The 144179-nt window shown below is 39.5% G+C and overlaps 2 protein-coding genes across 8 annotated transcripts; one reads left to right on the top strand and one right to left on the bottom strand.

Moving 5' to 3' along the window:
• Positions 1 to 46793: 46793 nt before the first annotated feature.
• Positions 46794 to 71307, bottom strand: TMEM144 (transmembrane protein 144). Of its 5 annotated transcripts, none has more exons than XM_050946593.1 (12): positions 71012 to 71307; positions 65476 to 65676; positions 63981 to 64103; positions 62634 to 62733; positions 62046 to 62126; positions 59686 to 59767; positions 58462 to 58538; positions 56319 to 56437; positions 54595 to 54714; positions 52224 to 52321; positions 50339 to 50392; positions 46794 to 48343 (listed from the first exon to the last, which is right to left on the bottom strand). In XM_050946593.1, exons 2-12 carry the CDS (start codon positions 65612 to 65614, stop codon positions 48260 to 48262), a joined length of 1077 nt encoding a protein of 358 aa, XP_050802550.1. In that variant the 5' UTR covers positions 65615 to 65676; positions 71012 to 71307; the 3' UTR covers positions 46794 to 48259. The 5 variants fall into 5 exon arrangements, with proteins under 5 accessions (XP_050802550.1, XP_050802555.1, XP_050802551.1 ...); XM_050946598.1 differs by having other exon boundaries at positions 65590 to 65676; XM_050946594.1 differs by having other exon boundaries at positions 65476 to 65673.
• Positions 71308 to 80672: 9365 nt separating this feature from the next.
• On the top strand, positions 80673 to 102838 carry GASK1B (golgi associated kinase 1B). Of its 3 annotated transcripts, XM_050946487.1 has the most exons (6): positions 80673 to 80925; positions 81515 to 82776; positions 91052 to 91266; positions 91739 to 91885; positions 97987 to 98059; positions 99312 to 99512. In XM_050946487.1, exons 2-6 carry the CDS (start codon positions 81816 to 81818, stop codon positions 99416 to 99418), a joined length of 1503 nt encoding a protein of 500 aa, XP_050802444.1. In that variant the 5' UTR covers positions 80673 to 80925; positions 81515 to 81815; the 3' UTR covers positions 99419 to 99512. The 3 variants fall into 3 exon arrangements, with proteins under 3 accessions (XP_050802444.1, XP_050802445.1, XP_050802443.1); XM_050946488.1 differs by lacking the exon at positions 91739 to 91885 and having other exon boundaries at positions 80677 to 80925; XM_050946486.1 differs by lacking the exons at positions 91739 to 91885; positions 97987 to 98059 and adding an exon at positions 100398 to 102838 and having other exon boundaries at positions 80680 to 80925; positions 99312 to 99538.
• Positions 102839 to 144179: the final 41341 nt, after the last annotated feature.

The following is a 144179-nucleotide window of genomic DNA, read 5'->3' as shown; positions in this document are numbered from 1 at the left end:
ACTAACTCTTCATACTTGAAGGTTGTCCATTCATAGCAACTTTTCCCCAGCATTCCTTTCTGCTAATGACACTTTAAATTTGGCAAAATCAAACAGCTGCAGCTCTAAAGTATCCATTTTTCATGGCATTCTTGCTGACTGCCTTTTCTCTTTCTAGCTGGTAAGTAAGTACTTGTTAAGTTTTCTGCTAGTTTCCTTTTTTTATTGCTAAGGAAGTTACTCAGTCTTAAACTTAATTAGCTCTACTACTTAAAACATTTCCCTTTTGGGTCCCAAAAGGTATGAGTTCTTCTAAAGTGATTGTAAAAAGTCTATTGTTGGATTCTATAATAATTTTCTCCCTAACTGTAATATCAAAATCATTCAGTTTATTAATACACATGTATAGTATGGTAGCACCCATTGGCTCCAAGTGGATTCCCAAGTATTATTTTTATGTTTAAAAATTTCAGTCATTCGGTTAGGGAATAGAAACAATCTAATGGAACTCAGGTGTCCAGTCATGCATTATAAATAATGAACAGCAATCAGTTGATCAGCTTGTGAGCTACCCAGAGGCTGAAATTTGACAAAGACTTGTGAAAAACAACTACATTTACAGAAATGAATGAATGGTGCCCAGAGAAGAAGGGTTATGTTTGTCAGATAACTTATTCACAACTAATATTTAATCATCTTTACATGTGCAGAAGAATTTAGCTCACCCTTTTATGGTTGTATTAGTTCTACAGTTAACAGTAGCACTGTCAGTAAAGTAAGCAAATTCATCTCAAAGATAGAAAGGAAGCGGACATGTTAAGAAGCCGCCAATTTTACCATCTCATGGCAGCTACCAGAATGGGTGTGTCTTCCAGCAGCAGTTTTGCACATTTACAATAGAATGTTTATTAAAGTGGGACTATCATAGAGTAGGAAACTCAAAAGGAAAGATCATTTATACACAAATAAATGGATTTCGCTATTTTCCTCTGCTTCCTTTTTAATTTTTGAAAATGTCTCCAGGTTTTTCTGAATCACAGCCCAACACCACAGTCTGCTGGATACTCCAGTGGTCATAATTCTGTGTTTGACATCCCAGTCTGTTGTCATGGAAAAATTGTGATACTACCGGAATAGCAGACACTGGACTGAGAAGGAATACATCTTTATATAAGGACAATGTTAACTTGAAAAATTACATTCCCTGTATGAATATTTTTATTTATTTATTTATTTATGTATCTATAGGTATCACCACAGATTGCTATACCTGTGCTTAGTCAGAGGCGGCAGAAAGGGGGAAAATTTGTTTGTTTATTTGTAAATTTAACATCACTTTTTGTATGGTCAATCACTAATTCCCCTGTGTAGTAAATCAGTTTCTTCCTTGCTGAAAGACCATTACAAATATCAATAAGGAGCAAAAACACTTGTATATTTTTTTCAAAGGATTTTTTAAAGATCAGGATATGTTATTTAAAGGTTGCTTTGTCTAAAACTGGATTATTTTTACATCTGGTCAGCTAAAAAGAAAAATCAAGCTGACAGCATCTATATTTGCCAACAAGGTTTGTCAGTTAGTAAACACTATAAAAGATTATAAGGCAAAACAAGATTATGTTGTGTATTTTTAGTATGATATATTTGATTTCCATTAGTATAAAAGCCCCTATTTACAGGAAGTGAATGAAATGAAAGGATATATTGTAAATGGAACAAGCACATAAACTACATGTCATTGAACGCAAATGCTCTTGAGAGCTATCATAGTTCTCTGTAATGTTTCATTTTTATAATGAAAAGTTTTGTTTGTGAACTTAGTGTTTGTGAAAGCTCTAGATTAATAACATAAGCCAGGAAAGATACACCATGGACAATGGTAGTATAGAGCTTCTGCACATTGCCCTGTCCAAGTGCCTCAATCCTCTTCTGGAATGTTCGTTCATAGATGTGTGATAATAGTGCATTTGCTGTGCCCACTTTGGTCCTTGGCCTTTTCTGCTGGGATGCTCAACAGCAGAGGGAAATTTGTGCTAAATAGTGGTAGTTGTTATGCTGAGACTTGTCTGCTGGAATTGAACTCAGACCACTAACTCATTTCATATAGGGCACCAAACGGCTGTGGTAATAACTTTTAATCACTACCATTCTAGTCTGTATTCATACCAATCATCTAGAGGCTCTGTATCACACACCCCTCAGCCATCTATTTTTAATCCACATTTTATTAAAAGGTGTATGCCACAAATCTTATACATTATTAATTTTACTGAAAAGTGATGGCTAACGTGAAGTTAGCTGCCTTTTGCAACACCAGGTATGAACCTTCTCAGGTCAACTCCCAAAGTGTTACAATTCCTAGTAACTTGATGTCAGACTGAAATGCAATCAGAATAAGAAAAGACATAGTCATGTCAAGATAAATTGACTTTTCTGGAATAATCAGAAAATGACTGAAGAGTTTTCAACATCATCCCTAGAATAGGGATACAAAATATTTTAAACTAGTTTCAAAAGCAAAATGTGGAAAAGAGAAACAAATTTGCCCTGTCAACAGGGATCTCTGCAAAACACTGATATGCTGTCTCTCTAACGTCTATGATCCATTTGTAAAAAGTTACCCAGAAAACCCCTGTAAATAAGACTTTTATAGACTAAAATTCTTTTCTGGTGGTAATTTACTTGGGGATAGAGTTTCACAGTGAGATCTCAAACTGTCTTTTGAGAGTAATACTTGACCCCTTTGGGTTCATCCTTTCCAGAGTCCCTTTTGGCAGGAAAATGGGTACCACTATGGTTTTGTCTTACAGAATAATGTTAAAAATTAGCTGGATAACCAAAACTATGAATGATGAGGTGATGAGAAGGATGAATTTTAAAAGAGCCCACATATGGGACACCCTAGGTAAAAGAATAAGATTTTTTTCTTCAGACATGGTGTTCACTGATCACAGAATGACTTCCATCATTCATGCTATTGGGCAACACAGCAGGTAAACCAAGGAGAGGAAGGATAGTCAACTGCATTAGAAACATCACCAGATGGACCTGTTTAGACACCTGAGTGTTGACCTCAACACTCCAATAGGAGTGCATAAAGTTAAGCTAATACATAAATTTTTGGAAGATTGGTGCCGAAATGTTGGAATTCATATGTAGGAATCTGGCTTCATAAGTGAATCTGGCTTCATAAGTGAATCTGGCTTCCTGTAATGATACAAGCTGGACTCTGTGGAATTACTGATATTTAGCCCAAGTGAGTCTTGGCATCATTCCAACATTGACAAGACTGCACCGTATATTTGTGGGTGTAACTCAGTATAGCTCCACTGAACCCAGTTTATACCAGCCACGGATCGAGCTTACTATATTCAGTGAGGCTGATATTGTAGCCCTAACATAGGCAAAGCTCCCAATGAATGCCAATATAGTAGAGACACGGGATTTGACCCAGATCACCTTGTACCATGGTTTGGTAATATTTTACTCTGTAGGACCATGTTCCATGTCACTGAAGTGTACTGTTAATATATTTGAAAAAATATATAATAATTACCATTTCCTACAGGTTACTGGGGAATGATACTGTCAAGGAGTTCAAAGACTAATTGCCATGCACTGTACTAGGCAGTTTTAGATATTAGAATAAGGCTACAGTATGTTACAGAAATTACCAGATAGTTATTACTAATTAGTAGCAAAGTTATTTTAGAATGAATGGGCATAGTAAGAGTTACTTACTTAACATATTGGATGTGAGTTTTAATTAATTTATTTCTAGATCTGCTGATGAAAGATGCTATAAACGTGTAAAGTGCTTCTCCTGTTATTATTTATTATTACATTATTATTTTTTTATTTTGTTATTAGGCCTTGATTTTCAGTTCAATTGACTATAATAATGATTAGACACTCCTGAAAGTAAAGGTGGGATTTCCAGAGGCAGCTGAAAAGCCTGGGACATAGGATTGCTGCCCTATGCAACAAACTGAAGCTATTTCCTGACTCACCAACTCCTGTGGAGAGTAAAGGAACCATTTCCAGTCCCATTGCCAATGATGGGAAAGGGGAACACTGTTCAGTTGGGGACCCCCAGTAGTTCAATATTAGCTTCTCGGGACATCTCACCCTACCCCTCCTTGCTTCTGATGAGTGTAAGGAGGACTGTGTGCAGTGGGCATCAATTCCTGTACCCCTCAGCGCCTGATTACCAAGAAGTGTTACATTTTGGAGGAAGGAGCTTGCCTACCTCCTCAGCTGCAGGATGAGTACAGCAATTGTGGCTATTGTATTGAGTGAGTAGTTTGAGATTATAGAGGAATAAAATGATTCATCAAGTGGAGGTGGAGGTAAAGATAACGTGTGGCAGCTACACTCAGACTATGATTTCCCTGCACAAAAAATGTACTTTTACTTTGAGATAGCTGTTTCAGGATAAAATCCTAGTGGTGACAAGGCACAGGTAGCTTTTACATTGATGTAGCTAGTTGAGGTCAACAACATTATACTCCTCACTTGCGTTTACCCTGAATAGCTTCATCGAGGTAAAACTACAGTGCCTTGTCTGCACAAGCATTTTCCATGGAGATAGCCATCTCTATGTAAAAAACAAACAAACAACACAACACAACACAAAACACCCTTTTTTGTGTGTGTGCAGGGAAGAGATATCCTCAGAGCAGTAAATACTCCTCTACCCCGATATAACACTGTCCTCGGGAGCCAAAATATCTTACCGTGTTATAGGTGAAACTGCATTATATTGAACTTGCTTTAATCCTCTGGAGCGCACAGTGTGCCCCTCCTCCCAGAGTGCTGCTTTACTGCTTTATATCCGAATTTGTGTTATATTGGATTACGTTATATTGGGGTAGAGGTGTACTGTATTTAATCCATCTAGCATTCCTCCACTGCCCTTTTAAACTATACATGCAGCAAGTGATATTTCATTCTTGGATCTTTTAAAACACTACAAAATAAAACAAAAACCAAAACATAACAAAACTCAAGAAGGTTGAGAAGGAATCTGTGGAAATACTTGTCAGGTGTTGAGAATATGCATCTATTGCAGGCAATTAGAGATACAGGGAAACCAAATGTCATATTTGGAGGTTCAAGCCACTAATTAGACATGCAATTGCCTGTTTTACTTGCCTAGTAGCACAACCAAATACAAAATATTGGCCTCTTAATAATGTGCCTGTTTGAAAATGGAGCCTCGTATGTTCTCAGAATGTTAAGAGAATTCTTGGAGAAATGTCCCTACCATTTGCTGAAAACAAATCTCCAGTGGATGAATTAAAATAAAATAAAAGTATATATACAAATATTGCAAACATTTGCATTACTCAAGATCTAAAAATAAAAGACCTGGGACCCTACATACTATAGCTTTCCAGGGATTTGACAAAGTAAGGGAGGAAAGAAGACTTGGAAGCCACAGTAAGAACTCAGGCAGAATGGAAGCACACTATAACAATGCAGTATTGCACTGAGCTAATTTCAGAACAAGGGCTTCTTGTTCTTAGGTGAAAGTTATTTTGACATATTCTTTCTGCCAGGTGACTGAATGGTAATTTTAATGCATCATTTAACACAGTGCAGCCATAGCAGGGAGTTTACTTTCTACTGTGGAATTTTCACAGATGGCCACTTGGACTTAGAACAAATCCAAATGTTAGTTATTGTTTGTTTGGGGTGGGGATGGGAGCCATTTGTTGCTATGCAGCGGAGATGTCAGAATAAAAAAGGGAAAAACATTTTCAAGCTCAAAGGATAATGAGTGAATTCTTACTTTTTGCCCTTCCCATAAAAAGTTGGAGAGAAACCACTCTTTATCAGCTGCATCTCCATAAATATGACCATATGGAAAAATATTATTGATGACAGAGGAGGAAGGGGAGAGTGATGCTGAGTGCTGTGTAAAAATTCAGTTGGAAAAGTGTGAAGAGGTGGACTGGTATTGTTAAGAGGGAAGGAGCAGAGAGCTCAGTCACATGTTTTTTTTACCCACTTAGACCAAATAGTCTGGTAGTTAGTACAGGAAAGCACATCCTGATATTAACAGCTACTTAAACTTTTGAGAGTTACTTGTGTCTGGAGACAAAACATTGGTAGCAAGAGGTCTAGTGTTGCTTCTGTTCTAGAAAGGATGATGATAACACTGCTGTTGTGCATCTAACAAATCAGGGTGTGTGTGTGACACAGCACTGGAGGATTGGGCCCTGTATTGTGTACAGAATGTATGATTATCTACACACATGTGTATGTGTATATCATATTGTGAAGGGGCATTCACTCCATACTAGCATATAGGCAAGAGAAGACAACTAGCCATAGGCTGCACCTGAAGGGGAGCTAGGATGCAATGAGGCTTAACTGGGGATGAAGCTAACCTGGGCAGAAACAGGCAGGACTTCTATAAAGCTAGGGAGTTGGCAACAGGGAGAGGAGGACAGACCTGCAGTCATGGTCCCTGATACAAGGAGGTGGGGCATGTAGGATCCTGAAATAAAAGTGTAGGAAGCAGTCCAGGGAAGGAGTAGTAAGGGTTGGGAGAGTAAAGACCTGAGCTGCTGGGTTGAGGGTCCATGCAGTGGAACTAGGGTTGCCAGGTGTCCAGTTTTCAACTGGAAAGTTTGATCAAAAAGGGGAGCTGATAGTGTCCAGTCAGCTCTATTGACCAAGCACCCAAAGTCTGGTTTCTGTGGGTGGGGCAGGCTGTAAGACACTGGGTCATCACCCGTGCCAGCCCCTACTCAGCTAGGGCTGCCTCCTTACCTGCAATGGGTGGCTGCAGCTCCCAGCCCCAGCAAAGGAGACAAGTCCCTCCTGACCCGAGGTGGAGGGTGGGAGTGGAAAAGCAGCAAGAAATAAGGGAACAGGAGAAGAAGAGTGGACCAGTTTACTAAACTGCATTAAAATAGTTACAATACAGACTGAGGAAACATTTTAAACCCATCAGCAGGACAGCTTGTGGATAACTGAGGCTTGTCTTAATCCTTTTCTAAATGGCTGCTTCTGAGAGATGTACCCAGCTGCAGATCCCCGGCAGTGTCAGTTTCTGCCCCAGTTCATAGAAATACTGCATTCCTGATTAAAAGCTTAGGAACTGAAAAGCCAGCATTTTGCAGGTTTTTTCCCAATTGGCCTACGTTTTTTGCCAGTTTGCTTCAGCGAGCGAACAAGGCAAAATGACCATGAGCTGAATAATCTTAGATCATGGGGCAAGGGCAATCTGGGTTATGCAGTACTTGTACCAAAGACTCTACGTGCTTCTTTTTATGTGCTGGGCTTACTTCACCTTGATTTGAGGGTCTCTGAGGAATGCATTGGAGCTACAACCACTTCATAAGGCAATCTGTCTCACGCATTGATCTACTATCAGAAAGTTGTCCTTTATATATTTGTACTGTGGTAGCGCCTAAGAGTACCAGTCATAGACCAGGACCCCATTGTGATAGGCACTGTACAAACCGCAGTTAACCTTTATGAAATTCTCACTAGATAATCCCTAGCCCTTTTCCATATCCCTTCTACCCCTGCCTATTCCCTTCTCAAATCTTCCTCTGTTTACTCCTTTTTCTACAGATACACAAACAGTCTTCAGCCCACTGAGAGTTACTTGACCCAAGTGAAAGCAGGACATCTTGGGCAACTCTATCATTCCATCTGACTTTTCCCTCTCCCTTATGTCTTCTTAGCACTGTTTATCTTAACCCTGTTTCTCTTAACTCTCTTCCTCTCCTCGCTTTTATCCTAGCTCTGTCCCTCTTATTCTTTTCTCTCCTTCCACCTGGAGTCCTGTTAGAGTTCGGGCCTATTTATCATTTAAAATAAACAGTTATAATATTATTTCTTTCTTCCCAATATCCTTTTCACTTGGAACAGTACTTGTAATGACTTCCCAAAGCTGATACATTGCAGTAAAGGTTTTCTTGTTGGCAGAATGAAATAAAAATTCAACTCTAGGAGGTGGAATTCAGAATATAAATAGTACTGGCTCATAAAAACTAAGGAACCTTTGCAACCATTACTGTAATAATAGATTCTTTTTAAAGAGAGATTATGGGGAGAAATTGAATGTGTCTATATTAAGGAGGTGAAAACGAGCCCTGAAGAGATGAGATTTATTAGTTAAAATAGATCTCTATTTGCTGGACAAATATACAAGCAAAATGTTTGAGGTGATGTTAGGGATGCATCTTGTGTCTCAATTCCCTGCTTCCCAGTCATCTTCTTACCTTTTATCCCTCTTTCCAGGTGCCTTAGCTAACCTGTTCTGCTGTTCCTAAAGAGCCGTACCCTCCTTTCCATCTCCCCACCCCATGGCATAGGTTCAGGCTCAATTTAAGAGCCTGCAGGAGGAGAATGCCCATATTAAAGTGTCTGAAGTGAGAGGGTTTCCTGAGGGTGAGGGTAGGCTTCACATGACCCTTACAGTCAGTAGAAGCTTCTACTGCACTATCATGCTCTCTTTCTGCAGCCATTGAGAAAGTCAGAGACTGAGACTGACTTCCTTTTCTGGGCATGCTTAGTGCCTCAACTGTTGCATGGTGCTTAGACACCATTGGGTTGTATGTGATTTAGAAGTATGAAAGTTAGAAGGATCCTGAAATGCTATCAACTTTTCAATTGAGATTTGACGCATACTTTCTAAAAATGAGAGAGCTACATTTCAGAATGGGTCATTTCAATATACATTCAATTTTTATTCATTATGGACAAATTTTCCATCTCATGTTGGTACATTTCTAAACTAAAAATTTTGGGGAGAGAATACCTATTGTGCCAGGAATGCAAAATGATTCCACAGAAGTGTAGGCAAGAATTTTTGTGTCATGAATTGCAGTGGCCCATTAATGGGAACAGTCTCTGTGACTGTGTGGTCATCCCACCAATCTTTCATTCATAACTCTTATTATCCAGTGACAATCTCCTAAGGTTGCAGGCTCTCCCTGAATTCTTGTTTGCATTTCCTTGGTGAAGGATGCTGCCTGAGCATGCATTTTGATTCTGAAAGAATCAGACCTCAAGATTAAAATGAGTGTCTCCTTTCTAGAAAGGTAGACATTTTGAGAGGCATCTAAAGTGTAATTAAATTAATGCATAATAATTACAGACCAGATTTTCAGATGTACTTAACACTCTCAATTAGGGCCATATTTTCAAGAAAGCTCAGCTTCCCTTTAGGCACCTGTAATAACCCTAGTCCCAGATTTGGACCTTAGCGTCCAAAATATGGGGGTTAGCATGAAAACCTCCAAGCTTAGCTACCAGCTTGGACCTGGTACCTGCTGCCACCACCCAAAAAATTAGAGTGTTTTGGGGCACTCTGGTCCCTCTGAAAAACCTTCCCTGGGGACCCCAAGACCCAAATCCCTTGAGTCTCACAACAAAGGGAAATAATCCTTTTTCCCTTCCCCCCTCCAGATGCTCCTGGAGAGATACACAGACACAAGCTCTGTGAAACTACACAGAGAGACTCCCCCTCTCTGTTCCCAATCCTGAAAACAAAAAGTACTTTTCTATTCCCCCAGAGGGAATGCAAAATCAGGCTAGCGATCCAACACACAAATCTCCCCTTGATTTCTTCCTCCCACCAATTCCCTGGTGAGTACAGACTCAATTTCCCTGAAGTAAAGAAAAACTCCAACAGGTCTTAAAAGAAAGCTTTATATAAAAAGAAAGAAAAATAAGTACAAATGGTCTCTCTGTATTAAGATGACACAATACAGGGCAATTTGCTTAAAAGAATATTGAATAAACAGCCTTATTCCAAAAGAATACAAATCAAAGCACTCCAGCACTTATATTCATGCAAATACCAAAGAAAAGAAACCATAGAACTTACTATCTGATTTCTTTGTCCTTACACTTAGAAACAGAAGACTAGAAAGTAGAACTACTTCTCCAAAGCTCAGAGCAAGCAGGCAGCCAGAAACAAAGACAAAAAACTCAGTTCCCTCCACCCAAAGTTGAAAAAATCCGGTTTCCTGATTGGTCCTCTGGTCAGGTGCTTCAGGTGAAAGAGACATTAACCCTTAGCTATCTGTTTATGACACGCCCCCCAAATTGCAGACAGTGGGGAAGCTCACTGGCGGCGATTTCCTTTTAGAACTTGAAAATAAACAGATTAATACAACACATACACCTTTACATATACTCCTAAGTATATAACTAACAGACTTTTACATTTTAAGAACACTTTTTAACTACTGAATTATGGGAAACTTTTACGGGAGAGTGCATTAGCAACTTTATTAGAAGCTCCTGTGATGTGTTGAATTTTAAAATTAAAATTTTGGAGAGCTAAACTTCAACGAAGAAGTTTCTTGTTGTTTTCCTTGGCAGTATGAAGCCACTTTAGTGCAGCATGGTTAGTTTGTAGTTGGAACCGCCGTTCCCAAACATATGGGCGTAGCTTTTTCAGGGCGTATACAATGGCATAGCATTCCTTTTCACTGACTGACCAGTGACTTTTCCTTTCAGACAGTTTTTTACTGAGAAACACGACAGGATGGAAGTTGTGATCTGTTGCTTCCTGCATGAGCACTGCTCCTATACCACGCTCAGATGCATCTGTGGTTACTAGGAATGGCTTGTTAAAGTCCGGGGCCCTGAGCACAGGGTCAGACATGAGCGTTGCCTTAAGTTGGGTAAAGGCCTTTTGACACTTATCAGTCCACTTAACTGCATTTGGCTGGGTCTTTTTGGTCAGGTCGGTTAGTGGGGCAGCGATTTGGCTGTAGTGGGGTACAAATCGCCTGTAGTATTCGGCCAAGCCTAAGAAGGATTGGACCTGCTTCTTTGACCGTGGGACAGGCCACTTTTGGATAGCATCCACCTTGGCCTGTAGGGGGTTTATGGTTCCTTGACCCACCTGGTGCCCCAGGTAAGTCACTCTGTTTTGGCCTATTTGACACTTTTTGGCCTTAACAGTTAGTCCGGCCTGCCTGATGCGCTCAAAGACCTTTTCCAGGTGTAGTAGGTGTTCGGGCCAGGAGTTTGAAAAAATGGCCACATTATCGAGGTAGGCAACTGCAAATTCTTCCAGTCCAGCTAGTAGACCATCTACCAGCCTTTGGAAGGTGGCGGGTGCATTTTGAAGGCCGAAAGGAAGGACATTGAATTCATACACCCCCGCATGGGTGACGAATGCTGACCTTTTCTTGGCAGGTTCATATAGCGGTACTTGCCAGTACCCCTTGGTTAAGTCTATTGTAGAGATGAACTGGGCACGTCCCAACTTTTTCAATAGCTCATCGGTACGTGGCATTGGATAGTTGTCCGGACGAGTTACAGCATTTAGCTTACGGTAATTCACGCAAAAGCGTATTTTCCCATCTGGTTTGGGTACCAGAACCACTGGAGATGCCCATGCACTGGTAGATGGGCGGATTATACCCATCTGTAGCATGTTCTGGATCTTCCGTTCTATAGCAGCTTGGGCATGAGGAGACACCCGGTAGGGTGGGGTTCTGATTGGGTGAGCATTACCTGTATCAATGGAGTGGTATGCCCGTTCAGTCCGTCCTGGGGTGGCTGAGAACAATGGGGCGAAGCTAGTGCACAGCTCCTTGATTTGTTGCCGCTGCAGACGTTTCAGGGTGGTTGAGAGGTTGACCTTTTTTACGCCACCGTCTTTTTTTCCGTCGTAGTAGACACCGTCAGGCCACTTAGCATCATCTCCCTGGACTGTAAACTGACAAACCTGTAAGTCTCTGGAATAGAAAGGCTTGAGAGAATTAACATGGTACACTTTAGGCTTTAGTGAGGAATTGGGAAATGCTATGAGGTAGTTTACAGCTCCCAGGCGCTCTTGGACCGTGAAGGGCCCTTCCCATGATGCTTCCATCTTATGGGCCTGTTGCGCCTTCAAGACCATAACCTGGTTTCCTACCTTGAAGGACCGATTTTTGGCATGTCTGTCATACCAGGCCTTTTGCTCTTTTTGAGCATTCTTTAGGTTCTCTTTAGCAAGGGCTAAAGAGTGTCGGAGGGTGCTTTGTAGGTTGCTTACAAAGTCCAGAATGTTAGTTCCTGGAGAAGGCGTAAACCCCTCCCATTGCTGCTTTACCAACTGTAATGGCCCCTTAACCTCGTGACCATACACAAGTTCAAATGGTGAAAACCCTAAACTGGGATGTGGTACAGCCCTGTAGGCAAACAGCAACTGCTGCAACACTAGGTTCCAATTATTGGAGAATTCGTTGATGAATTTTTGTATTATGGCCCCCAAAGTTTCATTGAACCTTTCCACCAGGCCATTGGTTTGATGGTGGTACGGGGTGGCAACCAAGTGATTCACCCCATGAGTTTCCCACAGTTTTTCCATGGTCCCTGCCAGGAAATTAGACCCTGAATCTGTAAGGATGTCAGAGGGCCAACCTACCCTGGCAAAGATGTCTGTTAGGGCCAGGCACACAGTGTTAGCCCTGGTGTTGCCTAGAGCGACTGCTTCTGGCCATTGGGTAGCAAAGTTCACTAAAGTCAGTACGTACTGCTTTTCTCTGGGCGTCTTTTTTGGGAAAGGGCCCAGAATATCCACAGCTACTCGCTGAAATGGGACCTCAATTATGGGGAGTGGCTGGAGAGGGGCCTTGACCTGGTCTTGAGGCTTTCCCACTCTTTGGCATACCTTACAAGACCGGACATACTTGGCAACGTCCTTGCCCATTCCCTCCCAGTGGAAGGACTTCCCCAACCGGTCCTTGGTTCTGTTCACCCCAGCATGGCCACTGGGATGATCATGGGCTAAGCTTAAGAGCTTCCCCCGGTACTTAGTTGGAACCACCAACTGTTTTTGCGGCTGCCATTCTTCCCGGTGTCCACCAGAAAGAATTTTCTTGTACAAAAGTTCTTGGTCTATAACAAACCGGGATCGATTAGAAGAGCTGAGAGGCGGTGGGGTGCTTCGTGCCGCTGCCCAAGCTTTCTGAAGGCTGTCATCCGCTTTCTGCTCAGCCTGGAACTGTTCCCTTGAGGCTGGGGTCACCAGTTCTTTCTCAGACTGTGGACTTGGGCTTGGTCCCTCTGGAAGCGATGTAGGTGATGGGGTTGTTTCCGTTGCTGGTGTACCGCTTTTCGCTGGTGCACCTGAGGGTATTTCAGGCTCTGGCTGAGCCTTTTGGGTATGGCTGTCTTGTGCTTCTGCCAGTTTTGGCTCGCTGGCGCCCTCTGGCGTTGAGTTTGAAGATGTAGTTGCACTTGCTGGTGCTGGTTGCTGTTCCAGTTCCGGGCCTGGGACTGGAGATGCTGTGGCTGTTTCAGTGGTAGGCATGGAATCCGGGTCCACTACCTCTGTCTGGGTCTCTGGTAACACAGACGGGGCCTCTGTGGACGGTTCAGGAACAGGAATGGGTCTGGAAGCTTGCCTGGTTTGGCTACGTGTAACCATTCCCACTCTCTTGGCCCGCCTCACCTGGTTGGCCAAGTCTTCCCCCAGTAGCATGGGGATAGGATAATTGTCATAGACTGCAAAAGTCCACATTCCTGACCAGCCTTTGTACTGGACAGGCAGTTGAGCTGTAGGCAAGTCTACAGCTTGTGACATGAAGGGGTAAATTGTAACTTTGGCCTTTGGGTTGATGAATTTGGGGTCAACGAAGGATTGGTGGATAGCTGACACTTGTGCCCCCGTGTCTCTCCACGCAGTAACCTTCTTTCCGCCCACTCTCAAATTTTCCCTTCGCTCCAAGGGTATTTGAGAGGCATCCGGGCCTGGGGATCTTGGGTGTGATGGTGGTGTAATGAATTGCACTCGCATGGTGTTCTTGGGACAGTTGGCCTTGATATGTTCCAGTTCATTACACTTAAAGCATCTTCCATCTGATGGGTCACTGGGCCGAGGTGAGTTACTGGAGACTGGTGAGGTTGAAGGGTAGGGTATCTGTGGCTTTACTTGGGTGGTATGTGGGGTCTTTGGCTGTCCTCGGTGGTAGGGTTTATGGTCTGTGTGCCCCCTGGGGTAATCGTTTCCGTTGACAGTAGCTTTTTTGCTTTCTGCCAGTTCCATTCATTTGGCTCCAATTTTCCCCGCCTCAGCGATATTCTTGGGGTTTCCATCTTGTATGTACCGCGTGATGTCTTTAGGAACACCATCCAAGAACTGCTCCATTTGTATGAGGAGGTGCAGTTCTTCCAAGGTTTGAATGTTGTTTCCTGTTAGCCAGGCCTCATAGTTTTTTGCAATGTAGTAGGCGTGTTTGGGAAATGACTCCTCTGGTTTTCACTTTTGGTTTCTGAAACGCCGACGGGCATGATCTGGGGTTATCCCCATCCTGTATCTGGCCTTGGTTAGAAAAAGTTTATAGTTATTCATTTGGTGCTTAGGCATTTTAGCTGCCACCTCTGCTAAAGGTCCACTGAGCTGTGACCTCAATTCTACCATGTACTGGTCTTCGGGAATGCTGTACCCAAGACAGGCTCTTTCAAAATTTTCCAAGAAGGCCTCGGTGTCATCACCTGCCTTGTAGGTGGGAAATTTCCTGTGCTGTGGAGCAATAATTGGCGCCGGGTTGTTAGGGTTGGCTGGCACATGCAGCCCAGCTTTTGCCAACTCCAGTTCATGTTTTCTCTGTTTTTTCTTCTCTTCATTCTCTTTTTGTTGTTTTTCCATTTCTTTTTGGTGCTTTTCCATTTCTCGGCGGTGGGCCGCCTCTCTTTCTCTTTCTCTTATTTCCATCTCTGTTTGTTTTATTTCCAGTTGTCGCCTGTGTTCAGCTTTTCTGACTTGCTCTTGGGCCTCAATTTTTGCCTTAGAAGTCATGATTCCTGTTTTCTTGTGTTGGGGTGCCCTCCGGTGTTTATCTTCTGCACTGCAGGTTCTCTGTTGCCTCCTGAAGTCTGCCTAGCAACAGTGCCTTTAGCTAATTTTCCTTTTCTCTCTCTAGCTAATGTTCAATGAAGGGAAACCAGAAAAACCACTTTATTTGCATGCCTATAAGTGCTGGTACTTGACTCCTAATGGGAGGGCTATTGCATGACAAAAGACCCTTAACATGCAAGCCACAAACTGCCAGAGAGAGCAGAAAAAAAAATTCTCTCTGGTTCCCTGAAAAAACCAACTGCTTCTCTCTGCTAAAAAGCCCTTAGCAGAGAAAAGAAAAATATAATATTTCTACTGGCTTCTGGATTCTAATCCCACCGCTGCCACCATGTAATAACCCTAGTCCCAGATTTGGACCTTAGCGTCCAAAATATGGGGGTTAGCATGAAAACCTCCAAGCTTAGCTACCAGCTTGGACCTGGTACCTGCTGCCACCACCCAAAAAATTAGAGTGTTTTGGGGCACTCTGGTCCCTCTGAAAAACCTTCCCTGGGGACCCCAAGACCCAAATCCCTTGAGTCTCACAACAAAGGGAAATAATCCTTTTTCCCTTCCCCCCTCCAGATGCTCCTGGAGAGATACACAGACACAAGCTCTGTGAAACTACACAGAGAGACTCCCCCTCTCTGTTCCCAATCCTGAAAACAAAAAGTACTTTCCTATTCCCCCAGAGGGAATGCAAAATCAGGCTAGCGATCCAACACACAAATCTCCCCTTGATTTCTTCCTCCCACCAATTCCCTGGTGAGTACAGACTCAATTTCCCTGAAGTAAAGAAAAACTCCAACAGGTCTTAAAAGAAAGCTTTATATAAAAAGAAAGAAAAATAAGTACAAATGGTCTCTCTGTATTAAGATGACACAATACAGGGCAATTTGCTTAAAAGAATATTGAATAAACAGCCTTATTCCAAAAGAATACAAATCAAAGCACTCCAGCACTTATATTCATGCAAATACCAAAGAAAAGAAACCATAGAACTTACTATCTGATTTCTTTGTCCTTACACTTAGAAACAGAAGACTAGAAAGTAGAACTACTTCTCCAAAGCTCAGAGCAAGCAGGCAGCCAGAAACAAAGACAAAAAACTCAGTTCCCTCCACCCAAAGTTGAAAAAATCCGGTTTCCTGATTGGTCCTCTGGTCAGGTGCTTCAGGTGAAAGAGACATTAACCCTTAGCTATCTGTTTATGACAGCACCTATATGAAGTGGGCAGTATTTTAAAAAATGCTGAGAAGCCAGTAACTCCTGGGTGTGAGCACTTTTGAAAACTTTGGTCACTTATTTAGGTGCCAAGAACCTGATGTGCTAAGATAGTGGACTGATGCATATCGTATTGCCTCGTCTTCAGACTCAACCAATAACTTTAATATATTTCTTCATACTTTAACAAAGTATCCTTCTTAGAGAATATATATAATATTCCTGAGTGTATCTATTAGTACTGATATATATTTTTCCTTTGAATTACACACATCCTTTGTGGTTCTCTTTCATTATAAATTCAAAAGAGACGATGAAAGCCACAATCTGAATCTGCATCATTCTCATTCTGCCAAACGTTGCTTAGGGCATGAATATACAGCTATTATACTCCTCTTCAGTTTCCTCTGTGTTCCACATGTATTTGGATGAATTTAAGTAATAATTTACTTTTTTGTTTATCTATTCTTGTACTTTTTTCCATAGTTTATAGTATTGTGATGAAGTCTTTACTCTTTTCAGAAGGCTAGATTTCTCCCTCTTATACATAAACCTGTGGGAGGAGGCCTTGTAGGTGGGAGATATGTCTTTCAACCTCAGCATGGTTCCTCTTCACTAGCTATGGGGTCCATTGTTCCTCCTTTGGTTCCTGGACAGTGTTGGTTCAATGAAGTTGTACTACTAAGGCTTCTAGTGGCAACTTCCACCCCTTTAAGAAATGTTTCCCAGTATGGAAAGGACATTACTTTTTAAAAAAAGCAACTTTAGGTCTACAAGAAAGAGTGAGATCAGCACACTTTTCTTTTTCATCTTCTTTCTTGGGCTATATGGTTGGTATTTTATGGGATTTGTAACATGTACTTAGGGAGAAGTCAGGGTAGGATAAGGGGAACAAGCATACTTCCACAGCTACTTCCTTTGCGTGTCTGAGCAGAACCGTAAAGATTTCCAAATACTTCTGTATGGTCTTGTCAAGTACTGAAAACACTGATCCTGCACCCCACTGCCACTATGGAGAATATCTGTCCCTTAGGTTGTGATACTGCTGCCTGTTACTTTCTATACAGACCTGAATTTCTACGACAATTCTTAGTAATTAATTTAGCTCACCTTAGCTGGCTTTATCTCATGCCTGTTTATCAAGAGTTTGGTCTGTTTCATTGTTCAGTAAAAGTAATGTAACCAGATGAGCATTTTTAAATGGAAGTTTAAATTTCTTTCCAAAGCTACTCAAATTAATTATTTTTCTGTTGTGTAGCTTTATTCAGTCTTGTCTCCTTGCTTCTTCCCACTGAATGTTGCCAGCTAGTTTCTCACAGTAGACTCTTATTCTTATGTCACTTGCTTGCATATATATACTGATTTAATAATTCAATTGATTTCAGTGGGAGTCTGTCGGAGTAAGGACCAAATTCTGCCCTCCATTACACTGAAGCTATTGCAGTTATTCTGGATTTCCCTTGGTGTAAATGAAGGCAGAGTTTGATCCTGAATGCGTACTGCAGAATGTGGTTCTACAGTGGGGGCAGCTGAGCTAACTAGTTGTCGACTAACTGTGCTAGGTCATTCCTCAACCTTTCCCTCACCATTTTGTTCTTTGAAATTTCATTTTTGGCAAGCTTGAGAAAATAGCGTGTACACACAAAGGCACTGCCCTACTTGCTATGGTGTTACTAATAAATACATGTTTAAAACATTAAGCATTTGAGTTAAACAGCCTGACGTGACCAAGAGTGGAAAAGCAAGTGAAGTAATATCTTTTTGGACCAACTTCCATTGGTGAAAGTGACAAGCGTTTGAGCTACAGGGCGCTCTTCTTCAAGTGTGGAACCAACATGGCTACAACAACGTTGTTGACCAAGAGCCTATTTCTGTCTGATACTTGCTTACTGCATATTATATGTTGGTAGGCCAAAGTGGCTTCAGTCATCCAAGCAGAATAACAACTCTCCAACACATGCATTGACCATGGAACTGTACAGTTGTTAGGAAATGTAAGTTGCGAAGCAAGCAGTAACCTCAGCACAGTTGCTGTGTATTAATGCTCTGCCTGTGCAATAGGGATGGGTGAAATGATTTAATTAAAATAAAATTTTAGTCTATAGCTGATTTCTACAACTGAACATTTTTGTGGTTTAGGAAAGTTCCATACAAAAACTCCTCCTCTCCTCTGTCCACAGACAACTTATCTCTCAGAGAGAGAGAAGGAGAGAGAGAGGAGTTGTCCTAATATAGCCCCTAGAAAAATCTTCCCACTGTCTTTCTGTTCCCTAACCTTCTCTTCCTGCCTGTAGTATCAGATTTTTTTTTCAGGATCAAGTTTGGTAATTTGCTGTCTCTTGTAGTATTGGAAGCAATCATTTAGGGATGACCAGGAATGACTATTCCCCTATTCCTGCTTTGGTAATCTGTGCTTTCAAGGTAGCTGGCTGAGTAATCAGCTTTTCTCTGACTCCCTAAGTGTCAGATTCTTATGGTGAATTGAAACCTACTCCCCTGCACTAATGCACCAGAAACCAGGAACCTGTCTGGTGGCTCCCATTGAGCTCTTCTTTTTTTTCACTCTGGAATTTCTCTCAGAAGTACTGAAAGACTCACTCATCTCACTGGAATATAGTATTTTTATTTTAAAAAAGTTTTGGGGGCATCCTGTCATCGTACTTACACCTGAGCTCCAAGTCTTATGAGGTGTGTCTACTGTAAGTCTCAAATTGTGGGTGCCATGGTAAGCTTCGTAGTGCTTATATTTCTATTCTTCACACAAACAAATGTGGGTGCCCCTCTTTCATTCAGTTGGTCTAAGGCTCATGGTTCTATATACAACTCTCTTCCCCTAAGCCTCCCTTCTCCAAATTCATGTCTAGTGCAGTTGATACTTATAGTAGCAAAGGGAAAATATTAATGACCTAGATCCTCATGTGCTGTCCCTTGTCATAATGGAGTTACAGGCAGTTTGCCTTGTTTATGACAGTGGTGGGCAACCTGCGGCCTGTGGGTGGCCCATCAGAGTAATCTGCTGGCAGGCTGTGAGACAGTTTGTTTACATTGACCATCTGCAGGCATGGCCGCCCTCAGCTCCCAGTGGATACAGTTCGCCGTTCCTGGCCAATGGGAGCTGTGGAAAGAGGGGGATGGTCACTGTGAACAAACTGTCTCGTGGCCCGCCAGCAGATTATCCTGACAGGCCACAGTTTCCCCACCACTGGTTTATGATGTGTTGTTCAAAGGCTACCAATTATGATGTGGGCATCTGGCAATTAGGAACCTGCCTGAGACTAACCATTTCATCTAGAAGCCCCTGAACAGCTGTTCTGAGCTAAACTTTGGGTTTGTCTACACCGTGATAAACCCACAAGGCACCACATCTCAGAGCCAGGTTCAGCTGCAGGTTTAAATAGCAGTATATGTTTTTGCTCAGGCTTGAGCCTGAAGGTCTATTCTGCAATTGTATAGCCCTGCGAGCTTGCATCAGCTGACCTGGACCTGCTGGTGGTCTCTTATTGCAGTGTAAACATACTCTTTGTCACTAACTGACTTGGATTGTGTTTGAAAACTAGTAACTCCGAGGTGAAAGTCTCTGCAGACCCTGAATCTTCTGTACAATTTGGAAAATTATGAGCCCAACTGAATTTCAAACAATCTTCCAGGAGATGGCCAAAAACAGAACTGATCTTCCAACGTAACAGCTGGTTTCATTCTGTTTGAATGAGGTTCTGCAGGCAAGGTCATCTACGTGCCTGTAAAGAAATACTCTGCTTATAAATATTGTTTTAATTTTCTTGTCTTTTATTGATTTCTGCTGCTTTGTCATTACCCATTCATAAATAAAAGCAAAAAGCCTCAGTGAAGATTAATTTTAAAATATCTGGACCCTAATATAAAACTAAGGTGTAGACAAAAATCACCACTATTCACTGAGAAGGAAACAAAACAAGCTGTGTGACCGAGGAGACTTCTGCCAGCTGGTTCTGCTTTTCAGTATGGTATTTTATTTCAGAATAATTACAAAAAGAAAACAAATAAATGTTAATGGGAGTTTTGCATAAGTAAGGACTGGGACTATTCAGATGCTTAATGTTAGTTACTTGCTTAAGTACCTGGCTGAATAAGGGCTTGAGAGCCTGATCCTGCATTTTGTCAGTTCCCAAAATGTCCACTTGCATTAATGAGAGTGTGTGTGTTAGGAATGCACAATCTGCCCTTGAGTAAAGACTACATAGGATTTGACCCTAAAACAGTACAAAAAGTACGCGGACGTATTCTGCAGGTAGATTTATCTTGAAGTTACATGCCCGGACTTATTTGGAACTGTCAGCTCAAAAAAGGATTAAATCTGGAAATCCACTTGTAATATCTGATATTTTTCTTTTGGAAAGGTAGGTCAAAACTCAGGTTAACAGATACAAATAGTATGAGTGGCTCTTGATAACATATACTATGTTATAATGGTTAGAGACTTTGCAGGTGAAGGTCTTACTGTGTGCATTCAACAAAAGACTCTTCCACCATGACATAATTGAAGGGATTTGAAGAATACAAATTAATGGTTGAATCTCAGTATACAAATAGCTCTGGCAGAGTATTAACATATGCTCTGGTTGAACTTGGACAGCAAAGTCAATAATTTTCTTGAGTCAGATGTAGCAATGAAAAGAATGGGAGGAGTCAGAATTTCCTTTATCTTTCACATAGCTTTTTATAAAAACCAACTGCAGTTCATCACAGGATTTTTGGAGTAGTCAGCTAACTTCAAAATAGAATAACAAATTTAAGTACAACACTGTCAAATATAATAAATATAAATAATTAAATGTGAAAGAGGAAGCCATCCTCTTGCTAACTAGCAGAGGTGGGATCTGATTCTGCACTTTGAAGACTGGTCAGGATATACTACTGTGAGCAAGACTTTCTTTTCCTCCCAGCTATGACCACTGTTAAGATACTTAAGTGGTAGCAAGTGGTCAGTTATGACATTGGTCATACAGAACCAGAGTGACCATGCAACATGATGCATTTAAATGGACCCTTATACTTTCCACTGTACCACTGACAGCCTGGAAAAAGGATAATTAACGCAATGAAAACACTGTTGTAGTGCAAGAGATCAGATCACTGGACTCTCGGTGAAAGCTGTAATAATACTTCTCTCCCCATCCACGTTTATATTTTATTGGTATATTACTTTGCACATATACAATATCACTGTTCATCTTGGGGCAGATCATCCACTGGTGTACAATGTTGTAGCTCCATTGATTTCAATGGAGCTATGACAATTCACACCAGCTTAGGATCTTTTCCCTCCCTGCAGCCCCCTGCATCTCAAAGTACTTTAGTCACTTTCTACGTATGGTTCCCACTTCAGATGGTGAAATTGAACCACAGAGTGGTTAGGTCTCAGTACTCCAAGTTATTTTCTAATTTGTGTGTCAATTTTTCGGTGCTCAGTTTGGTACTTAAAAATGGATGCACCCAAAATTAAAGAATATTTTTAAAAGTGTGGGCCTGTCTCATTCGAGGTCAAGCAGTTCAACCAGTGGCAGAGAAGTAATGAACCCAGGCTTCTCGTCACTTGTAACACCGCTTCCCAGTAATTTACTGGCATGGTGTGATACAAAAGTTGGTTTAAAAAATAGTCGGACTTTTTTTTTGCAGGAAAACTAGTTTTCTGGACCAAAATGAAAATTTGAGGTTTTGGTGTTTTTCCAATAAAACCTAATTATTTTTAGTATATTTTGTTTTTATGAAGTGAACATTTTTGCCAACAACAACAATCTTTGATTTTGGTATTTCATTGAAAAACTGATTTATTTTTTGTAAGCAATTTTGGAAAATTTGCAGTTTTCAATGATCCATAGTGATAACTTAGGCATTCAACATTTTTCTCATAGCACATATGCTGTTTTCTACTTCTGCACTAAAAATGTGTGTAATAAGTGTATTTCGCCTTATATTTGCATGAAATGTGCCCTTTTTGTCATTACTTTCCAAGGACTTTGCATAAATATTACCATAAGATTATTATCCTACTTATGGATATTCCACACATACTCACTTTGCCACAAGGTACTCCAGGTTGACTTTTGCCACAGTGTCACTTATCTCTGCTTGCTAATATTGAATAGTTGTTGTTTTGTCAATCAGTATTGTCTGATAAGGTAATTCCACTTCCAGTTGTAGTGCTTTTACTGTACTATTGGACCTATTGTCATGATAAAATATAGATGGGCTTTAACCACACTTCAGATTAGAGTAGAATTTCCTTAGAATTCAGGGGGTCTTGTGTCAAAAGCCTTATTAAAATCAAGATATCACATCTACTGCTCCCCGTACCCCCATCCACCGACAATAACCTTGTCAAAGAAGGAAATAAGTTTGGTTTGGCACAACATATATCTGAAAGACTTAACAGTACTTTCGTATAATACATAAAAACATTAATTTCAAATGCGAAACCCAGGCATAGCCCAAATAAAAATAATAGAGCTTACTGAGAGCTTCCTCTTTAAAAAAGAAGAGCCTTTCAAAGTCAAAGCCCTCTGAGAGAGAAAGAAGATTTAGAAGAGATAATAAAATTCTCATTCAGCATTTTGCTGAATTCTGTAAGTATAATTCTTTTGCTTTACAAAAGGCTTCAGCTAGCTGAATTACAGCACTAGAAGGAGTGGATGAATGTCTTTATCATTCCAAAGCATATATTCTTGTAGTAAATTGTGCATCTGGCCTCTGACCCTACAGAAGTTCATCTTTTCCCAACTACCTCTCACTGCTGTTGCATTATTTCCTGTATCAGATATTATACTGCATATTTCCCTACAAATATTTTCCATTTTTGGTGGGGCTTTCATTAGATAGTTCTGTCTAATTCAAAATGCTACCTTTTATCACAACAGATGATATTGTAAACGTCCACAATTAAATCTGTAGCAAAACAGACGGAGAGCACTAATTCTTGACAAATTCAGCCTAATCTCGACATTGAAATGATAACACACTCCAAAAATGACACGATGTTCCAGTGTCCACTGATTTAATTTGAAATGCTACAATGTATTTCTAGGCAGGGATTTTCAAACAAACAAAATGAGCTATAAATGGAAATGGAAAAATAGGTCAGTTCAGGTTTGCCTTGGTTCCATGCATATAATTGCATGATGTAACTTACACTTAAATGCTGGTTTTATCAAAGTGAATCCAATTAGGCATTAAAATAATGAACCTTTTCGAATACAGTGCATAAAAAGATCATCAATCTCATTTTGAGAAACTGCTGTGCATCACTGCTATCCTGTGCCATCCATGTTCTTCTCCCATTGTCCTCTTCTGCAGAGCTTATTGCTCTTTCACAAACATCATTCAGCCAGCCTACTATCTTTCCAGTATTGGCCAGCCACAGTCATCATTTGAATTCATAAGTTGCAGATCTGAAACATTGAGCCTCGTCCAAATCCTGATAGCTAACTCATTTATCGTACGTTTTCCAGGTCAATACTGCAGCTTGATTTGGAGAGGTTCATCATTACTTCACTTTTCTTCACCTTACAACAATGAAATGATATGGGTTATTTATGGTACAGGTGAACACCCTGAAACTGCCAATTGTCCCCCCCAAAAAATTTGTAACAGTTGAAGGCTGAGTAGGCCTGTAAGAGGTTTTGAATGTCAAAGTAAATAAGTGCACTCATCGCTAGTAGCTCACACAATAAAGCAACTTTTAAAATTGATATGCTTTTACATATATAGCCCAACATACTACAATCATTGTGCCATTAGCTTTTTCCTGGCATTAATGCTGAGGAGTACAGGATGTCATCAAGCAGGGATCTTGTTCTTTACTCCATCCTGAGTCATGCCAGGTCACTGGTTACAGTTACTGCCATCTGTGATTTGCTCAAGAATGAGACCCCAACTCTGCATGTATAATTGGGGCCTGGTAGAATGACACTGCAGGTTTACTGTTGGAACAGTTGTCTTTAGTCAGGTTTTAATTCAGCATGAGGCAAGGGGAGATCAGGAAGGCAGTGAGGCAATAGATTGCAAATATACAAGGTTGCCTAGCCCAGAGCTAGATCTGATTGTGTCCATCTGGTGTGGGAGTCCCTGGGCAACACTGAGGCTATGTCTACATGAGAGAGCTTACAGTGGCACAACTGCAACTCTGTAGTGCTGCTAGTACAGATGCTATAAGCTGATGGGCGAGAGCTCTCCCATCGACTTAATTACTCCAGCCCCAGCTAGTGGCAGTAGCTATGTTGACAGAAGAAGCTATCCCATCCACACTGTGCTGGCTGTCCACATGGGCGATTATGTTTGTGTAACTTATGTTGCTTGGGAAGTGGCTTATTGATATCCAAAGGATGTTAGTTCTACCAACTTAAGTTGTAGTGTGTACATAGCCTGAGATAAGTCTAGCACTGGTATACAAATCATTCCATTGAATTACTAAAGGTCTAGATAGAATCACCCCAAACACTCCACTTGCTCTCACACGTAATATAGCTCTCCTCTTGAAGGAGTTCAAATTATGATCCAGTGGCCTTCCAGAGTCACAGACAAATCCTTAGGGTCCCTCCTAAGTACCAACGGTGGAGGTCTCATATTTTGTATTTTTAGACTGTCAGCTGCCTGACACAGAGACTGTAACAAGCAAACTGTTGGCACTTAATGAATGATAAATAATAATGGAAGTTTTTCTGAAGCTGTTTTCCACTAAATTATTTTTTGAGATAACAAACTTTTGCAGTTCTGTACAACTAGGCTCATAGTGTAATTATTTTTCAATATTGTATTTAACATGGCAATAATGGAACTTTCAGCCCTCTGGTAGAGTGCAAAAAATAATTGGTTAAAACATTTAAACACTTCCCACAATCAATCAGATTTTTATTCTGTAAACAAACAAACTGGAAATCTACTCATGTGATTGATTTTCTGTAAAAGCTGTAAGAGCACAATCAATCCCAAACGAGTCTTCTGCTGCAGCAAAATTCATGTAGTTACTAAATTACAGATTTCTAAGAAGATGCCCTTCAGTAGCCAATTGTAAGAGATGGACAACCAGGAAATCTGTTTGTTCCTTTAAAGTGCCTATTTTGAAAGAGGTCTAGTAACTGTTTTGAAAATAGTAAAAACAAACTATTTTTTCTACAAACGTAATCCCTTGCACTTTTGCTGGATTTGAAATATCAAGAAAGTACAGCAAAGAAAAAAGAATCCATTTTAACAAGTGACTTCATTTCAGTTTTACATACCAACACTGAATGCCAGAAACCAAAACAAAAAGCTAACAAACTAATAATTTTCCTTTGGAGTGTTCTTATTTATTAAACCACAAGTCACTGCCAATTAACATTAGGAATCTGAATCCTTGTTACACAAAAAGAAAATGCAGAGTCAAGTCTGAAACTCCTTTCTTAGTTAATTCACCAATTTCTCTGTAGATAAGCAATAGATACTGTGGCACATGTGAGCTAGGTTTTGTATAAGCCTAGCAGGTAAAGGGTAGAACACTCATAATGTTGTGGGATCCTGCTTTAGTGATTTGCAGGGTAAATAAATTTTTTTTAAACGAGTCTAGTTTCCTAGAAGCCAGAGCAATTGGATTGCAACTTGCACTTATAGAACTTAATCCTACAAGCTTTGTCTTGCACTGAAGCCGGAAGAGGAGGGTTTAGGGTGACCAGATGTCCCAATTTTATAGGGACAGTCCCGATTTTGGGGTCTTTTTCTTATATAGGCTCCTATTACTCTGCACCCCCCTCCTGATTTTTCACACTTGCTGTCTGGTCACCCTAGGAGGGTTGTCAACACCTTCCAGAATTGATGCCATAGTATTTAGAGCCAAGATCTGGATGAATACTGTGAAGAATAACCTCCAAAAATTTGTGTATCTAAAACTGGTGAATACCATCATATCAAATTACCATGCGCCGTATAGTCACTGTTCAGGAAGGTTTAGATAGATGCTTAAATCTGAAAATACTTCATTCTGAAGACCACCAGCAAGAGCTGATCATACCACTGATACTTCATTTTCCATAATCTGAGCACCCATGAGATAAAGAATAATGGGAGACATTAGATTACTTCATATCTGCCATGAGTGTAGTAATGAAGTTCAAAAACTGAACTAATCTTTCCCTGATAAATGATGGGCACTATAGGTATTATAATAAAATTATTCATCTTCCATAACATGCCTTGTAATATTTGTTTGACATGAAGCTGTGCAATGATCATGGAGGGTTTATATTGTTGCTTTCCAATTGTTTTCTCATCAGACAGAGTTTTGTCTTTCTCCCAGCTTGTTTTAATAGCAGTTAGAGAATTATAAACTATTATATTGTTTAACTGAAATGAAGTATTTTAGATTCAAGAACTAAATTTAATTATTTCATCTTAAATATACCACTCTAATTTTACAAAGATTACTTTTCTTAAAGATTAACAATGAAACAAAATTACCTGGGGAGAGAGAGCTGTGCAGAATAACTACTTCATGTGTATTTTCTGGAAAGATAAATTACTTCTGGGATGTTCTGCCTGCTTTGGATAAAGTTATTGAAGAGAACCATATTATATAGAGCAATTAATGAATAATTTGATAAACCATCTCTCTTTTATAACAACAAAATTAAGTGAGCTGATTCGGTTTCTAATAAGGTGATTTCTCTCCTGGAAAATTAATTATTTTTAACGATAGATGGAGCAATTTCTAATTTACTAGCATTTTCTTTTAAAACCCTTCCAGTAATCAAGATAAGTAACATTTTCACTTTATTATCGGAACCTTTATTGTAGCTAATTGGCACTTCATAAGAATTAATTCAAGGAAATAATTGGTTTATAGGTCCACATTGGAAATGCTTGATCTCTCTGCAAGGAAAATCTTCATACTGGCAATAGCCTGAGATCCTTCCTCAGTCCTTACAGGCAATGCCCAATGGAGTTCATACGGCAGGTTCAAGGCCTCTATATTCCCAGAGGAGAAATGTGGTTGTAGTCTGCATTCCATTCTATGTAAGGCCAGCTCTATTTGCTGGTATAGGGGACAGGACAATAGCTCCACTATCACTTCTTTTCTTTCCTCTACCTGTGTCTTTTGAGGAGATTAGTACAGTTGTCCTACTTTAAATCAGTTCTGCTCTCAAAGCAGCCCTTGTGTGCCTTACTGCCCACTCCTCCTCACCACTTGTGCATCTTTGCAGTATTGGACACAGTACTAATTAGGCCAGAACCAAAGAACATACACTTTCAAACTGACAGCAGTGTAAATAAACAAGTGCTTCCTTCTATCTTAGCAAATTGCTATTTTTGCCTCTGTACTGAAAGCAATTATCTATATTTGCAGCGAAAATGTTCCATGTGCAGTAGTAGCCTAGATACATCCTGGCAACACAGGGAAAAAAAGTTTCCTTTGTCTTGACACCTCTTGTAAGGAAAATATCCTGTAATTAACAAAACACAATCTAGAAATCTGTGGGCAATTAAAATAATGAATTTCCTTACAGGCCAGAATATTTTCATATAGGCCATCAAAACAAAGATTTATCTCTTGTTTTTAAGCCTGTTTCAGTCTTCATTTTTGTAGCTAACAAGAGTATATTTAGACTGTCACAATCATTTAGCTTCATTAGTTGGTGTATGTGAAATCTCCCATTTTACTTTGCTTTGTACATAAATGTCTGAAAAAATAAGGTGCAAAAATCTATTTTTCACTAAAATAGTATTTAGTACACAAGCAAAATGCAGGATCGTGATGCTGTCAACAAATATTTGACAAGACATAAAAACTATTAGATACATATTTTATTGCTATGTACAATGCTAAACTGAAATAAAGTATTACTGACAGTTTGTTTAGATGCGATCACAATTTGTAAAACTTTGATCAGTAAAATGGACAAGTTTTTGGGGGCTTTTTCTGTTTTAGATTGCTGCCTCAATAAAGCTATACTATACATTTGATTGAGCATTTTTGCTGTAGCAGAAATAATCTAACTAATATCTTGCTGCATCATCTTGACATCCACCCATACACAATCAGGGAGAAAGTCAGGTCAACAGAGAGGAGAGAGATGCTTTTGGAGGCATGCAGCCCTAGCCTCTTTTGCATATCCCATTGCAATAGGGAAAGAACAATCTTTTTGCTCATCTAAGCACAAGGATTGTAATTGTACTTCGTCCTTTTGCAGGCAGTGCAAGAGATTGGAGGTGCGAAAAGGCTCCTTGGGCAACCCTTCCTCCTCCATCCTCAACTCTGCACTCAGAGAAGGGCCAGGTGGAATCTGGATCTGAAAGAACACTCCGGTTATATATTTAGGCTGGGATTTTCAAAGGAACCTAAGGGAGGTAGATGCCCAACTCCTACTGAATTTCAAAGAGGAAATAAGTGCCTAACTCCCTTAGGTTCCTTTGAAAATCCCAGCTTTTAACAACAGTATAAAAATGTATGGTTTATGCAAATATAAGAGCTATCACCCTTACCATGATCATTTGTCATCTATAGGCGGTGTCCAGTTTCTATTCCATTCCAATGGTGTTGCACTGATCCCCTTTTCAAAAATAGTTTGAAACAAGAATGATATTGAAATATTGTTGTATGTTTTTATTTCTTTCCCTGCTCAATGTTTACAAATGATGTGAGCCCCTGCAAGGCAATGCTGACTTGATTCACTCTCTGAGCTAAAAGCAAACCTTTAGTGAGGGATTTCTAAAAGCAATGCTCATTTTTCTATTAGTTCACTTTTCTCATCCACCTGTCAATCAGAAGATGAGCTTATCCTTTATATTAAGCCTCTTTATTTGTAACTGAATACTTTAAAATATATTCATTCATGCATTTTGCTTTGGAATAGCCATTTTAGTTTTCCCTGTTATCAAAATGCTGCATAGTCAGAGATAAGAGGGTTGATTTTCTGCCTTATTACCATGCCTGAAAATATTTTTGTCATTGTGATAATTTAACTGCAGGGTGTGCAGCCAGCAATGATTATTTGCCACTACAAATTTTTGCTTCTATTATTAAAACATTGCATCAATAGAAACTATGCTATTGGTAACTGACAATCCTGAACTTGAATTATAGGGTTTTGGTACATAATATAAATATTTATGGAGTGACATTTAATTTAGCAAAATAAACTTGTGCCCTGTATATGCATATGTTTAGTTCTATAACCATTAGCCCACAGAACATCTAATTTGACAGTATTGTTGTATACAAAACTAGTGAAATATTAACTTAGTCCTTAGAATAACAATACTTCTTTCTTATTTTGTGTTTTTACTCAGTAGATCTCAAAGCACTTTACAAAGGAAGTCAGTGTCATTATCCCTATTTTACAAATGGAGAAGAAGAGGCAAAATGACTTGCCCAAGATCACACAGCTGGTGAGCGGCACAAGTAGGAATAGAACTTGACCCCTCCAATCATTGCTAAGATACAAAGTGCCATGTTGCATAAGGCTTTGGTCCACCTCACCCAACAGCCTGTCTTTGACAGTGACCAGCAGGAGGTGCTTCTGAAGAAAGTACAAGTAACCCTGCAATAAATGCATTTGTGGGATAATCTGGCCCCAATGAAAGTCTCATTGTGATGTAGTGTTCTCACCCCACACTAGCCTGGAAGGGGTTAATGAGGCTCATAAGGGGCCAAGTAATCTGATAGGCCAGACCTGAGGGAGAATTAGGCTTGATGAGCAAGCACTAACTGAGGGTGGAGCACAGCTGAGCAGGAGCAGGCAGGGCTAATATAAAGCCAGGAAGTATGCAGTAGAAAAGAGTGAAAGAACATCCTCTGAAAGGATTGGTGAGTGTTCAGGGAAAGCAGGGTAGAATTAAAAAATCATTACTTCACTCTTTTTTTAAATGATACAGGACTGAGTGAGAGGATATCAATTTTTTGCTTATGTGAAAACTGTGGTAGATGGCAGTCCTAGTCTCACATGCTGAGGCTGCTGTGTGATAAAATGACAGGAAAAGAAGGAGTAGAAGGGGAGGATTGCAGTGAGGGAGCTTGCAGTCACCCTCTGGGCTTTGAGAGGGAAAGGATGAGAGTGTGTGTATGTGTAATTGGACTGTTGGCCCCTTACTAAAACTCAGTGGTTTGTTTTGGTTGGCTAGCTCCCAGTACCAAAAGTAAGGGGAAAGGTGGATGGGAAATCAGGACCTTGAGACTGACAGTTCCCAGGAACAATAGGGAGAGGCCAATGCTTGGGGTCAGCTTGATTCACAAGGTGGGCAGGTTAACAAAGGCAGACAGGACCTCCCTGACCTCTGTGTGAGCTGGAATTGCCTGGGTCAGACAAAGTGGGGCTGACCTAAGGAGAGAGTGAGAGCCCAAGTTGAGCTGGAGAGCCAAGCTGTGCCAGCCAGAGAAAAGCAGCCCAGGGAGCAGATCTGTGCTGGGAGAAGAGCCACAACAACAAAAGCCAGAGAAGCAGCCCAGGTAGCAGAGCCACAGAGCAGACCTGTGTGGGAGCAGAGGTGCAGCAACCAGAGCCAGAGGGGCCAGAAAAGCAGCCCGTGGAGCTGGAGGCAGAGCAGCAGTGCTGAGGCGGAGTGGGGCTGGGGTTGGGGCTGGAGCAATCTCCAGAACCAGGTGCAGTGAGCAGCTGGGGAGAGTGAGGGGGAACTGGGCAGTGGACCCAGCACAGGGAGATGCCGGCAGCAAAAAAGCCTTGCAGGCCACACTTGGGGGAGAGGGAGGGATTGTAACCCTCACAGGGAGGGGCTGATGCTGGGAAGAAGGGTCCTGCCACCTAGAGACTGAAGGCGTGTGGCCACGGCCGGAGCAAGTGTCCAACCTGCAGCACAGCCAGGGCCTGAGAAGGAGGCCTGGGACATGTGAAGAACAGACTGAAATTCCCTTATTCCAAAGACTGCTGGTTGTGATAACCCTGTTCTGTGATAGAGACATATATTTTCCTTTAACATTTCCCATTTTTTCCTTTAAAAAAAATTGATTGCTGTTTAATAAATTGTACTTGCTTTGAACTACAGTGGGTCAGGGAAGTGCCCAGTGTGGAGAGAGCACCCTGGAGTGGGGACACTCTAACCCCTGCCATAAGTGACCATGGCAAGGTTTCATTTTTCATATATATTGACTGCTACTTTACTCCTAGGTAGAAGGAAAATACGCAAGCGTGGATGGATAGCTCCTTGTGTCTTCTCATATCATTGCATGCCATAACATGACACTAAGCTGGGAGGAGAGGTAAATACACTGGAGGGAAGTGATAGGGTCCAGAATGACCTAGACGAATTGGGCCAAAAGAAATCTCATGAGGTTCAACAAGAACTAGTACAGAGTCCTGCACTTAGGATGAGTTTTGAGAATACATCTCTACCCTGATATAACACGGTCCTCAGGAGCCAAAAAATCTCACCGCCTTATAGGTGAGACTGCATTATATTGGGTTCAGTCTGGTACCTGGCTGTGATTTAAAGGGCCCGGTGCTCCAGCCGCAGTGGATGGAGCCTCTGGCCCTTTAAATCACTGCCGAAGCCTGGCTGCCAGAGCCCCGGCAGGGATTTAAAGGGCTTAGTGCTCCAGCTGCTGTGGGGAGCCCCAGTGCCTTTAAATCACCGGGGCTCCGGCACCCAGGCTTGGATGGTTTTTTAAAGGGCCCGGGGCCCCAAGAATTCAGATATAATGTGGTAAAGCAGCAGGGCTCAGTGGCGCTTTAAAGGGTCTGGGGATCCCCACTGCTTTCCCACGTTATATCTGAATTTGTGTTGTACAGGGTTGCGTTCTATCGGGGTAGAAGTGTACTTGCAAGAAAATGAACTCCAGATAATGCTTGTCCCATTGGTGTTTTTTTTTTTTTTTTTAATGCTTGTAATTTAACTGTCATTGCATATTTCTTGTTCTAAGATCTCACTCAGTTCCTTCCAAATTTCAACAGCGTCAGCAATAAAACAGCTACTTCCCTGGACTTTGTTCAAGGCTACGGAAATAGGCTCCAGGATACTTGCATGTGTTCATTTCTCTTAAGCCCAGTGTTGAGAACTTTGGCTGTGACAGGGCCTCCCACTTTTTTCAGAGCAGCTACTGTAAAGTGGTTGTTAGGGAAGTATTTTGCAGTTTCAACAACATTATCCTTTATTTCTGGAACATTGAAGTCTTTGGCTAGGAGGTGCATCAAATCAGCACTGCAACCATATGTTAGCTTGGGACGCTCTTCTAAATTTCTTCTCATCTTGGATACATTTGCAGCATTTTCTGTGACCAAGCTGTGTACTAGACATTTGAATTTTTTTTTAACACTTTGTTATAGCTTTTACTGCTACTTCTTGTAAGTATTCTGCTGTGTGTGCATTTCCTGATGTATCAATTGTTTCTGTAAGGAAGACATTCCCTTCTTCTGTTGTCACACAAGCACATACAACAGGATCATTATGAATGTTGCTCCACCCATCAAAACTCAGGTGAACAGTTTCACCTTCTAGACCTTTTGCATACTGCTCAATTTCTTTCATATACTTTATCCAGCAATTTGCATGCAACATCTGCTCTGTTGGGTGAACTGTATCCTGGTCTTAATGATTGAACCATGTGAATTAAGCGTGGGTTCTCAATTATACAGAAAGGAGAACTTGTTGCATAAACAAACCAGGTAATTTTTTCATCAATTACCTCTTTTTATAATCTGCTGGTTCTTATCACAAATTTATCTATGGTTCTTTCTGGATGATGGAGATTTTTTTTTTTTTCCTTTTTGCTACTGTGGCTATGTGACATACATGATGTGACTGAAACACCATCACTGGCAGATAACTCTGAAACCATAGAAAATGATTGTGATCTTGAAGGTGGATAGTCTTCAGAATATTGTATATTGAGAATGGATTCTCCTAAACGAAATAAGACAATGCAGTTATTTAATTATCATTATATGGCTCATTTAGTATTACTCATTGCATTCACTGACACTCAGTACTACCTTGAAGGTGAAATTGTAAAAGGAAGATCTACCTATTTCAGCTATTTATTTTTTATCACACCTGCATCTAAAATGATAGTACCATAGAGTAACAACTATATTTTTTGCTCAAACATGAGAATTCAAGAATAGTCCAAAAGGAAGACAGGCAGTCCTTAAGAAAGAAGTATGAAATAAAAAAAGTTTACCAACCTGAAGACCCTGACTGTTCAAACATGTTCCTTTCATCATCTTCAAAGCAGCTTCCTCCTGAGAAGGAACACTTCTCATGATGTTGTTTCATTCGCGCAGCCAGGCCTTGCATTTCTTTGTTGCACTGTTTGCATTTTGCACACATGCCTGTCTTACCTACAGGTAGAGGAACTTCATTAAAATATGCCCAACCTGGGTCTCTTTTAGGGCCTGCTGCCATTATAGGTTTTCCCTTCTAGTGAGAGAGTGGTATGGTAGATCTTAAATCAATGAAGGCTACACTCAGAAAGACCTCAAGACTTCTGGAATATGCTGCTCAGGCAGTTTCACTTTTGTTTCTACTGCCTGTCCCCTCCCTTCTCAGATTTATCTCCAGACTTCTCCTTGTCCAGATCTATTCCACTCCCTACAATATTCTATTCATTGAACTTCTTGAAACTTTGCACTTTTAGAGAGAGGTAAGGGATTGACTCTGTGTACACACATTTGCAGAGGGACAATAGGGTTGAGGTCTGTTATTTCTCACCTTTAATTAATTAATTTAATTTTATTTTATTTAAAACTTTTTTTTGCTGTTAACAAACATGTTATCTCTGGAGACACAAATCCACAGAGAACTGCAAAAGTCAGCATCTCTGATGGTATCTTCTAGACTGAGCACTGAGTCCCAATGGGTAGATCGAAAGATTAACCTAAATAATTGATGCAGAAGCCCCTGGAACCCCACAAGATTGGGTCCCTAATCCATGAACTATTGGAACTCACTTACAAAACTTTTCTTAAACATTACATGAATACATTGTCTCATACTATAGAATTAGAATTTATAATCCCTATTCCATGATGAGATATCTTTGAGCTAGAATTTTTTCCTCAAAAATCCAATTTAAGATTATTTTAATTAAGATACATTCTAGCAGGCTTTCAAACTGATGATAAATTTTCATATATTACTTAGGAAAAGTGTGTGTGTGTGTGGAGAAGAAAGGTGGAAAATTGAGTGCATTTTTAAATTCCTTCCTCATATCACTAAGAATTTGGAGGTTCTACTCTGAAATGCACAAAATTGTCATAGGATAACATTAATATAATATGTTATATAATTGTATTTTATAGAAGTACGTGTTCTTGTATAACCCACTGGGCAGTGTGCATTATGCATTCCCCTCATGAGCGAGGTCCACAGAGGATGAGTCTGTTGGAGTTGCTGGCTACAGAGTCTGGAGCTGTAGTTGAAACTGTAGACGCTCACCCTATTTCATTGTTTCTTACCTTGCCTACTTCACTGTGTCCAAAATATAGCCAAAGTCCTCCCACGTCTGGATTCAACCCCCTGGCCTCTCCTCCTCGAATTCCATAAGATCAGAATATCCCTCTATCTGTATTCTGTGATTAATTTTTTGACTGTCACAATTCCTCTTTCTTGATGGCAAAGGGAGTTTTTCCTGTCCCCTTCTTTCCTGACTGCTTGGAGGGATGTGGAAAGATCTGGGGCGCTCCAGTCTGCTGCTTGTTACTTCCTATGCTGTCGTGCATGCCTCAGACTATACAAAGAATGCTCCTATGGAGAAAAACACTGTTCTTTAAAACTTAAACATTATTAAATTAAAATGGTTTGGTGTCTTTTGAGTTCTCAGAAAATCTTGGGTTAATTTTTATTTTAGTAACCTTAAGACTTCTAAAGTAATGTTGAAACAAGAATGTAACAATCTAATTTAAAGCATGATAATTCAGTATTCCAAGGCACTTAAACTGTTTGGAAACAACCCAAGATTGTAAATTGTTAGAATAATGTCAAAGTTCCTTTATTTAATCTAATCATGCACTTAATCTGCTTATATAATGAAATAATTAGCCAATGAACTATACATGTAGCTGAAGTTAAAAAACGAAAAGCAGTTCTAGTTTCTTAAGAGTAAGGGCTTAACATGGGGAAAACTAATCATCAAGACTATAGTAGAATAATTATGCTGGAATAACTTCCCTGGACACTCTGTTTTGGAATAGAAGTGACTTTATTTAGACAAGCTCTTCATTGTATATTAGAGCTACATTATTATTTATTATTAAATGCCCCATATTCGATAATTGTCCTTCAGTCACAAGTGATCCTTTTAAATCTATCTGGAATAGTAGGAGAAAAATGGCTAGGAAAATCTTGTAGTTAAAAGGGGGTTGATGAATGTTTAAGGGTATGGGTAAAATTTAAGGTTACACACAATGGATTTGTAAGGGAGTGTTTGAATGCTTGTATTTTTAACTGAAATGTCAAAAAACGCAAAGCATTACTTTCATGAGGGTGAGCTACAAAATACCTGCTTTGTAATTATTTAACGGGTCCAAAAGACCAGATTTATTAAATCGCCTTAGTCATATTCTGTTTCTTAATAAAGACCTCTGTCATGTTATGAAATCCATTAAATTTTCATTTGGGATTTGGTGATGGCTGATAGTAATATTGAAGGAAAGTTGTCATATCACTAGAGTAAGGTTGAGGGATGACTAATGTGAAATGTCCACTTCAAGGGAAGGAGGTGACGTTTTTCTTCACCAACTGGTATTACAAGAAGATTATTGCTCATGTTTTGTGTGGCTGATGAATAGTAATCACAAAATTCAAAGTATCTTTTGTATACCCAATGGAAAACATAAGGCCAAATTCTGGAAAAGAGTATAAAGCCTGAGTCAAGGGGATGCAAGTGCAGAAAATATGCTCCAGTGTTGGAGAGCTAAGGCAAGGATGCTGCTGTACCTGATGTATCTCTAGCAGAGAGACATCTATATCCTTGACTACTCACATCTCTTTCTTGGTCCTTAGTTGCTCACCACCTCTACTACCTAATGAAATGTATTTTGCCCCCAAACACCTCTTGATTAAAATGAAGTGGAAAAATTTTACTTTAGAGATGGCTCTACATTTGCTCTAATCAAATCATATACAAAAGATCAGACATCAGATCTGTCTCATTCTTGCATACTGTGAGACATAGCCGCTCAATGAATAGAGTGGTTTCTAAATGCTTAATAAAACCATATTGGATTAGGTTTGAAGTTAGGAGTTAAACATATGGTTACATGCAGTATTTGGTAATGGTAGGGAAATGCAAATTCAAGAGCTCAAATATTTGGAATTACAGATTGCATTTATCCTCCAGTGTTCACATTGCAGAGGACTATGTTACATTTGTAGAAACAATAGCAAAAGTTTTTCTTCTTCAAAAGTTGGGGGGGTGGGGCGAGAATTCTAAGCGCCCATGCTCTGATTCAGCTAGTGGAACCATAGATCTGGAAAAAGGCAGGAAAGGTTAAGGAATGAGGGAGATATTAGCTTTCCTCCAACCTTCTAGAAGCCCTTTATGAGATAACAGCTTTCTCTTTCCATCCCCTCCAAGTCACAGAAGACCATCTGTGGGGCTTTAACCATTCTGTGCTGAATTCTCCCTAATCCATATGACAAAATTACCTCAGACACGGACAGTGGAACTTCTCTGATAAGCGAGTTTTGGAGAACCAGTTGTAGACTAGGGAGCCCTGAGCAGCATCACTTTTTTTTAGAAACTGTGTGGCTGAGGAACTCCAGGGAGCCTATGAAGCAGAGTGGATGCAAAGCTTCAACATGGACACCCGTTGGTACACTCATGGATTCCCTGAAAAATGCAGTTTTAATGGCAGATGAATTTCCAGGAAACTGAGTTAGTTGAAACTCTCAATTTCCAGTCCCCTCTGCAGGATTATCTTGTGTCTAATAGGGAAAGATGGGCCCCTAGTTTAGGGCAGCAGGGAAGAATAGGGTAAAAAACCCTCCCCAGTTTAAATAAGCAAGTCCTTTCAGATTAATCCATTTGCCTGTCAAGCAACTAAGGTTGTTACTGTGAAGGTGAACACATTTAGAAATAAAGCTAATGTGTCATGCTTTGAAAAAAAGTTGTACTTGAGAAAAGCTTTCTGAGAGCTCAATCAGCAGGAAGCAGCATGCATTTTAAACTGTGAATTGCATTTTTTTTAAATAATGGCTTTTGGATACTGCTACCATCTTGTGGTACTGTAGGAGCCCAGCGTCAGATCACAAATAATTTTCTATCCTCCTTCAAAAAGTTCCAGTTGTCAGAAAAAAACTTTATTATCAGCTTTTATGTGAGTTCATTGTGACCTACCAAAGAAAAATGAAAACTGAGTTAATCTTAGGTTTTTGTGAGGGAAAATTGGGCAAAATGTAGAAGCTGATGAGCATAACAGCTGCCCTTCATTCAGGATAAATGTAAAGAAATAGTTAATCTCCCTTTGAAGTAAGATAGCTGAAACAATAGATGCCACTATCCCAAACCATGCAATGCTGGTCAGAAATTGAACTCTGTGGGTGGAGGGGTTTCACTGGGGGCTGAATGCAAATGCAGAAATCTGGGTATTGTTTTTACTGGAGGTGGGTGGGCAGAGGTGTATGTAGGGGGGAGGGGACAGGAAAGGGAGTGCAGATGCAGCCAGAAACATCACAGAAGCGGAAAGCTCAGGACAATCAGAGAAGCACGTGTAGTGTGACCCTGACAGAAAGGAGAGACAGAGCTTTTTGGAAACAGTGCTGGTTGGAAAAAGAGGCTTGGAATGTTGAGTGAGGAAACTGTCTCCTGTTTGATTCCTACTGTGTTCAGGGAAACAGGACTTTGTATGTTCTTGGTAGATAAACAGGCTTGCATCAAAGCAATATCTGGGTCTATCATCAACTTTTCCAAATGGCAACAACCTGCAACACCCTGAATATTGGCTATCCACTTGTGTCAGAAGAGATAACACTCTTCTAGCCAGATTCACAGGGTGTGGGAAGTAGGGATGCTGGGGGTATGGTAACATCCCCTGACTTGAAGTAGTAATAACCAAATCATGGTTTCCGCACCCACACTGTAAAAATTGTTTCAGCACCCCTACAGCTGCATGCTTTCTCTCTCTGAATATGGGAGACTAAAGGACATTAGGCATAGAAATAAGCTAACCTTTTTAGAAAGACTTTTTGGGGGGTAGTGGCAGAAGGTCTAGCTCCTAAGAGGATTCCACAGAAGGACAAATTAATTTACCAAATTAGCTAAAAGTTACTTTGGTGTTTTCTCCCACAGAACCTGGTTGGTTGGGATTTTCATCACAGAAACATGACTGTAGTTAAATTAATTTTACAAGGCCTTTCTCTGGTAAAGATTGTCTCCTGCAGAGATCCCATCTGTGCTGAGACATGGGCCAGCTGCTGGTTTTGAATTGCAGCGTAGACATATCCTCAGCCAAGCCAAGGAAGATGTTTATTGTTGGATTAGAGGTGACTACTATTTGTCTAAAAAAGCTCTAGTAATGTTAATCTTTGAAGGGTCCAACATCATTAAAAACATGAGCATATGGATCTGAATTGTCTGTCAATTATTTGTATTCTGATAAGGCTTAGCACATTGTAGGTGCTAACATCTCATCCTCCTCTGACCCCCACAGAGACCCTATCCAAAGAGTTTATAATCTGTAGGGGAAAGAGAAGATTTGACTGTTAGGAACCAGAAACTGGAAGGTTAATCCCCCCCGCCTTCTACGAGATGCCACTATATCAAACCCTCTGCCAAGATAAGGATTACAGTGAAGAGATATGGAAATTGCTAAAAATATGCACAGGGTTTGTCATTAACTTTTCACCATAAAGGATCAAACATGCAGTAACTTGTTTAAGTGCTGCTGTTGCATTGTGATAGCCTACGTTTTCTTGTATTTCTCAAATGGATATTCCATTTATGAATATGAATGTACAGTTTTCCTGGTTTAATGTGGCTACTTATAAATTCAAAATTAGTTATTGTCGTGCTTTCCACTTGTCTGGTTTGACAGTTTTTAAAAGTTCTCCATGTTTCCTTGTCTCACACTTAGAAAACCTATGCATCCACTCCTGGATAGCAAGTTCCAGAGCATTAAGGAAATTTGTCCTCTGTTTATCTCCTCTTTATCTGCACTGAGTACCACGTATAGAGCAACTTGCCACTATAGCACCTAATCAGTAGCATGTTTATTGTGTGTTCTACCATCCTCATCTGTGCCAACAGTGAGGTTTGAATCCAGAAACTTAATTCTAAAAGCATAAACCTCCATCACTTGTGTTATAGGACTAAATCCCACAGCTGCCAAACAAGAGCAAATTCATAAGCCTATTATATGGACTAGCCTCCAGCATGGGACAAGCACCCTCTCCCCCCCACCCCCTGATTACAGTAGGAGGCAGTGATATCCAGTGGTTAGGACATACGGGCACTGGACTAGGGCTCTGGAGACCAGGGTCTTACTCCTGGCCCTGCTGCTAACCTGCAGCAAGTCACTTCACCTTTGTGTCCCCTCTCATACGATAGCAGGTAAGCTGCAGCTTTGCGGGCTTCAGCTCACTATTTCCTACCTGCATCCAGAGAGGTGCACAGGACTGGCAGAGTTACATGCCACCCGTTACTCTAGGCTGTGGCTAAATTCGACCGTCTGGCCCTAAGGAAATAAAAAGTTGTTGTACTGGTTTCTAATTAGGACCCAGTCCTGCTCTTACTGACTCCACTGGTGCAGGAGTGGGCCTTACATTTGAATATAACTCTGATATGTGTGAACAATGTTCTATAAAAGTCTTTGTTCTAGAAGTTTGTCACACTTCAAACTATCTCATTGATGTATGAAAACTCAAACAACCAAAAAGCCTCCATCAAATTCTAAACCACTAGTGTAAGCAGTTTCAATCACCAACATAAAACCTGTGCAGCAGACAGGTGTTTATAAGGAGAGATTATTTTAATGTACACCAAAGCATGGCATGTTCAAATCAATCCCTATGTAAAACTGTCCTCCAAAGCAGAACAATGTTAAACTTCTACTAAATTCCCAGTCTTACCTAAAAAAGATACTTTTCACACATTTTCTAATTGGACTTCAAAACATGCCTGCCAAATATCTATGAAAGTGTTCATATAAAGCACTATTTTTTCTTATGTATAAGGGGAGGCTTAATATAGAGTTTTCAGCTAAAATTCACCACTGGCATCCCACCACTTGAGTTCAAATACTGTAAAACAAATCCAGTGTTTACGTGCTCCAGTTTTGGAGAGCGACAAAGAAATTATGCTGAACAGGCCAAATGGCATAGAGTTGCCAGCTGCTTGGCAGAACCTACTAAATCCTTAAGTAGCCTGCAAAATATTATCTTTATTTGAATAAAGATTAAGGCAAAATCATCCCCTCTCATGAAGAAAAAATAATTGTGGGAGGAAAAAATGTGCTTAGGAAACTACAACATACTGTCAACTTGCCCTTCTGATCTGCCTGATGTGACATTCCTTACCTGCAAAAGCAGTGGGGACATAGCCCTCTAGATGCATGAAGTGACATGCCAGTCTTCAAAATTCTGCAGCAATTCTGAGTTATTTAGTTCACCATGGGCCCCTCCCATACTGGCAGCACAGCTCACCTAATTTTTTTTTTTTTGTTAAATGTTTTCCCTGGAAAACCCATTGTCCTTTTCAAATGTCTCTTTGGGTGATGCTTTGGGCTGGGACCCAGTGGTGACAGAGTAAGGAAAAGTTTAGCGTGGGAGTTAGCCAGAACTGCAAGAAGCACTATGAACTAGGACAATCTTGTAGGCTTGCTAGGGAATGTTGCAATATACTGTAGCGCAGCAGGACACTGACTCCATTCACTCTGATCTTGCATAATGCCAACCACGCACTGTCATAGTTCAGGGTTACCTGTGTTTTTGAGCCCCCTTCCATTCTCATTAAATACACCCTCTCAGGAGTCAGGCCTCTTGTTTCCACCTGTCCTGGGTGGAAATATGCAAATCTTCCACTTTCAGACCATCTTGCACAAACCTTGTATACCAGCTTGATAGCACAGCAAGGCCAACTGGGTTCCATGACAGCCAGCTTCCCTTTGGGAACTGTGACCAGTAGGTGAATACAGTCACTCAAAATAGCAGTTTCAAAACCAAGTGTAGCTTAACCTCAACAGTAGGATCAAAGTGTAGCAAGAGACTATTTTAACATACCAGTCTCCACGCATATATATCTTATCTAAAACTTAGATAGGTCTAGCTTCTTCCAGGCACCCCTACATCTGGGGACTTAGTTCTTCTCTGCAGCCCGTCTCTTCCCCCTGTTTTTCAGGGGCTCTCTGTTATCAGTCCCAATGTTCTTTGAGTTTCCTACCTAAAGTTCAATCTCCAGGGTCCCCGCCTATTCTTCATCCAGTTTTGTGGGGACTGAAGTGGAATTCCTGCTTTTCTTTCCCCTCTACACACATTGCACAAGGGAAGAGGTTATGTGGCCCTAAACCAGTGTCTGTTGTTTCAGTGTTTACCATGTTCAGCTAGATGAAGCAATAATGAATTCTACTATTGGGCTGAGCTGCAATTAAAGTGGACGATGTTATAACTCCTTCCCAGAACAAACAAAAAACTTAGTATCATTGTAGAGTGATAAAACTATGAAAATAGACCCATGTATCATATCCACATAACACATCAAATGAGAAATCACTTTGCTAGACACGCTGACCGTGTCATGTCTATGGGATCCCTCTCTTTTTACAGGCTACCGTGAATTACAGACACTCGCACTGAAGGAGTGCAATCCTGGCCCTCGTGAAATCAATGGGAGTTTTGCCATTAACTTCAATGGAGCCAGAATTTCACCCTAAGTCCTGGTTAAACACAAGACAAAGTAGTTTGCCATTTTGGAGTCAGAATGTTGTATATAGCCTTCTTAGAGTTTTTCTGTGTATTTTATAGAATACCTATTTAAAACAGATATCTCATCTGTGAGTTAATAGTGTACGAAATGTCCATCAAGCATGGCTTTTGGCAAGATTTGACTCACTAGGAAGGGAACTCTAGATACTTTACAACTTAGCTTGATTTTAATTTGAGGACGGACATTAACACTTCATTGCCAGTCGGTTAGGTTTTTTGAAAAAGGCAATTTAGCCATTCTTGCAATATGATATTTTAGTTTAGTTAGTGAGCCTGTCGGTTAAAGTTCTGTTAAAACTGCTTCATTTTTCTCAAATTCAACTGACTGAAATGTTGTCTTCTCTCCAAAAGCCATGCAGTGATGTGGATCAATCACAGAGCTGGGAGCCAGAATGCCTGCACGTTACTCCTACCTCTATACACTTGTCGCACTTTGTAGCACTTTACAAAACATAATTTAGGTAAAAAGTCAGTAAATATATTCCTATTTTACAGAGGGGGAGATGGCAAAAGCATAGAAATTTGTTAATTAAATCACATGTAGCTATACACAATACACTACTGCTTATTTAGAAGATCAGAGCCATAAAAATGGACTAGGACCCCATTATGCATGACACTGTACAAATTCAGACCAAAGACGGTATGTGCACTCCAAATAAGAATTTGACAAAGGTGTAGTACACAGTATGCTTTCATTAAATACATTGTTTTTATTACATTAACATTTAGTATAGAACAATACACATTTTGTGAAGAGCACGAAAAACAACTTTACAGTTTAACATAAGTACACTTTTATAATCAACAGCAACACTTTGATCAGCCACCAAGCATTGTATTTATTTTATTTAAAAAAAAGTGGAATCCATTTGTCACACAGCAATTGTCTAGAGCACCTTCAAACTGAATTGCTTTTGAAAACAATTAAAATTGACATTTGAGTCAATTGACAGTATTCATAATTTCAGTTGACATTTCATTTTTACATCTGTAAAAAAGCTCAAGTCAGATTCTGAATTTTAATTCTGGATTAACAAGAAAATTTTAAAGCAGATATTAGAAATAGGATTTAAATATAAATGTCCCTATTGATTAAAAAAAAAAAAAAGTAAGTTTTGCTGATTAAACAAAAAGCACTAGTAGTTTAACATAAGTGTTAAAAAGTGAGTTTTTTTCCAGATGGCAGCATCAGTATCTTAACTTAGGTTATAAAAGGAAGTGTAACCTACAGAACTGATCGAATAGTCAAAAGACAGAAGTCATTATCCAGATAATATACTTGCCTGTTGCTTCTCCTTATAAGAAAATCTTTATGGTGCTAAGAATAATAGCAAAGATGGTAGTCCCCCACTTACATGGTTAACACCTTTTGTTTTTACAAATGTATATATGCCGTTAATTTTAAACCTCATGTATTTCTAAGAATTACCACACCAAGACCAATGTGGACAGAAGTAGAGAAATAATGTTGAATATATTCTGCAAGATAGTGATAGGTGAACCCAAATTGATGGACAAATACATTTTTGAAAATCGCTGCAGTGATATATTCTCACCCTTTTCCCCCACCCCCCAAAAAAACTCAACATTATTTCTTTGTGGTCCTACTCTTTTACAATATAATATAATATAATATCAAGTATACATATAATGTAAGACAGCAAGCAAGTCACTTAAATATATTTAAGGCAAGATCTTCACCTGTAAATCAGCACAGCCCAATGGATATCCATGGACCCATACTGATTAGTGCCAGCTGAAAAACTAACCTATAGTCCAGTAGTGACACTTAAATTTAAATACTAAATTATACGACAGACCCACAAACCATTCTGTGCTAGTCGAATGTTTCAAAGGTGAGCGCATAGCAAATACCAATTTAATTTGTGCTTGAAATTTAAGATTAAAGTGTCTTGGAAGGAAGTGAACAAAAATTGGATTACTTACATATTAAAAACATACATCCTGATGTCCATTGTCCTGAAAAAAACGTTTCCTAGGAAGTAAAGCTGCAAGAGGTATATCTAGATAAACCAGTTTAACAAATTGGCTAGATGTTTCTGATAAAATTATTAGTAAGGAAATATATAGTAACACTGACATTTCAATGTTTATAATTAGGATTTGCAGTTAATGCCCCACTGAGATAAGTGTGGGAATTCACACATTTCATACCGTTGTTTTTTAAATCTGACTAGCTGCAGACTTGACAAGACACCAGTGCATCAGTTTGCACTTCCATGCAATTTCCACTGTTCTTTCAAATGAAAGATTAGATTTTGCAGAACCCAGAAATCTAGGAGAAGTCCTGTCCTTAGAATATACAAATTATTCCTCCATCACTATTCAAGCACGAAGTAATGTGCCCTGTACAAGGCAAAAAATTAAGACAGTCCCTATAGAGAGATAGGAATGACTTTAAACAAAACAAAACGAAACAAAACACAAATGAAAAATACAGAACCTCTTCAGTTTGCTCTGAATAATAAAACAAACAATCATATGGTTGTAGTTTAAAGAAAAGGTATCCAATAGCTTCACTCTTTGAGTAAATCATGTGTCAGGGCTGGCATACTGTTATGGGAAATGAGCATGACAGATAGCATAATCACTCCAATTTGCCTTAATCACACTAATTTGTAAATGCAGCAGATGGACTGGAATTTGAAATACAGCAGGTAAACACAGGCCATGTCAGTACAAGGCCCTTCATGGCTTGCCAATCTCCCTCAACCATGCCCTACAGGTTCTAGTCCAAAGAGATGAGATAAGTTCAGTCTTCAAATCCATTCAGACCTTGGGCTTTCTGCTGAAGCTTATGACTGACCACTTACTAGGAATCAGACTGAAAAACCTCCAACTAACTTCACATAGGCTACTGAGGGGCACTTGCATGGTGAAGAGTTGGGGTCACTACTAATCTGTCAGATTAGAACTGCTACCTGGAAGCGGTGGTAATGCGATAACCAGTCTCTCTCTGAACCATCCAGTCTGCGAATCAAACTTCTGTAATGATGTTCTCTTCTTTCATTAGTCATTTCAGAAAAATATCATGCCTGAGTTCCAATAACTGACATTTGAAGTACATCCAGGAATCCCAGACATAAACGGAGAGAAACCTATTCTGAAGTGGAGGAGAAATCGAACTATTGCTGAGGGAAAGAGAAGGGCTAAATTACAAAATAATCAAAGTTAACAAATCTTAGTTTTAGGGCTAGATTGTGCTCCTACTCCTTGCTCAATCAACCCAGGGCTTGGGTGCGGTGTGGAGGGCAACTCCTACTCTCCACATACTGCCACTATGGGGTGTGGGCAGAGATCTGACTCTGTGCCACCCCCACTCCACAGCTGCTGAGGAGTGAAGTGAGCTGCATGCTAAGGGTTGTAATTACTTACTTCCCTTCCCTCTTGAGCAAGACGGGAGTAGAGGCAAAATTGTGACTGAGTCACAATTCCTTCCTGGGGCTGCTCAGTCATTCACTGCCTCTTATGCAGGGTCCAGGATGAACCTAAAGGATCAAGAAGGTCTTTATTCCTATTTGTCTGTCTGGTTCAGAAAGCAAGATGTATCTGGAGATTGTGGTCAGCAGAAGAAACTCAATGTTCAGAGAACTGAATGTTCTGTAAATTCTATTTTAGGGGAAACATAACTCTACATCAGTGACTTCTAAGATTAATAAGCAAAGTGTGTCTCTGTCCTGGTTATTAGTTTTTAATATCTGTTTATTGTTTCAAATGCCAGCAAGAAATATTGGGCCAGTTCCTCACCTGGCTTAAACCTGTGTATGACACTGAGATCAATGAAGCATTGTTGATTTCTACCAGCTGAGGAACTGGCTCATTACTGCTATGAAACAAGCTCTAAATGTAGAAGCATTTAGAAATGTTGTGTGTTCCTAGCAACATAACTTGTACATTGTGAGTGAGGCTGGGATTAATAACTGGGCAAGCATGAGATTAGAGACTGACAAGGGAAGACTGGGCCAGACATTCAATGATTGTCCCCTCATAGGTGTTTAGGTACCTACCTCTTTGTATATATGTGTACACACACACACACACAAATTTATTTGGCTCCTACATTGGGTACCTAGAAGTGGCCACATTTTTAGACATGCTGATTACATAGATACGGCTCTCCTTGGTTTTACTGGAAAGTCTCAACATGTCTGAAAATCTTAGACCATTTATTTAGGTGTGTATATTAGGATTTTGGTGCCTCACTTCAGGCAAAGTTTTGTGTGTGGGTCAAACTATATGTGGGCACTATATGAACAGACAGCAATGCAGAAATAGCAAGGACTTTGCACAGCAGGTAACTGCCTACAGTGATGAACAGAAAAGCATGAAGCTTTCATCTTGATATGTCCTGCATTTCTGTGCCCTTTGAAAACAGATAGATATTATACACTATAATTTTGTTTCAAATTAGAAGATATGTTCCGTTCATTAAGTAAATTCAGACAGCAGTGTGGCTCAGGCATCTAGGCTTGCATAATTTTTTGATTTTTCACTGGAAAACAAATTTCTCCCCAAACTGTTCTTTATTCCTTTTCCAAATATATTTTCCTCAGGGGGGAAAAAAACATATTTTTTTTACATAAAAAAACAAAACTACAGCTGTAGTCCTGAGGGTCTCACGAAGCTGCCTGAAGCCCGAGGTTAGAACATTATAATTCTACAAATCCCTGCCACAGGCCACGGAGAAGATCTTTGCAACATCATTGGAAGGGGGGAGGGAATTGTGGGCGCGATGGAGATACAATCATATGTGTACACACACTCCCTGATGACTTTTAGCCTTAAACTCCACATTCAGACAAGCAACACATGCTGCTCTTCCCTAGGGTCTGGATTAGAGTAGCCTGGCAGGTTGGGGCTGTGGATTCCATCCCTCTGTTCCTGGAAACTTCTGCAAGAAGCAAAGCCCTTTCAGGCAGCATTTGCTCCTTTCAATTGTTTGGTCACTAGGGGGAGTCTCACTCTATTATTATCACTACAAAAGTGTTTTTTTTTTCCTCCTGCTGATAATAGCTCATCTTAATTAATTAATTAATTAGCCTCTTAGAGTGGGCAACTCTCACCTTTTCATGTTCTCTGTATGTATATACATCTCCTCACTATATGTTCCATTCTATGCATCTGATGAAGTGGGCTGTAGCCCACGAAAGCTTAAGCTCAAATAAATTTGTTAGCCTCTAAGGTGCCACAAGTATTCCTGTTCTTTTTGTGGATACAGACTAACACCGCTATTTTGAAATCAGTCTATTTTGGAATTGTACATGCAAATTGAGTCAAGATACATCACATGCAATTTGCCCTCGAGCAAAACCTGTTTGACAACATAGAAATTACCATGAATTTTTAGTATAACCAATTACAAAATGTTACTGTGACAGCCACACCTTTAACATGGAATGTGCTATATGAAAAAGTCTGACTATTCAGAAAATGCACAATAGTTGCAGCCTGTCAACAAATGTTTAACTAACTGTATATGTAACCTGGTAACAAACTTACATTTCTTACACTGAAGGTATTGCTCCAGTTCCAGAATAAATTGTTTGCATAATTCCTCACAATTCTACTTCAACTGAGTAGATTTTAGAAAATATTTCAAGAATGATGCCCAAGGTACTAATATTTGCATAATTTAAGTGGAACTGTAAACTACTTCTTTCAATAAAACAAAACGAAATGATCATCAATAAACGTTGTTGACTATTTCAACAACAAAGCTTTTACATTCAAACTATAAAGTGAATAGCCGATACATTTTTTATGTAAACTTACACGTTAATAGATAACGTCTTAATAATACAAAACAACACCCTTTCCCAACAAACCTTGCTTCAGTGATGTTATGGTTACTTTGTTACCAGATTGTTTTGTATATCAGCCCTAATACACCAGAACACACAATATATTAAAAAAAATGTACTGCCTTGCAAAGTAAAATATTAAGAAGCCAGAATTAATATTCCCTTTATCGTCCAACCTGCAAAGATGAATTAAAACTTATCCTGATTCAATGATAGTTTATAGACCAATGCATTATATCAGAAAATTATAAAAATTATTTGAAACCCTTTGAAGGCCAATTTTTGCTCCTAAAATCACCCAGAAAGACAACACTGGCACCTTCCAATATATTTTAAAAAAATATTCTGCACTATCTTTTACTTGTTTCAGGCCTGAAACAAATTCTGCTGAATTTTCTCAGTTGGCATAAAAAAACATGAATTATGAATATTCGCCAGTCTCTTGTGAGAGTGAAGATCTATTAATCATCTCAGAAAGTGTCAGAGATCACAGTCTTCTTAGAGTGTTTTTATTCCCCAGTAGCACCATCTGCTGGTCCAAGCAATCCCTTCAAATTTTAGAAAATGCTGTGGAGAGTGACCCAGCCAAAATGACGCAAAATGCTACGGAGAGTAACAGGTAGTTTTTCAAACCCTATATAGTCAAAGAAAGAGAAGAAAAATGTAATATCACTTGTTTATAAAGCAGTGTTTTAAAAAAAGATGGGTGAGTAAAATGAAGGTGAAGTTGGGTTGTTCATAGTAGATTGCATGAATAAGTGAGTTTTCTGAAATAGCATTTATCAGAAACAAATTTTAAGTGAAGACTCATGGAAAGTGAATTGCAAGCTCATATAACATTAGTGCTTATAACAGAAGAGTTATTGTCTTCCAGTAAGGGAACCAAACATAACTGATGTGTTCATTCAAACCCAGCCAAACATTGCTTAAATAATGCCATGAAGTTAATGGGAGGCTTTCCGTTGACTTCAAAGGGAGCTGGCCTGGGTTCATAAAGATTGTTCACAAAGCAGCTCACCGTGAGTAATTGACACAGCCATATCTGTTTTTATATGGGAATTAGTCACAAAAACTATTCAGCAAATAACTGAATATTTCTGAGAAATTTCATTCTACTCAAGGACAATTCTCAAACAGCAAAAGAAGCAGTAAGTTGAATAGATTTTTACAAATTAACTGGGCAACTAGAGTTCTAATCCTAGTTTGGACACTGACCTGCTGTGTGATGTTGGGTCAGCCAACCTCCCTGAGCCTCACTTTTCTCATATAGATATAGAGATAGATAGATATATCTCAGATAATGATATTTACCAACTTTACTTAAGCATGAGCTTATGGGTATATACACATGGCAATATGAGGCCTGTGGCATGGTCGTAGCTGGTCCAGGCCAGCTGACTTGGGCTCACAGGGCTCAAAAATTGCAGTGTAGATGTTTGGGCTTGGTCTGGAGCCTGGGCTCTGAAATACTGCAAGGGGGGTGGCTTTCAAAGCCTGGCTGCAAGCCCAAGCATGAATGTTTGTACTGCAAGTTTTAGCCTCATCACCTGAGCCTTGCGAGTCTGGGTCAACTGATTTTGGGCTGCAGGTTTTTATTGCAGTGTGGATGTACCTGTAAGCATATGCTTCAGTATGTGAGTACCTGTAGTCCTATTGAAGTCAATGACACTTTCATGTACTTGCATGATCTTAAGTGCCAATACCTTTAAAGATCTGGGCCTTAGGTCCTTTTTCAGTAAAAGTGCTTAACTCTAATTAATTTTAATGGGAATTAGGTGCATAATCCCTTATATGGGTCTATGTGCCAATCCACGACACAATGTGACTCATGTGACAGTGGCACCACTAGCTCTAGAAGTTTGTTCAAATTTCACAAGGGTGACTTTTAAAGTGAAAATGGCTTTTCAATTTCCCCCCGCCCCCCCTCCCAATCAAAGCTCTTCAGTTTTATGTAAATTTCATAAACTAGAAGCAAGCAACTGTTCAACTAGGGGGAAAAAAACAACTTATGACAAATATTTCAGCCAGCTCTAATTATAGTGGTAGAATTTACTAATCTCTCTAAACATCAGAGACTAATTTTAGCAGTATTCCCCTTTTAATCTTTCAAAATGTAGAACTTTTAAAGTATATAATTTTTTAAATTACAGCAAAGTATATGGTCACTCATAAGACTTCCAAAATCTTCTTTCAGACATCCAAAAATAGTACTCCATTAATCTAAAACATGTTTTAGTACATTGGTCCATGTCAATCTAAAACATGTTTAATATCCAAAAGGCTTTTTGTTATATTCTTAAATAATCCATTTGTTCTTGGGCTCTTGCCTCCTGATCCTGCTAAAAGTCCTTCATGCTATCTCACTGCTTTTTATACAGATATGGAATTCAAGTTTTAATTCTTCTAAAGTGAATGAAAGCTCCACACAGTCACATCAAACTTTTTCTTAGAAAAAAATATTCTGGCATAACAACGGTCCTATAGCTCCATCTTGTATCTGCCCTCTTATGACAGGTGCAGAAGAAGTCTCATGGTGACAGCACTGTACCATGTATCCTCAAGTCTCAGGTTTCACATGCAATTCCTGAAGTCAGATATAGGTAAAAAGTTAGGACATTGTTGGACTTACCTTTATTTCTTTAAATACCAGGACTCCCCACATAGCAGCTACAAAGCCAGGGCCCTAAAGAACAAAGATAGCTTTGTTCATATATGTAGCATTTCTTCAAAATAGACAATTTTCTCAGTACTTAATTCAGACCTTTCCTTCCTGTGTAATGCAACTGTAAATGCTCATGAACAAAACATAAACACTGTTGTAAACATTTCAAAGGAAGGGTCAGTAAATCCTGCAGGAGGAAGAAAAGGGGGAGGAAATCTGAAGAAAGGGTATGATCTGGACCTAAATTAGACTGCAGAGGCTGCACCTTGAACCTGCCACTATATTCATTCTTGATATTCTCCAACTAGTAAATCTCACCTCAGATTTTCATCTGCAGTCCAGGTTGGAGGAGGCTACTCAGGCTTCTGCACATGATCTTAGCCATTACCCTGGTTATTCCTAATACTTACTTCATTATTACAACTAACTAGTTGAACAAAGGTTTCAGAGTGGTAGCTGTGTTAGTCTGTATCAGCAAAAACAATGAGGAGTTCTTGTGGCACCTTAGAGACTAACAAATTTATTTGGGCATAAGCCTCTCCAAATAAATTTGTTAGTCTCTAAGGTGCCACAAAGACTCCTCGTTGTTTTTTTTAGTTGAACAAAGTTTGCCTTAATCACTTGTCCTGAAAGTGAAAGGCTACAAATACATCCTCCTTTATTTAGCAAGAATCTGGATAATCCACAAGGGGTCAGGCCAGGTGCACAGGTCATAAAACTACCATTTATCAATGACGTTATACAACAGTTTTCCTAGCTGACAGCAAACTTAGTGATAATGAAGAGCACCTGGAAATAACATTCTTTTCCCAGTGAAAGCTATATTATGACATCCAGTTCCTGAAGGAAAGAATTATTAAATACACACCAAGAAATCATCATACTATGAACAAAAAGATGTCACTTTAAAATACACAGCAATGATGAGTTCTCATGTTACACTTAATACATGCAAGGTGAATAAAGGGGGGAGGGGAGAGAGTCAATAACAAGTGTGGGACAGTGAGCTGTCTGGAAACCCAGTTGCCAACCCCTCTAAAATGGAGTAGAGAGGTTGATTCAAACTAAAAGAAGTGCATTTCATCCGAAGCTAAAATCATGATTGACACCACAAGACTACAGTTTTCCTCTACAAAAAGAAACATACATTAAGAATCAGCTCATTTGCTGCATCATCTCTTACACTGATATACAGTACCTGGCAAAGTGGCCCTTTATCTAGTGGAGGATAAAACTTACCCAGCTACAAAAGACTAACTGCTCATACGCACTGTATCATACATGTAAATAAAATAGGCAAAATTGGCCAACTGCTGCTCATCTCAGTTACACAAATAGTGCCATTAATCTTTTTAACAAAGAACATTTTTTAGGTATTGAAAACACACAAAAGGATTAGTATCTGAATTCATAACTTTATGCAAAATAAATATTAAAGACAGAAAATATCACAAATTGTGAGGAAGACAGTAAACAGTGTAACTGCCAAGATGAAATCATGTAACTGACTGATCAGTGTCTCCTCCCCTACCCCCCGTGCCTCATCTTCAGAGGATGAGGGTCTATTACAGAGATTGACTCTCTTACTTAAAAAATTACTACTGCTTTTAGCTCTGGAGGCCACTAGTTCAACCCTGGATGCCACCCAAGATGGTTGTTGTCACAATTATACGTTCCTAAAAGCCAAAGGCAACGGAGGAGACACAGAACTAGGGGTCCTAAGAAAAGTTTACAGACTGGCTGTACAGACTGGACACCTCAAAGTTGCAAATTATCCCCCAAAAGGGAAAAGAAAACCCTCATTTTAAATAATAATGACACAGTGAACAAAGTTTTTAAAAAAGGTACTCACTGCGGTAATTATTGGAAAGCTGACCACCGCACTGAGGTAGTGATTAGCTATGAACCAGCAACAATTGGCTATTGCCCAAAGCACACCAGCAACAAATCCTAGAAATATCAAATTCCAATCAGAAAACTATGTACAACAAAATATAGGTCACCTACAGCAGGCAGTGAAAGACATCACCATTTACTGTGTGCAAATGTAAAACAGAATCTGAATAATATGTCGACGGTTGATTATCTAAATCTAACCTTATGGGATAAAATCATCCTTTTCAAGAGAAATGGCCATGGAATGGTAACACCACAGGGAGTGTTCGTGGGTGAGCAGTTAGGTAGTGTCACAATTCAGGGAAACTGCATCTGTATTTCCCCTCAGTGGTTCAGCAAGGGCATCCATTGTCAGGCTCCCAGCTTCCCAACCACTGCTCTTGGATGGACCTCTGTGTGCGTCTCTCTCTTTTCACTGGAGAATTTCCAGGCGGCACAGTTCCCTGTACATGATTATTCCCAGCACAGACAGGCTGCCCCAGGACACTTGCTTCTTTCTCTTCAGAATGGGTAACAGGTGTAATTGCTACAGTTACAGGGTACCACACAGAACTTTCTATGAACGCTTACTTTGTTCTTAAGGTAAAAAGCATTACAGAGAAAACATATAAAAAACAATAAAAACCCACACACGTGCTAATAAGTTTACCAATGCTAACATGGATTCTGGAGAGAGCAGTTCTTCAATCTCCCTCCCAAGGGGATTCCTTGTGGTTATAAGTTCAGCTCAGAGCAAACACCCAGTTTTATGAGATCCCAGTGGGCCTAGTCCTTCCAACCCTACCCTAAGGACTGGAACTCTCCATGGACCAGGAGTCCTGTCCGTTTGCTGGATCAGAAAGAAGGCCCTGAGTCAGTTTAAAACCAGGCTATCAATCAAAACCCTTTTTCTTGCCTGTTGGTTCCTTCAAAGGGTTGATAATGGAGCAAGTATGTTAGCATCCCTCTCCCTACTAGAGAAGGTACATATACAGAATTGCATTTTTAATATAACGTACCCCAAAGGTATTAAACCTAATTCAATAAGGTTTAATTTTATTTAAATTTACTTTAATTCCATAAGGTTTGTTCAGGATATTAGAGGATATTGTCAAAGTCTGTCACAGCTAGCCCAGTCCTGGGTGGAGATATGGCTTGATCTCATTGTGCAGATTTTCTAAGATCCACAGAAGGATTTGACTGAAACAGTCAGGACTGATGTAAATGTATTTAGAATATTTTTCATAATACAATGTTTGCATTTAATATTGATCATCTTAAATGTTTCTGTTCCTCTACATAAAAACAAAATATGAAGTACAATATGTGCCTTAATGTTACTAGCAAAAGCAAATATTGATAGGGTGGGCTAGAAAGAGAAAAACTTCTGCTGAAATCAAAAGAATAATTCTTTCAGACTCTAGTCTTTGTTCCAGGCAGATTTAATTATTATACTTTTGTTCTCTTAACACTTACAGCAAAGAACACATACAGAAATTCAGGCCGAGAACCTCTTCCCATCCCCTATGTGAACAAAATATTTTTTCTAAATGGCAATAATATAGTAAAATAATGCATTATTACCAAAGTGAAAGAACACACATATGGAGTAATTAATTGCTTTACTAATATACTGCTGTTTAGGAAACTGTGGTTTTGCATTCATATGTGGGTCTGGGAAATGTTTAGCCTGGATTTCTATCTGTTCATTTTGCTTTGTTCCATGGGTGTTATTCATAGCATTAAATTAGAAAAAAAAATCAGTTAATCACTTATTATTTAATAACAGGACAAGAGTTTGAGGTCAAAGTGTCTTTTGGTTTAAGATTATTTAAACTATATGGGTGTCACAAAAATCCTGCTTAGACATTGAGTTCTGGAAAAATAAAGGTAATCCAAATACGCTGAATTTACAGCTTCTGTTGATTCAGTTTCTGTTTATTTTTCTTACATTTGCAGTGACACTGCTTCACCATCTGGCTTTTCGCAAAGAGGATATATTTTTTTCTCCTCACTCCTTCCCCACAGAAGTTCTAAAATTTTCAAAGGTTAGTACAATATGTAGGACTCTATTATAATTTTCTGGGCAATGTGTTCTCAGTTCTGGTAAAGTGTTAATTTCAGAACATCTTTAACACGCAACATCACATTTCAAATTGGACCACAATTTTTCATTGTTTCCCAACCTCTTCACATGTGCTCTTTCAAAAGATACCAAAAGTCAAGAGAATGTACTTCCAAGATTAACTATAATCCCAAGAGTATGATTTGGAATAATTATATTAATACAGCTGCAATTATTACAGGAATTAACTTAAATTAATATCTATTTTATTGAATAGTCATACCTGGTATTATGGCTTCAGGGTAAACTTTAGGTTTATTTTTCATGACTGCACAGTAGATCAAAAAATATATGGTACTTGTGAGAAAGATTCCACTAAAGTGTGCAAAGACATAGTCTAAATCTGAAACAGAAATGGAACAGAGGTAAAGATATAAAATCACAGTAACTGTAAATATTTTTACTAAGTTTATTCTATGCTGTTTCATATATAGTGTGCATAAAACCAAATATGCACAAGGCATTACTACTAATAACTTGAAGTGTGGTCATCGTCCATCCATTTTAAATAAAACAAAAATAAGAAAAACAAAGGAAGGGAGCTTGTTGCATTATCTATGTGACACAAACATGACTGCAAATATTACTATAGATGGAGCTGTTCAATCATGCAAGTTAAATTATGTAAGGGACTTCCACTGCGTTGACTACGCCATAAAATCATATAAACGTGGGATTAGAAGGGACTTCAAGAGTGTGGTTCACAGTAGAGCCTAAAACTGGGATTTGGGTGCTGAAACCTCACACTTAAGCACCAATGTTTTTGACTCAAGAAGAAAAGGAATCCCTTGTTTTTGTCCTAATGCTGCACTCCTGAGCTTGTTGCGCTGTCTTCTAGGTCAGTGGGGGCAAACTATGGCCTGCGGGCCAGACCCTTCCCTCTGGTCCCTGAGCTCCTGCCAGGAAGCAGGGTCAGGACAGGCTTGGGAGGAGCCACCCCAACTGCCCGGCAGCGTGGTGATGAAGAATGCAGGAGCCAAGAAACTTGTCCACCTGCCTAATTAGAGACTTTGGTTCATTATTACTCCAGCACTGTGAGGAGAAAAAATTATGAAGGCTCCACTCCAACAAGAAATTGCAAGAGAATGACTGTGGTACAAAATACTTGCATGAATTGTTGGAAGACAGAGGAGAAGCAGATAGGGCTGCAAAGTGGGGGGAAGTTAACCCTGGCGAAGGATGGCTTGAAATGCTCCTTACAACTCAGTTAGTAGGCACTAAATCAGTCTCTCTCTCCTGCTTGGGCTGCTCATGCCCTCAGCCTACTCACTTCTGATGCTGTGCTGGCCAGGCTGGAAGAGCATGGAATAGTAAGCCCTTGTGTTCTCTCACACCCACCCCAGGTGGAATTAATGCCACTGGAAGCCTGCAACCGAGAGAGAAAATTGAGCTGTCTTGTTTGGCTGCAGCTGAATGCATATCCACTCTTAAAGCAGAGGGTCTCTATATTTTCCCATAATTCATAATTACTCCCATTAAGTAAGGGGACAATTAATATAAACATCATATAAATAAATTTTCTGCACAATAAAAGCAGAGCATGAGCTGAAAAATCGATGAAGAAACCAAACATTTATATTATTAGGCTCCTAATGTATTTGGAATGTTGCCTACCAATGCAACAGTGAAAATCTAGATGGCCTCACAAGAAAAATAAGTAGAAAATGTGACTAAATTTCAAAATGCTTCAAAGAAAAAACATTTTGTTGTGAATGAAATTGTGTCTAAACATCAGTGAGGTTTGGCATTCACTGGGCCTGATCGACCCAGTTTGCACAGCTGTAAGTGACTACAAACGGGGCAAGGTAGTGGAGCATCATGTGCACTGATTCCTTTGTCACCACATAACACCAGGACGCATGGAAAAAAATCACCAAATCTATTTACAAAATTAATAGGATATACAGTAGTTATAAAGTGAAATAAAAATGGCGGATTGGCCTTTACCAATTTGACTTGCTCCTGTGTATACCGTTCCATTTCTTCTACCATGGTCCTTGATGTACAGCACTGGCACAAAGCTGGAACCATAGAATATTCCAGCTACTACTGCTAGGGTACAGCCTCTTAGAGAGAGGGAGAGAGAGAGGGGAAGTCATTATTAGACTCGATAATATACTTAAGACAAAAAGAACAGGAGTACTAGTGGCACCTTAGACACTAACAAATGTATTTGAGCATAAGCTCTCGTGGGCTACAGCCCACGTCATTGGATGCATAGACTGGAACATACAGCAAGAAAATATTTATACATAGAGAGAACATGAAAAGGTGGAAGTAGCTGTAAGAGGCCAATCAACTGAGATGAACTATCAGGAGAAAAAAAAACTTTTGAAGTGATAACTGAGGTGACCCAACAGGCGCCAAAGAGAGACTGCTGAACTCGAATTAATATGCAAATTAGATACAATTAACTTAGGTTTAAACAGAGACTGGGAATGGTTGGGTCATTACACTAATTGAATCTATTTCCCCATGTTAAGTTCTCCTCACATTTTCTATGGGTCATCTCGATTATCACTTCAAAGGTTTTTTTTCTCCTGCTGTTGATAGCTCATCTCAGTTGATTGGCCTCTTAGAGTTGGTATGGGTACTCCCACCTTTTCATGTTCTCTGTATGTATAAATATCTCCTGTCTGTGTGTTCCATTCTATGCATCCAAAGAAGTGGGCTGTAGCCCACGAAAGCTTATGCTGAAATAAATGTGTTAGTCTCTAAGGTGCCACAAGTACTCCTGTTCTTTTTGCAGATACAGACTAACATGGCTGATACTCTAAAACTAGTAATGATATAGAAATTACACCTTCTGTCACATTATTTTTATATTACAGTAGTGTCTAGAGGCCCTATCCAGGGCACCATTGAGCTAGATGCTGTATATGCATGTAACAAAGATACAGTCTCTGCCCTAGAGAGTATACATTCCAGGTTAATGACAAGACCCAACAATGAACTCTATTAAGATGTGGTGGCAGCTATGAACATTTAGAACCACTATACAGAGTGACCCACTAAAGGGCATAAGGATAGCAGATAAAAGTCTCATAGAGTCATAGACTTTAAGGTCAGAAGAGACCATCATGATCATCTAATCTGACCTCCTGCACATTGCAGACCACATAAACTCACCCACTCACTCCTGAAATGAACCCCTACCCTCTGGCTGAGTTACTGAAGTCCTCAAATCATGGTTTAAAGACTTCAAGCTACAGAGAATTCACCATTTACACTGGTTCAAACCTGCGAGTGACCCTTGCTGCATGCTACAGAGAAAGGCGAAAAACCCCAAGGTCTCTTGCCAATCTGACTTGGGGGCAAATTCCTTCCCAATCCAAAACATGGCAGTCAGTTAGACCCTGAGCATATGGGCAAGACCTACCAGAAAGATACCTGGAAAAGAATTCTCTGTAGTAACTCAAAGCCCTCCCTATATAGTGTCTTGTCTCCAGCTGTTAGAGATTTTTGCTATTGCCAGTCACTGATGGGCCACATGCCATCGTAGGCAGTCTCATCATTCCATCCCCTCCATAAACTTATCAAACTCAGGTTTGAAGCCAGTTAGGTTTTTCGCCTCCACTGTTTCCCAGAGAAGACTGTTCTAGAACTTCACTCCTCTGATAGTTAGAAACCTTTGCCTAATTTCAAGCCTAAACTAAGTCTGTGTTAAGAGAAAATAAACACAGTATTGCACTCAAACTGACCACAGCATCCGGTGTTTCTGTAATCTCTACATATGATTGGCATAAACACACATTGGGGCAATTGAAAAGTCACTGAAAATCTATTTTAAGTAATCTCCACAAGACAGTATAGATAATTTGTAATTGTAATTAATATTGTGGTCAGTAAGAGACAGTGCATTGAAGAATTAGAAGAACAAACACTGTTATCCAGTTAAAATGTACCTAAGCAGTTTTGCAGTTACGCCTCTTCATTATAATACTAACATTTATAAAAATTATCATTCGTTACAGTGTGAGAATGTGCTTCATACGGTACAGGACACAGAAGTTCCTTTACTATTTTGTAGTAACTTCAAGAAACCCAGGTTTACTAGCCAGAATGAAGAAAAGAAATGGTAACTACTTACATTACTCTTTTTTGTACTGCAGAAAGATTGTCTACCCATGAAGCATCAGAATAGGTATTTTCAGAATTGTTGACTGACTGTTGACAACAGTTACAATTTTAGTGTCAAATGTTTTGGAAAACATCCAAAAAAAGTGCATCCTTTAAAACAGAATAGTCACACATTGGGGAAAAAACATCTTCTGAATGAAAGTCAGGAGACATGGGTTTACAGATAGGCCCAAGCCAAAAAGATTGGCTCAGGACTTCAAATGCTTCAGGGTGTCTGACTCTGGGGCTTAACTCAACACACTGTAGAGAGAGAATCCAAGTACAAATTTGGATTTCAAAACATGTTTTCCCTTAAATTTGGTGGGTGCTACAATCCAGAGGTTTTCTTTGTTCTCTGTTTCCAGTGTTGTTGTTGACTGTGTGGGTCCTTTGCCATCACTAGTATCATTTCATATCCATAACCATTTCTGCTTATTTTTGCCTTCCTGTGCACACACTGAATCCTTCTCTATAATACAAACAGATTCTATGCCACTCTCTGCCTCCTTTGCTCCACCCACAAATCCCCTGCTGAAGATTCCCTTGATAAGGAGGAATCCCAGAGGGCATATTTGGGTCCTATACCTCCCTCCCTGTGGTTCCCAGTTCAGGCAGCATAGTGAGGGGGAGATTGACTGAAGTGTGCTGCTGTGCCCCAGTTATCCTTGCCTGGTTCATGCGCCCTAAGGGACAATAGCCATCTGGCACCAGTTTCAGGTCTCTAACCTGTGCTAAGGGCAGGGTCAAGAAACAGGGAGCCATAATTACCTGCCCGCTAGCTTCCTCACTCTGCTGCGCAGCAGAGAATCTGGCTGCCAAGACGCATTGTTTGCTTCCTTTTATCTAATATTCTACTTTTAAAGCTCAGTTTTAGTTCCAAAAGCTGTAATTAAAATTATTTCCCCTTACTGACATGGGGGGATATTCTCAATCATTTATTAAACCTGTGTCATAATGGAAAAGGACTTGTGAACCTATACAACATGCCAAGCCAGTAACAACCAGACTGTTGTGAAAAGCTGTTTCTGTTGCTAAATACTGTTGATCTTACAAGACACATAAATTGAAGTTCATATAAATAGGCATCTCCATTTGACCATGAATGTTGACAAATCTGGGTAACATCAAGTAATTGCTTTTCTTTCTATGCTGATGCACATTTTCAGTGAAGTAAAACAATAGTCAGAGTACTTACCCTTTCTCTCAGTAATGGAGTGACTTCTAATGAAGTTGAAGAACTTTGAACTTCACTTTTTACAAAAAGAAATATGATAGTGCTGTGAAGAGAAAAATACATTAACATGTACCAAACATCAGTTCATGACGATAGTTGAAGGCATAATCCTCATTTTCATTTTGTTCCTTACTTTTCATCCTTTGTTTGACAATGTCACACTTTAGTATACCTTGAAATGAACCCTTAGCTATCTTGATTCATCTTATTAATTAATTTAAACACAAGTATATACTTTGATCAAATCTACTTTTAAAAATGTAGTAGAGTCCTTATAGTTACCTCTTGTCATATTAATAGGATGTAAATGTCACTGTTCTGATATATCATCGCATTATTTTTCTAAAGACAGTTGTTATAGCCCAGTACTGCATTTTCAAACTATATCAGATGTACACTGGAATATCCTAAGGGAAATTCTATATACACCCTCTCTGGGGTGGGAGTGAGGGGTAAGGAGAGGAGAAAATGAATGAGACCTTCTTTCCAAAAAGCAAAAGCATACTACATTTACCAGAATTAATGTTTCTAGAAGGTAACTAAACGGTTCACAATAAGGATGTTTTTAACACACCTTTACTTTTACAGCTTCTGTGCAGCAGACTTAACAGCTTACTGCACTTCGTTTGGCCTGGGACATAAACTGAGAATAGAAATTCTAGGTCCATTTTCTCAAGGAGCACTCTGATTTGTTCTTTGTTTTGTTTTTTATAGTCTTGCATGTTTTTCAGTTAAATTCAACCGAAAATGTTAGGCCCCTTCTCAGAAGCCTAGTTCTGTGATTGGTAAGAGTGTGGAACAGTGAGGTTTAAATAGGAGTAATTACCAACATATTTAACTTTCACATTTGATCAGGTAAATACGTGCAATCAGGATTGGCAGGGTTTGTTTTTCAATGCCAAGGAATGGCGCGGGTCCCCATCATGCATGGTTCTTCCCCCTCCTGAGAGGATAGGAAGGAATATTGGGAAGGGGGGGATGTCAGTCTCCTCCATGAACACTAGGAAAACACATATTGTTCCCCCTCCAGGCCTATGAAGCTTAGATGAAATGCTTAAACTGTGAGTTCCATCCTCCCTAAGGGTATGGCTACACTTGCAGATGTAGATGGGGGTGGGGAGGGGTAGGGTGGAGTGTGACAGGGAGCGTGTTGTGTGTATGTGCAGGGAGAGACTGTGGGTTTGGGGGGGGGCTGAGATCATGTCAGCATGCTGTCTTGTAAGTTCAGACAGCAGCAGACCCCTCCTCCCCCCTGCCTCTCTCTCTGTCACACAGCATTCCACAGTAATGGTTGCTTTGTCTCGGAGCAGATAAGCATGCCAGCTGTCAGAAACAGAGCTTTCAAAGGGCATATCCACATTCCTGCAGTAATTACAAAACAATGACAAGAGTGGCCACTTGACTTAAGGGGGATTATGGGACGTTTCCGGAGGCTGATCAGAGAGCACTAATGCAATACCACATTCACACTGATTCCTGGGCATTTCAGCGAATGTGCACCAAGTGTTAATCTTCTCGCCGAGGTGGAGTACTAGGAGCGCTCTAGCCCTGGAGTTAGAGTGCTCTACGTGCCTTGCCAGTGTTGATGGGCAGTGAACTAGGGTGCCCGGGGCTGCTTTAATGTGCTCTAACTCGCAAGTGTAGCCAAGCCCTAAGTGCCTGGAAAGTGTCCTGCATAGAATAGCTGCTCCCATAAATAAATAAAGAATTGGACGCCCTGTAGGGGCTCCTGGAGGATGTCATGGTTGGGGAATTCTGGCAGTATGGCTTCAGAGTTTCACTGCTGGGGATTGCAGAGCCTCTGGGGACAAGAGATGGTGTGGATGGCCCTGGATTCAGCTGAATCTATGGAGTATGCCAGGTTTGAGGAATGGTTTTGTGGCCTAGTCTATAGAAAGGGGCAAAGAAGCAAACTCCACCTCTCTGAAGGATTGATGAGAGACAAATTCCACCAGGAGATCATAGCTTTTTCCAGGGAAGGCTTTTCCCAACAATTTTCGAAGTGAAACATTTGAGTAATTTCATTATGACAATCAATCAATCTACATCTGGGATGGTATTTAACATGTCCATTGGCATAAAAATGTGCTTCTCCATTTATGAAGACCTATTTTGCCATTGAATTGGAATTAACATTTGTCTAATTCTGAAAATATTTCTCTGTCTCACTGGGTAAGACAACTTATTACATTTTAAATGAACTGCATTTGAAAAATTCATTCAACTAACACACATCCTCTCCTATTAAATCAATACCTCAGTAATTAAATCAGTGATCTTTTAAATCAAATAAGTTGTTTATTATTAGGAAGAATATTTACCTTAACACTGAAAGTCCAGCTCCAATATAATTTAAGATGGGTTTTGATACCTCTTCTGGGTCAATTCCAAACCAGCCGAACCTGGAATATTTAACCATAGTTTTATTTGATTCAATTTATATGTATTAAATTTTAAATTAGAGTCCAGTCTTGGAAATCCTTACTAATGCAAGTAGTCCCACTACAGTCCAGATTATCAGGACTGGGCTCATGCTTAGTGAAGTTTTGCCAAGAGGCATGTAAATGTAAATGTCCAGGCTAAAAGAAATCAGTTTAACCATGTACAATTATGATGATAAAGAAAACAATGAAAATAAAAACAGCATTTTACTTGGACATGAAAAATATGATGAGTGAGCATCTAGGGTCTTTTGCAAAGAAGATCCAGTAAAGATTTTCTTCTTATTGAGAATCTCACAAATAAGGGAGCACAGTGGATTACAATTAACCTGAATATTTCTTTGGGAGAAAAAAATTTCTTTTCTATTTCATATATCTTTTGCATTCATGTTGAGTGTTTTCATTAGAGCTGTTAATGAAGAAATGACAGCATTCACATTGGATCGTTTAAAGTTTAAATGCAGTTACCTTGAGCTTGCCCAGCCAGTTAGCAAATTAAAAGAAGCCCAGATTAAGAGTCCAAGACCTAAACCAATGGTTTTAACAATGGGAACAACTGTAATGTTACCTGCAATATGGAAAAACGCAAAAGCAAAATTATTTTAATGCCAAAATATTTTGGTTTTAAAATTGAGCACTCATATGTGTACTTTGAATTCCAGTATGGTTTATATGACCAGATCCTTTGAACATCAGTCAATATGCAGTACATGATGTTGTTAAATATTTAACAAATGCACACACACACAAACACACTTTCTTCAATTCTTCATCATCCACAATTTTGAAAGCTATGGTGCTTATCAAAGGAAGGTACTGAAGGCATTGTATGTAAGGTCTTTAGTATACCACAACGCTACAAGAATGCCTGGTACTCTGGTTCTAAATCTCTCTCAAGAAGAGAATGCCATTTATGTCTAACTGTGCAATAATCATGTTTTAGGAATAGGAAGAGACCAGTATTCTTGAGTTTTTATATTTTCCCATGTACATACTGAACTGAAAATTTCTGTATTCTGTAAAGAGTTTCCCTGTCATTAAAGTGGGTTAAGTTGGTTCTACTCTGCCTTTTGACTCAAGTTTGAACTCAAAGTACTGGGTGCTATATGAAATTTCACCAACTAGGTTTTAATTCATATAACCTGGGGTGTTTTTGCTTCCACCAATGGCATGAAGACACAGCAAGGCAATTTAGAGCTATTTCTGTCCCTAAGGAGAAGAATCTGTCTGTTTTATGCAGTGATGCTTCCTATTAAAAAGCCCTGCACGGGACTACAGCTTAGACTGTCTAGTCATTTCATGCTTTTTTTTTTTGACGATTTTTTTTAAGGTTTAATTTATATCAATCCAATTTGAGGACAAAATTAGGAAATACACAGACAGTGCTTATCACCCAGCAGCTCCCACTGGCTGTTCAGCACTCTTGAAAATCAGGCCACTTACTTAGAAGTTTAACTTGGGCTTTTGAAAAACTTGGGCCAATAGGTTTCTTATAGCTATTTAAAATGTAAGCATTCTGCCTATGTTGCCATATGGCTAAGGTAACTTTAGCATCTTCTTTTTCTTCAGCCCTTCTAAAACATGGATATTATTTGGTACCTGTATTACTTTAGGTTTTTAAACAAGGCTGCTGAAGACCACTGTCAACGATAAAACTGTAAAATCTCATGTTCACAGTAATACATACAATAATGGCAGAGATCCAACAGTGTAGAAAATAAAGATCCATTTAGTATTTCAATGTTATCATCTCTGCCTCCTCTAAGGAATTAGCTTTATTGTGTCTCTGAAGAAGTAGGATCTCTTCCTCATTACCTGTAGCCCATACGCTACCCCCAACCATAGCAAGAGGCCAAAACCTAGGGCTATTCTGAATAAGGTTCACCACCAATGATACTATCCATATTGCAGCACAGAGAATCCACTGGAAGAACATTCCTGGAGGGGAAAACAGACAAATAAATGAATATGTTACCATCAATGGTTTTTAAAAAAGATTTCTTTCAAGTATTGTATGTGTGAGCCTGTTGTTTCTTGTTCATATAATATATCTCAGATGAAATTATGCAGATACAATTGAAATCTGGTCACATATTTTAGAGAACTAGCCCTTATGAAGTTTATATAGCCATGTTACAATATTTTTAAAAGGTTATATTTTGGGGCAAGATGTTAGCAGTCAACCAGTCATTTATTTCTGGGTTCTCACATTCTCCGTACACTTGCTAACTGCATTTGCTTGGACAGGGTTAATACAGCCCAGATCCTCAGGTGCACATGAGCTCTGATTAGCTCTTGAAGAGGATGGACTTGAGTTACTCTCCCTCCCTTCCACTCCCAACCATGAACATGTTAGAACAGCCTAGATATTACTCTAACTTGCACAGGATAGCCAGATTGCTGTACAGTTTGGCCAAACTTCCTCTCACTCCCAGCAGATCCTGTACTCGGAGGGGCCAGGAGTGGGTGAAGTATTTGCTGGCTTTATGCCCCTCCTCCCCCAAGGACTTCCCTTACACAAGGGAAATTCTTGGTTGAATATTTAAACCAACTTTTTTGTCCCCTTTGCAGTGCTGGATTAGCACAAAAAGAGGAGAAAACAGAGGCTAGGATCCACCCTCTAATGCAGATATGGTTACAGAAAATAATTTGGGATAAGCCTTTTTTGATCACGGGATTCTGGTAACCAATGAATAATAATATGTCTTCACATATACCTAGATATAGCATGACCCCAGTATAAAGCAAGTGAAGTGCTGTGGCAAAATCATAAATCATAAGTAGGAAACTAAAGGGGTTGTTTGGTGTTATCAGATTGCCAAGACAGAAGTACTCAAGTTTCTACTTTTGATGGCTTTTAATGTTATCTACAATAACGTGACTCAAGGGATGGAGATATTTAATAGATCACCAGCTATAAAGGGTAAATAATACACATTTCAGTGTGTATTTGAGAATTTGCAAACTGTGGGGGATTGAAAGGCACTTCACTTTTTCCTTTTCCATCTTGCAGCATCCTGTAGTACACTCTCTCTGTCTCTTAAGTGGATGGCAAGACATAAGAAGGGCTTCTCAAAGTTTTTCCACTTCTTTGAGTTTTATTATTGCTTTTACAAAACTAATTGTTGTGAGGAAAAAATGCTGTACTTCTTCCACCTCTCTCTATAGCTGAAGGCTGTGCTGGGGCTAATGCTGATAGAGCTGGGAGGTTTCAGTAACCAGCAGATTCCATATTCTCACCGAAAGTGTGTAAAACGTAAACACTGTTCTTACAAGTGGTAAAACTATTAAAAAAAACCAGATTGTTTACCATCACCAGTATCAAATTTCTTAACAGGTACAAAGTTTGTCCCAAATAAAAAGACAGCTATTGCAGAAGAGATAAAGCCGATAGAGAGATCTGTTCCATTACTGTTGATGGAACTGTTATTTGCTGTCCAGCTGTTCATTTCTGTTCTGAAAATGCTTCTTGTGGTGGTGCTCTTTTAATGAAGATCCTTTCAGACAGCTTCTGGAAACAGAGACCAGAATTAAATAAATATATTTCATTGGATCATAGAAGTCCTAATGGAGTTTGATTTTTAGTAATGTGGGGGTTTAAAAGGTCCTGCTTTCTACTTCTCAAAAGCTGAAAACAATTGTAAGGAATAATGTAGCCTAATGAGCTACCACCATAAAATTTAGATAAGTGAGAAACTAAAGGAATACACATTAAATATCTGATCTCAAAAGCAACTTCAAGCAGAAGAGTATATGGAGATATAAAACATGAGTAGTTAGAGAACAGACACAGCCATAATACAGAATTATGAATACTCAGATGTATCCAGATTAAGGGAAGGCCTGTGCTTCTTTATGGACAGGTGCTAATATTGGAATGATCCTAGTTCCAGAATGTTGCTATGGGAGTCTGTCTGGAACCAAGCAGGATGATGTCTTTTAGGTTTGCATGACAGCACGTATTAGGCAATTCAATGCAATCATCTTCCTCTGGCGGAGGAAGTCTTGGCAGTGAGACTCTCGTCAACCACATTGCCTAGAAACCAGAATGGAGGGGAAGGTGGGCAGTGCAATGATTCCACAGAGCCAGTATGGAAGCCTAGGCTTAAAGCTCTTAAAATCCACGGAGTTTAAGGGGCCTGGGGTTTTTTTCTGCTGAAGGTAAGGAGAAACCCATAAAGTTTCTTCCTTAAATCTCCATGGAAACTTTTGGGAAGATCACAGTGAGGGAAAGCTTGCAGAGTTTTTCTTCACTCCATAGCCCCACTTCTGTGGGGTTTCCCCAAGGGAAGGGCTGCTCTGGACCTATTTAAGTAAAATTCTTCTGAAATGTAACCTAGTCTTAGTGAGGGGAAAATGGCATTTCATATTTTTTTTTGCAGATTTAAGAGAGAGTTTAATGTAAAGCTATTTCCTGGGTTTTTCTTTATTTCAGAGGAGGAAGAGCTGTGTTCCCCGACATCCATTCCCATACTTTACTTCACCTTCTCCAGAATTTCACTATCAGTTCTGTTGGACTGGCACTATTATCAACTGCTGCAGCAGAGTCACAGGTTTTGCTTGAAACTAGAGATTTGTATCAGCAGGTGAAAAGTTCACTCTCCACATGGAGCGAAATGAATGTAATTATTTAAATGTTTCCCTTTGGAAGACGTTGGGGTGTTTTCTCTTTGAACACCCAAGAAAAAAAGCAGGAGATTCCTTACGGTTGGAGTAGGAGGTACCCCACCATGAGAAGAGCATGGGGTAACTTACTCCACCTTTCTAGGTCTCTGTTTTCCCTCACATCCTTTGTCTGTCTGGTCTATTTAGAATGGAAGCTGTTTCAGAGAGTTTTTAGTGTATTTTGCTATATGTTTGTAAAGAAAAAAAACCCCAGCATAATGGAATCCCATTCTTGGCTAGGGCATGTAGGCACTATTGTAATGCAACTAATAATAACTAATGCTGGAACTGCTTGAGAGACTAACTTCCCAGTTTGAGAAACACCGTGCTGGAGTGTTAACTTTATACAGCACTCAAACACCACACGGATGGATGTGGAGTAGATAAGGAAAGATAAAAATGAAAAGTCCAGCATGTTCGTTTACTCACTAAGCCATTGTACTCATCTGCATATGTGTGGGGACCATACCTGGGTTTTGCACAAGAAAATCTTCAGATTGTTAAGAACATTGACATAGTATTGATTTTCCTGCTTTCATTACATTTCTGCAAACACAGTATGCAGTTCTGTAGCCTTTAATCTCATAAAACATGACAGTGCTTTAAGCTGCCCTTCAAAGGGGGAAAACGGTGTGTGCTCTTCTGAACTTCACTATGGTGTATAAAGGAGCCCTGAAATGTTGCTTTTATTATGCCCAAGGAAAAATGTGTGTGGTGGGAAACAAGAGAGAGTTCTGCTTGTTTCTAACATTTAAAATTGCTATATTGTGTGCCCTGGAAGATTATGCATGACTTGAGAAGTATTTGCATTACACCACAAGTACAAAAGAAAGTGAAACCTCTAATTAACTGCAAGAGGAAGTTATTTTTATTCAAACTGTTTAAAACTTACTGTTTTCCTTAAAATCCATTTGCCTAAAGCTCTTAGGAGACAAGCTCATTTTAAGATTGAACACCCTTACTTCAGTTAAGGTTTGAAAAAGTTTCCAATAGTTATCCAAAGAGTCTTCCAACAACAATTACAAAAACAAAAAAGACTGGACTTGTCATTTCTGCTAATTCTTAGAGGCTGGTGGTGGGGCACAAAGCAGAAAATGAATTATGTATAAGAAGGAAAAGACCCTTTCAGTCTTTCTGTGTACCTCAGAGAAAAATGAAAAAAAGGCCACAAGCTAATTTTTTTCCTTTGTAGGTCACCCCTAAGGACTGAAGTGTCAAGGCTATCTACAGTTGATATAATATACCGTAAATAGTTTGAAAGCAGGATACTGACAGCTACTGAGGAACACTCAAAGTAAGGAGACTCCAATTTTGATATATACAAATTCCACATAATTTTATGTACTTTCTTTCTTGCAGAATATTTGTTGCAGTGTTCTTTTTTCTAACAATTCCTGAGCTATCAACCTAACTTCACAATAAGCGCATCCAGAAATCATATTCACCCAGCAAGAGGCTCTAATTCCAAAATCAGGATCTTACTATGTCTCCCTCACATCTGATCCAACCAGAGCTTGAATGAGAACTAGCTGGCTGTGGGTCAATCCAGACAAGGACAACATAACGTTGCTAGGCTGGGGGCAGCAGCAAGAAGAGTTGGCAAAACTCATATCGGCACATCTCAGAGCAGGAACGTGACCTCCATTTAGAAAACAGGAACATAACCTGAAGTTGATATTGGATCCTTGGTTGACTTGCTCCCTCCCTTTAGTCAGCTGCAGCCCAGGTGCATTAACCTTCCAGACACACTGCAAAGCTCATCTTTTCTCTCTTGGTTGAGGCAGGTGTGAGCTGAGGGGGATATATTTACAGGCAGCCCTTTGTTTATGATTATATTGATTTCTAATGTATGAGATGGGCACTCAGAGCTATTAATGAGCACCTGCAGAGGTATTTTAAAAAAAATCAGAGGAAGAAATACATAAAGAATACTAGTTCTTCAGAAATATGGATACAAGCTGTAAATTCCGTTTTCAAACACCCAAACATTTAAGGGTGCTTGGATCCGGATTTCAGTTCAGATCCAAATTTCTGATTCTATTTTTAACTACTGTACTTGAAAAAAACAATAACTTTTGCCCTTGAGATGACATTCCATGCATTTAGGTTAGCCATATGTGTTTTATTTATATATTATATACCAGCTCCTGGATCTACCCTCTGTTTGCTTGGAACAGCTCAGGAGAAGGACTGCAAAATGGATATGAACCACCTTTGTTCTACCAGATGTTGGGACAACAGCAACACCGCAGGGTAGACAGTCACTACAGTCTCTGTAACAGTCTTCTGTTCCTCTTCAGAAGAAGGAGAAAACTGGGATGCCCAGTTGAACCCCCTTTAAGCCTGCTTTGTATTGCCAGTAGCAAGGCTGATAATCTGACAGCATTGGCAAGATCCTCAGCTGGTATAAATTAGCAGAGATCCATTGACGTCAGTGGAGCTTTGCTGATTTATACAATCTGAAAATTGGGCCGTATATTTTCATTATGTAAAAGCAGCAAAGAATCCTGTGGCACCTTATAGACTAACAGACGTTTTGGAGCATGAGCTTTCGTGGGTGAATACATCTGACATGCTCCAAAAGTCTGTTAGTCTATAAGGTGCCACAGGATTCTTTGCTGCTTTTACAGATCCAGACTAATACGGCTACCCCGCTGATATTTTCATTATGTTTCCTTAGAAAACAGCCCACAGTTCAGTTAATTTGCAGGCCAGGTATAAAGAAAAGGACAGTACTTACAATTTGCTATGCTTTTTCTAGCCAATTACGAAGACAAGGATCCTACCCCAAAGAACTTTCATGTCAAGATGGATGAAGGATGCTGTTAAGACTTCAGAGAAATTGTGGTTTGCTCTGGGCTATGAAGCTTTGTTAATAAAACAGGTATTTGTAGAGACCACATGCCATTGACAATTCATTCCCTCTGTAATCTCTTCATTGAAGAGCGTATTTTCGCTGTGATTATCATAGAATCCTTTCACATCAAAGAGGTATTACAGTGAAACTTAAATGTGAGTCTGAGATTTGATTACTTGCTAATGAAAGGTCTCTTATGCTTTCCTTTCTAAATTAAATGTTTTTGAAAGATGATTCTTCAGACTAAGTTGTCAAAAAATATACTTAAATTACATAGAAAAAATAGTTGTTTGCAGTGTTGTTGTAGCTGTCTTGGTCCCAAAATAGTTGAAAGACAAGGCAGGTTGGCCCAGTAAAAGACAATGCCTCACTTACCTTTTTTCTCTCATAGAAAAAATATGCAGTTCAATTCACCAAGGGCCAGATTTTACCTCCCTTACTCATGCTGAGTAGTACCTTATTGCATGATGTCAAGACAATTACACTCAGAGTAAAGGACTTCCCAACTAGAATACAGATGGCAGAATCTGGCCAGAAATAAGTCATCACAAATACAATCATAAATGAAATAACAGCACGTGGAATTTATTTTTTCACATACTCATCTGCAAATATTGTGCAACTCTTCAAAAATGTAACTCAAGTGTTAACTGAGAACTCAAACTCTTTGTTATCCTTTCCCCCTTTCAAACAAAAGCAGCATGGATGATAGTCCATTTAATAACTACAATTTTAATGGATTTGTTTCCTCAGTCAGCATACTTGTACAGAGGACCTAGGGTGAAATTGCGTCTTGTTGGAAGTGGGCTCAGCTCTTGAGAATTCAGGGTAGCCTCGCTCATTTACATCAGCAGATATTTCACCCCTTTCATGACTCACTCCAGAAGCATTAACTAGGCAAATTACCATACTCAAAGAAGCATAAACATACCCACAGAAGCATTATAGGCACAGTATATCCTCTCCTTTGGGCTTTCATTCACTTCATTCATTGCCTTTGCATGATTATATTATTAAAAAGTATTGAAATTATTTAAAATTGTTTAATTCAAATGGCAGGAACGTACTCTGATTTTAATGAAGTGATAACAAAGGTTTACCTATTTACTCTATCAATCCAACTGCTGGATTTAGTTTCATTTCTCTTTGCCCATTTTATTTTTGAAATTAACATCTCCTTTACTTTGTGCTTTATAAATGTTCCCCCCCCTTACTATTCTACTTTTACTAGTGTATCTATGTGACCCTCCTTGCAATCTCTTTGCTCACATTACAAAATTCCTAGGCACACAAATGTGTTTTCCTTTACAGTGACTTTACTTACAATTGTTTCTTTGCAGTTCTGACTTCCTGCACTGACTTGCTCTGCAGAAACTGCCGGTGCCCAGCTCCAGTTCCTGCTCCTCCTCATGTGATCAAGGCTGTCACCCACCCACTCACCCGTCCTTCTCTTTCATTCATTTATCTTTTGGGCACATTTGATACTGAAGGGAACTTGTCATACTATATGTGTGTTGAGAGTGGAGGGGAAAGGATAACGCCCAAACTGCAAATAAAGCAGAATAGCCTTCTGATTCTGACCTCTGTATCCCACCTTCTTCCCTTTTGTGGCTCCGCTGTAGCAACAGCTACTTCATGTCATGTGCTTGGGTCTGATCACGAGTGAAGGGCACTGACAGGAGCAGGAGGAGGAGCAAGGGCTGCAGTAACTAAGGCAGTTTGGGTGCAGTGTTTGAGAAGTGCAGACTTAATTTAATTCCTTGTTTTTTGGATTTCTAATACTTAAACGTTTCTTAAAAAAAACAACAACCCTCAAATGCTTTGAAAAGAAATAGGTACTCACACCACTGATATGTGCCTGCAGCAGCTGCAGCTTTAACTAGATCTTAATTTTTTTGTGTGGCGATATATATGCACACACACACACCTATCACACTCAAAAGAACATTATTGAGGTTGCAGTCAAATGCTCAAAATTTAGGAAATGCCAGAATGAAGGTTGCCTGTGCAACCTTTATTTACCTGCCTGTTCCTGTGCATTACAATACTGCCCTTAATTACATGATTACATACTATTTTTTCCTGCATCATTCAGTGCATAAGATGTAGGGTGCTCACTTAATGAGCTGCTATTCAATATATGGTTTTCTCCTTATTGTTCAATGAGTGGCCCCAAACCTTATTTACTTCACATTATTCAAACCCTGCTCTGGAAACAGAATTGTTAACTTCCTCACAAGTGTTTCTGCAGCACTTATCACTATAGTATCTGAATGCTTCACAAACATCAATATTTTTCACATCACTCTTGTGAGGTCGGGGGTGATATTATCCCCATTTTACAGATGTGGAACTGAGGCACACAGAGATTCAGATAAAAAGTTTCCCATACTTCTTGATGCTCAATTTGAAATGCCTAGGACCTGATTTTTCAGAAGTTTTAGCATATTTATAACCATGTCAGAAGTTCAAAGCACCACTCTAATCTATTTCGTATGCAGTAATGAGCACTCAACAGTTCAGCAAATCTAGTCCCAGGTGAGTCAAGCTTGACAACCCAAAAATGAGGAACATACAATTAGTAATGACTTGCCCAATATCACTCTGTTGTGGGAGCAGAGATATAATCCAGTTCTCCTGGATGGAATTTCCTGGCTGGGATCTTGTGGAAAAAAACTAATGACTGATGTAATTAGAGACTGACTGTATCATAATGTATAAGGGGACAGAATGTATAAGATTGTGCCTTAATTCTGGCATTTTCAATTTCCCCCATCTCTTTCCCTTGACTCCCACCCCAAACTCCTGCTGCACTTTTCCTCTGCTCCTATCCATTCCTGCCCCCCCATTCCACTTTGCTGCTTAACCACTTTTGTCTCCTGTCTTCAAGTTTAAAGTATACGGTATCGTAAACTTATTTGTTTCTTCACTTCTTATTTTTCAAATTAAGGTTCAATAATATTAGTGTGTGAGGTGCTTTTTAAACTATCTTATATTTTCAAAATAAAACAGCAAAGCTAGTGCCTGAAATAATTTCTTAGAAATTGAGATATTCATGAGCAAAATCTTGCTTGCTTTATTTATTATGGATGTTCTATGGATTGTGGGTTGCCTGAGGATGACATGGATATGGTACACAAGCTTGCCACGGTGTACAGATATATCTCTAGAAAAATGCAACCAAGAACCGTTTCACAAAACTTCAGGTAATTTAAATTCACCCGCCTTTTGGAAAACTGGGGTTGTACCAAGTAGAGAGGAATTTATATACAAAAGTAAATAAGAATGGAGGAGAACATTTCTTGGTAGTCCATAGATCCAATGATGACAAATCTGTGCAGATCAACTATTGTTGGTCTCATGGTGTGCCCTCTGATGACTATACAAGCCAATTCTAGAGGTGCATGTTTTGTTGCAGATGGTGCATGGGCAGTTCGCGGTCAATGGATTGTACTGCACTAATAACTGGCTGAATTCCCACTTGTAGTTTTGGGATATGGTATTTATAGTGAGTGATATACCCTTTGATCTAATGGTGTTTGCATTGTGAGGTTGGATTCCACAGTGAAGTCATAATCCTGGCCTTGGTCCTGCTCTACTCAAATACTTGGAGGCTGCAAAGTTTTCCACAAATCTTTGAAGATGTTTGTGTGTGTGTACCTTCCTCTCACCCCCTTGCAAGAAATCAGTTGAGATTCCTCCCCAAGTCACCCATACCTTAGAATCCTCATGGACAAAAGCCAGCTGCGTGGAGATCCAGTGCCTCTACAGTGGTGCTGGGACCCTAGCACACTCAACCCACTCCATAGCAATCTGACTGTAATAGAGGAGCCATGCCATCAGGCTTCCCTTGGTTGTGACTGCCCTTGCTGTTTCCTATCTGGATTGGATCCATGGAAAGATAGTTTATCACTGTATCAACTCTTTTGGTTAATCTTTGAGAATACTTGGTGGATGATTGCATTTCCCAGCCTCCTACCCTCTTCCCCACCACATGCCCAAGTCCTAATCCTTGCTCCAACACAGACTGACCCTGGGAAATCCATCTATGTGATCACATGAAAGGATTGGGGGGATAGTGCAGTGACCTTGGCTGATTTTATAGATATATGTACACACTTCCTTCATGGGATAGGTGAAATCCACTTGGGAGTGGCCTCCATGAACAGGTCTGGGTGAGGCTATTTGGATCCTTGTTTGAGATATTAGAATGTGATGCACAGGGAATGGTAGAGTTGTGACAAAGGCATCATTATAACATTGCTGCAGATTGGAACAGAAAGAGAGCATGCCTTGAAGAAACCTTTTGCCAGTTACAAATATCTTTAAAAATTTGTAAAATAATTAGGGACAACTATTTTTAAAATATCAAACAAATGTAAAAATAATATGTTGTACTTTTGGGCTGAATGGTTAGTCCATATCTGAGGCCTTGCTGGGCTATTTCCATTAGAAGGAAAAATTGATAATAGGAGTCAGGTATTTCTTTAATGCAAATTCTGCTCCCTCTCAGGGCCATGCTCATGACTGCTTTTCTGGCTTTCTTTTGGCTCTCTCCACCCAGCAACCAATCAATGCCTCATCTCCTGCATTTGCAATCAGGCCCTAGAAAACCCCCTTGGTCAATATGGCTCAACTTCTAATTGGCCCTGCATGCCTTAGGCTTCTATTGTCTCCTCCTATCTTATGCCATAAAGGAAATCTATTGCATCTTTCATTTAGCCTGAATGAAGGGTGATTAGCATGCCCATCAGCTTTAACAATGCAAAACCAGCCTAACTGGCCTAGTGGCTTGGGGAAAAGCTGTAGGTGTGATATATCTTCATTTTTAGTAAGGCTTTAGTAGCTAGGTTGATGGGGGAAGCCCTTCTGTCAACATTGCACTGTTTACACTGGGGGTTAGGTCGGTATAACTATGTTGCTCAGGGATGTGGGTTTTCCACATGCCTGAGCGACATACTTATAATGACATAACTTTGTAGTGTTCACCAGGACTAACGCTAAGGATAATTAAAAACTGAAAAAGGCTTCGAAGGGAGGTTTTGCAATCCCCATTGTTGGATGTTTTTAAGACCAGGTTAGACAAATACCTGTTAAGGATAATTAAAAACTGAAAAAGGCTTCGAAGGGAGGTTTTGAAATCCCCATTGTTGGATGTTTTTAAGACCAGGTTAGACAAATACCTATTAGGGATGGTCTAGGCTGATTTTGTCCCACCTCAGCATGGGGGTGGGGGAGAGAGGGATCTGAACTAGATGACTTATCGAGGTCCCTTCCAGTGCCACATTTCTATGTTCCTGTGAGTACCTATAAATCAAAGACATGCTTGATGGCAGCCATTAACATCTAATAGCATAACAATATAAAAATAACCAAAAACCTAGAATATTGGTAAGTCCAGCCTCTTTCTGAGGTGAAGTGAGACAGTATGTGAAAGCAAACTGTTATAATCAGTAACTGTTATAACATTATAATTCGTTCGCATTATGGTATCACCTAAAGACCCCAATTAAGTTTGGGGGGCTCCCTCCTGTTAGTAAAACTCAGAGTAAGAGACAGCCATAGTTGTACAAGTATATTTTAAAATGATCATATATTATGTTGAATAGTTTTCTAAATACAACTGGCCCCCAGTGATGTAGTATACAAATCCTGTAATGGAGGCAGGAAAGTGTTTAAGGTGCGGCTATGGGCTCAAAATCCCTGCCCCACCACACCCACAAGCCATGTCAGGCCTGCAGGAAGGGCCTTAAGAAGGAGAAACCCTGCTTAGCTGGCAGCAACCATGGTTTCAGCTTGTGGAATACAGTGTTGCTCAGAATAGGGACTATGTGCACAACCATTGCCTGTCTTAGTCCCCTGGAGAAAGAAAGGCAGACACTGAATATTCCAGAACTCTTGCCAGTAACTTGCCTGTGGGTGCTGAAATGTGCTGCACCCTGCTGAGGGCCCGCTGAGGGAAGGGAGTTCCACAGCAGGCTTGCAGTGGTTATTTTTGTCTGATCTTTGAAGGGATAGAGTCCCATGGGGCCCAGATGGAAGACTGAGTCTCCCACATCTGAAACTGTGCTGTTGGCCATTAGATGCCAAAGAGAGAGTGAGTACAGGGACTTGTTGCACCCCACACGGTAGGGTTGCCAGTTCTGAAGCTATTCCGGGAGATTTTTTCCCCCAACATGACATAATGTAATTTTCTTAAAATAGCCTATTAAAATCTCCCAGATTGCTTTTAATAGTCACTGGGAAATCCATGCCAATTCCTGGAGATTCCAGGCCAATCCTGGAGGGTTGGCAACTCTACCACAGGGGCGCTGTGGGAGGCCAAATCCATTACCCTCACCTCCCCACAAAGTCAATACTGAAATCAGTGGCCGCTATAATGTACTAAGGGCCCTGCCATCAGTTACTGTCTCTTATCTGCTTCACATCCCACTTCTGCAGCATTTGAGAACAGAATATAACTTTGAGGAAAAACAGTGACCAATTTCTTCTCTCCTTCCCCATCTTCTCTTCTCCCCTCTATCAGATGAGGTACACTGAGGTCATTTTACTGGCCCAGTTGGTCAAACGTGCTGCTGAGATTATTGTGATAGTGTCTCGAGTGTCGTTGGGGTGTGATGGGGAGCGACTGACATTTAGAAATAGCATTGCCTGGAGAGGATGCTGTTATTTAGCAGTGATGTTTAGAAAATATTGGTGGCTGGACTCCCAGCTGAACCTGAGCACCAGAAACAGAGTGCAGATTTTCAAAGAATGAGTACTACTTTGAAAATCCCCCAGTTTGTTTGAGTGCCCAAATCAGGTGCTCTGCAGGGGATTTCAGTACCCTCAAGGAGGCCTTTTACAAATCCCTCTGTAAGGATATTGCTCAGACCAATTAAAGCCTAGACTGTTAGTCAGTGTTTTTGGTCATGAAGCAAACATTTTCCCTTTATCTTTTTAGAGTATTGTTTCCAGATGGCAGTTCCAATCAATCTCTTTAGAAATACAGCATAAACCTTCAGAAATAAAATGTTTAATACTTCAAAGCACAAATCTACATCATCCTCAGTAATGACATACAGCTTTTCGGCTAATAGGTCCTCAGAACCATACATAACTGTAAGGCATAGTTAGGAGGTGGTAAATCAGTCAATTTCACCACAGTGTATGTGTGTGACACTTACGGAGATGAAGTGGATGATGTCTCTATGGAAACAATTTAGCTGCAGTGTATCCAAGAGGAACAATAGGCCACACTATAATGTTCAAATACTGTGCTGTGTGAAGGAGATGGATCTGTCTTTCCAGAGGCACTGTGTTCCTTTTTCATGATTTTAATAATTATATTTAATGCAAAATGGTAAAAATCTTTAACTTTGAACTACCTAGATATAATGCCAGTCCTCACATAATGAGAACCCCAGCATAAAACCAGTATGTTGCACGCTAGCCTGCATCCTCTCCAAATGTCGAAGGTAAAAGATAGACTTTCAAGTGTCTTCCCACCTACCATCACTACTGGAACTGATCCAAAAATGGGGAATTTTATTTGTGAATTGTTGCAAAAAAATTTGTCACAAGTTTTTGTCTGAAAAATTCTGACCAGCTTTAATTCCTCTAATTCCTAAAGCCTCTTTCTTGTTTAGATTGATCCTCAGCCAGCCCCTTCTCCCTCAGCCTCACTGGGTTATTTGTTCACTGCAGCTACCATGACAGACATGATGAAATTGTAGAGCTACGTGTCATCTGTGTATTGAATACAGTACAGCCCATGTCTTCTCTCTAATCCTCCTAGTAGCTTTCTATACCTCTGGACCATTTATTGTCTTGTATAGAAAGGAGTTTGGGGTCCTGTTAACTAACACATTGCAGATGCTAAGGCAGATTCCCCACAAACATGTATTATTGGTCACAGTACACCCTAGTTTACCCTCAAACCAGGGTCCTGGAGGGAGGGAAGGGTTTCCAAAAGATGTAAATGGGAATTAAAAGTTATATCTGAATTTTCTGTTTGTCTCATCCATGTCCAGCAAGCAGGTTAAAATGTGTGGGGGAGAGGCATGGGGAAAGCTAATAACGACAAGACACCAAATGAAAGTTGAAACCTTAGCTCACATCACTATTTTCTGGGAATAATCGTAACTGAATGTTTTGGGCTCCCTCTGCTGGTTCTACAGCAGCACTTCCCTAAAACAACATTCCCAGGGAGGTGCTGACACCACAGAGGAAGCTGTTGCACAACCTAAAGTATTAAATATGAAAAGACATTATGTACATTGACTACGTAGTTTAACAAAAACAGCCATGTGTAGTTCAGCTTCATTGCTTCTCCCAGCATCCCAGGGTTTCTATATGTGGAGAAGGGAATCAATATACGTAGTATTTACTAAAATGGAAAATAACAAAACTGGGAGGGAGTTTCCAAATTTTGAATATTACAAACAGTTCCATTTATATGCAAAGTACTTTACAGACTAGTCAGGGATTATTTTATTCACTCTTGGGCAGAGAACATTGGCATGCATTGTGCACTTCTGAGATGAAATATGACAGCTGTTAAGCAAGCTATCATGATAATAGTAACATTATCACTATGTAATTATAAATGGTTTCCCTTGTGCTGTTCACGTGCATTTTGCTCTACAAACAGAGTAAGAAATGTGCTCTATCCTAAAGAGTTTACATTCTAAAGTGGACTAGACAAACAAGGAGAAGACATAAGAAGGAAAGGGCCATGAGGAGGGATTTAGGCGAGAAGAAAGAGGAAGAAATCCTGAATGTTAAGAGAGACACAGAGTACAGAGTATGGCTTGTCAGTATGTGGGAAGCTGTTCCGACCATAGGCCACATGCACTGGAGGTTTAGTGTGCATTCTGGTGAATTAATTATCACAACTTCCCTGTAAGATAGGTAACTATTTATCATCCCAATTTTAGAGATGTGGAATCTGAGTAGGAGAGATTAAGTAACTTGCCTAAGACAACAAAGGGTGTCTGGGTCAGAGCTTTGGTCTGAATGCAGATGCCTTAACATTCAGTCCCGTGTCTAATCCACTAGCCTGCTACAGAAGGCTTCTGTTCATGCTGTTTGAGCTGCCCACAATTTGGCCAAAGGCCACATTGACTGCCTCGTAGAAGAGTTGGCATAGATGCAGGCCTCCAGCTGGTCGGGAGCTTGAAGCAGTCTTAGCACCAGCAACAGCTTGGGTGGCACTATCTCCTAGAGCCATAAATCGGGCTGGGTTTCTTCCAAATACTGAGGTACAGATGGTGGTGGATTTCACAAGTCAATAAACAAACTGACATTCCTAGCCACCAGTTTACATTTTGAAGGCTGTCTGTAATGAAAAGGGTGAGACAATACCTTTTTTTAAACCTCTCATATTAGCCTTGATATTTCTGAATCTCTGAAACTGGCAATGGTCATGAACTTCTTGGCTCCGAAGTCTGCTTGGCATCAGAAGGTACAAGCTGAGAGAGGGGATGAAAAGGATTCATAAATGGGGAGGATAAAGAGCCGGCAACAAGTGTAATGAATAAGAAGAGAGAAGATAGGGCTAAGAGCAAAATTATGCAGGGCCCTGAAGGTCTGGATAAGGAACTTGAATTTGATGCAGTAAGTGAAAGGAAGCAATGAAGAGATTTGTGGTGGTGATAACTTAATTAGTGACATGAGAAGAAGATGACATGAGACGAAATATAAAATATTTTTTACAGTGGCACACAGCAGTTCTATAAAATAGTTCAGGACAGGAAGTGAAGATGAAGACAGAATCTAATTGAAATTGCAGGAGAAATTTAGGGAGACAAAGTGCAATTAGCCAAGTTGGAATTTGACCAGAACACCAGTGTTAATAACTCTACTCTTTCAAATAATATTCAGGAAATATCTATGACCATAGGTGTTCGGGACCTTGACTTTTGCATCCCAACTATAAGAAGACACCTCCAGCAGAACAGTGCCTCTATGCTGGGGCTTTGGTTCAATATTGATTCAGAGATGAGAGCCGCCTCTGGAAACACACATAACACTTGCTACAGGGAGGAATAGCCAAAAGTGCTAACAAGATTAGTGCAAAGTTATTAATGCACCTTGTTAGCTTGTTTGAATTAATCCTGCTAGTTTGAGAACTGTCAGTTCAAGTTCTCAGTTAAAAACTTGAAATAGAATAAGAGAGGGGGAGCCATAAGTAGAAGGGGAAAAAACTCTTTTCTTCTGTCTGCAGATCACCTGTTCCCTTCCAAGGTACAAAGAGAAATCAGGTTTAGAGGAAACAGTTCACAGGAGCATTGTCCTCACAGAAAATGTATCAGTATAGGGAGTTCCTAGCCTGATGCACAAGTCTTAGGCAATATCCACATATAAAGACTACAAAGGCCAAGTTAATTTAAAATAAACCCACTTGAACCATACAATATTGTAAGTAATCTTGGAATTTATCTAAAATATATGTTCACATTTGAGTGCTTTTCCCATTATTATTAGTAATGGGAAAGAGATTCTCTCCATTATAATGAGCCATAAGGAAAATGGAAACTTGTGTGAAACAAATAAGTTTTTACTATTTTTTACAGAGCATTAATTTGATAGGCATCTGTAAGGTCTAGTCGGATAGGGCACCAGAGGAAGCATCAAAAGTCCTGGGTTCTGTGCTTGGCTCTACCACTATCTTGTTGTCCGACCTTGGGCAAGTCATGTAACTTCTCTGTGCCACAGGTTTCCCATCTGTAAAGTGAGGTCAATGATATGTCCCCTCTTAGAACTAGAGATGAATGGCACTATCTAACTGCTATATATTACGATTCTTATATTTTTAAATCCAGTTACCTTTTTTGATAAAAGGATGTATGATTTCTGATATGTTAAAAGATCTAATTTTCCTCTTTACTGTGGAAGACTGGCATTTCTTAAACATGTTTGCATGCAATGCACTAGAGGGCCCTCAGGAGTTAGAAACTGCTGGAACGTACTTTTAGAAGGCATACCATTCACAGGACTTTTCATTGCAGAATTTAAAATAGAAGGGTTTTTTATAACAAGGTTCATGTAAGTTTATAGCAGTTCATATGCAAACAGCTTCCCTGTACAGCTAGTACATTTGCAAAGAGCATTAAGCCTGCAATCAAATATCTAAAATGTGGAGCACACTTAAGTCTGGGATGTGTGTTAGGGTACATTAAGAAACGCTGCTTTTACTAAGTTCTTGGCATGATTATAAGAGATTTACCACAGCCAAGGATGGGGCAAGCTGAATAGGTAAGACTATTTCTATATCTTTGTAGTGCAATAAACTCTGCATTTATGGGTTTTTTTCCTTGAGAGAGATGACAGTACTTTTTATTTTATTTGAAAATTATAGTCAGTTGTTTAGGAAATGCTATTTTATAGCTTCACAAGAGTATAGATTTAACAATATTTTATCTTTAATGTAGGATTATGAAGCATGTGAGCTGTTACTGGGCAGGGTGTAATCATTGTTTGATAATGGAAATGTTCATATTTGAATTGGTTCAGTTACTGGGCTGGTTATAGCACTATATTTTAAAACTAACATGAGGCAACAAAAGATGTGGTTTTACTTTGAGGACGTGCCTATCATAACATAAGAAGAGGAAAGTCTGGCTTTTCCAAGTCTTCCTCCTAGTGCAGGAGTTCAATTACTTGGGACTGTAAATTGTAACTTGTGTCCCATGATGTTGGGGTTTTATTTATCTTCTCATTTTAATCTGAAATCTCTAATATGGCATGTCTCTAGATCTCTACCTTTCCTTTAGAGCTACACAATGAGAAAGAGATATGCCGTGTGGATAATGAAATATTATTTGCAATTTTTTTCCTTTCACAGCTCACAGAGGGGACTCAGACATTTTGGATCCTGACTCCTTTAACTTTGTTTACACAGTTGACTCCGTTCATTCTCTGAAACAAGTCACTTCCTCTGTGCTGGCTGATAAGAGTTTAGCAGCTTGTTGAGGTGGTGTCAGAGTCATTCCCAGCCACACCACTGGCCCCTGTGCACCACTTGCACTGGAAGCTGTTTGGAAAAGAAGAAATAGAGATCTGAGACGGGAAATCATGCATCATCCTCCTGGCTGGAAACCACTGAAGACTATAAGCTGCTTTCATCATGTGGATTCACCAGAGAAATGACCTTCCTAGATCAGCCAGGCCAAATCATAAACTGGTTTGTTTGCTCGCTGTGCACCCCACGGGTGCTGAGGCTCTGCAGTGGCAGGCGTCCGAGGACCAGGAGGAATCTGCTGCTGGGTGTAGCCTGTGTGCTATACCTGGGGTTTCTGGTCAGTCAAGTGGGTCACATTTTACCCCAGCACAGAGGGGGACGCCAGAAGGTCAGTTCCAGGAGTCTTCAAGATGCTGGTCAGACACCTTTTCTGGGGATCCCACTGGATGGCACTTTGTTTCCACCTGATCTCCAAGGGCCCCAGATGGCTGGCAATGGGACCCCAGCGCCACCCAATGTGGTGTACATCACACTGCGGTCCAAGCGCAGTAAACCCACCAACATCCGAGGCAGTGTGAAACCCAAACTCAGGAAGAAGCATGCATTCCCTTTGTCCTATAGGCAGCGCTTTCCAGCAGGTGTCACTGGGCAGGAGGAGGCCTTGTCCCAGCAGCAGGGGCGGACTAGCTACTCCATGGGAATAATGAGGGCAGCAGTAGTTCCAGAGACACCAAGGCACCAACTGAAGAAGCACTGGGATGGAGAGAGAGAGGCAGCGGGCAGGGGACACCGAAGACATATTGGGGTTTCAGGAGGTGTAAATGTGCAGCCCCAGGCTCGGGAGAGTAATATCAGGATATACAGTGAGAAGTCCCCCTCGTGGCTGAGCAAAGATGACATCCTAAGCATGCGTTTGCTGGCAGATTCCCAGATAGGCAGTATCCAAGAAGCACCCTCTCAGCATGGAGTCCTATTGGTGTTCGAAAGGAATCCCAGTGCCACAGGAGCAGCTTGCAGTCAAGGGTACTGTGGCCTCATCAAGAGACCCCTTGATATGAGTGAGGTGTTTGCCTTCCATTTAGACAGGATCCTGGGGCTGAAGAAGACCTTACCTTCTGTAAGCAGGAAATCGGAGTTCATCCAAGGTAACAAATTCACTTGATTTTTAGTTTCCATCCGGGGGACTCCAGTGTTTTGTATTTGGTCAACAGCAGGCTTTAATTTCAGATAGTCTGAGAACCAGCTCTACAGAGCACAGTTACAGGGAACTTAATCTGGAATATGTGTTTACATAATTTCAGGGTTCCTCTGCAGTGTAATAGTTCTGTCCTGAAGGATATAATACACCCAGAGTTTATTAATGCTTCTTGCTGCCTTATAGACTAATAGAGTTATTGAGAGTATACAGACAACTTCCTTTCCATAGAAGACTAATTTGAGTGAGGGGAAAGGGGGAGGGAGGTGTGATCCTTTTTTATATATCATTTGTAGTGAATATGAAATTATATAGACTGATCAAAATGAAATTGAAGAGGATATAGTCTGGAAGTCTCTCGGCACAGTGCTCTGTGCTTCAGAGATTAGTTTTTACTTTTTCACGTCCCCTAGATTTCACTTTTACAAGATATTGTGGATAACCAGCTCTGGAATTCATTTGCCACAAGTAGCGGATAGGGGAGACATTTCTGTTAGCCCAAGCACCTATTGGGGGAGGTCTTATAGCTCCTTCTTGAACTGCTTTGGCATAATCCCAAAAGCACAAATACCTCTGGAAATTAAAATTGAAATTGTGCAGTCACTGAAGTCTCAGTGGAATTTTCTGTTTGACAACTTAAAGCTCATGACACACCTGTATCTAGCTGAATAAATACACCTGCTATAGATGCTTAATATGGTTGTAATATGTACAATGCAAATTGCTTTTAACAGAATATCATATTTTTCTTCATCCTAAAATGAAATTAAAATTAGATTTAATAGATTCAATGTAAATTGATAAATCTATATTTAACATTACTGTCTTGTTAAATGTGTCCTCAGCCTAAATGCTAAATACACACAGATCATAAGCTGAAAGAGCTGCATTATGTTTTACTGAATCATTGCTATTTGTTTTTGCTGTTCATTTCTTAGTACTGAAGAAGATTATTTTATACAAAATGTTTTGTATATCAGCTTGTATTTTATCAGAGAAAAGGTAAAGCGAAAATGTCCTTGCAAAAGTTGATGGCAGGAAAAGAACATACTGATCTGTGATTTATCAACACTGTGTAAGCCTTCTTTCTGGCAGTCTTTACGACAATATGAATGAATCTCTAGGAATAACAGTTTGGTGACTTTTGAATATTATTCATAGTAGCAGAGCATGGAAGATGCACTATGCATACTCTATTTTTAGGAACAGGATTTATTGCTATAGAGCTGTCATAAGGAATTAAGGTAGTTTAGTTTCAGTTCAATTCAGTTTCAGTTCAGTGTCAGGAATTCTGTAGAGTATGGCTGCACAGATGACAGACTTCAGGCCTGGTGGAAACTGCTATTAGGTTAACTGTAGACTGAATTGCTTAATGTCTTCAGCCGGCAACATCTTTTGGATTGGCTGGGAGAGAGATTCTATTTTCTTCAGCCTCCTTTTCTCTGTAATTGGTTTTGTTCATACAGCATAAAAAGTCTTGCTAGGTAATGAGGAGAAAAAAGTCATTTTTTCCTTTTGGGTCTTGTTTCATGTTTTCCAGCTAAAGGGTGAGTTCAGCTTCTGGAACAGCCACAGCACCTTACCTCTCTCCATTTCATTAATCTTGAAACATGCTGGATTTCAAATGCTGGCCTTGGTTGCCATAGTTACTTGCTTGAGTGTATTTGGCTTGGATTGTTAATTAACTACACAAATTTCAGCAGTGAACACCTCCTCCGTTGTTCTCTTCTTGTTTAGAAAAGGAATGAAAAATTATTTTAGAAAATAGGATGAACAATTAATGAGCCTGCTCCTGTAGCCTTTATTCGTTTGAGTAATCTGTTTGTGGGCTGCCCAAGTGATTTCAGTGGGACTGCTTGTGTGAGTAAGACTACTCATGAGAAAGAAAGCAATGCAGGACTGGACTCCTCGACAAGGTCTAAGCTGGCACATCCCTTTAACATGCCTCAGTCATGGTGTAAGCAATGTAACAAGACATGTTTGATGTAGCATTAAAATCTTGAAAAAATTAGGCTCCTCAAAATTGCCATTTATTTTGTCAAAAGCATTTTCAAAGAGGTGCTTTGTAAACCCCCAAACAACTTTGGGTTTATTTTTTGTTTCCAAAAAACCAAAACACCTCCCTTGATAGGTGACAGAGAGGCTAGCAAAATACTGCACCAGAGAGATCTCTGCTTGCCACTCCCCTAATGAAAAGTGAACCATTTGCCACAGGTTTAAATTATTCTGTGACATTTCTGCCTTGCCAGAAAGGAAAGTTGGGTCACGATAAGTATTTCCTCAATATTCTTTGCCAGTGACTTATCAAAAAATAATATAGGCGTAGAGACTAAAGGTGGACAAAGCCTTCCACAATTTTGATTTGAAAACCAAGCAAAAATAATTCTGTGCATATGCATATATTTGTCAGAACAAGGAGTAATGGTCTCAAGTTGCAGTGGGGGAGGTTTAGGTTGGATATTAGGAAAAACTTTTTCACTAGGAGGAAGCACTGGAATGGGTTACCTAGGGATGTGGTAGATCTCCTTCCTTAGAGATTTTTAAGGTAAGGCTTGATGAAGCCCTGGCTGGGATGATTTAGTTGGGGTTGGTCCTGCTTTGAGCAGGGGGTTGGACTAGATGACCTCCTGAGGTCCCTTCCAACCCTGATATTCTATGATTCTATTATATATATACCAATTTGTTCTCAGTAAGGGTTAGCTGGAAGAACTCCTTTGTTACTGAGATATAAATGAGCAAAGCCAGGGCTGCAAAGAAGTGGGAAAATGTCATAAATGTGTGGTAAGGGCATTGGAGCAAATGGTGGATGATCTTCCTACATCCAAGCCTTCTCAACATGCTAGGGCTGGAAAGCTGGGCTTTAGGATCTGGTAATGTCAGCATGGAGATGTGGAATTAGAGAGTATCAAATTTACATCCATCCAAACCAAATTGATTTGCAAGCAGAAATCTGTATTTCTGGATGTAATGCCTGCCTGTAGCAAACTCCCACAGGTCCATCAGAATGGATCTGGATTTCCTTGGACTGCACAGCCTCAAGGCTACATTTCTAGTCCCTCTGTGCTGTCTCAAAAAACTATACAGGAATGACTTAGATGCTGTAAAATTTAACTCAGAGTTTTTGGGACACTTCTTCCTCTTAGTTTTTCAGTGGGAAAGACAAAATGTACAAGAGTTTGTCTTTTTAGAAAGTTACCATTAATGATTCCTGCAGAGAGGTTGGAAGGGCCCTGGAGAAGGCCACATCACTTTCAGTGCATATGCTGGCTACTCAGTAGATCAGTAGCTATTCCACATGCTGCCATGAGGTTTTCAGGTCATTCCTTGCTCATATCCTGTGCCCCCTTACCTACAAAACAGGAAGGGATACCTACTAGGGGAGTTGTTTGGTGTCAGGGCACAGCCCATCTCACTGTGCACTTTGGCCAAGCAAAATGGCCGCACAGCATGTCCATAGTGAATTTCTTCACCTGTAGACTGGATATGTCTGTACTGGCATATTTAGGACCCAATCTGTAGTGAAGTAGCAGGATATAGGTAGATTATGAGCTAAATTCTCTCCTGCCCTGGAGAGGACAGCATTAGAGAGATGGTTCTGAGGACTTCTTGGATTTCAGGACCAACCCCAATATAACTTAAAGGTGCTGCTGGACATCTTTGTTACACTTCTTGCTTAGGGTCTGAGATCCCTATTCAGGATTGCAATGATGGCAACAGTCCTTTCTCCACCCCAGATTTTCTGATATGCTGAAATGGATCCCCTATCTATATATGTGGGCTTGATCCTCATATGGCTTGAACTGGCATAGCTCCACTAAAGTCAGAAGGGCTCTGCCAGTTTATACCAGCTGAAGATCTAGTCCAATGGATTTTACGGAGTTGTTTTTGCAACAAAAACCTATTTAGAGTGCGAAAGTATTTGATTTTGAGTAGCATTGTTTCTACTCACTTCATCACTGGTTATGTGCAAATGGATGCTGGGAATTTGGCACAGGTGTGATAGAAAGTTCCACTGATTAGAGTTGTCACATTTCTTTACTGAGCTCTACACAATTAGAAAGATAGCCTCAGATTTTCTCTTACACCCAACATATTTAGCATGCTCTTTCCATCACACCAAAAGATATGAACATTCAGGCACACTTGTTATTAATTATTAATGTCAAGGCAATGAGAACTCGCTCTTACTTATGCATTCAGCAGCTTTTAAATGATGTCTCTTTTGTGTGCCCTTTATCAGATTGAGTTGTGCTGTGAATTGCTTGCTGTCATATAGCTGGATGTGAGTGAAAGACCAGAGGTCATGTTCTCACAATATTTTGTTACATAAAAATCCAATACTTACGCACTCCTCACAGACTCCTTAAAATCTGCATTCACACACACAAGATTTTCTTCCCTTCCAAGATCTCTCCAAAGTGTGTAATGCTTACAGCTAAGATGTGGAAGAAAAAGGGGGAATACTTTAGTCAACACTTCTGAGATCTGTTTAAGTTGCTAACATCATTTCTTTATTGTTCAGAGGGCTACCTTACACGGAGAAGGCTTTGCTAGGATAGTCTACTGGTCCCTAGTGGAGACACAGCTTGTACCAGCAAAACAAGATGTGGTTTTTTTTGTTTTTTGTTTGCCACTGTAGTTAGACCACCTTCCCATATGATATAAGCTAAACTAGGAAAAGGCTCTTTTGCTGATATAAGCCGTGTTGAGGTGTGTATCCCCCAACTTTCATTCTGTTTTTTTTTTAATTAACAGACCTTGGGCATGCCACTTACATCAGTCTGTGACTCCATTACTACTTCTTTTCCTCATGTGGGCTTGGGAGGATACATTTTAATTATATGTATGAGAGAGATTCATATACTACAGTGATGTGGAGCATAGACATCTCTGGAGAGGACTGCAAGGAGTAGCAGCATCACTGAAATCATGAAAGGGGTTCTAACTCGCGTCTCTGCAGCAGCATCTATAGGAATGATTGGGAGCAGGGGGCCAGCAGCAGTGGGAGATAATGGGCTTGATCCTGGAGGTTTCTGAGACCTCTCAGCTCCTACTGTAATCAACTGAATTTAAAAGCACTCAGTAGCATGTAGAGTCAGGCCTATAACTACCTTTTGTTGTTATTCAAATTGGGCCAGAGCCTTGCTTGGTGTAAGTTGGCAGGCTTTAATGGGTCTATGCCAATTTATACTATCTGAGAATGAAGCCCCTTATCTTTATTTCTCTCTGCCTTCACATTTTCCCTGCAGCAGCCAGCAATCTGTGTTACTGTTCTATACTCCAGCTACAAAGACATGCTCCAGTAATTCCATTTGTGTTATAAAGTTGAAATGTTTTGTTTTGGTTCATCTTTGTTTCCTGTGAATCACAAACATTTCCTGTGTTTAACCTTTTTACAAATCTTAATGGAAATTGGCATGATATTGTCATAACATTAAAATAATAAATAACAGTGAGGTGGTGGTTGTTATGCTGAACCTTTGCTTTGTTTGGAGAGCACTGATATATCTGCTTTGGGGAAAACCCATAAATAATTACATGAACTTTGATTATTGATAGAAGGAAAAATAGATCAGATTTAGGGCTCATCAATATATAATATATTTAACTCTGATATAAAGCTTTTTTTCTGTGGGTTTCAAAGTGCTTTACAAGGGAATTCAAGTATCACTATCCCTATTGCGTAGATAAAGAGAAAGCATCACTGAGAGGTCATTTGACTAAGGTCAAGAGGTAAGTCAGTGACAGTGTCAGAAGTGGAACCCAGAATGAGAGAAGCTGGGGGACTGGACTGCATATGGAAGATTTGGGCCAAGCTTTTCAAATGTAAATTCCCGAAATTTATGCTCCTAAATTTTTTTAGGCAACTAAATAAGTTTTAAAACTGCTGAGCATCCATAGACTTCTGGGGGAAAAGAACAGCACAGAGATGGTGTAGTTATCAGTGATGATATGAAAGGAAGAACATGGGAGGGCATAAGAGGAAAATTGTATTCTGGGTTGGAGATGCCTAGTTTAAGAAAACAGGCAAACAGGAGGACAGTTCCAAAGGTGGTTGGAGCTGTACACTGGATTCATTTGAGTGTGATCACCTTGTTCATGTGTGTGTGTGCCAGGATTTGGCAAAGTTAGAAATATATCTGATCTTCATGGTACACCTCATATTTCCGAATCCAGTTGAGCAGGTTTTTATTCAGTCTATGCTTGCTCAAGGTCATTCTGTCCTGGGAGAATTCAGTAGTATGAAAAGTGCACTGACCTTGTTGGCAGATGATCCTTTGCTAATAATGGGCAAACATCAGTTGTCCTTGCTGATATGTTGTCCTTGCTGATTATTTTAGGTCAATCAGCATCTTCTGACGTTTTACTGACTCAGTTGTGGATCTTGGCAGGACTGGATAAACTCATTCTTAAGTAGATCTATTCTTTGCTCCCAGAGGGATGCTGAGAGTGCTATTGGACTCATTGTTCTGAGAGTACTGTCATGTGGGGTGCTGCAAGTCTCTTTTGCTACCTCTCCTGTTCAATATATACATGAAGAAAACAGTGAGACGATTTGCTCTGCAATGTAACACATGTCAGGGTGGTAGCAATGTGGTTGTTTGGCTGTAGCATAAAATTTGACCACTTTGCCTGCACTTTTTTGCTCACTGATCAGGACTAACATACAAAAATTCCAAAACCTTTGATCATATTCCAGTAACCGCCATATAATAACTTGCCATATAAGTTTCCTTCTTTGCATACAAACTTGTAAATTCCCTGCCCTCCTCCCTGCCCCTCCTTGAAAAAATTACTCTGCTTTGAAGTGCAACACCAGTATTCAGCCCTGGTTCAGTGACAGGTTTAAGCATCAGACAGGACATCAGAGTTAGCAACAAGAACTTTTGTATCATTGGAAAGAAAATAATCCCATTTTTTCCAATAGGATACACACCACTTACTTATAGCCCTGGTACTGTATATTCTGAGATATATGACTCAAATATAGTGACATTATTATATAGTAAATGGCAATTCTGGGTAATTTTTAGAGGTTTCTAAAATGTGGTGTGTGGTAGATTGAGGACTGTGTTGGAATTGCAAGCTACCATTTTAAGAGCAAAGGTGGAGGTTTCCTGGTCCTACTTGTGCGGTAGGGTGCTCTGTAACAAAGCATCCTATCAGGTCAATCTGGAAAGAGACAGCTTAAAAACAAAATAGTGACAATTTTGCCTCACTGCCTTAGGGATGAGCCTGTCTTCTCTCTCTCTTGTATGTTATCCCTCGGAATTCTAAGAATTAAAGTAGTGTTATCTTAAACCTTCCAACAAAAGTATTTATTTTTTTCATCTAGCTTCTCTGTGTGTATTCAATGAATATAATTTCTCTCTCTCTCTGAACCCTGTACAGATGGATTCATCATACCTAAGGCACCTGGTTTTACATCCGGAGGGATAAGACAAATATTATTTATATACATTTTAAAAACTGACTAAAACATTTCTAAAATGGATTGTCTGTAAAATATATATCGTATGTGAAGACCATATGACACTGTAGGATGGAATTAAGGTCTTATCAGCACTACTCTGGGATGAGCTGTATGACTCATGGCAAGGACATATTGTTCATGAATGATAAAACCAAAGTCATGCCACACTCTCATATAGTCTATCTATAAACTTTCTATTTACAGCTGTGAAATATTATATCTGTAGGACTAAAACTCTAAAGATGACAAAATAATTCCACTTTTTGGCTGGACTCCAGGATTTGCTCTCTTTTCATATTTGCCTTAGAAATGAAGAATCACTGGGCTAGATCCTCAGCTGGTGAAAATCAACATTGCTGCATTAATTTACCCCAGCTGTGGATTGGCTGCCAAACTTTTAAAATTGATTTAATAGATAGCCTCCACAAGTAGAGTGACTTTTAAGCAGCCAGCTCTTGTTCCAAGCAGGAAGCATTTCTTCTCAGACATTGAAGAGAACTGTAATGTCCAGGGTTTTTCCTTTTCTGTGGTGGCTGTTTTCAGATGTGGAATATGACCACATAAACCAAAAGATGTGAAATTGTTGGGGCTTGGTAGCTTTTTCCTGCCACATCTGAAATGTATTCTTTAAAAACAAATGCTGTAATTAGTGATGAACGAGACAATGTCTAAAGAATGATCAAGTTCTTTTAGTTTCCAATATAAAAGAATTATTAATATATGGTACTGATTCTATTTTGCCTCTTCTCAGATGGTCTGCCATGTCCTGTTATTCTCTGGGATTCCTCTTTGGCTTCGACAAATAATAGGACCCATTCTTCAGTGAGGCTAAATTGGGGGGCCTATCAGCAGCTATTGAAACAGAAGTGCTGGCAGAATGGCAAAGTGCCCAAAGCTGAGTGGGGCTGTACTGAGATCCATCACTATGAGTGGTCCAAGATGGCACTCTTTGATTTTCTTCTGCAGGTAAGGGAGCAATGTAAGGTGTTTACTGTATACAAAGAACACCAACCTTTGCAAGATTGTTTGAGCACGAGTCTGGTTAAGGATAAACCATTTTCACAGATATGTCCAATGATAAAATTCACAGTGGGTTGCAATTTTGCAGAAGGAGAGTGTTTAAAAAGATGGTTTTAGTTTTTATCTTTAATGAGAAGGTATGTGCTTGTGCTCCTTTGGCTTGTTTCTGGTACACTGTACAACCCCAAAAGATAAAGGACAATAGGTTGTGTTCTGCACTGCTTTGCACTTTGTGTATTCATTTACACTTGTGGGAAGTGAGTGTAAACTGCTGCCATTCTGGTAGCATTTTACACCCACTTTATACAGGTGTAAATGAATATACAATGTGTGAGGCACTGGAGAGTCAGGACCACTATGATTAAGTCATGGGGACAGATCCTTCGCTGATGTGACTCATTTTCATTCCATTTAATAGAACTTATCTGCTGAGGACCTGGCCCTAAGTTATTTTGCAGTTCCAGTCTCACATGCTCTTGGAAAAGGCAGAGAATCACCTGCAGTGACCACAGTTTTCTTCATTTCCCCTTCTCCAGCAAAAGGCTGCTGTTACTCCGCCATAGATGTGAGGTCTCATTGCTCTTATATCTTCCTTCTTATTAATGTTTTAAAAAGAATAAATGATATTCCTTCATCAGCACTCTTCTTGCCAAGAGGAAATCAGATGCTATAACATGAGCCTCCAGTGTGAAAGGGTGGCTAAAATGGCTAATGTGGTCTTTGGATGTATAAACAGGAGCATATTGAGTAGAGTAAAGATATTTTACCCTTGTATTTGGCAATGGTGCAATCACTGCTGGACTACTGTGTCTGTTTCAGGTGTCAACAAGTCAAGAAGGATATTGAAAAATTGTAGGGGGCTCAGAGAAGAGCAACAAGAATGATTTAAAAAATTGAAAATATACCTTACATTGATAGACACAATGAGCTCAATTTATTTAGTCTATCAACGAGAGACAATTGAGGGACAATTTGATCCTGACATATAAATACTTCTATGCACAAAACTAAAATTTGATAGGGCTCTTTGTAGCAGGCAAAAGTATAACAAGCTATACCAGAGAGATGATGAGAGTTGAATAGCTGGAAGTTGAAGCAAGACAAATTTAGACTAGTAATAAGACTCACATTTTTAATAGTGAGGGTGAGTAACCACTGGAACAATTTACCAAGGATTGTGGTGGATTCTCCATCAACGGAAAATTTTAAACCAAGATCAGATATTTTTTCTAAAAGAGATGCTCTGTTCAAGCAGGAATTAATGTAGGGATGTGTTTTATGGACAGTGTTATACAGGAGGTCAGACTAGAAGATCACAGTCGTCCCTTCTTGCTTTATAAACTATGAAGTGTATATGCACTTTTCACACATCCCTAGGATTTCACAATCAAGTGCGCAAATACAAAATGGAAAGTTGGCTATGAAGGAGCACTGCAAGAAAGGATCTGGAGGTTATAGTGGATCACAAACTAAATATGAATCAACAATGTAACATTGTTCTAAAAGAGTGAACTTCATTCTGGAATGTATTTGTAGGAGTGTTGTAAACAAGACAATAGAAACAATATTCCATTGTACTCAGGACTGATTAGGCCTCAAATGGAGCATTATGTCCAGTTGTGGGCACCACACATCAGGAAAGTATCGGGGGTAGCCATGTTAGTCTGCATCCACAAAAATAACAAGGAGTCTCGTTATTTGCAACTGAAGAAGTGGTTTTTTACCCACAAAAGCTTATGCCCAAATAAATCAGTTAGTCTTTAAGGTGCCATCAGACTCCTTGTCACTTCAGGAAAGATGTGGACAAATTTGAGGAAGTCCAAAGGACAGCAACAAAAATGATTAAATGTCTAGAAAACATGACCTACAAGGAAAGATTGAAAAAATCAGGTTTGTTTAGTCTGGAGAAGAGATGACTGGGATGGCAGGGGACCTGAGAAGTCTTCAAGTACATAAAAGTTTGTTATAAAAAGGAGAATGATAAATTGTTCTCCTTATCCACTGAGGACAGGACAAGAAGTAATGGGCTTATGTTGCAGTAAGGGAGACTTAGGTTAGACATTAGGAAAAACTTCTTAGCTGGAAGGGTAATTAAGAACTGAAACAGATTACTTAGAGAGACTGAGGAATCGCTGTCATTGGAGGTTTTTAAGAGCATATTAAGACAAACATCTGTCAGGGCTGGTCTAGATTATTCTGAGTCCTGCCTTAGTGTAGGGGACTGGACTAGATAAATAGTACTTCTATTTCTAGTACTTCTAGTACTACATTTCCCCGATTCTAGAATTGTCCCCATTATTTTGCTAAGTAAGATATTGCTATGAGCTAGATCCAGTTCTTATTACATGGTAACCAGAAAAGTGAAACTTGAGTAATTTCTACTAGCATCAAAAGTGTTTACTGCTCCTACTCATTTTGCAGTGAGCTGCTTGTAGAGTAAGGGACTTAATCCCATGAGTTAGTTTGAAATCAGTGGAAAGACTCCCATTGATTTAATGGACTTTGGATCAAAACTTCAGTCTCAAAGATTTCAAGCCTATTCTAACAAGTGACTGAATATTTTCATAATCAGAAATACATATACTCCCAACAGCTCTCTCCCTTTCATTAATAGTTTGTTTCTTCTCAGAAGTGATTTGAAGTTAAAAATAGGAGACTGAGGTAGGTTTCAAACACCTAGCACCAAATCCTGCTCTTAGCAAAGCAGGAAGTAGCTAAGAGTGGACATGAACCAAATTTACAAACCTGATTGCCAATTCTTCGCACAAAGCTCAAAGGTAAACTGGAGATAAGGCACCTGATAACAAAAACGTAAGCATTACGTAAGCCATGGCTTGTCAATGGAGATCGGGCAAATTACATTACATGACTAAGGACTGTATAATCATAACCTTAGTCCATAACACAGACAGGCACAAACACAAAAAGAATAGATGATAGGAACACTTCACAGATCAACCCATGCCTTTACTTAGTCCATTCACAGCAATCCATGTCTTGACTTCATCTTTATAGCAGGGCTACCATTTCCTCCCCTTAATCCTGGTCCCTCTGCCATGTAACTTGATGGATCAAAAGGGGCTGGCAGTTTGTTCCATACTGACTGAAGTCTGGATGATAGTAGATTTTCCCAGTGTGAGAAGTCCACTTAAGACCTTGATGGGTGAATGAAGATTTGGGCTTGTGTGAAGAAACAGGACAGCCGCTGGCAGTTATAACAGGGATTTAGAGCAACTTAAACTAGGATTTAGGGCAACATCCTAACCCCACAAAAGACTAAAGTTCTGATCCATACAAGTACACCAGTGCAAAATAGTCCTAAAGGTATGTGTAGCCATTACCTCCACAACCATTTTGAAAAGATTTTCTTGCATATATACTGTAGGGATCAATCCTTGCATTAGACCACATAATAAGTGTTTTCCATCTCTGATTTCCATGATTCTTTTTATGCTATGCAGAACAGGCTGCTCTCCATCATTCTTCCGTCCTCAGTATGCAACCCATGTAATCCATCGAACAGGCATAACTAAGGGAATACCGGTCAACTATATTTTTAAATTCATACTTTGACAAAAATAATCTCATGGACTAGACTATATTTGACCACGGAGCAGGTGTGCAAGGAGTAGGAGGGCTCAAGGAGACTTATCCCTGCTTATATTTCCCCATTTTAGGGTTCGGTCATAACCTTAGCCTTTGCAACCAGTTGAGCACAGTGAGAATTAGGGATAGCAGCACTAGACATCTCAAGACTATACTTTCCCGCCCATTCCTTACATTGGACAACAGACCTTCTTGGATGTGGAGGGAACTTCATGATACACCCTCTTACGAGTTGGCATATCTTTCATTTTCTCCTAGATAATATGGAGATGTGGGTACACTGTTTCTCCAGGAGGGCCTGTTAGTTTAGTGTATATCTGCACTGCCCCCACCAGGCACCTGCATCTAGAAGCTACGATAACCCGTTTATATGCAGAATTTCATCTCTCATACAATTCAACATTCTAGAAAGTCATGTTTTTTAAAATGTAGACATCATTGCATTTGATTAGACACAGTCTATCTCTGTCCTTCACAAGTTTTCGTTTTTGACCGGGACGAATGGATGTTTCACTTTTTGAGTTATATTTATGCAACACTGCTTATGGTAATTATAGAATATGAATTTTCTGCCTAAAATAAGTTGTCATTTGTGTAATGACTCCATCCTCAGTCCTACTATGAGTGAGTAATGCTTGTAATCTGATACAAAGTCATATGTGGATTATATTGATCCTAAACATAGCAATAACCCTATAGGAATAGCACAGTGTGTGTCAGAGCATTTTAAATGGATTTTGATTTGTTAATCTAAAAGTGCTAATGTGTTCGCATTTAATGGTGTAAAAGATAGCATGGTTCCTGTGTTGATGCACAGAAGTATCTATTAATTTTTAATTTTAGTATCTTCTAGAGTAAAGACTGCAATTTAGCAATGAATATTATGTTACCTCTGCTGTTATCCAGAAATAAATGTTAACTACTAGATGAGATACAACAGGCTTGAGCCTTTCATGAAATAAAAAGGAAGCAGATCACTTTTACAAGGCAGGCTACAAATCTGGGGTATCCTACACTTCAGCTGCTTATCAGAAGTGTATGCCAAGCAGCTGAATATGCTCATTTCCACAATTCATGCTTTCTCAGGATGTACTTGAACATACAGCTATCTTTAAAGACATTTCAACAGGAGAACATGGATACATGAAAAATCCATAACAAGGGACAGATGAACAAGGGAACTTGAGATGACATGACCAACATAATGGATTGTATTCATCACTAATAAAAGTGATCAATGTTTTGCACATAAATGGACTGAGAAGCCTTCAATTGGCTAGTAATTCTCTAACCACTTGGCAAGTATTGCATTTGAGTATTAACCTCTGAGCTATTCCAGTACTAGTAAGCAGATTGGTTTGCCTGAATAACTTCAGACATGTTGATACTCACTTTTTCTAGTTGTGCAAGAGATGGTGACTGGCTACCCTTCATTCACTCTGAGGTTTTCCTGATCCTAGCCATTGCCAGCTAGCTTGCCCTTGTTCCCTCTAAAGTTGGAAATCTTCTTACTTTAGTTATAGGAAAAACTATCTTAATTAAGAGCCTGATCCTGCAGCCTCTTATTCACCTGAGCAATCATATAAATCACACAAATAGTCACATGCACTCTAGAGTATGGCATACCCGTGTAAGGACTTCTTGGGTTGAGTCCTAGGACAGTAACTGGTAGCACAAATGGTACTAAAAATCAAAGGAGTAAATTTCTGTTTGTGGGAAGATTTTGTGTAATACTGTAAGTCTGAGTTTGAACTGAGATGAAAAATGCAGAGAAATTGGAGGGAATTCAGGGAACAAGTGACAGTAGTTGAAGGGATTAATGAGGAAAGATTAAAATAAGTGAATATGTGTAGCCTAATTAAATGATGACTGGAGAGGTATGAGGTATGGTTACAAGTAGCTGAAATGTGTAAATGTCACGGAAGCAGGGGGATTATGCAGGGTGGTCCTGGTAGACATACGAAAGATTAATGGGATGACACTGATCAAAGAGAAAAATAGTCTGCATACAAAGAAAAGTGTGGTAAGAGTACAATCTGCTAGACCATGGAATAGTTTTTTCAAGTAAAATCTCCACCATGTGAGTTATTTAAAACTAGAGAAATATATTAAATACACACGATATAAAAATACATCAGCTGCACTAAAACATTAAAGTTGCAAAGTCAAGCGCTCAAAAGTTTGGACATGCCAGATTTTGGGTTGTCTGAATCTAAATTCAGACCCCTTGTGCATATGCATTTTGATACAGTCTGTAATTACATAAATAAATTAAAAAATAAATGTACCTCAGTTCCCCCTCTGTAAAATCAGGATAATAATATCACCTCACCTCACTGGCATGTTATGAAAATAAATGAATGTTTTGTAAAGCACCATGTCCATGAGGAAATTGATAATTCTGTATTCACAGCAGGGTTTGACTACTGTGCAGCAAATCAGGCTGAGGGCCGCATCTTGAACAATGATGATAAAACTAAATATTGAATAGCTACTCATTTAATTGATCACCATCCGTCCTGTGCAGTGAAGGAGAAAGAGGTCTTGTGGAAAAAGTAGCATGTAGAAGAAGACTGTATCGTAATGCATTCACAAAACAAGGCTGAATTAAAGCTGCACAGGCAGCCTTCATTCTGGCATTTCTTAACTGTTGAGTACATCACTTTGCCTATAACACACTATATGATGCAATCCTTTCCTTAGTGTACTTAAGTCTGTATCAGTTCTATTGTATTCCAGCTCAGAGAATTAAAGAAGATGCTGCTTTCTGAAAAATCTTGGTTTTGATTTCCCCATTGTGTTACTCGGGTTTGACTCTGCTGTCACTCCTCTGATTTTTTTTAAATAGAGTTACACTGGTGTAAGACTGGAATAACAGAGGCGTGAATCAGGACCTATGAGTACAATATGGAGCCTAGGAATAGGTTTTAATAATAGATGAATTGTGGAGGATTAATACTGAGTTCTTCCCTTCCCCTCTCCCCCACTGATTTTAATTAAGTTTGCTCTGTATTCGTGAACTTGGGATGCTATCTAGTAAGGAATGATACTTTTTTCCAGACTCCGACAAGTCTAAGAAATAGATGGCCTGGATCCACAAGAGGAGTTAGGCTTGGTGATGCTGAGCATCACAGTGCGTAACTTTGATTTTCTAGATGCCTAAATGTGATTCACAGAGTCTGAATTTATTAGCTAAGCTCCTATATAATGAATGGGGAGAGATAAGTGCCAAGTGTCATTCATAAATGACATCACATTAGGTAAGGAGACACCTAAGCTAGCCAATGGGATATGCTGACAAGAGGGGTGTGTGGTAAGCATTCCCTCTCCCATGAGATAGGTGTCTAAGTCTAGGCTACAGGGAGGCAACTATCACTACTAGCATTTCACAGCTGAGGAACCTCTTTGGAATTAGGAGCCTAAGTCATTTTTGCAAGAAGGCAGGGGAGTGGGAGGGAAAGGAGGCCAACCACTTCCTTCCCTCATAACTCTTAGCTTAGTGCTTAGGGTCCTCATCTGGGATGTGGAAGGCTTCTGATTCAAATCCCCCTTCTCCCACACCTGTGGATGTGCCACCTCACAGGTGAGTGCTCTGACATTGTCTGTGGGATATTCTGATGTGAGGCTCCCTTTGTCTCTCCTGCGAAGCTGTTGCATTCTAGATTAAATAATTAAAGAGTCATTTGGGACAGAGAAGAAGAGCAGAAAAGTGAGTGACTCAATAGCTTGGTGGTTAGAGTGCTCACCCAGGATTTGGGGGATCCAGTCTCACTGCTTCAATGATTCTTTATTTAGTCACAGTGGAACAGCTTCCACAGGGAGACTTACTGAGGGTGCCCCACCTCATCATAGCCTAGTGGTTAGACCACTCATTTAACAGGTGGCAGATCCCTGTTCAAATCCCTTTTCCCCTTCATGTGGCTGGCAGACTCTGATTGGTGGTCTCCCACCTCTGGTATCATAACCAGGGCTAAAAGTTCTGAGGGAGATCTTGCATCTCTCCTCCCTCCATTTATATTGTGTGAACTTGCCTAAGTGGTCCAATCTTGTATGTGTGCTCAGAGTCACCTTCATGTGATTCAGCTGATTGAACACCTGGCTTCTCCTGGTTTTTGAATTGCTCTGGGGCTAAGGTGAGAGATAGGCACCTGATTGCCTAGAAGAAAACAGCAGTATGTGTGCTCAAAGGCAGAAATGTAGGCTTCTGAGGACCTTCTATTGCAAAAGTTTAGGTGCCTACAAGGTTCAGTGGGCATTTTGGTCACTACAGTGGAACCTAAAACTGGGACTTGGGCTCCTTTTGTGCATCCAGGCCAGTATAGCTAAGAGTCAAACTTTGCATCCTGTTGAGTTTCATTTTGGTCATATATTATGTTCATTTCCAGATCTACAATCGACTGGACAGAAATTGCTGTGGGTTCAAACCTCGCAAGGAGGATTCCTGTGTCCAGAAAGGACTGAAGCTGAAATGCGAAGATCAAGATTCTGTTGACTTGACACACATTATTCAGAGAAGGCATGACCCTAGGCACTTGGTCTTTATAGATAATAAAGGTTTCTTTGACAGAAGCGAAGACAATCTGGATTTCAAAATATTACAAGGAATCAAAGAGTAAGTTTTAGGATATCCCTACAAATCTGCATAGGGTTCAATAGGCTTTTCCTAGCTCTTCATTTAGGATCAAAGTCTCTCCTCTCTCGCTCCTCAACACATAGCCTGAGTGAAAGGGCTGTGCACTGAGGATGTCCCCAGGGATTAGGAGATTGTGAATGGCATGAGGAAGCTTTCTTTTCTTTTCTTTCCCCACCCAAAAAGAAGACATTGTTGCAGTAGCCCCAGTGTCTTTTTTATGTCTCCTCCATATGGAAATTTGACTAAATTAAGGTATACATACTTTTGTGTCTAGGCAGATATTATTATACTTGGAGCATCACACGTATACTAGGTGCTTTATAGAACAGATACAGCAAGATCCTTGCCACCAAAGGCATGACTGACAAAAGGGAGGTGAAGGAGAAAGGAGGATCTAGGTGTGAGATAAATAAGCCTATCTAGACTAGGAAAATCTGCACCAATCTAACTTCACTGGTGTCATTACACAGTGGAAACCTCTAATGGAGGACCTCTGCAGATAGGCAAGTTACTGCAGAAACACCACATGCTGCCAGTTACTGGAATAAATTGCATCAGTGCAAGCCCCATTTATATAGATTGTCATGCATTTACACCTGGAGTAATATACATACTGCTTTAAAAAAAAAAGGAGGAAAAAAACCATTATAAACAAGGGCCCTAAAATGCGGTGTCTAACTTTAAGCATGTCAGTAGGAAATAAATGGGACTGTGTACATATAGATAGGTATGCACTGAAATACCTTGATGAATCCATGGAATTGGTTGTTAAACCACAACATAAATATTGTAGTTCAGAGTGATGCCAAGGCTGATAAACTCCTTTACACTTTTTCAGGTTCCCTGAATCTGCAGTTTCAGTGCTGAAAAGTCAGCGCTTGCGAGAGAAGCTTCTTCAATCTCTGTTCCTTGACAAAGTATATTGGGAGAGCCAAGGAGGTCGTCGAGGAATTGAAAAACTTATTGATGTGGTAGAAAGGCGTGCCAAAATTCTTCTCACCTATATAAATGCCCATGGAGTCAAAGTATCACCCATGAGTGAATGAAAGTCTTTTTTTCCCCTAACTCTAAGAATTACAGTTATATAAGGCAAGAACTGATGGCAAAATTGCTTTTTCTTTTAAAATTCATCTAATTTCCAAAACATAACAGTAGCCAGGTAAGCTTGGGTTTGTTTAGACATTTGAAATAAAAGTTATATAGTATAAAAGTGCCCGTTCTCCAACTTTCTCTAAAATCATTCTTAAATGCATTTATTGCTGTGTTCTTCTAACAAAGATGTTTAAGCAGTGTAATAAACAATGCAATAATTTAATACAAATATTGGATTCTCAATCTTCTAAACTTTCTTTTATTCTCTCAGTTAAGGCCAGATCTGTCTCCATTGTATTCTTTTACCAGGTATTTCATGATTAAGAGTGGGATTTTCAGAAGCACTCAGCCTTGGACAGCTGTTCTTACCGAAGTCAATGGAAGTTGTAACATTGATTTAAATGGGAGCAAACATAAGCCAATGCTGAGCACTTTTGATTGAAAGTCCCAATCTCAAAGTATAACCACACTTCTAATAGAGAACATTAATTCAGGGAGTTGCATTCTTTCTTTTTTGTTTCTTTTGAACACACACACTTCCCGTGTCTCCTATGGCTGGTATTTTTTTTATTGTGTATGTTATATTGTGAAATCTAGGGACCAAATTAAGTTGACACTTAAAACAGGTCAAAGAAAGAATCTAAGTTTTACCTGGAAACAAGAGTCCCATGACACTTTGCAGTTAAATTAACTTTAAGGACTGAAATTTTACTAAGCAGTAATCTTTTGCATATTTTGAAATTGCTGCAACAGATATTAAACACAAAAGTAACATTAAACACAAAAGTGTGCAAGAGGTATAAGAAATATCATTACTCCAACAAAGGAAATAAATAATAACTAATCATAAGGTGTTGAGGTAGTTGGAACGTTCTAGGGAACAGGGAACTTAGAAAATAACCTAAGATAAGAAGAGTGGACCAAAAGAAATGAATAGATAAGGGTTGGGATGATAAAACAATAGAGTAATAAGGATATAATTACCCTAAGAAATCAAGAGAAAGTAAGACCATCTGGAGATTGAATGCAGGCTGTCAGAGAACTACAAGTGTTGGGGAATGTCCTCTGTAGTAATCTGTGTGTGCTGTTTTTACTTACTGTTAAATTAGTAAATCCAATCAAAGCTGATTTATTGGAGGTTTGTTATTTATTAAACTAATCCAGATTTGAAAGAACCCCTCTCATTAAACATATAGACATAAATATATAATCACAGTTAACATTTTTATAAGTTACTGGTAATCAATTAATAATTGATCAATAACAAATTATCAATAGCCTGCTTATGCTAGCACATGAGAAGGACAAATACTTCCTCCCTAATGACTTATTTGGACCAAATCTGACTTTTTTTTGTCCCCAGATTGTCCAAATTGGTCTGCAGATTGTTTTATGTGCCATTTTTTGAGTGTAATATGTATTTGCCATTTGAATTGTTTGGTACTTATGGATCACGTGATTGGTTTCTGTTCCCTGTTGGCCTGAATCCAACTCCAAGAATCAGATTTGCAGTACAGCTAATGGTTATTATAAATTCAATATTAACTTTGTGTATATTCTGCTATATTAGAGTAATGTTTTTGTTTCTGCAAACGTTCCTGGCAATTTTCTAAAATTCTGACAGAAAGCAAACAGAGAAGGGGAATGAATGTTAAAATTAGAACAGAAAATTTGTTTCTAGTATTCTCTTAGCTCTAAATGTAGCCTCTGGTGTTCCATTAAGAAAGTCCGCTGTTCTTCAAGAAGAGACTTTGTCGTTAGAGATAGGACGATCATAAAACATCAATGGTGCATATCCTCAACTGGTTTAAATTGTTGTAACTGTGTTGACTTCAAAAAGCTGTGACAACTCACACCAGCTGAAGATCTGTCAGAAATATTTCTGAATAGAGAGGTATTGGGAAATTGAGACATTAGCCACTATTCATCTTGAATAAGACTTTTCCTAGGTCTTAATGTACTTCCAGAAATAAAACATAAATCAGTGTTGAATACCATAAAAATATAGCTGCCTCCTAGTACTCAATAGACATTCAAGACATTTTTTTGAAGGTAGTGGTCATGTTACATGTTTCCATGCATACCTATCTCTGACAATGTAGGTACAATAGTATTTTTCCACTGTGAGAAATTTAAATACAGTTGTACGGTTTTTTTAATTAAAAATTTTAAATGAGTTGAATTCCATCACTTACAGCTGATGCTGCTTTCATTTAATAAAGTGTAAATGAGAAGTAATGCCAGTGGAGTTCTGCTGGCATGAGAGGAAAATCACATCCTCAATGCATTAACTTCTGGACCAGATGAGCCAAAGCCTAGGGAAAGGTAGTGATCAAGAGGAGAAATAAACAGAATTCAGCAAGGATTTTGACTTTTTTTTTTAATGGACTCATAGGTGCTGGAACAAGGGGCGCCGGGGGTGCTGCTGCAACCAAGGGTGCTGGAAAAATGTGTATGGGGGAAGCTGAGAGCCAGGAAACCAGACTGTAAACCCTGTATATAATGGAAACAATTTCAAGCCAGGGGGTGTAGCAGCATCCCCAGCACTCCTAAATCCAGCACCTATGGCCACACACCCCGGCTTGAAGTAGTTTCGATCATATACAGGGTTTACAGTTTGGTTCGATGGCTCTCTGCACCCCCACTATACAAATTTTCCAGCATCCCTGAATGAACTCATCGTGTTTTTTGCTATTACTCTCTGTATGGTCCTCTCTTTCCTTGGATACTATTCAATGCTTGTGTGTGTGTGTGTGTGTGTGTGTGTGTGTGTGTGTGTGTGTGTGTGTTACTGTCAAGGTTCCTTCCCCACTCTGAACTTTAGGGTACAAATGTGGGGACCTGCATGGACACTTCTAAGCTTAATTACTAGCTTAGATCTGGTACACTGCCACCATCCAGAAGTCAGTGTCTGGAGCACTTCCTGTCCTCCCAAAACTCTCCCCTCCCTGGGTGGCCTTGAAGGACTTCACCAATTCCCTGGTGAACACAGATCCAAACCCCTTGGATCTTAAACAAGAAGAAATTAACCATCCCCCCTCCTTTCCCCCACCAATCCCTGGGGAGTCCAGATCCAATCCCCTTGGATCTTAAAACAAGGAAAAATCAATCAGGTTCTTAAAGAGAAAGCTTTTAATTAAAGAAGAAAGGTAAAAATCATCTCTGTAAAATCAGGATGGAAAATACTTTACAGGGTAATCAAATTTGTATAGCTCAGAGGAACCCCCTCTAGCCTTAGGTTCAAAGTTACAGCAAACAGAGGTAAAATCCTCACCGCAAAAAAGGGACATTTACAAGTTGAGAAAACAAAGATAAAACTAATCCGCCTTGCCTGGCTGTTACTTACAATTTTGAAACATGAGAGACTGGTTTAGAAAGATTTGGAGAGCCTGGATTGACGTCTGGTCCCTCTTAGTCCCAAGAGCGGAAAACACCCAAAACAAAGAGCACAAACAAAGACTTCCCTCCACCAAGATTTGAAAGTATCTTGTCCCCTTATTGGTCCTCTGGTCAGGTGTCAGCCAGGTTTACTGAGCTTCTTAACCCTTAACAGGTAAAAGAGGCATTAACCCATAACTATCTGTTTATGACAGTTACACATTTTGTATATTTTGCCAAATGCAGTGCCAATACCCTAAGCAGCTTCCACAGGGTGTAAGGTCTCTGTGAGGCTAATGACATTGCCAGTGCTAACTTCTCCAAACTGGGTGAGGGAGGATAGAGAGTGAGTGGAACCATGGCTAGACACACAAGGGAAAAGACATTACTCTTTCCAAGAGTGATCAACAGCACTCTCTGAGATGCAGGGATTCAAATACTGTGTCTACTTCAGCAATAATTCTTTCTGGCGTTTATGTAGGGCCGTGTACCTGCACATTGTTCCTCAACATCACTGTGCCTCAATGTTTCTATATATAGTCCTTCCTTCAGCTTAAGGGCTTCATCTTGCACCCCATATTGAAGTGCATACCCATTACTCATGCAAATGCTCCCATTGACTTTAAGGAGCACTGATATGAGAATGGGACATAAGATCAGGCCTTGAACTGTTACTAATACTGGTGATGATAAATACAAACCCTGGAAAGCAATTGTCATCTTTGGTATTATTTGTCCTATCATTGTTTAACATGATGCTGAGAACGATTTTGTTAATAATCCAAAGAATAATGATTGATACAGGGCATAGGAATACAGAATAGCTGAAGTAAGAATAACTTTGAGGTTTTAATTTACAAAAGGTGAAAGATTTCTCAATAAACAAAAGAATTCCGAACATTTCAAGTGCACTTATATAACTACTTATGCAGTGGTTTCAGCCAAACAAACATTCTGCATAGTTTATTTGCTGCTAATATGCTCAGACAGAAGAGATCTGCTCTCACCTCAACAGCTGGAATAAAGCTTATAGTTAGATTAATTTACTTCATTTTTAAAACAGCAATCTGACAATGAAATGACACTCCTGTCTGAAAAACAAAATAAAATGAATCATTAAAAATAAGCCTTGCTGTGCCTGTGTTAGGGATCCACAGTCAGCAAAGAAACTGTGGACGCTTGCTTCATTCGTTCATTCCTACATCATCTGTGCTGGCCTTCCTTCCATTTATGGACATATGGGACCAGACATAGTTTCATGTTCCACATTAGTTGGAGGGGTGTAGCCAATGGCAGGGATCCAAGGTCTGTGGGTGGAGGAAGGCGATTGTGTCATTCTTGAATCTGTCTGAAAAGCAGAACCACATAAAATGGAATTATAAAAAAAACCTAAGGAGACTATCACAGATTTAATAGTATTGAAAGACAGAGTACAAAACAAGCAGCATGGCCACAGATGCCTTGAATCTCCTCAACAGTGTACCAGCATGTTTAATAATCTTGATTCTTTTCAGAAGTACAGAACATGAGAATTTTTGCTCATCATAGTGGGAGCAATATTCCTCCTTCTTTTCCATGTTATCTAAAATACAGGCTATTGCTCAAAAACTGTCCATAAACTACATGAGTTCAAAATAGTGTGTATATATGTATAAATTAAGGGATACATTTCCAGTTGGCTTTTACCTGTACATTCTAGGAATGCCTCTTTAAATATATGTAAATACCTTAGCTTGTTTCTAAAAAGTAGTCAGCTGTGCACACACATACTGATTTGTGTGTACAGTTTGGTGTTTACATGTACAATTGCCTGATTTGTGTACTAATGCCAATTTGTATATGCATGTGTGGGCTGACAAATTGAAAATTTTCCTCTAAAAAGTACAGTATCTCCATCTGATAATTATTTCTGTATAAGAAATCTTCTAGTTATTAAATAAAGAAAAAATGACAAAATGCTTGTTATCTGAGTGTGAATTGACAGAAGCTGGGAATGGGCAACAGGGGATGGATCACTTGGTGATTACCTGTTCTGTTCATTCCCTTTGGGGCACTAGGCATTGGCCATTGTCAGAAGACTGGATACTGGGCTAGATGGACCTTTAGTCTGACCCAGTATGGCCATTCTTATGTTCTTAGTTAACAGTAGAATATTAGTTCTGAGATGGTTGCCTAGCACTGTAAAGCTTTATATTTATTGTTACATCCAGCACTGAATCTCTTTTCTCTTTGACTCTTGTGACAGGGTCAGCCCAGATGGCTACGAGAGTGGTCAAAGGTAGATACATTAGCTCCAGGTTAAGCGGGTCCCTTTTCCCTGGTAAGAAAACAGGGACTATTCCAGAACACTTAGGAACTTTCTAGAACTAATTAAGGCAGGCAGGCTAATTAGGACACCTGTAGTCAATTGGGAAGTTACTAGAATTAATTAAGGCTAATCAGGACACCTGGTATAAAAAGGCTCTCACTCCAGTTAGTGAGGTGTGCATAAGGAGCTAGGAGTGAGAGGACATGCTGCTGGAGGACTGAGCAGTACAAGTGTTATCAGACATCAGGAGGAAGGTCCAGTGGTGAGGACAAAAGGTGTGGGAGGAGGCCATGGGGAAGTAGCCCAGGGAATTGTAGCTGTTCCAGAAGACACTCTAGACAGCTGCAGTCCACAGGGCCTTGGGCTAGAACCTTGGGTAGAGGGCATGCCTGAGTTTCCCCCAAAACCTCCCAACTCCTGATCCAACACAGGAAGATATCTGAGGCTAGTAAAATCTGCCAATAAGTGCAGGACTCACCAAGGCAGAGGTGGAACCTTATTACACTCTGAATATTTTAAAAATGTCATTGTGGTGTCTTTTTTTTTAATTAATACTAAAAAAATTGCCATAAGCAATGACTTATTTAGGCAATTATTTCTGGTGTGTGTATGTGTGTGTCCTGGACTATAAAGAATAAAATGAGTATGTTCACTGGGATATTTTGTTGGGATCTCTATAATTTGCAATAGTACCAAGATCTGCTCTAATTATGACTCTTATAGGATAGTATTGATGGGATGGTCTTTTTAAAAGAGTTATAGCCTTGAAGATGCCTCTTTCAAGAAACAATCCAGATGAGATTATGAAGCTTTTCCTGTGGAAACATTTTCTAGCCATTTACTCATGAGTCTTATAATTCTTTCTTACTAAATGAGGTTGACTAGCAATGAAACCTGTGAGTACTGTGGTGTTACTGTAGCCTAGTCTTACTCAAGCATTTTTGTTTGAATAATTTTTTTTAATTTGAAAAGAAAAACCCACATCCATTTGTGGGTGACTTTCTGATGTCAGAAAGGGATAGTTTCTAGTGGTTAATTTGGTAAGAGAATGAATGGGTTTGGGAACAAAGAACTGAAATCCCTGTCCCACAGCAGCTAAGTGGATAAAGTAGCCCAAAAGTTTTTATTTTTAAAGTCTCTGGAGTGTACATTTCTTCAGAAGTCAAAAATATGCTCATAGGCAGCACTAAAATTTTTATGCATTCTTCCCTCCCCATGCAACAAGTAATCTGTATAGCTTTATCATTTGTATTTTTGTATTTGCAACCCTGTGCTCTGGGTGTCCATAAGCCTCTGACTTCCAGATGCTGGGACTGGATGACAGGGGTGGATCAGATAATTGCCCTGTTCTGTTCATTCCCTCTGAAGCATCTGGTATTGGCCACTGTCAGAAGAGAAGATACTGGGCTAGATGGACTGTTGGTCTGACCCGGTATAGTCATTCTTACGTTCTGAAGTTCTTATAATTAATTATCATTTTGTATTTGATTGCCTTAACACTTTTCTATATTTTAGATCAAATTTTCCCCTCACCTATACTGCTATAAATCCACAGTACTGCATTATTTACATTGTCAATAAGAACAAGATTTTAACTGAATGAGGTTATTTCAGATTTATAGTAGCATACTCAAGAGCAGAGGGCAAGATTGTGACCCTAATTCTGTGCATGAAGGGGAAATTCCACTTGCTGATGTCAAATCTGTCATGCATATGGGTCCTGTCAGTTGCCTCCACAGCACCGTCCCATCCCTTCCCAGGACATATTGATGGTTTGCTCTGTATGGGAGAGGGGGTGGGGACTGGGTTGGGTGGGGAACACAAATCATGTCATCTGGCACTGTAGAGATTAGGTTGAAAAGGTAATATACCCTGGAATCCCAGGGAATCTTCCATGACAAGGAATCTACTTTAAAGGACTGGGGCTGGAGAAGTCCTGGCAGCATGACTCTAATGGAGTGGGCAGGGGAGCTGACTGGGATACGAGCTGGAGCAGAGGACAGGGCCTCCAGTCAGGTGACACTCAATTCCTGCTGATACTCTGGGCTCCAGACAGGTCTCCTGGAACTGCAAGATTTTTAAGCAGGCTCCAGAGTCAGATCCACCCCCAAATCTCATAGAAGAATTTGGATGTTCCAGCTTAGAATTTGAACATTTGAGATAAGTAATTAAAATGAAATTCATAATGGCTTGACATCTGCATCTCTTGCCATATGTTACGATACAAATGCAGAGTGAGACTAGTACTCAGTGAGATGAAGGAAGCTGTAATTTTTCAAGATGTGCCAACATTTCTTTTGCTACAGGAATATGAGAAATTACTTCTGTTCTTCCAAAGATGGATAAGATTCAATTTTGCGAAGCAATTTGGACTCCATGCCCACTTGAAAGAGTCCAAAAGACAAGCTTTTTCCAACTTATGCATTATCATTTCAGGTTTATAGGGAGCTTCATAACAATTTTACAAAGTACTTCCTATGAATTCTATTTTTTGGAACAAGATGTGATTGATCACATGTTGTACCAATGATATTTTCATTGAAAATCTCAATGAAATTTTGTACAGTAAAAATGTAGATATCCTCTTCCTTCCTAATGTATGTGTATAGCATAGATCAACTGGGTAGGTGTGTCCCAGAGAATGACGAAAACAGTGTCATTAGTCCTCTTAGTGATGTTTCTGTGAAGTTTAATTCATCCTTCTCTTCCCTGGTGATCGCTGTATGATAGGTATAGTCACTTTATGTGAACTCTATAGTTTAATGCACAGAGAATGACTGGTCAGCTTGGAGCAACTTGATCCGAAGATCTTTCAAGAGATAGTATCCTGTTCATTGCATCCAGGTTCTTATGATGTGCAACTCTGGCAATTGGCATGTGTTGCTAAATTGATTTACACCAGCTGAGGACCTGGCACAAAATATAGAGCAATATAGAGAAGACAAGAAATCAGTCATAAAAAAGTAAAGAAGATAGACTGTGTGATATTGTGAGATGGATAAGAGATGGCAAAAAATGCCTCCTAAGTCTGCCAAAGGATGAGAATGAACAGTAATTAAATGGATACATAATATAAAACCCCTCTTTCACTATGGAGTCCTATTCTTGGCAGACATTAAATTGGACTGAATTTAGCACTTGTCATATCAATATGGTCTAATAAACTAAAACTGATCTTGAAAAGGGGGAATTTAACTTTCTCTAAAAATTGTTTGTCTCAGATTATCAGGACCTTTTCCTTGTTTGCCCTTTGCCCTGTGCTTGTCATTTAATTATGTAGGCTTGGCATCCTCTGCTAAGGAATGTTATCTCTGTCTCCTTCCACAAAAACATCAACCTGGCAGTCCCTGGAGGGCTGCTAAGCAGCACAAGCATGCTTTATCAGTGATATTCTTCGGCTTGTCATGTGAAACACTTCAAGATTTGGATGGAATCTAATAACAAACTGTTACAGAAAATGGTACCAAAGTGAGAAAGTTTTATGAAGTGTGAGAACTATGTCTGGCAGATGGTAAAAGCTGGGGCTTCGATAAGCCTTTTTGGTTTGGGAAGTTAAAAAAACAACAGGTCATACTTCTTAGTTCTCTATAATACATGACCTATCAGAGATAAAAATGGACTGAATTTCCTGCCTCCAGTCTCTCCAGAAAAGGAAATGCATACTCATATTGCTAACAATGTTAGAGAGCTTAAGGGCACTAACAAGGTAGCTGTGCTGCAATTATGGTAAACCTAAACACAGGAAACTGCTGATACCCAAACAGCTGCTAATTTTTTATTATTAAAGCATTGTGTTCAGGGAAGATAAAGGCATTAACTATCTGAAACAGAACAAGCTCTAGTTCTGAAAACCTTGAGGTCTCTCTGACATCTCCCCGCAAATGCTTGAGCTGACGGCTAGATGCAAAATGGGTAAAAACAGAAGTGTTAACCTTCCCCCTCAAGCCTACCCTCCTACTTTTCTCAGTCACTGTGACCAATGCCACTATCCTGCTTGTCACTCAGGACTGTATCCTGGGCATCATCTATAACTCAGACCTTTCTCTAAGTCCCCACCTCCAGGCTCTAGCTAAATCTTGCCAATTCTTTCTTAAAATTCTAAGACACAACCTTTCCTACCTATCTACTCTGCTAAAACGCTCACCCAGGCCCTTATCTTGTGGCATGATTTACTGCAACATCCTTCTCTTTGGCCTTTACAAATGCAGTCTTGTCCTGTTCATATGCATTCAGAATACTGCTGCAACAATCATTTTCCTAGCCTGTCATTGATCCATGTCACCCCTCTGTTTGCAGCCATCCACTGGCTCTTCCTCAATTTTGTCAAAGGTAAGCTACTTGGTTTACTTTCAAGGCCCTTCATGGCCTTTCTCCACCCTACCTATTATCTCTCATTCATCAAGTCTATCTTCTGCATTATAATCCCATTACAAACCAGCCCACATATTACTATTAGCTAGATCCTGATTGACCAGTTGCGCAGAAAGACCAGGAAGTGACTGGGCAGAGAGATTGAACTACCCTCTTACTCCTAGTGAGTGTTCCATTGAGAGACCTTTCCTGGGCAATCGTAAGCTAGCATGTTGTCGCCTATGCTATGAAAAAAACTTTCAGTTCTGGAGCTGTCTGTCCAGCAGCTATCAAAGGACTGAATTAGTTATAAAAGGGAGAAAAAGAGAATGTTGAAGGTAAGTATTATTATATTCAAACTTAGAGTTTAAAAAATATAATATGAAATGCTGTATTTCAATAAAATACACTTTTCTCTGACTCTCCCAACCTGCCTTGACCCTCCACAAAGCAGAGATAAGGGAGACATGGGGGTTTTGACAGATTCATGGCAGTAGTAGCTGCTGAACAGTCACTCTGCAGTCAGGGCATGATGCTACCTCTCTCCATTCCTCCTTTGCAGTGATCACTAGTATTAGCCCCGTGCTGGAGTTGTGTGCTGACTAACAGGATTTGGGCCTTACTGCTTAGTGCTTTGGGATACCTGCAGCTGGAAATGGGGCGAAAAGCCACCAAAATCTATGCTTCTAGCTGTAATTGGATGCTTAAATGGCTATATCAGCATAGACTAAGCTGATAAGGTAATTCATGCGACAGAAGTGTTGATATATTCTGAGAGCTACAAAAGGTCAAAGAACAAAAGAGGTTAAAGCCTCATTAAAATCACAGCCTTCCTCTTCATTTTGCTTTGTGTGCTAGTATGTCTAAACTTGAACTTGAAATGCTAGTTTGCAAGTAGATATAATGCTCAAATACAGCTTTTGTCATCTTGTTAGTGTTTGTGTTCTGAAGCAAGAGATCTGAAAGGCAAAGAACAACGGATTAAAGCTCATACAGTGTCAACACCACACTGTGAAACAATCCTTACCTTCCATCATGATGTGAGTGATAATCTGCGTGGCCATGGAGAGCTGACACATTTTTTTATGTTACACTGTTGCCTTAGTGCTAAGATTTCTTTGATTTTCTGCTGTCAGCTTTACCACCCATTGGTGATATCCTTCAGCTTTCACAATGGCTGCTTTGCCTACTAAGGAAACAAAATGTACATCTGTTTCAGTGCTTTTTGGCACCCCCACCTTCCACTCATAATTTAGAGCCATATTTTCAGCACAAATGCCTCATTTCTCTGTTTTTTAAAGTATAGTTATAGTCAGGAAAAATAAATCCATTTACTTCCTGTGGACGGGTAAAATTCCACCGAAGTCTGACTAAAAAAGCTTTGTTTGGTGGAACTATGAAGTGCTGAATTAGGAGGAATAACAGAATCCCACCCTCCACCCTAAAGGCAGGGAGTGGAGAACATACATAGCTTGGTTGTGACTAATGGTTCAACCTGGAGATTGGTGGATGATGTAAGTCATGATATTGAAAAGTGAAGAATATTATGGCACTAGAGGCTGGCAGGATTCCTTAGCTATTGCTTTCCAAGCTTTTTAACATGGCATTCCTTCTTGAGGTATGGCATTTTTGCAAAATACATGTAATTTCTTGGGGTTTTGATGGATTCCATTGAATTACTCTTTCAGCCAGTCAGTTCCTTTAATTAAGTTTCTTGTTTAGGAGTCACCAAAGTGAAATGTGCTTTCCATTTTCATGTATGAAATTGAATCTGTGATATTCACTCATAAGTATAGTAGATGAGGTCAATGCCATAGTTATATATTTAAGAATAGGATGAGTGGTTACAAAAATAGAGTCTCTCTGAATAAACTCTGTTAGAATCTGCTGAACTGAAACATCATAGGTTTAAGTATGACACATGCACCCTCACAATGTGATTGCAGCCTGGAAAACTCCTGCATACTGGGAGACTTTCACTGGAATCCATGGATAAAGAGAAGCTATGCTTTCCCATAAGGCCAGCTCCAGTCTCCTGTTGCTTGCACTCCACCCCTGGAGCGTGGACTTTACTCTACTGGCATTAGAACCAGATTGCATTTGTCATGGTTTGGCATCACAATTCAGATTTGATCTGCCAAACCTTGGCCCTGATTCTGACCATAAGTGGCAAAATTCCTGGTGACATAAATGGGAGCCTTTTTGTCTCAGTCTAACTCTCTTGATCTTCATCCATCAGTTGTACTTTTGCTGGTTAAAAAAATACGGGTCTGAGCAATAGTCCTGGTTTGAAGACACATTCCCACGGTTGGTTTTCTCTGTTCTTCTGTTTACACAGAAGTATATGTCTGCTCCATTCAAGCACACTTTTAAGTAATATTTATTTTGAACTGAAATGAAAATTTTCAAATTTTCCCATGAAAAATGTTAAAATGTCAAAGGAAAATATTCAAAAGAGAATTTTTTTTATTCAGAATTTTTGTGGGGGAAAGCTCTAAGACTAACTCTTTGGTCTGTACATCAAAGCAATGGCTAAAATCCAGTGGGAGTGAGTGTCTTTTTCCTCATTATGTTATTACAGAGAACCACACTTTCAGAGAACAATTAAGATGTCCTTAAAATCAACATGGGTTCCTAATACTGTATATATTTGGTAGTTTAAGGATTAAGGTATAGTGTGAAATAATGAAATAACAAGTTTGGTTTCTTTCAGAATACAAATCTGTATAACTTTCATAGTTTGCATTAATGGAGTTGACTTCACATCCTTCCATTGGAGAGACAGCCAAGAATTCCTCCAACCCCACAGAAATAGCAGATCCATGTACATCTTGTAGAATATGCAAAGGCAAAGGGCTGTCTGCCCAGAGCTTCAATCCCACGGCACTAGGAACCTACAGCCTCATCCTGTCCCATATTCAGGACTCCTGCACCAACTGTTGCCCCTCAATCCACCTTAAGAAAAGATGGATTGTGGGGTTTTGTATTGCCAAACTGAATAAATTACTGCTGAATGGATAAGCATTTTGGCATCTGCTGAACCTGATTTTTGCTGAATTTCTGTCCTAACCAGAAAAAGTCAGAAATCTTACAAGAGAGTCTGCTCCCACAAACAGATTTCTAAATCAGTTTTGAAGACTCAGGATGAACAAACAAGATTTGGAAAAGCTTCCTACCTTTTAGGTGTAGAACTGAACCTCTGGGAGAATGTCTCTGTATCAGGAGTGCTGTCTTTTCTGCTTGTTGATGTACTGCCTAAATTTTAAGGGCACTGCTCTTTGACTGGTGTTTTTGGCTGCTACAGTAGTACAACTAATAGTAGTGGAATAAGGATAAGTAAAGAAAAAGTGTGTTACGAGATGACGGAGAATATAGGAGTAAACCAAGAAGGAAAGGAGGAATTAGGAAAATCAGAAGAGAAGAATTCAGTCCATAGGCATCTCTAAGCTTGACCCTGAAGGTAAGATTAAGATAATTTAAGCATATTAATATAAGTTACTGTGGTACCTGCTCCTCCCTAAAAGCTGTGAATACATAAATTCTCCTCCTCTTGGGGGAGGTAGGGGAGTTGTCTTGCCCCAGGGTGTGGTTTGATTAAAAGACAGTTTGAGCCTTTCACACTATCTATTTACATATTCCTGCCTAAAACGAATGGCTCTGGTTATCATTACCACTAAGGTTTCTTTACACTGCTATGGCAGAGCAGAGTAAAGGGGCCTTAAAGTTGATGTAAATATAAATGGTGTCAATGGAGCATAAATGACCCTGAGGCCCGAAAGTCTTCAGGGCACATTTCATGAGCATAGTACATTCTGTACATGTGCTGAAATAAGCAATGTCCCTTCTGAAGCATAGTTGATAATAGGGAACTGCTAAATCAGATGTGGTGTTATACATCTCTCAGCTAATATCTGATGCAAAATCCATCCCTCAGAGGTCATGTATACACTCTGAGTGGAGTACAGTCATCATCATCCATACATGTAGTTTTCCACCTGCAGTTGATGTTACAGTGGTAATACTCTTTATTTAACAAGTAATCCAAGTATTTTTCTGCAGATGTTACTAATATAATTTAAAATTATTTTTCATTTTACTTAATTGTTTCAAAACACCCTGTGTGGAAGGATGCAACAGAATGGAAATTGCATATACAGTCAACATGAAAGGACTTCATCATTTTCTCAGAGGTGGTTTGCCTCTCAGTGTAGTGAAAAGCATGTAGTGCTATGATTTTTTGACAGAGGAATACTACCTCTAGTCTGTGGGATTTCACAGCTGGCTTGTCACTTTGCTGAAAAGTTTATGCCATAAGTTACCACATGCTACAAACCAAAAGACAAATGCATATGGCTCAGGTAAATGCTCACCATTAAAATCTTTATAAATTTACATCTATGTCTGGAAAAGGTTATATGTATCCTGGAGGGAATTTGGCTCTGTTTTCCTTCCTGCTCAAACACATGTCACCTAAACTGTTTGGCTGCTGCCATTTCAGCCAAAGGTTATTCTTCATTCAAGGCCTGTTCCAAAGCCCACTGAAGTCAATGGAAAGCCTCTGAATGATTTCACTGGGCTTTGGATTAGGTTCCTAATACTGATCACAATTATTTAGTTAATAATTACAGTCAGGTAAAATGATAAAAATGGGACTATAGGAATCTCATTGCAGTTAAGTTGCCAAAAAAAGGCACATAGGGAGGTTTAAAATAATATATGTAGCAAAATAAGCCTAGATATAATACTAGTATATAGGAGTGAGAGAACTAGATTTTGCAGAAGAAAGCAGAGACCATTACCACAGCTGAGCTTCTTATACAATATACCAAATTTAGCAACTTTCATCAGAGAGCAGAGGTAAGCCCCACATTATTAGTGAAGTAGACATACAATGGTATGCAGCCCACCTCTAGTGCTGAATTACTGTTAATAATAAAATATGTCAATTATTTTGTCTTGACACAATGAAAAGCAAATATCCTGCAGGGGTGGGGTGGGGAGGTGGGGGATGACCACTGACCCTGACTTACTGTTTCCTGGTAAAGTCACTTTTGGGGACTGTGGTATAGAGTCTACATGTATTGTTTTCCTAGAGACATGGCAGTCTTATATGTAACATCAAATGACATAAGTTTGAAAAGAACAACAATGAGAAAGGTCAGGTCATTAATATAAGCTGTGGCAAACTCAGGACACTTAGCTACCAAGAGAGGGGTAGTAATTAGTCCCAGAAGGCTTAACCATGGAGGAATAAGGTTCAGCTGGAACAGGGGTTACCAGGAAGGTAATTAGTTTCAGCTGGCCCCAATGGCTGGAGACCTTTTTAAACCCTCCCTGGCAGGGAAGCAGGGGGAGGAGAGAAGTAGAGTAGTTGCCAGCAAGTAGAGGTAGCTGAACTCTAAAACTTTTCTTGCAAGGTAGGTTGCACTCTACCCAGAAGGAGAGGACAACAGAACAAGGACCTGACTGAGAAGGGATCAGCCAGACCCTGTGTGACTGAAGGGCTTTTGAATTGCCCAAGCCTGTGTCTCCAAGGCTGAGAAGGACTGAGCTAGGAGAGAAGAGACAGGTACTTTTCCACAAAGCATTAAGAACATCACTATTTTAGATCTGCATTTTTTTAACTGCATAACATACTGAAATGAGTGTGCTCAGACCCCCTTTCAGCTCTAATATTGTGACACTTGTTCTGTCACATGGTTGAGAAAAGTATGCTCCAGCAGTATTGTTGCTATAGCAAAGCTAAAATTTTATTTATAATTTATTATACCAGCTCACTGCACTTAGGACCTTATCCAAAGCCCTTAAAATCAATGGAAAAACTCTGGCTGACTACAACAGGCTTTGGATCAGACTTAAAACAAGCGTCAAAAGATTTACTGACACCACATTGAAACTAGACAGCTTTAATTTATTTATGAAAGGACTTGCAGTTCATATTTCAAGTGAAGTGAAACTCTAAGCAACAAAGAAAGTTAATCTTCAGTCTGATCATTTTTGATAAATAGGGAGCTAAATTCTGGGCACAGTTACCCCCATACAAATTCATTGTCTTCAGTGGGTTGGACTGTGTAAGTGAAGGCCTACACTGGCCCAAAATGTTTAAAAGGAAGATCTGGGTGACCTTGTAAACTGGAGTAATAGTAATAGGATGAAATTTAATAATGAAAAGTGCAAGGTCATGCACTTAGGGATTAATAATAAGAACTTTAGATATAGATTGGGGACGCATCAGTTGGAAGCAACAGAGGAGGAGAAGGACCTTGGTGTATTGGTAGATCACAGGATGACTATGAGCCGCCAATGTGATATGGCTGTTTAAAAAAAAGCTAATGCGGTTTTAGGATGCATTAGGCGAGGTATTTCCAGCAAAGATAAGGAGGTGTTGGTACCATTATATAAGGCGCTGGTGAGACCCCACCTGGAATACTGTGTGCAGTTCTGGTCTCCCATGTTTAAGAAGGATGAATTCAAACTGGAACAGGTTCAGAGACGGGCTACTAGGATGATCCGAGGAATGGAAAACCTGTCATATGAAAGGAGACTCAAAGAGCTTGGCTCTTTTAGTCTAGCCAAAAGAAGGCTGAGGGAGGATATGCTTGCTCTTTATAAATATATCAGAGGGATTAATATTAGGGAGGGAGAGGAATTATTTAAGCTTAGTACCAATGTAGACACAAGAACGAATGGGTATAAATTGGACACTAGGAAGTTTAGACTTGAAATTAGACGAAGGTTTCTAACCATTAGAGGAGTGAAGTTCTGGAACAGCCTTCCAAGGGGAGTAGTGGGGGCAAAAGACATATCTGGCTTTAAGATTAAGCTTGATAAGTTTATGGAAGGGATGGCATGATGGGAGAGCCTAATTTTGGCAATTGATCTTTGATTATCGCCAGATAAGTATGCCCAGTGGTTGGTGATGGAATGTTGGATGGGATGGGATCTGAGTTACTGCAGATAATTCTTTTCTGAGTGCTGGCTGGTGAATCTTGCCCACATGCTCAGGGCTTAGCTGATCGCCATATTTGGGGTCGGGAGGGAATTTTCCTCCAGGGCAAAGAGGTTTTTCGCCTTCCCCTGCAGTGTGGGGCATGGATCACTTGCTGGTGGATTCTCTGCAGCTTGAGGTCTCCAGACCACAATTTGAAGACTTCAATAACTCAGGCATAGGTTAGGGGGTTGTTATAGAAGTGGATGGGTAGGGTTCTGTGGCCTGCTTTGTGCGGGGGGTCGGACTAGATGATCACATTGGTCCATTGGTCCTAGAATCTATGAATCTATAAAAGGGAAACGTGCAAGACTGTTGGCTCTTGCCAACAAAATTTTTCCTTTCATCTCCTGCTTTTCTGAAGGCTTTCATCTTTTGTTACATCTTTTTGGGCACCTGCTTCCCATAGTGTTTTTTCATTGTAGCTAAAAGAGTGGAAAAACATCTGCATTGGTAGTCAGTGATGCCCAGGCTTCTGCCCAAAAGTCAGAGCTGTGCACATTTTGTTTGTCTGATGGGTTTGCTAAGTTATACACCAGATCTGGTCTCTTTCCTGGGATAGTGTCTTGAGGTTTTGACAGTCATAAACTTCAAATTTTTATGCAATTTTTCAAGCACTGCTGGAGGCTTCACAAAATAAAGGGGTATTAATGAAATTAGAGGAGTTTGCACAGTTAGACCTGAGACAGATCTGAAACAAAACCTCCAATCTGATCATTCCAAAATCTTAATTTAGCTAGATTTGGATCAGAATTTTGCAGATAGTCCCCATCTTCAAAATTGACCAAACTCATATCACTGACCTGAACCCCCACAAACTTTGAGGTTTTCAAATTCAAGTCTGGATTTGAATTTGGACTTTAACTGAGATCTATATCCAATTATCACATGGTTGTTTCATTAAATTTACTTTTTGTTTTACATAAGACCTCTCAACCTGCTAAAGCCTAAATCTGAGGCACAGGGTGTGAAAATAATCCCAAACCACAAAAAAAGTATTTATGGACAGAATTTAAAATGCTACAGGACTAGGGGAAGGATAAGTCAGTGGTTAGGGCACTAACCAGGGACTTGGGACACCCAGTTTGTTCCCTGCTCCATTACATGCCTCCAGTGTGACTTTGAACAAGTCACATAGTCTTTCTGTGCCTCAGTTCACCATCTGTAAAGTGGGATTAATAGAACTTCCCTACCTCACAAGGGTTGTCATGAGGATAAATACATTGAAAGTTGTGTGGTGCTCAGATACTATGGCAATGGAGGGCATATCAGTAGGTTTTTGCCTTCAGTCTGGCTGTTTCATGATTCATTATTCCTGATGTGAATACATTTCAGCAAGTGAAAGAACACGTGTGGTTCTTAGACAACTTTGAGAATAAAATGAGTGATATGCTTATACATGAAGAACCTTTGACAAATATGCTTTAAAGTTGGTTTCCAAAAAGTGCAATCAATTTTGCTCCAAAATAAGCAGGTAAAAACCAAGTAGTAATAGGCACCGTAGAAAACTGAAGACAGGTATGTAGCTCTCGCATTAGATTAGACAGGTGTTTTTCAATTTGACCCCTCGGTAATTTGTGTCCTTTCTTCGCTAATTTTAAATACTTTAAAGTGGAGGACAGCAATCAACCACAGTAGTAAATATATATTCATTCTCTACTATTATGCAAATTGAGATGAAATCTAATACTGCCAAACATGAGTGTGATAAAATTCTTTGAGGAGTGCATTAGTAATCTGGATGATGGGATGGATTGCACCCTCAGCAAGTTCGTAGATGACATTAAGCAGGAGGGAGAGGTAGATATGTTGGAGGGTCCAGAGTGACCTGGACAAATTGGAGGATTGGGCCAAAAGAAATCTGATGATGTTCAACAAGGACAAGTACAGAGTCCTGCACTTAGGATGGAAGAATCCCATGCACCGCTACAGGCTAGGGACTGACTGGCTAAATGGCAGTTCTGCAGAAAAGGACCTGGGGATTACAGTGGATGAGAAACTGGATGTGAGTCAACAGTGTGCCCTTGTTGCCAAGAAGACTAATGGCATATAGTAGGAGCATTGCCATCAGATCGAGGGAAGTGATTATTCCCCTGTATTTGGCACTGGTGAGGCCACATCTGGAATATTGCGTCCAGTCTTGGATCCCCCACTACAGAAAGGATGTGGATAAATAGGAGAGAATCCAGCAGAGAGCAATGAAAATGATTAGAGGGCTGGGGCACCTGACTTATGAGGAGAGGCTGAGGCAAATGGTCTTATTTATTTTGCAGAAGAGAAGAGTAGGGGGGAGGGATTTAATAGCAGCCTTTAACTACCTGAAGTGGGGTTCCAAAGAGGATGGAGCTAGGCTGTTCTCAGGTCCAGGCTGGATATTAGGAAAAGCTATTTCACTAGGAGGGCAATGAAGTACTGGAATGGGTTACCTAGGGAGGTGGTAGAATCTCCATCCCTAGAGTATTTAAGGCCTAGAATGACACAGCCCTGGCTGGGAGTATTTAGTTGGGGTGGACCTCTGAGGTCTCTTCCAACCCTAATCTTCTATGGTTCTAAGATTCTATGAGTGACCAAATTCCTAAAATACATCCAGATCAGTCACTAGAAAATACTGGCCAAATTCATCCCTGCAGTGTGTGCGTGTGTGTATAGGTCTGGTTTTTGGTCCCACTAAAGTTAAGGAAAACTTTGTCACTGATTTCAATGAAACAAAGATCAGGCCCTAACTAAAATTAAATAATGCATCAGAATTGTTTGATTTCTTAGTAGAAGGGGAATTATTTTGTTAAGGAAAACCTTAGTGAGATCCTTAGTCCCAGCAAAAAAAAAAAGGGTAACTAAGTCATTCTGCTAAACAAAACCATTCTACTTCTCTGGTTGATTTCATGGAGTGGTGCAGCTTCTGTTTCACAGACAATTAGAATACTTTTGTGATGCAGTGACCCAAGCCCGGCAGCCCCCAAAAGTCAGTTTAAATTGTTCCTCTTGGTACATCTACTTACATAACATGGGATACTGTTAGGAAAACCTGTGTATATGTGGGGCACTATTCTGCAATTTTTGCACACTGAAAATTCCCAATGGCCTCCATATAAATTCTGAATGTTCAATAAATACAAGATCTAGGGTAAGTAATAGAAGAAGTTTATGGTGCATATCTATGTCCTTTGCCTTCCTAAACAATTGTAAATCAGTCTTAGTCCATTGAATTTTTAGAACTAATTAAATAAAGTTTTTAACACAATTATTTTTTATCTTTTTTCTGGATCAGCTCATGCAAAGCTCAGCCGATGAACTTTTTGTGTGTGTAAAAAAAAAAAAAAAAAAAAAAGCAATTTTTATGGGGTGAGACAAAATTACTCCAGAATCTCTTACAGAAAAAGAGACGTCTTTGTGCAAACCCAGCTGTTTGGAGCTGTGCCAATGCATGTCCTGTAGGAATGAACCTATTTGTCTAAATAACTGTAAGGCTTCATTTTCCATTTCTCAAGCTTGCTTAGGACACAGAGCTCTTGTAATGGTGTATGGTGAGTCAAATCAGCAACTGCAAAATGAATCCAATAAAGAACCTCCTTGCAATCTTGGTTCTTGCTTTATCAGAACTGATCAACAAAGATTCTATTCAACAAACTTTATGGGCAGGCGCCCACAACCAACTAAGATTGTGAGATCTTGTAAAAGCAGCGAGAAAACTGTCTGTGGCACTGAACAATTTTGTATAAATACAGGAGATGTATTGTTCTATCATCAGTTATGCTGCAGAACAAAAAATATCTTCAGTATTAACTAAACAAAAGCCTGTTGAGGAGAAGGATACTCACACTATCTTTAGTATCATCATACCACAGAGGGGACGTAGTAATAATGAAGGTCAAGATTTACTAGTTGTACTATTTATGTAAAGGAGGAAGGCCTTCTATGTTCTTTGGAGTCTGACAACTAACTAGGGTAAAGCAGAACATCTATATAATACAAACTCCCTTTTTTTTTTAATGGATCAGCTTTAGCCAATCCATGGTTAATTTTGAAAATAATGTCAGATATAAGCAAATTTCAACCACTCTAAATAATGCAAAAAGGCACTCAAATATTTTATATGCAATGTGTCACCATAAGTTTTTCTGGGAAGTTTGGGAAAAATCAGAGAGGAAGATATGGGGTTTCAAAATTTTTCTCATTATTCAGGTTTTTAAAGTATTCCCGCCATTTTAAGCTCATCAGGCACCAAATTTACTGTTTGCTTTGGCTTGCTGAGAAGGATATAAAGAGCTGGTTGTAGGTATACAGAGCAAAGTTTAAAATATAAAATTTATCTATATGAACATATTTATATTATCTATAATACAGTACCACCCTAATCCTGATTCCAGGTTTTCTTCCAGTCCAGGGGGGCTGCTGAGACGAGTCAGTGGGATTTGTGTGTATTGTATATGTGTGGGGAGTGCAGATGGGGAGATTTGAGACTGGGGTGAATTACTGAAGAACTACAAGTGGGAATCCTTTGGCAGGGGGTCTTTGGGGAAATAGAACAGTGGGATGGGAGCCAGGGAGGACTTGGACTGGGGATAGATGTCTGGGGAGTATATGGATCTGTACTCCCCCATCTCAGAATGGAGGGCTTTGAAGAGACCGCAAGAGGAAGTTCATGGAAAAGGACAATAAACTGGTAAGTCAAGAAGAGAAAGATGAAGGGGGTGCAGGAGGCATGTGAAATGGAGACAAAGATCCAGGTTAGGAACTGAGTTGGACAATAAAGAGCAATGACAGATTACGTAGACTTGGAAACCTGCCCCAACTGTTCCATTCAAGGCTTTTTATTGTGTGTGTTAAATCTGTAGAATTTGTCAGAGTGGGTGTTCATTTTGCAAGGGAGAGGCATTAGCTAGACTTCACTGAAATGCATCAATTCTTTTTTTAGTGGAGATATTTTAGTGTGAGTTTAAAAGTGTCTGTCAGTAGCTAAGTGAGACCTGTGACAGACAGACAACTGAGCAAGACATGAACTGGTCTGCTTGCAAAGCTGAAAAATCATATTACATGCTGTCATCCCTCCCCTACATTTTTTGCCCACAAAATTTTATAGAAGCTATGTGAAGGCACTGAGATTTCAGTGGAGTTGTGCTGTGGTAAAATTGGAGGAACCCAATGATAAATCAAGCCCCTGTCTCCAGAGTTGGTGCTTCTTGGAAAGTTAAAAAGCATTGTACAAGATATTCAGAGAAGTATAAAGCAATGTATGTTCCCTCCTTCCAGTAAAACACCACTTTTAGTGCTGTAATAACCCATCACACTAAGTACAAGGAAAAAATGTGTATATAAATGATCTTATATTATGTAAGTCAAATTTTCATTTCACCACCTGTAAATAAAATATATAAATACACTCACTTATAGGGCTGGCTGAAAAAAAAATCATTTTTGCAAAATATTTAGCAAGTTTAAAATTTATTTTTGTTCTGCACTGGTATAAAAAGAATGTCCGTGTTTTTTTAAGAAAGAGAGGGGTGGCTCTCTACATTCAAGTCCTTCCTGTGTTTCTTTCTCTCTCTCTCTCTCTCAATGATTTTGACTAGAAATTCCACCTTGGACCTAAGAAACCTGCCCCAAAAAAGCTTCACTGACACCAAAACGTTTCTGGGAAATGTTTCAGTTTTGAGAAACTGGCATTTTCTGATGAAAAAAACATTTTGTCCAAAAGCTCCCAACCAGCTCTACTCATTTCTAATAACGTATTATTAAGATGATTAACAGGGCAGAAAAAAAATGTATCTAGGTTTGTTTTGGAAATTTATGTAATGGTATGTACAATATTTTGAATAAATAAGGGACTAGGGTAAAGAGTGGAATTGCCTTAATTCCTAATTGTCTTTAATTCTGGTGGTGATGTTGATGGAAAATATACTTTACCATGATAACCTAAGGTACCCAAGTGTGTTGTTTGAGTATTTTGTGTGTGTGTGTGTCTCTCCCTTTCTTTCTCTCTCCCCTTCTCCCTCCAGTAGGGAAGTTATGCTTTCAAAGATCTTTGCACAGAGGTTCTCCTTTGGTGCAGACCTTAGCGTATCATCAGGAGATGTGGGGACAGGGTATGCAGGGAGGTGCTGCTGTTGTCTTCCCTCTCAGGTCCCTGGTGCTGGCTAGGGCTTTCAGGCAAGACTAGAGTGATGGGAACACACTGATTGCCGGTTGGCTGAAGCCTAATGAGAGGGAGTTACCTAGGGTATGATGAGAGAGAGAGAGATAGAGACTCTGGCTGGGTATCAGGGGTGTAGTTTATAGTTCAGGCAGTGAAATGCTATTACTTAACTATTAAGTCAGTTGGTTTAATGAATCATCTGTTGGCTTCCCTTAGCAAAATAAACAAATACTTATTATGAATAATGCTAATATCTCTATCATTATTAAAAGTAGCCTGTATCTCAGAGCCTATGTATAAGATTTTTTCAACCCAATCTGTTAAACCAAACCATTTGTTAATTAAAGGGATGGGAGGGTTGCCCAAGTGGACAAAGCTAGGCTTAAGTTTTGAGGGAGTCAATTTAAACCGCTAAGCCCTAAACTACTGACAGATTTACTTGTATCTTCCAAAAGAGAATTTGGTGGTGATAAACATTATTTGCATACATAATAAAAGGGATTTAATCATCATAATAGCAAACCACAATATCCTTAACAATGAAACTGTTTACCAGTTCCTACATAATACAGTAAATCTCAACAGAACTGACTCTTTTTTTAGTTTAGTTTAATATTTTTATAAGAGAGAATCTATGGGGTGAAATTCAGACTCCACTGAAGTCAATAGTCTTTTTGCTATAGACCTCAGTGGAGCCAGGTTTTCACCCATGTTGAATAACATAGAGAAGTACTTAACTGTAATTATACACTATATACAAAAGAAAAATAATTAATTCTATTCAACAGTGCAGCATATTGAAAAAGTGATTTAATAACTAGATTCAGTATCCTACTGTATTAGCAAGGATTAGACCATCTAGTGGTAAATCTTCGCACTGTGAGATAGAATGAACTTGATGATATTTTTTTTCCTCTAAAGAAAAGTTGGAAATGTTTTTCCAGTGGAAAAGTGAGCTAAACTTTTCGGTAGTATGTAATTTCCTTGGTACAGTTACACAATTATGTATACTGTGAAGAGAGCACAAGTGCCAATTTGTGCTTTGTTTTTTAAGTATAACCATGCAAATAGAAGAAGGTAGAACAGAAAACACCCACAAGGGTAGACAGTCCATTCTATGATGCATGTGTGCTGTGTATTAAAAGTTGGATGGAAAGGAAAAAGAGAAATTGACTAATCTATGCGGTTAATCTATGTTAATTCTTTATGAAAAGGCCCTATATGTTCATGCTAGAAAATTTGTTTGCTAGAGTACTCAGATATAGAATGCTGAAGTGGTGCAAACACAATTCATTTAAAAAAATGGGGAAAGCACTGTATTAATTTGCAGTTTTCCCTCTGGATTTACACCAATGTAACTGAGGACACATTTCGTGTTTTTATTAGTCTAAACTATGCAAATGGTTGCTTTCTTGACAAATAAAACATCCCGGGACATGCCTGTTAAGCTTGATTGCCAGAAGTGCAAATTGTCAAAAGCAAACTGTAAAATTTAGATTTGCAGGGTAACAAATCTGATAAATCATTAAAATGTAATTTCTATAGAGCAATGTGGTCTGGGAAGAATTTGGCAATAATACAATTGCAACATTGTTTGAAACTGGGGAGTATTTTTTAAATTAACTTATTCTGACGATGGCTTGATACATCTTACCCTTAATATGTGTGTAGGAGGATTTGCAAATGCAGTCAACAACATCCATATGGCATAGTCTTGACTAGATCCAGAGAAGTAATAAAAAAAAATAGTCTTTGGATTCAGAATATGTAATAGCATTCACCAAATCAATTATTGTTGCATTCTTTTGACAGATAATCTACCCAGCTCTATAGCTGTATGAAAAAAACAAACCAAACCAAAAAAGCTACAGATGCTTAATAATTATTAAAACACATATTTTGTAACATTTGACACACATTAATATATTTCTTACACATGTTAACCGGACAGATCTTGCCTTGACTCTTGATGAAAGTCGTGTGTTTTTGCAAGCAACTACAGTACTGTATCTTCTGAGAATAAAAGTAATCTTTACCTAATGATGGTATTGATTTTGTGTTTTCATATGTACTGTACCAAATTCATGGGCCATATCACCTATATATTTTTATAATTTTTAGTGGAGGTGATAGTGTTAATATTCAGTATGAGCAGGGGCAGCTCTAGCTTTTTTGCTGTCCCAAGCACGGCAGCAGGCTGCCTTCAGCGGTGTGCCTGTGGGAGGTCCCTGGTTCTGCGGATTTGGCTGCATGCCTGCGGGAGGTCTGCCATTCTCGTGGCTTCGGCGTACCCACTGCTGAATTGCCGCCCTCGCAAGGATTGGCAGAGCGCTCCCCGTGGCTTGCCGTCCCAGGCAGACGCTTAGAGCCCTGGTGCCTGAAGCCACCGCTGAGTATGGGTGTCTAATCCTTTTTTTGAATAACATTATGCTGTTTGCCTCAATTTCGTGGCGGTGAGTTTCCTAGGTTAACTATATGCTATATAGTGGCCTAGTCCTAAACACTTTAAAATCAAGTTATTCAGGGGTTTGAGTTTTTCATCTGCTTAAATGTTTTCAGGATCAGGCCTTATAAAGCATTACTTTTAACCATTTTTAAATATGTTGTTTCTTAACTTAATTTAGAGTTTCCTTATTCTTGTATTATGTGAAAGGGTAAATAGCAACTCACTTTCAAGTCACCACCCATTATCTCAGATATGCTTCTTCTATAATGTCCCTTTTTCTTCTTTGCCCTAAACTAAAGCTCTGACGGTTTCAATTCCTCTTTCTATGATGTCCATTCTTGTTGCCCTTCCCTGGACATTCTCTATTTCTGCTAATTGTTTTGTGGGTGGGATGACAATACCAGCTATGTTGCCCATATTAGGTGAGGAGAGATTCTGGGAGCTTTGTGGAGGAGCTGCAGATGGCTGGAAGTGTGCAGAATTGCTAGGGTATTTTCACAGAAAACTCCAGTCCATGTGTGGGTATCGCACTCTATCCTGCTGTGAACCACTGCTGGGACTACACATTCAAAAAGATAATGCAGTTAGAACTATTTCATCAGAAGCTGAGTGTGTTGAGATGTGAGTACTCTTTTCACTTGCTGTTACCCAGAAGAGGAAGATATGACCCACTGATTTTAATAGAAGTTAAGGGCAACAGGAGATCCCAATATCATGAGGTACAGTGCAGGGAGGAGAGGAACCTCCACAGGGCTTCTCCTCCATACAAGTGGTCAGGGAGTAGGTGTGCAAAGATGAGAAGTTGTATAGCCTTGTCTCCACCCATCCAATGCACAGGCCACATGGCTGAGCTAGCAAGGAGAGGGAAGTATTAATATTGCGCACCAAGTAAAGTCTGGCGCAGATTACGTCTCCCTTAGAGCAAGTAGGAAACCAGCAACCAAATTGTAAACAGTCTGGCCCTGGGAGAGGGCTGGGGCTGTGAGCCAAAGATTAGGCTGATGGAGAAGGCAGCCACAACTGGGGCCACATACCTCAAGCAGGCCACAGCTGGCCCTACAAAAGACTGCGGGCCAGGAGCTCAGGCAGTCTCTGTCTAGAGAGGGCTGGGGAAAAGCCAAAGGAGTTGGGGAGCGCCAGCCTGGAAAACCCCAGGCTGCAGGCCAAGGCTGGAAAGGGTTCTGGGGTTGTAGCAGTGCAGCCTATGGTAGGCAAAGGCAGCAGGTCCAACCCCATCCCTTCCCGATGATGATTGGTTGATGGACTGCAGTCTGCCTCAGTGAGTGGGGGCTAGATGGTGACTGGCAATAGCCACTGAGGCAAGGTTGGGGTAGAGGCTTGGGGGTTCCCCTGGATGGGGAAAGCCAGAGAGTGCGGGTACTGCCAGGGAGCAGCACCCAAGGTAAAGGGGCACTGGGGTCTGGGAGGGACATGGGGGCCTGAGGCATGTGGGATACCAGCTGGCAGAGGTTGCTCCAAGGCTGGAAAAGCTAATTCCCAGGAAGACCAGCATGAAGCGCTATGCCAGTGAGTTGTCGTGTTGCTACAATAATATATCTACACTCATGCAGCTTCCAATTGTGGCACATGAAGAGAAACAAAACAATATATCAATCAATCCTCTACTAACACAGTTTTTCTGTCTTGTTATACAGTGTGAAACAAACAACAATAATAACCAAGGAAGAAGAGGACAGAAATGTTGTTGCCTGGAAGGTACAGCTGGCTATGGTGGGAAGTGTCATTTTGATGCTGCTAAGGCTATTTCCCAACTAAGTTCCCCATAATATTACAGCTGTGAGCAGGTGGCAGTGATCAGCCCTTCTCTGGCTAAGTGTGTATGTACAGCATGGGGACTGGACTCTCATAGGATATGCTGTGTTTTTTCATGCTCAGATGATATCTAGTTTTATGATGCCAGACAAACATTAAAAAAAAAGAACTTCACAATAAGACAGTAAAATGTTTTATTCCAATGCCTCTGGTGTTTTGGTTTCGTTTCATTTATACAATGTACTATATGACTGAATAAATCTTTTGAAAAGAGGCCAGAGGAGGTAACTTCATTTTTCTCCTGTGAAAGGAGTTGAGGGGAGGGCGAAGAGGTTTTATAGTAACTGGAAAAAGTACAAGTCTTTTTCCTATTGCTTTTTTCCATGGAGAATTGACTTGATTCTTCTCCAAACATTTCCTGTACCTACAGAAAGGAAATGTTTGTTCCTTATTTCTAGTGTATAGAAACACTTTAATGGCTTGCTCACAAGGATGGAAAATGTAAGGAAATTAAGACTCATGAATTCCTTCATGATCAGAATTTGTTCATACTGGAAAGCTATCTTGGTATTATATATCACACTGGAAAATCCCATTGCACCTAGACAAGTTGGGGTGTAGCGGGGGAAGGAGAAGCTTTCCTTAAAAGAAGCCTAATTTTGAGCAAACTGGGAATACATTCAATTAAAAAATGGACTATAGAGAAGTTAATTTACTAAAGTATTGGGAGACTAGTTTATTCTGTACTTAGCTCACAGGGATTTATTAGCATACTGATGGCTCCCTCTCACTGGCACAAATTCACTGTTGGCTAAGCAGGTGCTATATTCCTTTGAAGTCTGTGGAGTTATAGCTGTCGGCATCAGCAGTGATCCTGGCATGTTGAGAGGGTAGTATGCCAATATTAATAATTTAATTGCTTTAATTAACTGTCTTTATTGTGATTTGATTAAAGTGTGCATCCAAATGACAATTTAAGATGTCTCTGCAGAAAACTTAAAATGTTATCTGGGCAAGTTTTGTCAGTGATCACTTTATTCACTACCTTCTTGAAGCCATAGCTACTGCATGTGCAAAAAGCAACCCAGGAAACCTAAGATTTTGTCTACATGGGAATGTTTTACCAGTTACATTAATACAGTTATACAGGCAAAACCCCTTCACAAGTGACATAAGCTAAACCAAAAAAAAATGGTGCTTTTATACCAGAATTAGAGGGGGTTATGCTGGTAAAACTATATTGGTTATACTGAAAAACACAGACAAGGCCAGAGGTTACTGTTTACTTTAATGCTCCATTTGTCCAGATATTGTTGACATTAAAAAACAGAGGCAAGGAGAAACATTGACATTAGTTGCAACATGATGAAAAAGCAGCTGCTGTTTATATTTAATCTATTAGCATGACTTATTAGCATGACTTATTGTTTGGGAACCTCTCTGTTTAAGTAATGAAAAACTTGGCTTGGGTAGCCAGTTGTCTCCCTGTTTCAATTAAAAGAAAACCTGTCAAAGCTTACTTAAAAACCTCTATTTAAAATAATTTCCAGTACTTCAGTGTGCTCACTTCAGTCTTGATTATGTTTTGCCATCTTGTTGCTGGGTTGGAGAGCAATGTCAACTCTAAATATACCGTTCTCCTTTTGCTTCTTTCCCAGCTGCATTTTCCCACTCTGGGTCCACTTTGAACCAGAAGACACAATAAACAAGAACTCTAATCTACTCCCTCCTCATTTCCTCCTGCCAATATTCATTTGGAGAGAAGATGCCTAAAATAAAAATCCTTTCTGCCTCTCCCCCTGCGAGCTGCTGACATTACTGAACATCCAACTTCACTTTATACTATGTTAGTCACAGTAATGATTCAAACAAACCTAGAAAAATTGCAATTATTATTTGTACAAAATTGATCTTGATGGAGGAGCAGTTGTGTTATGAGCACTGGAACTTTGTTCTTTTTGCATTTTTTTTAACAGACTCTAAGCCATATAACACCAGATACAGCTCCTTTTCCATTTTAATGGGTGCTTTATAAATTGTAGGTAAAATGCAATAACATTCTTAAGATTCTTTTTAATTGATGTCTAGCTTGTCAAGTAAATGTCTAGCTTGCCTGAATTTTGCACTGTCATAGATCCTGATACAAATAAGGAAGATAGCATGTATGAATACTAATACCTTTAGTGCTTTGATATTAAATAATTATTGTAATCCTTAATATTGCAGTTTTATTTAACATGTTCATTATTGATGTGGATAAGCATAAAAAATAACACTAATTAAACTTTAAAATGACACTAAATTGGGAGGAAACAAATAATTGTGGGGACAAGGAAGAAATACAAAAGGACCTAGACAGGCTAGAAACATGGCTTGGACATTAAAAAATGCTTCAATGTGGAAAAAATACAGACTAATGGATTTAGAAAAAATAATCTGAAGCACAGAGGGTCAAATCCTGGCTCCGTGAAAGTCAAAGGGACTGTTGCCATTAACTTCAGTGGAGCCAGGATTTCCTCCATTAATTCAATGGGAGGGAGAATATATCAATCAGCAATGCTGAAATAGACCTAACTGTGATGGAGGAGACCATAGTACACATACACTTGCAATATGATCTGGCTTCTGAAAAAGGCCAACATGAATTTTTTGGATGTAAATGCATCGTATCATGAAAATGGTAGGTAATTGTCTCTCTCTTTATGAATCTGATTCAATTATACCTTGAATATTGCATTGAGTTCTGTACATTTTATTAGCTTAGAGATACAGACAAACTGAAAAGAATTCAGAGAAAACCATGAAGATTGAAAGAGTTAAATAATATATACTACTTGGCTAAGTGCTGTTTAAGTGTGATTAAGGGAGCTATAACTATCTACAAACATCTGAAGGATCTAAATATGAAAGGAGATGAATACACTATCCCATATGGAATATGGGGATATGTAGAAGTGGCCTTCCTTGCTTGTGGTACAAAGCAGTCAGAGACCAGTCTTTTGCAAACCTCAGTGCCTTTTATTTCCCTGCGTGCATTTCCACCACCACCTATATACAGTTCTGTACACTTCAGTAGCACTCAGGTAGCCACCTGGGGAACAGAGTTCCTGTAGCTAGGTGGGAACAGCAATCCCTCCCTCTCCCCTGTTCCTTCCTGCTAGCTTTATGGGCCTCTGCCCCATAAAGCTCACAGGTGATTACTTGCAGCCCTTTAATGAGCCACATCCTGCCAGTCCAATTACTTCCCCTTTTTGGGAGCTGAGCTAAGAGGGGCTGGTTCAGTGCTTCTTAGGCCAGCACCCTGTTACAGGATATAAATAGGAGAAAACTAGGATGAAACAAAGAGGGGCGAATTAAGCTGAATATTGGGATACATGTCAGTTAGACAATGTAATAGGCTATAGAAAAGTTTCTCGAGGAAAGTGGTAGACCCCAGTACTTGGCACAATAAAACTAAGCTGCACAATACACTAAAACATGAAGGGAACAATCTTTTATTGGTAGATGGATGGTGTCATGTTTCCAGGGCTAACCACCTCTGTCCTCTTCCTGGTCTCTCTGAGTGCACACCCTCAGGTGTCAGGCCTTGTGCTTTTACCTATCCTGGAGTGGAGTTTTGCAGTGCTCTGACTCTTAGCCCATGCTCTGGGTGATATACAGGGTAATATCTACTTTTTTTACCAATCCGATCTGGCGGAGTTTGGGCATGTGCAGTTCTTCCCTTCAGGAATCTGTGACCAGTGGAATACAGTGACAAAGCAACTTTCTGAAAACCAAGATGTTGTTTGTTTTGGCATAGGAACAAAGAATTTAGAGAAAAATGATTTTACAATGAGTAATTTACATGCATGTCTGTCATACCTAAAGTTTTGCCATCCCCCGATGGTAACCTAGGCAGGGCTAAGTTCTTCAGATGCATCCATTCTGGTTCCTGTGCCTCAGTATGTTTTTTCCGAACAATTATTGCCCCCTTTTAATCAGAGTTCTTTTGATCTCCTGTGTTTGCTGGCCTTTTCCTATCCTGGTTCAAACCAGTTTTGTAGGTTGACTGGAGACAACCTACAGAAATGGATAGTTCTGGCATTATTCCTTAACCCTTAAGTGTTTGCTGAGGTGGCTACCTTGAGCCATTCTTCTCCTTCCCACTTGTTTTTTTCCAGACAGACATTTGTTGAGTTAAAAAAATATAGTTATCCGGAAAACACATCAATAATAGGGCAACATACAGTGTTCATAAATGATCACAGGACAGCTCGAACTCCATCACAGATGGGATGAATGATCCTAGTATTAGCTGTCATTAGCTGCTATCATTCTAGAATAAAGATACAGTGGCTTTAAAACATCAATTTTACCAGTACATTTGAATGTTGCAGGATTGCTCTAAGACATACTAACACCGAAAGATAAAACCTGGTGATCAGGAAAATGAAGAAACAAACATTATTCTTTCACATACACCTCACCCACCAATGAGCAGTGACCTACATTTTATTTTTGGTATGCTATGTTATTTCCTCAAAGAAAATATGGGCCTGGGGGTATAATGGCAGGTGACAAGAATAGAGGGACTGATAGCTGAAGGAATTAGGTATTAGTGAATACAAATCAGGTCTTAAAAAACAGCAAATCTCTGTTTGAACTGTGCAGAGCTGTTTGGAGTGCTTGACTACGTGTTTGCCTTTGGTAAAAGTGAAAAGGACAGAGCTGAACACAGAAATAGTTAAATTACATTTTGATACAGACCTTTCTAATAAGTGGAAAGTGCTGCCTTCCTTCCAGTGATTGGGCAGGCTTGAAATCCCTGCTAAGCCACAAGAAATTGTAAGTTAACTCAGAAGCAACAGTGCTATTGTTCACAGGGCTCCCTTATGACAGTGGAAAGGGTTAGATTTTTAAATGTTTATGAGGCAAAAAATGAGAATCTTACAACATGTCACAGCCCTAAAAAAGGTGAATAAAGGATGAGACCTTGGTGATAAATGTAATGGGAATAGTTTGTCACTAGCTGGCAGTGGTTGTTACTCCTCCAGAATTTGGGTCACACAGCATCCAGCAAACTTTCCTGTAAATCCAGTCTGGCTTGTGTGCAAATCACAAGCCATAATTCATAACGGTTTGCACATTCGTGAACACAAAATCCTATATTTGTGTTTTCATAAGCACAACCTTTGGTTTGTTGCAAGCTAATAGGCTTTGACAACTCCTACTGCTACAGCCTGATGCCATCACTTTCAATAGCTGTGATGTCAAGATGGTAGAAAGTAAAGAAAAAGCCAGTCCTACAAATTTTGAGATAATTAGCAATTGCTTGGGTGGATTCCAATTCCCACATACAGTCTTCCTCTGACTCAGTCAACCTTTCCACCCACCTTTCTTAACCTAAAACAATCATTTACACACTTTACCCCTACTTTCTCCTCTCCAGAGATCAAGTGGCCTGGTCAATCTATTTTGAAGAACTTCCAAAACTATCATAACCCCCTTCCATTCATCAGAACCATTGGTTTGTGAATGTAGCAGTGTCATTATAGTTAAAGTTGTAACTAGGTTAGCATTATTAGGCTGATTTTTGGCACACCCTCTACATTCTTTTAAACCGATTCTATGTACTTTGAACTTTGCATGTGTGATCTATGCCTAAGGGATAATTTTTGGCTTAATCTGAGGTGAATCATAGAACTATTACTGAGTAAACAGTCTTAAGGTAATAGATGCATTTCACTTTTTGAAAAGAATTCTAGCACTGATTGATTGTATATCTCACATAAATGGATTAGCCTAGAAACGTCAAATTTGCTTAACTCAAAAGCCCTTGAAGAGCTCTAGTGCAAAGATTTTTGAGATGTTGAGATACTTATTTTTGAAGTTATTCACCTTGGTAATGGGAATGAATAAATACTGTGACTGCTAGAATTTTATACAGTTGGCATATGTGTATAGATTCTAACATACATACACACTACATATGGCTTGTGATGTCTTCAATATGCTGATGACATCCAGTTGTATGTTTCTCTCTCTTTTGATACAGGCAGTACAACTGAGTTCCTTTCCCAGAGTCTGGTGGAGATTGGTGCATAAGAAACAGTGAAGTAACTGAGGCTCAACCCAGGAAAGACAGAACTGATACTGGCAGGTTGGGGGAAGCAACTGTGAGCTAGGGCAAAGATTATGTCTACTCCATCAATTGATGGTGTATTTCCACCATGTGTTATGCATGTTCACACCTAGAACTCTGATTAGATGTCCAATTATCACTGGATGATTATCTTCCAGCAATAAGGGTAAACCCCTCCTGCTGGCATAGGTAGTATCTACACTGAAGAGGTACAGCGTTTAGGGTAGGACTACTCTAAATTACAAATGTGATAGGTCTGCCATAAATCCATTAATTTCAAGGGAATTACTCCAGATTTACACAACTGTATTGTAGACTGTCCCATCATCACATTTTGCATTGATGAAATCTGCTATTGCAGAATGGAGAGTAGTGTGTTAGGTGGCATCAGGTGGCTGTGGTGAGGAGGCTTTTTATATTAACAAATATTTTTAGAGCAACCCAATACTCCGAATCTAATATTTTATTCTTACCATGTGATTCCTATTCTTCTTGTACACTTTACCATCAATTAGCTATTTCTGTTATCATCGTCATGAAGCTACTGTTGGTTAGTCTCCAAGAACAGCAGCGTGAATACCTTTTGATGGTACTTTGGACAAATGATTTGGGAATGCTAATTTCAGTTTGAGAACAAGCCTGGCTGTTGCTCTTGAGGGTTTTCTGAGGACACAGTTGGGACCAGTGAGATAAAAATTTATGATGCTTTCAGAAGGAGATTGGATGTCACTCGTCACTGACTTTTTCTAGCTAAAATAATAGGAAGTGTATTTATATAAAACATGCACTGGGTGCAATGTATGAAGTGAATGATTTATACACAAAACAGACATTAGATTATACTCTATATAGCTTCACTTCTGGAAGTTACAGAAAGAAAAAATATGGGTGAAATGTTTCCCTTATGCCTGTGTAAACCTCACTGACTGCAATGGGTAGCAATAGATTTGTATGGGTTTAAGTGAAGGTAGAATTTAGCACAGTATTAAAGAGTCTCTTTCTTTCTCTCCCTCTCTCACTGATTAGCTAGCCATCAGTGACTTGTATAGAAGGAAAGTACGGATACTTCACTCATTACACTAGTTAGAGCCAATAGTATTTTGTATTATTTTCTTTGTATTAATATGTTTCTTTATTTCACTTTGTCACTATCTATGTGTTAATAGGTAATGTTGGGACCTTGTTTTCTACCACCTAGCATTTTTTGTAGACATTTCCCTCTGTAAAGGTAATTTTTGGGGCTAGAAAAACACAACTACATTTGCAAATTGTGAGCACAAGTGTCAGTGTCAGCCTTAATTAGAATGAAAAAGAAAGTTTTCAAACCTGTAGCATGTGTTGCACCATTGCTTGCTAGTAAAGATCAAAGAAACAACATCTGCCAATCCGCTCTGATCTCTACTCTGACTTTCTCATTCCTTTGAATGTGTCCATCAGATTACCTGTGTTACTGCTTTTGAGTTTTAGTTTAACATTTGTCTATACAAATGCTAAATTCTTTGATCTATTTTTATTGAGTCCATGAGAATCTTTAGAATCTCTATCAAGCTTGGTAAATAAAGTGATTTTTTTTCTTCCCCTTTTTGTTGCATCCTTGCAGCTCTCAGCTAAAGGCAGGAGCCCTTAGAATATCTTTGAAAAGGAACTCAAATGCTGAACATCATTATTTTAGAAGGCATTGTACAAATGGCTTTGTTTTTAAAAGCTGATATCATCCTGACATATTGCTCCTTGTTGTTGCAGCTAGTGTTGTGACTTAAGTGCAGTGGAATGTAAAACCAGCCCAGTTTAAATGTTTCTCATTTTTTAACTCCTGAACATGGTTTTGCAGGTATTTGAACTGAAAACATATTTCCTAAAAAATTAAATCCTTGAGGTAAAATTAATCTCTGAGGTAGTTCTTGGGTTTGATCGTCTGCTCTCCCTGCATGTTTGGATTGTGCTTGTTAATTAAATGTGTGGCCTATAAACAGGAAAAGCTGAGGATTCAAAGTTATGATGTACAGTGTGAACTTGAAGATAATTTTGGCCTTCATCTTTCACTTCCTTTTCCAGCTGGATGTGAGGAAAGGACAATGTTGTTTTAAGTGTAGTTTTTTGCTACTTCTTCCTTCCTGAACCTATATTGGTGATTGGACCTTTTCATGCCCTAGCTGGTCAATTTATGAGGAAAGTCTCACTACCTCTGAAGACACTGACTTTGGGAAGGCTCATTGCAAGGTAGGTTGAGGGTATTTGTAGAGGACTAATACTATTCCCTGTAGCCGACTTTCAGAGACATGTGGACGTAGGCTTGAACTCATGGCATGGGAGAATGAAATCACATGATCTTTTTATTAACTGATTCTACAGACGTGGGTCTCCCTGCAGCCTTGTTCCTAGACTGCAAATCACAACAGATGATTAGTATGACTAAACCTCCTCAGTTACATTAAAACATGGTATTCAGCATAACTTTCTCTACTGCAATTTATTGAATCACACTGTTAAGGATTAATGTGGGAAATATTCTCAATTCTGTGAAAAATTCTACTGCAGGTGTTACATTTAATGACATGTCCTATAATGCAGTTCTGGCAGACTATTCTAATCAGAATGATATTCCAATGTACTGCTGAGTTTGCTGGACCATCAGTCTTTGACTGTAACTTAATTCTCTACAGGACTTGTGTTATTTTCCCACATCAATTCACTTCTAAACCTACCCTGATGGGTGGGGATCTTGAGCACTGTTTCCATGACAGTGCTGCCTGTGATCTTTAGCATCATTAGACAATACTAATTCATGTATAAAAATGAACTGAGTTTAAAGAAAAAGCTGTAGAAATTATTAGGACTTAACTGTATAGAGATGACCTATGTCATCTTCCCTTCCAGTGTCATGTGACATTGTGTTATGCTGCAGTAGCTATGGTAAGCTTAAAGAAAAACATTAAAAAAATCTACTTATAATTACTGTACGAGTATATGCCTCATGGCAAATACAGGGCTATATGAATGTTTGAAGCTCTGCCATTGTTTGATAAACAATCTGAGTTATTCCCTTATGACTTATGCTAGCAGACTCTTTAAAATAAACCACCACAAATTATTATTTTACATTGTATTCTGCTACAAATGAGTATTAATATGGGACCACAAAGTATGTAACTCTATTAGTAGTTCTAGGAGGCTGTGGTAAACCTACTGCTACAATGGGGCCATTACACTTTGGGTGATCCCCATTGAGGAAATGTACTACAGTGAGGAAATTCATGACCAGATGCACAAATTGAGCTTAGGCAGGGTCACATGTCAAAAAATAGAGTTGTACTTTTTGCCATCCTATTCAATCAACTGATTTTTCAGTTAACCATTACCTGAGGTATGGTCAGCATGAAACCTGTGACCTAAAATAGACTTTTCAGCACATTTAGGACACATGCAGGAGAACTCAATGGTGGGTGCGCATTTTTAAAGTGAGCTCACGGGACAGAAATCAAGACTTGCTTATCCAAGAAGATAGCCACTATTTTGAGGAGTGTCACATTTTGGGAGGAAGGAAAACCAAAAATGGAAACTGAGAAAATTGCAACAATTTTCATTTTCACATTTCAATGAAAAAATAAAAAATATCAGAAAAATAATTGCAACAATTTCAAATTTTGGAAAAAGACAATATTTCATTGAGAAATATTTTCATTTGAAAAACTTTGACCAGTTCTAGTTGCTATGAAGATCCTCATGGGGAGTATTAGAGTCTCAGGACTACAGAGCAAAGGAAGAGAATCCCTTTCCACCTTGCCCTGACTGGAGATACAGTATTTGGGCTATGTACTGGATGAAAGGACTTGGGCCTGTATGTAAAATATTTCTCCCAGTGTTGATCACACACAGCACCAATTTCCATCAAGAGCAGAATTAGAATCTAGAATAATTCTACACATATTGCTACTGGCTATCCCAACAAAAAATAGCAGTTTACCAAAGCCTCCACTTCCTTTATGCTACAATATAGAAATGAGAACCTATTTTGGGCTGTTATTTCAGTGCAACTGAAAAAAATGCAGTATTTTTTTCCTGCTGGGTAAACACAACAAACTGCCAAGTTCAAGAAAAATGCCTAAAAAATGTTGAAATTCAGTTCATATCTATATATTTTATGGTAATCTTGTTAGTGTAATACTGGTATGCACAATTGCAGAGGAGTTTACACTTAGTTTCATATATGGAATAGAAATATCATGTATGAACTAAGAAGATAACAAGGGTAAATTCTGAATTGCTCTGAAATAACCTAGAGGAAAAATGGGCTCTATATTTGAAGTATGCACATGTATCAATGATTCTACAGTCCTGTGGTAAACTTACAGGCACAGTGGGGCCATTACACTTTTTGGGTGAGGACATTTACATGCATAGTACCATGTATCTTGTACTATCATGGGTATTATAAGGGTTACACAGAAATATAAGACCACATATAGGAGAGCAAGACTGAACCTTAAAATAAGTGTTAAAGTATATATCTATATAAAGGCACAGTGTTTGAATGTCAACAAATAAATGTTCAGATATATGTTCCTGGATTTATGAGGTTTTTAAAGTTTTGATAATCAAGTTGTCTATAAATCATTTTATTTCTACTTTGGAGGAGTCATATTTCCTGAGTGTAGCTCATTCCTTAACAGTACTGAGAATCTCATGAAGATGGCTAATTGGAGTCCTTCCAGAGATTTGTTAGCTTTGCAACCATTTGCTAAATGTCAGAGGGCAAAAAGCTGCAGTTGGGTCAACAGGGCAGATAGCTGACATGGCAGAACAGAAAACAATGTAACATTTGTGACTTCACCTCTGATTCCCCTTTTTTAATGGAGGATTTTTTCTCATTGAAATGTCTGTGTCAAATTCAGAAATTCTTTTGTTATTCTTGTATTCTACTGAAATATGTGTAATGTTCATGTTGCTGACAGTTCTAGTCAGAGGGCTGTATTTATAAAAAATATGGGCCGTTTTCACACAGAGGTCACATTCTGTATATGAAAAAAGTGTGGAGCATTTAAAAAAAATCTATGTAAAAATGCTTTTTTCCCCATAAATTATCCAACTTTATTTTCCCTGATGGAACTGGAGACATCTGTTACGTGTAACAAGGGCTCATAAATCCGCAAAGAGACAGAAAAATGAGCATTCCTAGGTCTCACACAAGATACATATATTCTTTTGATACTCTGAAAAATGTAAATTTCCCAAACTCAGGGTCACAGCATGTGCAGCGATCCATGTTGCAGGGAGGCTGAGACCTACAGAGGTATTTTGTTAAGTGCAGTCACTTTCCTATCTGAGGACAGCTGCTCACATTTTATTAAAACATCAATCAGAATAATTGACAGCAGAAGTTATTTTCATATGTTAATGTTAAACAGCAGGAAGATCTGAAAATGAGATAATGCAGCAGAGTATTTTTTTGTAATAGGGAAATTACTGTAATGGTTATCTGCTTCCACTTTTCTTTTTATCAAGAATAATGTTTGGAAGAATATAGCTGGATAGTGCAAACAGTGTGTATTTGATGTTTGTTTATTAGAGCAATATTTTTTTTTGCTCTGCTGTGTAAAGAAGTGAGGGACAGAGAGATTGTGCATGGCAGAATCTTGACCAGATTGTTTCGGAGGTAAATCTACAAAAAAATATTTTTTTTATTCTTCTAGGTTCAGAGAGTAGTTGTACGACCTTTTCTCAAGCACATTTTGTTAGTTATTATTTCTGGTGTCTAACTATTCATATTTAAGCTTGAAAGCTTGTCTATGTCACCAACAGGAGTTGGTGCAATAAAAGATATTACCGCACCTTCTCCCACCTTGTCTCTATAATATCCTGGGATCTCCAAGGCTACAATAACATTGAATATATATTAACGTGGAGCAGAGCAGACAATATTAATCCAGTCAGTAAAATTTAAGGGTAAACACTACCCTTACTAGCACAGGTGGTGATAAAGAAAGAAAGGAATGAAAAGTCATTCTGTAGTAGGCAAGCAGTGTTACACATGATGTGGCTGGCAAACAGATTCTTGCCACATTGCATATCATGCACTGACAACTACAGCCTTCTAGTGTGACAAAGCAAACTGCATGATCAAATGGAGCAGGTATTAAATCAAATATCAGCAACAAGCACTAGATGACATCACATGCTGCTTCTTTTGAACTTGATCCAAAGGCCATCAATCAATGAGTTAATAGAAAGATGCCCACTGATTTAGTGAGCTTTGGATCAGGGTCTCTAAAAGGAGTGGAAATATTCACTCTTTCAGCCCATGCACAGAGCTGGTCTGAAGCATTGCATTCTGGACTATGGAGGTAAAATTGCCCTTACATAAGACATCTGCCAGATTATCTATGCATGTACTGCTGCCAATGCCACACAGACTTCACGCTACAGCCAGGATTTGGCATTAGTAATGATAAATCTCCACAATTTCCTCATAGTTCACTTTCTCAAGGTAATTGGGTCTAAAAATGAGCTTCTCATCTTCTAGCTCATTGCGTCTTCTCTCCCTGCTTCCTCCATCTTTTTTGACAACTCTATGAGCCTCCCTGTCATCCAACCTTGCAATCTTGGGTTATTTTTACTTTTCTCTTCTCTTACCTTCTTCCTTCACATCCCCAGGCTCTCATCAAGTTCTATTGCTCTTAAACTCCCCTAAATGTCTTCCTCCACCTGCTTAAACTCCAACCTCTACCTTTAACAAGGTACCTAAAACTTGCATTTCTAGTGGGGTTTTTTTTTAAATAGAAGAGCCTCCTTCTTAAAATACCATAAACAAGGGCACAAGATCAACTTATTTTTTGTTGGACTGGGCTTTCTTAAATCCTGCAAGGTTTGCTTCATATGGGCTACATGGAACAGCTTCTGCATTATGCATTTCTAAGTTCTGGCACTGGACCAAGCAAACTCTGCAGGGTCTCTTCATAGTGAAGTCAATAGACAATCTTAGGTTTAAGACAGTTTAAGTTTAATGTGGGGATATGTTTAGGCGGATCCCATTGTTGAGACTATCTTAAGTCTGAGTTCAGCAACTTTAAAAACCAAACTATACAGTAGGTGTCTAAAGTTGCACACCCAAAATTAGAGAATGTTTTTGAAAAATTATGCCTTTAACTGTGACAGACTGACAATATCTTGAACAAACCTTATGGAACTAAGATAAACTTCAATCAGTTAAGCTAAACCTTATTAAACTAGGCTTAATACATCTGGGGTCCATTGTATGAAAAATGCAAGTTTGCGTTCTTCTGAGATTGTATGTAACATTGGGTTTGCTAATATAATTCCTCCAGTTATCAGCTCTTTGAAGCCACCCCATGGAGAGGTTCCCATTTACTAGTTCAAATGGAGTTCTCCAGGGATATCAGACAAAGAAAAGATTTTCTCTTTTCAGCAAAGGGACAGGACCTCTGGTCCAGGGGGCCCCCCAATCCTTAGGGAAGGGTTGGAAGGACTGGTCCTATTCAGGCTTGTTCTGAGGAGAAGCTATAATGAACTTGAACCCATAAGGAAAACTTTGGGTGTGATTTTCAAGGGCTGCTTCTACCAGAGCCCATGTTAGGGTTGGGATGATCTCTGCTAAGCTTATTAGCGTGCATGCAGGTGCTTTTATTGTTTTTAATATGTTTTCTCTGTAGTGCTTTTACCTTAAGAATAAAATAGGCTTATAGGAAGTGCTGTGTTACCTTATAATGGTGGGCAATCACTCTGTTATTAGTCTCTTCAGAGAAGGCAAGACAGGAATAACAGAGTGAAGTCAGGGACCTATTGAACATGGAAATAACCTGGTCAAAAACAAGAGAGATCCATGCCTCCACCCAAGAAAGGCAACAGACAAGGGAACCAACAGCTTGAAGCTTAGTGCCCTTTCTATACCATAGAGGGGAAGCACAGGTGTGGTTGCCCTGAATAATGACAATAAACCTCTGTGTTCAAAACAGAAGGGCAGGAAATGTGCACACGGTATGTGGCTTCTGCAGGGGCGGCTCCAGGCCTGAGCACGCCAAGCGCGTGCTTGGGGCAGCAAGCCGCGGGGGGCATTCTGCCAGTGCCGTGGGGGCGGCAGGCAGGCTGCCCTCAGCGGTGTGCCTGTGGAGGGTCCACTGGTCCAGCGGCTTCAGTGGACCTCCCGCAGACATGCCTGTGGAGGGTGCGCCGAAGACGCGGGACCAGCGGACTGTCCGCAGGCAAGCCGCGGAAGGTAGCCTGCCTGCCATGCTTGGGGCAGCAGAATTCCTGGAGCCGCCCTTGGGCTTCTGTTTGTAGTTTATTTCTTATGTTGTGCCAAAAGTGTGCAAGATGATTTACCAACAAGTTTGAAGATTAAGGACTTGATTCATTCTAAAGGAAACATGACTACCCCCTGGGGAATGCTTCTGATATCGGGGAGTCCTCAGAAGGCTTGGAGCTGGTATAGAAAATGACAACAAGGTTGTAGGAAAGGGAGGATTGGGTTAGTGCCAATAGTGATAGAGAAGGGATGAAGAAAAGAGGGTTTGAGTGAAAATAAACAGGCTCATAAGTACCCAAGTCAATTTTTTAAATGGGACTGAAGTGCCTGTTTCACTTAGGTGCTTTCAAAAATTTTACCCTTTTTGTTGGCATTCACATACTTTTCATGGAATCCTTCAAGTTGAACCCATAGGTTAACCTCTAAAAACTTCACTTACTAGGTGTGCTTATGCCAGGCAAGAAAGTAATAGCAACTCAGGCTTTCCGTATGTGTTGTGTCCACTTTTAGTAACTAATCTACATGGAGGATAGCGGTCTACTACAGCTACCAGCTAACACATTTAGCTTAAGTGATGGAGGGTTCTGCTGTGGCCCTGAAATCCATGGGTTGAAATCTTGCTGATCAGTTTTGATATGAGTCTTTACATAATTTACTATATTGCAGTAAAAATGGGCACTAAAATCAATCTGGTAGAGTCTTTAAATTAATATATATCAGTCACTCCTCATTCTTTACTGACAGAAAAAACTCAGTAGAAGCATTTTTATTAATTTAATATAAAATTAACTAGAAATTGGGAATCCTGGTTGGACAGAAAACAAAAAGACAGACAGATAAAATATGTTGTAATATAATTAATAAACTTGCAAATAACTTATACCCAGAAATCTGTGTAGGGGCTCACTCTCTACCAGCCAATAAATCTGATGAATAACACTTCTCTTTTCTCTTTGTGAAAAATCACTGTACTAATTCCCAGCGCCATAGTAACATTTGTTAAGCTTATCTACCCATTGAGGTTCATTGGAAGAGGCAGGAAACACACTCTGTGACTACTACTGATGTCAATATCAAGGCCATTGTGCATGTGTATATTGACTGCTGAGTATAGAGAAAGTGATATGATTATTTGGAAAACTAGACTTTTCCAAATACGCTACTACTGCCCATTTTGGATATACAGAAAGATTAGCATTCATTCTACCGTGAACTGGGAAAACACTATGAAAGTATTTTCAAAACTTAAATAAAAATAAAGAGACCTAGAATCAGAATTGCTTGGATCAGAAGTATTTCCCCACCCATCTAAACCTTCTAAAATATGATAATTTTTTAGATTCTGTAATCAAAGGGAAATTACTTGGAAGCCTTAAAATGAAAAAAAAATGTTATTTTTAGAATCTTTCTACAATATTTGTTATGAAAAGAATAAACTGAGCAAAATGTAATTTTCCTTCCATAGCATGGATGAGCTTCAAGAGACTTTCTTCCTGTAAGACTGGCAAGCTCAGCATGATACTCTGAGATGCTGAGCAGCTTTGATTTCCATTTTGTAAGGATGGCTCCTTCAACTACTGGGAGATATACTGATGGATTAGTGGGCGATGGAAAGCTTTGCAGGAGGGCAGGACCTAATAAACAGAGAGTGAGCTAGGAAAGTATAATACTAATTATGGGTGACAGATAAGCAATGAAAAGTCATGTGGAAAAACAACTCTTCCCTGTAGGATAGCTTGAAGATGGTCAGTCTTTGGAGATTCTCTTTGAT

Source organism: Gopherus flavomarginatus, chromosome 3, assembly GCF_025201925.1.
Source record: "Gopherus flavomarginatus isolate rGopFla2 chromosome 3, rGopFla2.mat.asm, whole genome shotgun sequence".
Lineage (NCBI taxonomy): Eukaryota > Metazoa > Chordata > Testudines > Testudinidae > Gopherus > Gopherus flavomarginatus.
The sequence above is the reverse complement of the archived record's forward strand: the minus strand, read 5'-3'. Positions and strand labels throughout refer to the sequence as shown.

Excerpts from the sequence above, each read along its gene's own strand:
- TMEM144 (XM_050946593.1), bottom strand. The coding sequence starts at position 65,614 with ATGAACAGCTGGACAGCAAATAACAGTTCCATCAACAGTAATGGAACA. Across the intron at positions 62,127-62,633 it reads ACTGGCTGGGCAAGCTCAAG|GTTCGGCTGGTTTGGAATTG; the intron begins GTAACTGCATTT and ends TAAATATTCCAG. Across the intron at positions 56,438-58,461 it reads GCAGTACAAAAAAGAGTAAT|AGGCTGTACCCTAGCAGTAG; the intron begins GTAAGTAGTTAC and ends CCTCTCTCTAAG.
- GASK1B (XM_050946486.1), top strand. The coding sequence starts at position 81,816 with ATGACCTTCCTAGATCAGCCAGGCCAAATCATAAACTGGTTTGTTTGC. Across the intron at positions 82,777-91,051 it reads GAAATCGGAGTTCATCCAAG|ATGGTCTGCCATGTCCTGTT; the intron begins GTAACAAATTCA and ends GCCTCTTCTCAG. Across the intron at positions 91,267-99,311 it reads TCTTTGATTTTCTTCTGCAG|ATCTACAATCGACTGGACAG; the intron begins GTAAGGGAGCAA and ends GTTCATTTCCAG.